Source organism: Empidonax traillii, unplaced genomic scaffold (assembly GCF_003031625.1).
Source record: "Empidonax traillii isolate 1590-97213 ecotype Southwest subspecies unplaced genomic scaffold, ASM303162v1 scaffold1007:size422511, whole genome shotgun sequence".
Lineage (NCBI taxonomy): Eukaryota > Metazoa > Chordata > Aves > Passeriformes > Tyrannidae > Empidonax > Empidonax traillii.
Window position 1 is genome coordinate 231,113 of NW_020956200.1, and position 144,179 is coordinate 375,291.

Genomic DNA, 144,179 nt, shown 5'->3' on the forward strand with positions numbered 1-144,179 from the left:
ATTCTGGCTGATTGTACTTTTAGTCCTGCATTTGTGTATCTCTGATGCCGTGTGGCTTTTGTTATTTCTGCAGCTGAACCAAACATTTGCTTCACCCAACTGTCATGCTCTGGTTCTCATTTGCAGAACAGATAACATTTTTTGTTGTTACTCTGAAATGTGGGAAATAGGATCATTGTTATATCTGCCTTTCACAAAGATTAAATAAAACCCTAGCCACCTTCCCTATCTTATGAGAAAAAAACCGCACCAAAACCACAATGCAACAAAATCAAAACTCCTTTCTCAATTATCTGTTACCTAAGTAACAAGAAACATGGTTTTTCATTGTTCAGCATAAGACAGCACTGTTAGGTGAAGCAGAATCCAAATACCCAGGCTACATTTGCTTCACAAACCTTTTTCCATGTATGAATTTTAGCAAAACTGTGAACTTGCCGGGTAGCTCAGGAAAGACGAAGAATCAGAAGTGACCAGAGAGTAAAATCTTTAAGGTGCAAGAGATATAAAATGGTATTTTATAGCCAAATGCTTTCTTCATGGAATGTCTATGAATTTAAAAAAAGCATGTATGGCTATAGTTACTCCCAAGACACGTAAAATGATCTCAAGTGCAAACTTTTATATTGGAGGCCAGATCCTCCTGATGCAGAAAATATTTTTGTCCGTCTGGATTTTTTTTATGGTTGCACAACAGTTTGATGTGCTGCCCTGCCAAATCTGGCTGCAGGGCCCCTTCACCCCACAGGGAACAACTGCCAACAGCTCCTTGGCAGCTGCAGTTTGTGCCAGTTGTACCAGTGCTGCACGCTTTCCTCAGGCCCTGGGAATGCATCCAGGAGCTTCCAAAAGTCCCCAATGTCCTTGCATTGCCTTCTGAGCTCTGGGGACGCAGCTGAGGATCTTCTACTTTGTGTCTCTGGGGTAATACTTTTATTTTCATTTAAACTGGGAATTCGGAAAAAGAAATGGTTGAACTGACCTTTAAGGGTCATTTTAGTCCTCTACATGGGGTCTACTTGTGTTCTGTTCTTCCAAGAAGATGGGAGGAGCAAGAAATACATAGCAATTCTTTTCAGTAAATGCAGAAAAAAATTCTTTACAGTTTGCATTAGGAAGTTGACTTTGGACATATGTTGGAGCTTGGACAGGATCTAAAGTGATTGACAATTACAAACAGTGATGTATTATTCTAGAAAAATTAGTATGTAACTACTATGATGAGTTTTAAAGACATTAATGCTCAAACTTATTTTTCATTTTAAAAGATCCTTTATTTTTTAGACATACTTTTTTCAGTGCAGTTGCAGCTGTCAGCACTGACAAGGTTGAATTTACTAATTCATGTCTTCCACTTCTACTCTGTAGAGAAGCTAAATTGCCTAATGAAAAAGCTCCCAGATTAGATTTTCTTTTTAAATAGTGATAATAATAAAGTGTGCTCTTCATCTGTAATTCTAACTTTTATCTGTCCAAGATTGTGACTAGAATGAGGGAGAAAGAATGATGAAACACAAAGAAAAATTATAGCTGTTGTAGAAACAATTTTTTATATATATAAATCTGGTTTCTTTCATGGATTTTCTTTCTTACAGCTGATAATTGCTGAAACACTTCATCTGCTTTATATTTTTTTTTCTTTTGTTCTATGTCTGTCTCTATACTTGTGACAACTAAGTGATGCATTTTATTCTTGGCCATTTTGTGTCAGGTTTATGTATGGCTGGATGGGTGACTGAATGGGGCACCTAAAGAGTTAATTCAAGTTTCAGACTTTTGCATTTCAGGAGTCAAAAAATGATTTATCCACTGCCAGGAGCTGATATCTATCACATCTGTGGAAATGCATAACTCAAGCAGGTCCTAATGTCCCAGGGCAAATAGAGACCTGGGAGTAACAGAAAAACCTGCTGTTAAAAAAAAAAAAAAAACAAAAAAAAAACCCACAGGAGACCGCAGTGTCAGCAAGAACACTCTTGGAACTGAAGCTGTATAACACACACAAAGGGATGTCCAGGACGAGGAGTGTTTAACTTGGAAATGGCTTTTAATTTACTGTGCCTAGACACTGAGTGTCTGCTTTCAGAAAGGCTATGGAAGTGCCAAATCCAGATGAGCTTCCTAAGGATTTGATTTGGTTTATTTACAAGGCAAATCCTTTGGTAATGTGACTAGGGAAAGTCGAATCTATCATCATGATTGCCTAAGAACATGTGGTAAGTAATATAACAAATCAAGCTGAAGAATAATCCATTAAATGGAAAAGAAGGTGAGATTTCCCCATGGTTGGAAAGGTCAGGCTGAGCAGATAGTTTCAAGCATCCCAAAACAGTTCACATTACTGAAGATACTTGAGACTTAGTCTTACTCCATATTTTTCCCAATTATGTGACACGAGAACATATTTTTGGTTTTGTTTTTTCACATCAGACTTTTTTTCAAAATTGTCTGTCTCTTCATCTGTTTTTGGAAATGTGCTCAAATATGGTCATATCTGGGGAAAAAAATTATTTCCACTGAGAATTTTCATAAGACTAAGACAAATTTAAAATGTGTCAGTGGAAATTTGGAGCTCGGTTGAAAATTTGAAGTTCAGGAACAATTTTGCTCTTTTGTTATGTTTTTTTTGTGTGATATATTAGTCTTGTTCTTTCAACATAGAAACCTGGCTTCAGATAAAATGTTGGAAAAAATCAGTGAATTTTTAGAAATTTCCTATTCTCTAGGAAAGTCATAGAAACTAAATTCACCTTGCTTTACAAGAACATTTTTGACCAGCCAGAACTTCAAGTACCTTATTATATTTGAACAATTCTCAGCCAGTATTTCTAACAGGGGTAATTCATGTTGTGTCAGAGTTAATCCCCATCTCTACCAATTGGTTGACAACTTTCTATGTTCTGTACACAATAAAGCTTGGATACAGATTGCTCTGAAGTAAAGAAAATTAAAGTGTACTGCTAAAGCTCATCCAAATGCAGTCAACCTTGACATGCTGCAATATGCCCTCCCTGAACCTAACTCATAGTAATACTTAGTAAAGTTAAAGCAGAGAATACTGAAAAAACCCCTCTGTAAACAAAGGGGCTTCTTTACTCTGATTTCCTTCCACAAACTGTCCACTTAGCCAGGTTGCAAGACTAAGCAGAATGCTCTTGTTTCCTGGAAGTAGTTTTATAATTTTTGGCCTTCTCGGATGTTAGAAAATGTTCATTATTCAGTCATACACCCAGACTGAGGTTATTTCAGCAGTTTTGCAGTACAATGACTAATTGGGAGTATTGTCTATAGTAAAGCAGAAAAGTCAATGTCATTGATATTTTCCTGCTATGTTTCTATCATATAGTTTTGGAGTAATTTCTTTTTGGGTAAAGTAAACTACAAAATGTCCCTGAATGAGCACAGAGTGCCAAGGTGATGTGGCCCCAGTGTGCTTGTCAGCTGTCCCCAGGCAAAGGCTGATTTGCTTCCAGATCTGTCTACCTATAGAGACAGAGCTTCTGAACTGTCTGTCAGTTGTTCACATTAAATGTAGGACAGATCTTCTACAGACTTCAACCAGTTGTCTCCTACATATTAAATAAGAAGTTGTTTCAAGGTACTATGTATGCAATTATCTAAATGAAAAAGTGGTGCAGACTGATTTATGAGAATGCTTAAACATACATATACAAAGATTTAACCTAGACCAGATGTGATACCTAAGTCTTGTTTACTTCTGCATTTTGGGTGTGATTTAGCATATCCAAAATAATTCTATACTTTGGTCATGCTGATTCCAAAATTCTTGCTAGTGTAAATCATGAAATATCAATCACAAATGAAAAACAATGACTTTAGAGATGTGTGATGGTCCACAGAAAGTCACAACTACATTTTTGACTGATTAGAACTTCAAAGGCATCAGAATGTGTGCTCCTATTCGTATTGAAAAACACAGGGTATTAATAGTATGACTGAATGAAAATCTCATCTATAAGTAACATTATTCCTAAACAAAAATAAAGCAAAAAAATAAAAGTCTATTTCAGAGGAAAACAGCTTCATAGGCACATGTAATGTAATGTAATGGCGAGTCTTCGCGAACGAAGAACCGGGGAAGGTCTTTACACCTTCCAGCCTGCGCACTGGATTTTTTAGGTGAGACACAGTGATAGGCACATGAAAGCTCAGTTGACAAACATCGCTCTAATCCCATATTTGTTTCTGCATGTGTCTTTACTATTCACTAGATTCAGTACCACTCACCCTCTCCCTGGCATTATACTTCCATTCTATATTTAGTTCCTTTCTGTTGATTACTGGCTGTTTCTGATAACAACGTATTCCCATCTGATAGAGGTACATCTTAGATGTATCAGAGTTAAAGTTGTTTCCTTTCTTTGACCCTGCTGTGCTGATGAGCATGTACTGACATACATAAACCTTTTGTTATGCAAAGTTTGATTTTCTAGGACTGAACACTGAGAATTCGTCAGTAATACGTTAGCAGACAAGCTCAAATTTTGTTTTTCATTCACTTGTTGGCTGACAGTTGTACTCAATTCCTCCAGTGTTTCCTTGTATCAGTATGAAAGTCTGTCTTCTCATTACCTCATAATTTGATGTGATCTGTCGTCTCTCCCAATTCCCTTTTTAATAATATCTCCAAGACAACCCAGAAATCAGCTCATAAAGTATTTGTATATTCCTACCTTAATTATATGAATAACCCAACTTTACACCTAAAAGCAGGAGTTTGTATTAGATTCTGCCAAATAGTAAGCCTCTGATATCCTAAAAAAAATGTTCAAATAGTAGCTTAACTTTGAATCATCAGTTAGGATTCTTAGTGAAATAGACGTTGTCTGAGATAAAGGCACAGGGTTACACGCAGGCATTACTACAATATATAGTACTTGCTCTTCCACTCTTCCTAAGATTGCTGCTTTTTTCCTTATCCAGGCAACTATAGAGCAAAGAGAATCTTCATTTTATTTTCTTAAACACAGACTTGGGTATCTCAGGAATCTACTGTGAGGGTGTAGCTGCTGCTATAGTTCCCTCCATCACCAGTGAATGCAAGAACTCATCACAGGACAGTTCATTTACTATGTAGCCCCCCTTAGTGCAAAGAAGTACTGTTGCTACCTTGAACCAAGAGCATTTTTTGAATTGTGCCCAAGACATGGTGGAAAGAAAATAAGGAGAAATTGCATGTGTCCAGGTTTGGATATCACTTTAAAGAATCAAATTAGTTTCAATTTTTCAGTTTTGTTTTTGTTTGAGGGACAAGGAGAGAGAAAAGGGCACCTTACAAAAGAATATTTCTCATAGGTTAGACAGAAAGGCTCCTACTGAAATGCAACTAGGCCAGGAAATTAATGTTTACTTTGTTGGATGAAGAGTTGTATAGCTTTTGTGCTGTCATTCTGCATACTATGAATTTTACAGAGTAGTGTAAAAGAAATTCCTAAATTGAGTTAAGAGCTGAATTTCCGATTTTAACGAAACTTCTAACTAGCTCTAAACAGAATTTTCAGAATTTCCCTTGCTTAGACTCCTTAAGAATAAATTTGATATTCTGTTTTACTTTCAGATGGCAGTGCTTGTTTTTCAAAACAAATGTACATGCACAGACACATACACAGAACTTGGTTTCACTTTAGTACTGTATATTTTTGAAAGGCTGTGAAGGAAATATGGCACTTTGTCCTCCTTAAAGGGAGCAACTGTGTAACTTCCAATAGTATTTCCTAGAATTATACTTGCAAGATATTGGTGCATATGACAGCTTTAGCCCACTTCTCAGAATGAATGCTTTGTACATACAAGGAATGCAGAAGCTATCAACCACTTCTTTTTCTGGCCACTGGGCTGATGTTGTGGAAAATTGGTTTCCATCTGGATTCTCTCACTTCTTCTGCTCTTATATTTTGGTTTCAGAAGTAAGAGTGAGAGTAAGCATGAATAGTAGCAAGGAAGTAAGGCATGGAGGGAAAGAGAGCAGGTGGCAGAAGGTGAAACGGAAAGCAGTGAGGTACAGACATTTATGTATATGCAGTTAGTGATACAAACAGATATGTCTGAGTATGGTTCATAATCTCTGGATCTTACTTCATAAAACAAGAAAAAATTCAGACAGTAATTTTTCATCATTACTCTCTCCTCATATATCCAAACTAAGACTTTACTATTTTATTTCAATTTGAATAGTAATACAAGCGAAAACAATCTTGACTTTGCAATATTGATTAGCTCCGTGCTTTGGGTATTCAGATGAGATGGTCGCTCTCACAACTCAAGCAAGTAGCAAAGCTGTCAAAACACAGATGACCCAAAATATTTAACTATTCATGTAAAATGGAACTGCTTCAGAATAGAAACAATTAAGAAGAACAAGGGCTTTCCCTGAGTATCATACCTGCTACCATCCTTTACTAACCACTGAGCTATTGTGGGCAGCTCTTTTGTTAATTTAATGTAATTTTGGTATTCATTAAAGAGTATTTTTGAAGGAATATGGTTGTGTCTAAAATCCCTTTATCAGCTTTGGTGAGGAGGATCTACTGAAGGACAGGCTAAAGGAGCAAATAGAGGGTTAGAAGGATGATCAGAAAAGCACTGAGTACTTAGCATCAAGTAGTGAAAACTTGTCAGTGAAAAACGTTTGGTCAGTAGAGCTAAAGGACAAACAGGACAGAGCACTGATTGTAAGCTTTGACTAGAAAAAGTTAACATTTTCAGTAAAGTGACAGGTTTGAAGTGTGTTAAGAGTAGTGGGAAGAAAAAAATCCTGCTGGTGACTGTACAGCTCAGTGAACCTTTGCTTCTGCATCTTATGCACTGGACAAGGAGATTCCTCTCCCTATACTTTGCCACAGAGCCAGGTGCTTACATCTCCTGAGGGGAAGATGAGAAGTGTAAATGCCAATTCATGTAGCAAAGAGGAGTTGACTATAGGTTCCCGAGTAAGAACTGTTTAGGATGGTTTCTGATTTTATATCATGACATTTATGTAGAGGTATGCTGGCTCAAGGGCAATTTTTTGCTAATTTCATTTTCAATCTATTGACCACATACATAATTCCACAGCTGTGAAATTACAAGCAGTGCAATGTAAAGTTTGTCAGGTTTTAAAATCATTATTCTTATTTAAATTGTCAATATTTTTCTTCCTCTAAATTCTTTTAAAAATTCTACTTGTTTTCAGTTTTATAAAATCTTGTTTAAAAATCACAGAATTTTTGAGCTATTTAAATATTTCCATGAATCAGGCACAGAAAAAAAAATCTATCTGCTTAATATTTTTGCATATTACCTTCATGTATTTAGACCATATAAACTGTTACTATTTAAATTTCAACACTGTTCTGTAATACTTTGATGAACTTCACAGGTATGTGTGATAATTGCAGCAAATTAGAAGATGAAAGAAATCCAAACTGAAGAAGTTACCATTTTCATAGGTTTGAATTGGTGTCTTAATTGGTTCTGAACTACAACTGAGAATCGAAGTGGAGAAAATCACCCAAATTTACCCTCCCCCTTAGCGGTAAGCTTCATAGGACCCTCCCCAAGCCAAATAAGGTCAGGAAGAATGTGCTAAGCACTGAGTGTGCTAAGAATAAAGTTGAACTGGGATGGATAAGGTTACTTTGAACTCTATATTTCATGTTTCCCGACATACTCCCCAAAGAACTGCAATTATGCTGGAGAGGCTGCAGGAGCGTTGAACAGTTCTTTCCCAGTTCTTTTGATTTTTGTTGCCTCTCCATGAGTTCCTGTCCTGTTTAGATCAGTGTCTTTTTACTTTTTATTTGTAGTGTGCATGGTTCTGAGGATACTAGGAAAATGTGCTGAAGGTTCACTGTGAGGCATGGCTATTTTTGTTAGAAGCTGATACTTTAGACTGAGCTTTAAGTGGTGCCTCTGGAAGACCTTGGGTTGCTTTGGGAGGGCAGGATTCTGCAGAGGAAACAGACACTTCAGAGGGGCACAAAAGAAGAAGGAACACAATTAGACAAAGCAGAGGAGCTCCCTCCTTCTCATTCTGCAGCTCCTGCCAGAGCCAACAACCCAGAAGTACAATCTAAGCTGCCACAGTAGATCTTGTCCACTTTAACAGAGTATCTCTTACCATCATCATGGCCGAGATTACAGCAGAAGGTACAGTAACTCTTTTCAAATATAATTAACTTAAAAAATATATATACTTTAGCAATATAATTGAGCTAGCATGTCAAAAAGATTTGTTATGCTTATCAAATAATGCTTTTACTCCAGGATCATTTCATGCTGTTTGCTGGATTGCCTTTTGCTTTTTTTTCCTTTCTTTTCTTTCTATTTTTTACTTTTTCAATCCTGTAGCCTGAGTTTTTACCAGTTACTGAAGCTAGTTCTCTGTACACCTCTAAAAATAGCCTTAGTCTCATTTGCAGAACATCACCACTTAGGCAGCTTCATTAGAGTGATACAAGAGGGGAATGTCTAACTTTTCAGGGCCTTATGCTCCCAAGTTTTTGCTCAGGTAGTTCCTTATAATCAGAGATTTGCCAGAGTCAGAACAGTTTACTTTGTTGGCCCTGATTTTTCCACAGGGAGCATAGATTATTTGTGAACTGTATATGTAGTCACTGAAGGGTAAAAGGTAAACACTCTGAAATCCTTACTCAGATAAAGTTCTAAAGGAATCAGAGAAAATTGTGCTGAAATAAGTATGCCAAAGCTTGGCCTGTGAGAATGAAAGGCAATAGCATTAACCAATAAATACATATTCTAAAATATGAATGTTTCATGTATTTTAATATTTCCTGACCATTCATATTTAAATAATATTTTAGATGCATAACAATATTTTATCAGTTGCAGTTAGACAGAGGATATATTTAAAATACAACCCCCTTTTTGTTGAATTTCATTCCAACCTTCTTTTTACAGTGTTTATCTGAATTTAATAATGGCACTACAAAAGGTGCTTTTAAACAGTCTTCTGAAGGTTATTTTTATTCTACTTCTCATGATTGTGTTGTCTTTCAGTGCATGAAAGCTGTAGTTTTCATTTCCATTTTTTATTGTTCATACTTGTAAGAGGATTCTGCATTAAGTGTTATTAATGAGTTACCCCCTTCCTTCTAAAAGGTTGATATTAGGAGTATGTCAAATCATTGGCTGATGCCTGGTTAGCCATAGCAAGGAGGCAATTCGATTTTTTAATCAGCAGTTGGACCAATCTCTAATTTACGTTTGGCTGCAAATGCTGCCAAAACAGGTGTCTCAGCCTGACAGCTGAGACAAACACTGGTTTATTTGGATATTCTTAACCAAGTTTGTTGGAAACATTTGTTATTTTGTAGCTGTGATCAGGGAAATCTCTGGAATAACCAAATTAGTAAGATTTTTAGCCAAAAAATAATACTAAAAGTAGAAAACTTTTCAATCAGTCTGGAAGTGACTTTTCAGTCATTTGGTTTATTGAATAAAGAGAATGAAAGATCCTAAAATGACATCAAAGATCCTATAATAAACGGAAATGAAGAGTGTGAAAATGTTTTTATTGTGCTTTTATAGTGTTTTTACAGATATTCCTTGGCTGTAATATTGTGTGTCTTTCTTCTGTGTTTTTTTTTGTGCAAAGCATAGACTTTAGGTGATAAAGGGCACCAGCTCCACAGTAAGTTGGCCCTCTGTAAGACAGATGAATAAACCATATAACTATTTTAGTTTAGTTTAGGCTAGTTTTGTTTTCACATATTTAGAATGGACTTATGTTAATAGACTGATTTTTAAACTCTGTATCCATGAGATGGAAATGTTACTCATGGTAGAAAAGTAAGAATTTTGCCTGAGGCTAATGTTTCACTGCAGTTTATTTTCCTCCGGGGCTAGTACTGGCACTCACAGTTTGAAAGTTTAAATATAAACTTCAGCAACAAATAGTTTGGTTAAACAAATAATGTATTAAAATACCTGTTGCTTCACAGAATTCCTTTTTTTTTTTTTTTTCCCCCCATACTACATCCCATCCCATGATTTTCTGAGGTCTTCATGACTTGATTAGGATTAAAACACTTGCTCTTTGGGATAGGTATTCATAACTCTATCTTACACTGTCAGTCTCACATCAGCCAGACTGTTGGGCTCCTTACCTTTTGAGTTACCATGCTGACACATCAGAGAGCAGGGCACAACAGTGATGCAGGCTTCAGCTCTGCCATGGCCATTGTAGCTGCTGGTTTAGAGAGTTGGTCCAGCCCTGGTGGAGCGTGTGTGGGTGCATATCTCAGGACACCTTTTTCTGACAGCCCTTGTCAAGACTGTGATCTATTCAAAGATAGAGGAATAGGGATGATGGGGAGCTCTTTCAGGTCAACATCATGATACTGACAGTGAGACTAAGTTACTTAAAAAAATGTAGCAACTAAGCAGTGACCCTGCCCTGTCTACTTGCATCACAAGCCACATGTGCTACCTATTCTTTTCCACAGCTACAAATTGTTAGTTGTGGAAATACTGGTGAAATGTACACTGTGTGAAAGACAAAATGAGATCTCTGAAGACAGCAATTTATAAGTGTCCTTAGAAAGTTGGCAGGACTTATGTCTCCTGCTGTCAAGTATTTAGGAGAAGATTCCAAAGGATTATCTTCAGCATTCTCATATTGCATGTCATTGCAGTCACAGAAATGTACTATTAAAAAGTGGAAGTCCTTAAAACTGTATAAAAAAAACTCAGTACAGATACTAAGTACCCTGTCTTTCCAACACTCTCAAGGTCTAATATTAGTATTATTAGCATAATTAAAATATTAATATTAATTATATTAATTATTATATTGTTATTGTTACATTTAAGCTGTTATTGAGTATTCTTGTAATGGTCAGGATCTTTACTGTGATCCACCTGAGTGATTGTCTAGCAAGCTATGTTACTTTGCTGTGTTTATAGAACACAGTGATTGGACTGGGCTCGATGGCAGATGTAGTTCACAGAATCACAGAATATACCGAGTTGGAAGGGACCCATAAGGATCATCAAGTCCAATCTTTGTCCTGCAGAGGACCATCCCCAAGAGTCACACCATGTGTCTGAGAATATTGTTCAAATGCTTCTTGAACTCTGTCAGGCTTGAGGTTGTGACCACTTCCCTGGGGATCCTGTTCCAGCACCCAACATCCTGGTGAAGAACCTTTTTCTAATAGCCAACCTAAACCTCCTCTGACACAGCTTTAGGCCATTCCCTTGGGTTCTGTCATTGATCACCACAGACAAGAGCACCTGTCCCTCCTTTTCCCCTCATGAGGAAGTTGTAGACTGCAATGAGGTCTCCATCCCTTGGTCTCCTCCAGGCTGAACAGACCAAGAGACCTCAGCTGCTCCTCATACAGCTTCCCCTCAAGGACCTTCACCATCTTCGTTGCCCTCCTTTGGATGCTCTCTAATAGCTTAATATCCTTCTTATATTGCGGTGCCTCAAGTTGCACACAATATTCAAGGTGAGGCTGCCCCAGTACAGAGCAGAGTGGGACAGTCACCTCCTTAAGCTGGTTGGCGATACTTTGCCTGATGCCCCCCAGGTCATGGTTACCCCTCCTGGCTGCCAGGGCACTGCTGACTCATACTGAACTTGCCATCTACCAGGACCTCCAGGTCCCTTTCTGCAGCACTGCTTTCTAGCATCTCACTCCCCAGTCTGTATGTACATCCAGGGCTGCCCCATCCCAGGTGCAGAATCTGGCACTTTCCCTTGTTGGACTTCCTACAGTTGGTGATTGCCCAGTCCTCAAATTTGTCGAGGTCTCTCTGCAGGGCCTCCTGCTCAGAGTCAACAGCTTCTCTGAGTTTCGTGCCATCTGCAAACTTGCTTAGTATCCCTTCCAGTCCTGCATCCCAGTCATCTGTGAAGATGTTGAAGGGCACAGAGCCTAAGATGGAGTCCTGCAGAACCCCACCAGTGACAGGTCACCAGTCTGATGTTACCCCACTCACTATTACCCTCTGTGTTCAATCCTTGAGCCAATTGCTCACCCATCACATGATGTATTTATCCAGCTGTGTGATGGACATATTGTCCAGAGGGATCCTGTGAGAGACAGGACTGAAAGCTTTACTGAAATCCAAAAGATTACATCAACTGACTTTCCTTGATCAACTAGGTCGATTTCCGTGTCATAGACCAAATTAGGTTTGATAAGCAGGACTTTCCTCTCATGAAGCTATGCTGGCTGTGACCAATGACTGCATTGTTTTTCCGGTGTTTTTCAATACTTCCCAGAATAATCTTCTCCATAACTTTACCAGGCACTTAAGTGAGACTGACAGGCCTATAGTTTCTGGGGTCCCGCTTCTTGGTGTTCTTGAAAACTGGAATAATGTTCTCCAGCTTCTAGTCAGGTAAGACCTTTCCAGATTCCCAAGACTACTCAAAAATCATTGAGAGAGGTTTTGCGACGACATCAGCCAGCTCTTTGGAGATTCTGGGATGAATCCCATTAGGTCCCACAGATTTGTAGGGATCCAGATGAAGCAGCAGATCCCACACAATTTCAGGGTTGACTGGCAGTTGATCCTTGTCGCAGTCATCGTCCTCCAGCTCAGCGCACTGAGACTCCTTGGTTCATCATCCATGTCAAAGACAGAAGTAAAGAAAGTGTTAAACAGCACTTCTTTGTCTCCACCCCTGTTTGTGAGGTGACTTTCCTCATCCTGCAATGGGCCAGTATTTCTATACTGCTTATTGCCCTTAATAGATTTTAAAAAAATCTTTTTATTGTCCCCCACATTTCTGCCCAGCTTCCACTCTAGTTGAGTTTGGGCAGCACAAATTTTCTCCCTTCAGTGGCAAGCAGCATCTCTGAATTCTTCCCATATCGCTTGACCTTGAGCCTGGCACCTCTGAGAAATGGCTTCAAGCAATATACAGCTTAATCTGTATGGGCACAGTAGCTCCAGCAGCGGCTTTATAGTTGGTCCTTTCTAGTCCAATCACTCGCAGGTCACAGTGCAAGGTTGATGGCTGTCCCCTGACACTTTATCCTCCAATGCAGGGAAGAATGAACAGAGATTCAGCTCTGCTTGCTGCAGCATCCTGGAGACTGTGCACTGATCTAATACGGGGAAGTGAGGAAAGGAGAAAGACAAGGTTTCCATGCCAGTTGTCTGTCTACCACAACTTACTTCTCCAGCGGAGCAAGAGAGAAGCAGGAGTCAAACAGAAATAAGGCAATGAGTTACAGTCTGGTCCTTATTTTGCTGCTGAGAGCTGTGCAACGACATATTTCCTCTATCTGGTAGCAGCTGTCTGCTAGGAGACAGGCTAGCCCTGAGGCCACACGCAACTTGTCAGTGACAAAATCAAAATTAGCTTTTCAGGATTTCAGTCCTATGCTCAAGGTTGTTGATAATTACAAAATGTTTTAAGATGTTAACCATTTCAAAAGGCAAAAAGATCTGCATGCTTGAAGATTAATAGACATGAAACTAATAATGTATGAGAAATAACATGCAGGAGCCAGAGGGTAAAATCCTTATGACTTCACAAGTCTGATGGCCAGAAGCTAACAGTAGCATCCAGTTGACAAAAACTTTAACAAAATCAGACTAGAGGCAAGAGGAAGATTGCTGCTTCTCATATTAATTCATGAGTTGCTGCTAGAGGTGCTAGTTGTGCCAACTGCAACAGGGTCCTAGATGAATAAATTAGATTAGATGATTTATTATGATGGCTAAAGGCACATGAGGTGTTTCCTAGCATTTACACATATGAAGTTTCCTACCCTTCATTTAAACTGCTGCTCAAGCTTGGAACTAGAAGGTTTCTATAGAATTCATTTACCACCTAGTGAATTTTCAAAATGGAAAGGTGTCTCCTTTCTCTGGCTTTCAGTGTTGACAAGGAAGCAGATGGTATACCTTTTACAGCAGGGTAAGGAGAATACAACTATTTTAGCAATGATTTTTGAAGGAATTAGTCTGTTCTTGTTCAGAACTACCAGATAAAATTAACAGTCTAGTTACCCAGAGAGACACAAAGTCAGAAAACCCTGCCTGTAATAAAGTTTTTTGGGAAACAAAAGCTCCAAAATCTCACTGAAGTTCCTTAAAATTTGTACTCCCCTTTGACTGCAGGCCTGGACAACTGAGCTGGTTAGTTTGGCTCCAGCCTTGGTACTTTCTCATGGCCTGGTGAAGGAAGAGTGAGGCCAGATTTACTATCTTAAGTTTTAGGTTTAAGAATTTGTGGACAATGCTACTCACAGCTGATACATTATCTGTGCATGTTCAGTTGGTACAGGGAAACTCTTACATGTCATTACTTTAGGTAGCTCTTAGAAAGTTAGCTACCTATGGGCAGCAGGAAGACTTAAAACCTATAAACGAGGTGGCTAAGGTGTTGCTAGTCCATAATGGGCTGAAAGGGTCTGTGTACAGTTGACTCCCCTTTACTTATGGGCAAAGAGCTGGACTGTAGGTCTGAACATTTATTCATTTTTCTTTGAAAGATTCTGGTGCTCATAAGTATTTGGAACATATTTTAAGGTTATTTATATAATAAGGAATGTGTTTAAAATACTACTAGTATTTTCAAGTTATTGGGGAGATCAATTACCCCTGATTTAAAAATGAAATCTGTGTAACTACTTACATTCTCAGTTACCTAAACCTTGAACAAGCTAGTCTTTAATTATTTTGTGCACTTTTACCTGTTGCCTACAATGTAAATACTGAATAAGAAGTAGATTTGTGCTGCTTTTACTGGTCTGCCCTGGAAAGCAGAAACTATTTTTTTTTACCTTACTTATTTTACCAACTTAAACCGTATGTAAAGTAGTGGAGGGTGAATTGCTTTAAATCAAAATGATTGAAAAAATTGATTAATTGATTGATTAAAACACCAATTTTAATCATGATTTAAAGCAACAAACAAGGAACCTGGATTTCAAAATAGCAACTTTAAAATTTTTTACATATATCATCTATTGTTTTTTTTTCCTGAAAGAATGGAAAAGAAAAACACTGATTCCTGTTGGCTGGTTATTAATATGGTAACTGAATACAGCCTTTCTCACTAAATTTGTGCCTTTCACTCTTAGAGAGAAAGATAATCAGAAAATATGTCTAATAAAAAAAATCTATATTTTAGGAACCATTTATCCAGATTCTTAGTCCTTTCAAGTTGTTTTTGTAGGGTTTTTAATAATCAAGAATGGTAAATGGTGCATATCTCTTTTGCTAGATAATGATTTAATTTTTACTTGTGATTTCTGTCAAGCTTCATTAGAGTGGAAATTGGAATTCAATTAAAATTATACAAATCTAGCATTCAAAAATTGTTTATCTGTGTACTGTAAAGTGTATATAATGCTTTTCTAATTTAATTTCTGGTCATTGTATCCTGCAAGATAAGTAGCCAATAGAGCTCATTTTCTTTCATGTAATGTTTATTCAAAGGTTAGAAAAAGAAAATATATTTCTACTTTTTTAAAAAGAATCCTATTTATTTCTTGTTGTAAAATAATAATTGAGTTTAAATAGTAAAATAAATTGAATTAAGAACACATTCTTTGTATTTGCAAACAGGTTATATTCTCAAAAAAGGCTACCTTAATTTAGCTACATCTGTTTAGTCAGTGATTTCCAACAGTTCAGTGATTTCTTTAACATTTTTCACAACTGTAATGTCTCGATTATGGCTTTTTTTGTTTAAATAAAAGTGTAAAATTGTAGTACTGTGAAAGTGTGGTTCTTAGCACAGATTTTCTTAATTTCACATTTAATTTTTAAAAGGGATTTTTTTAAAGACATGTAAAGAAAACTAGTTTATGATTCAAAAAGCATCAACAATTGTATTTCCTTCCTTCTCCCACTGCAGAATCATTTTAGTGGGTCTTAAAAAAGAGAATTGTTGAGGATTAATATTGAAATGTCTTCAGATACGTGTAAAATAGGGTTTTTCATACAATGCTTTCACATTTAATTAAAACCGAATCAAAGGTATGGTCAAAGAGAACTTACAGAGTTGGGCAGGGTTAATATCCTCAGTGCTTTACATTGACAGATCAGACTTGTAGCACAGCACACGAAGTAGATAAGCAGATCTGAACTGTAAAGTCACCCCATCTCAAGACTTAAGCTGTGGACAACCAGCTATATTTCTTATTCATATCATCTCACTGACATATTCTCTTGCAAGTTTTAAGAATTTTTTACTGGAAAAATGTGATTATTTTATATTTTAGTGTTAGCCTTGTGCCTTTATATAAATCTTGCTTTAGTGCATTTGGAACAGACCATTCAGACTTTATGTCCCTGAGTGGGAGTGTGTTTAAGCTGTATGTGGTCAAAAGGGACCAGCAAGATTTAGCTTCTAGGTTTTTTCCTAATGTGTCCCAACAGCACAGTTGATTTATGTAAAAAAGTCTATTGGAATTATGAAGCAAGTGCATGGCTACCAAAGCTACTAGTGGTAGAGTTAGGGACACCAATAGGTAGCAGAGATACCAGGTGACACTGTTGACAGACATGGTCCTGTCCCACATTCTGTCCTTTTCTTCATAGTCTCTGACACTTTATTTTTTCTCTGTAATATTTTATTTTTTTCTCTTCTCCTCCCTCTTTCAAAATATGTTAGATAATGCTGCAGGTAGTATTCAGGAGAGGTAACTCTGGTCACTTCTTTAAATGCAGGTATTGAAGCTATTGATTTTTTTTTTAATTATTATTTCTTTTATCCCCAACAGTCCATAAGCTAAAGCTCACCTAAGTTACACTTTCAGTCAGATCAGTTCACTTACTCAAAATCATGGTCAGTGATGGGTTTTGCCCACAGAAACCAGAACAAAAAAGCTGTCGCTTTAAGTCTTGAATAAGCCTCACTCGAGTGCTATGGCTGGTTTGTCTTCTTTTTGGAATAAAACTGACAGCACGGTATGAGCTTGTATCTGGCCTTGAAGTTCTTCTTGGTGCCATGCAAAGGCATTTACTATAAGAAAGGAAAATATTAACTGCCAAGTACAGGAAAACTTTCTCACTGGAGAAGTCTCCTCTTTCTATCTTCAAAGTTAGTTTTTAAAAATCCTTTACAAATATGTAATGAGTAAAGACCTGCTACTCCCTTTACATGCTTATGTTCTCACAACTTCAAAAGTATCTCAGTACCTTTGCCTGGAGTCAAATTGTCAAAGGCACAATGAATCTAAGCCTTTGTAGCCTCCTTTGGTATGTAAATGAACTAATTTTTTTCCCTATATTCCATTATGTAGATTTAAGTTGTGGTTCTCTATTCATGTCAGGAAGGCTAAATCTTGTTTCAATCTTTGCTGAGAGGCTATTCACAATTGACACAATTACCATAAATACAGTTTTCTGGTAACTATTTCACTGTTTTTAGAGGCATAATTTAATACATCTATTCAAATGTTAAGGTCCTTATTTTGCATTGACCTTTTCCTCCTACAGCAGATGGGACCTTAATTTTGACTTCAGGTCTATCCATGTGACTCTTACTGAAGTTGACTGTATTAGTGCATGAGCATATCTGACGCAGGATACAACTTAACATCCCAAAGAAGTGATATCACATGTATGTGATACAGTTCAGGCTATGCACATTTCATAGCTTAAGGATCTAAATATTTCAACTGTAATTGAGGTATAAATTTAGTATAATTTCAGATGGTTTTTTTATTTTTAGGAAAACACTCAAACTCTCTTCTTCCTAGAAATTTTGTTCAATCACCATTCATGTTAGCATTAAAAAATATGAGCATTTTACAAGGAGACATCCAAAGTTAGACTCACCCCTTTAAGTATTTACTGTTTATTTGGCTTGTTGTTTGGGGCTGGTTTGGTGAAGGCTTCTTTCTTTGATTGTTTGTTTTAAGGGTTTTGTTTGTTTTGTTTTGGTGGGTTTTATTTGCTTGTTTGTTTTTCTAACCAGATAGCAAAAGACCTGTGATAGAGGCTGAATGTGTGAACTCTGTCTGCCTGGAGCAGATATATCACTAGATGGCTGACTGCCTCCAGTGAGTTGGAGCAGAATCACTACATACTCTACTCTTAATTTGTCTTACAACCTGTAAAGTCAATGAAGATGTTATTTTAGTAGTGGAGTGAATTTTGAGAATACAAGATTTTCTCCTGCTTCAAAAATGCAGGGGCTCAAAAAACTTTTTTTTTTTAATCTGTAAATAAATTTGATAAAATTTTCACTTTAGTAAGAGGCATGTCAACTTAGAACTAAATACAAGTAGGTTTTTTTCTCAGAAAGAGTAATTCTGTTGTCAGATGCTCAAGCAGAAATAATCCATGTGAGATACATTCATCCTAAACCACGTCTTTTTCTAGCATTTTATATTGATTACCTAAAAGCCACCTGAAATGCTCTAGAGAATGTAATGCTCTACTCTGCAATTACTTACCTATATGAAGTGATGAATTTCCAGATCAGTAACAGCCCAAACTCTCCTTTTTCAACCTACTCTCTCTCTTCCTTCTCCAGAAATAAGTGCAGTGGGGCACTCTCCCCAGAGACACACCTATTCCTTTCATTTATCACAAGTGAGAGATCCATACATTTTATAATACAGCTTCATTATATTTTGTTTGCAAGTTTCTTTTGAACCAGAAGTGTCCAGTGATTTGTTGTTGATTTTTTTTTAGTGATTTATACACAGCTCATGTAAGAAAGATCACAAGGGGAACTTTGCTAGGTCACCATTACTCTGGAAAGAGGGGAACTTTGGAAACTATGGGGAAAATCACTACAAATACATGAGAATGCAATTTCAGGAAAGCTTTGCAAGGTTAGTTACCAATATTGATGAGGCTTCAGAAATGACTTAAGATTAAAATTAAATGTGAATTAAAATGTTCATATGCAGATGTTAGTGCACTGGGAAGGGGAATGTTGACTTTTACCAGTTAGTAATGAATTAGGATAATTTCCACGATACAGGCAAAACAATGATGAGGGCTAGGATTTTGTCTTAAAAAACAATTTGTGGGAATTTCATTTTAAGAATATATTTGCAATTGTTTCATTCTGTCATCATTCAGGATAGGCCAGTGCATTTCACACTACACTGTGAAGTGCTAAAGACAGTTTCACAGAAGAGGTACAAATGACTAAGTTAGTTTTACAATATTTCTATCCAGACTTCAGTGTGTCATGTCAAGCATAGAAAATCAAAGATATTGCCACACTTGTGGAGGCTGCCAGAACTATAAAGTGGCACTGGATCTAATTTTTTTTCTCACAGTAGTGCATAGAGGTGAGGACTGCATTGGAGTAACCACTTTACTTTGTGTCGCTAGAAGAAGTCTCTATGCTAGAATCTTAAAGTAATTTAAAATTTTAAAGATATTTACTTAATATCTTAGAGATTAAAGTAATTTTGATAATAATTTTAGGTTATAATTTTCTAGTGAAGTGAATATTAAACTATAATACAACTATCAAAAAGTACCCTCACTAAGTTCATGAATGACACCAAGTTGGGTGGGAGTTTTGATCTGCTGATCCTTATTATCATTCAGTACCTTGCTGATTTACTTTAGGTTGCAGAAACTTAGCTTTTCTTTGGGGTTTTCAACTTGCTTAGATGCCAGGGCAATGAAATGGGAAGATAAGAGAATCATAAATTATTTTATTCTTCATTGATTTTATAACCAGAATTTCATGAACACTTTTTTGGATATAGATATGAAAAATGTGAACTTCCCAACACATGAGCTGTTATTTTTCTGCAGATCTCCTGTATAAATACCATTTTCATGGCTTGTGTGCATAAAGTTTAAATAAAGCACTACCTTAAACAATAATAAAAAAAAACAAACATAAAAATAGAAAGCATAGTACAATGTCTTATGGCCTTTTTCTATTTCATCATTTGAGTGTTACTAATTATTACTCATTCAATTATATTAGATACATTTTGTGTACATCTTGTCTTCTATTGAAATAGTTTTATAGCATGATGAATGTATTGTAGTTTTGGGGAGGTGAAGGATTATCAGTTACATGACCATAAGAACATAGTAAATGTAAGCTGTAAGGCTGAAATATTGACCATAAAGTAAATGTTCGTTTTCTATGAACATGACAGTATGCATTTTTTATGTATAAGCACTTACGTAATTACAGCTGAAGCTGCACTCTATTGATATATTAGCAAAGGAAATTAATAAAAAAAGGTTAGATGATGAATGGGCCTTTGACCAGAATGTAACAGCCAGCAAAATCTTGCAAATATGCAGGCAGAATAACTGAGTACGTCTCAAAAGCTTTATTAAAAATTTAGAAAGGACCATCAATTTCTACATCTGCAGAGGACATCTCTATGTCTTTTCATTATACTGGCAAAGTTATGATTTGAGACTGCTGTATTATTACTAAATATAATACTAAAGAAATATCAGATAATTCCTTGAAAGTTTCCTGAAATGAGAAAGTAGCAATATCTTTGGTATTTTTAACATCCAAGAAGGAAATGTTCAAGAAACTTTATAGATATGCTGAATGTGTATGAATGGCTTAAAAAGATGGCTAAAGAAGCCAAACAGCTACATTCATTGGAAACCTGTGATATGTTTAACAAACTACACAATGTAGAGGAACAGTGAACTAGAAGTTAGGAGACCTGGGTTCAGCTCTGTGTCCTACCAGACGTCCAGTATGGTATCCTCTCTTCCTATGACTGCTCCATTGCTTCCTTTCTTCATGATGAAAATTATATGGCCTTTCATCAGAGTGTAAACTGAAGGGAAGATAAATGTTCGAAGACTGGGGCAAATAAATCCACATTTGAAGATCTATCAGAATATACAGACCAGAACTGCACATTTTGAATATGACCCGAGACTATGTGAAGGTTTACTAAATAAGAAATAATGGCCAGTCTCTTCGCGAACGAAGAACCGGGGAAGGTCTTTCCACCTTCCAGCCTGCGCATTGGATTTTTAGGTGAGACACAGTGTGCGCGGAACTGAGCCCACCCTTTAATCCTGAGGTTCATCTGCCGGGGCCAAGCACGCTTGGACGGTGGCAGCGAGGTCCTCAGGACGTAGATGGATTGCCTTATGGGCTAACGAGCTCCATCTGCCCGGGGAGGGGCCCCGACCGGGAATCGAACCTGGGTCTCTGCAGTGACAGTGCAGTGTATTTTCCCCTGGACCACCGGGGGCTCCCTAAATAAGAAAACATTGTGTTTATATGGGCATGTTTGAGAATCATTAGAAGATTTGTGAATACAGGACAGGTAGTTTGAAAAACCACAATAGGCTGAAAAAGTTATCATCTGAAAATGGGTTTTTCTGCTGTATAGAAAAGGATGGGATAAAATCTGGAAAAATATGCATAAGTATTAGTTTAATAGTTGAACTTCAGGCAGAGCTATGCAAGTTTGTTGTTCTCTTTTCCAGTCAGAGAGCAAAGCACAAAATAACTAAGGTTGGGGCAAGATGCCAGGAAAATTACAGAGGTCCTGCAAGTGTCTGATGTTCATGCAAGACACTCAAGCTGGGTGGAAACTTTGCAGCACCTGCTGTTACTATGGGCTAGGAATACTAGAGCTCCTACTATATGGTTCTGCTCTACAGAGAATGTGGGGAGGTGTTACAGCCTGTGAAAGATAGCTGAATGTTTTTGTGATGACTTTGTGAATGTTTACAACAGATGCTAAAGATTAGTTTATTTAGAATACAGAGGAGGAAATAAGGAAACTATCATTCCAAACAGGTCAAAATTCTTCCCCAGTGTAGCTCACTTTCTCTTCCAGTTACCAGTAACATCTTGGAGGGAGCATCTCAAGATGATTTTTTTTTTTTTTTTAATTTGGAATAAAATCTTTTGAACTGTACTGAGGCAAGATTAACATTATGAAAGCTTTTGGGACTGATCATGTAATATAAAGAAGTGAAAATATTTTTCTTCTGTTCTAAGATATACCATTAAGAGTCATCAAACTACTTTGCTGAAGTCTGCTTACATGTTAATTAGTCTTCCATGACCAAATAAGGTGAAACCCTATATCTAATGTTATAATGAAGACACGGGAACTGAGAGGTTATGAACTTCAGAAATAACTGCATTCCAAAACTGTAAGCAAATGGATTCCTAATCCATACATAGGGCAGAAAGTTGTGCAGAAAGGGCAACTCAGAGACATTTCAACACTTTTGTTCCATTTTTCTGCTAATTAGAAAAATGCAATGAGAGTCAATTAAAATGAATGATAAATTTGCAACATTCTATGCTGGTGAAGAGTCTAGAGGACAAGTCTTACCAGGAGCAGCTGAGGGAAAATGGGAGAAAAGGCAGCCTAGGGGGGACATTATTGCTCTCTACAGCTACCTGAAATGAGGTTGCAGTGAGGTGCATGTCAATCTGTTCTCCCAGATAAGAAGCAATGGCCTCCAGCTGTGCCATGGGAGGTTTAGGTAGGATATTAGGAAAAAATTTCTTCATGGAAAGGGCTGCCAAGCACTGGATCAGGGTGCCCAAGGAAATAGTAGAGTCACCATCCCTGGAGGTCTTTAAAAGTCATGTAGATGTGGCACTTAGGGACATGGTCCAATGGTGGCCTTGGCAGTACTGAGTAATCACTTGGACTTGTTGACCTTAAAGGTCTTTTCTGATAAAAGTGATTCTATGATTCTGCGCTCTGCCAGGAATGTGTAGTTTGAATTTCTTTTCTAGAATTTGAAATTTTATCTTGTTAAGACAATTTCACAAATATCTCTCTCATTAGACAATATTTTTATTTCATGTATATTGCAAACACATAAGTTTATAATTAATGGCTTCTTCCTGTTTTGGTTTATGTGTGTAGAAGCTAAATGAGAGTAAGGTAAAGAAATATTTTGGACATACTCTATGTAGATAGGTTTTAAAAATAAATCTTCTTCTTCTACAATTGGAATCTTTTAATTTAGAGAATATTTTTATTTTCTCTGTTATTGAATATGTTTAAAGGACTGCTAGCCTAAAAGTAAAACTTTTATTCAAAATTAAGATGTCACTTCTCTGAGCCACTTAACAATTAAACCATGGATCAAAGTTCTATCTCCTTTCCTGAGGCTTAAATCCTACACTAAAAACAACCTCTCCAGGTATATCTTTTTTAGGGATAAATATTTACATTTTCAAGGAGATATTTTCAAGGAGATATTATTTTTAAATATTATAATTGAGCAAGTTTAAACTGAAAAAATAGATATATATTCACAACATTAGGAATTTGTTCTGCATTACCTTTGGAAATTTTTTACTTAGTGAAAAAATTTACCTTAAAAATTTTTCATTGATTTATGAGAAACCCATTAATACCAAATGTTATGGCATATATATTTGAAAGATAGCATTCATTTGGAATTTGGATCTACTCAGATGGCAAAATAAGTTAGCATCTTTTGTAGGAAACAGGAAAACCTTGAGTTCTATTAATTTGTTGATAATTCTGCCAATTCTTTCTCCATAAATCACAAAAGTTGTATAACTCCATGATCATACACCAGAAAAGACTAAGCAAAGAAAATATCCTGCCCATACAACAACACTACTATAATATAAGCAAAAAAATACTTACTTTAATAACCTTGCACTTCTTGGTATCTTCCATGCATATTCCCCAAGGCTATCATGCAACTTAAGTGACATTTGAAGTTGGAGTTGATGTAGAAATTGGAATTTCCCTCGTAGTTTGTAAATAAAGCAAATAGCCTTTTTAAGTGCACACTAAGTGTTTCAGGAGCATTTGGATGATACTCATGGGTACATGGTGTAACTCTTGGGCATGGTCCTGTGCCAGGTTAAGGGTTGCACTTGATGATCCTTGTGGATCCCTTCATATTCTGTGATTCTGTTTGTTTTCACTCACTCATTTTTGCAAGAAAAGGTGATAGCAGATACCCAAAAGCTGAACTTGGATTTCATAATTTCTTTGGACAAGTAATGGTGGTGAGGTATGGAACTGTACCTACTTGTGCATACATTTTAATCCAGACTTGGCCATAATTTCAAGTTTTATTTTATATGCCACATGAATATCTCCCTTTCTAGCGACATATATTTCTAGGAATTGTTATAGAGAAGGAGTAAATTTCTGGAGCTAAATAATGTAGCCAGGTAACCACTCCTCAGTATTTATCACTAGGATAAAATAGAGACCTGAATCTTATATCCGTGCAATCAGTTGAGCTCTTTATTATTATATCTCATCTACTCTGCAGAGATCTGAAGAGGTATGATAGGAAGATTTAAATTGTAGGTGAAGCTCTAGCCTCTTATAATAGATGAGGAGGTTTTGGGATCTGATATGCAGGTCACAGAAGCAGGAGTTCCTAAATCAATCCTTAGGCTATTCATTATGTTTTTCTGTATCTGTTTGTTTGTAATATAGTCAGCAATATTAGAAGTTCTCCAGACTTAGGTATGGGTACAAGGCAGATTCACTAGTAGTCCCACTTGTTGTTAATTTACTTAGTCAGATATTGCTAACAATTTCTAAAACCTGGTCATGACCTTGTTCTGCAGACAAGTGTTGATTGATTTGGGCTGTCAGGAGGAAGGATCCAGAGAATGGATATGATTACTGAAGTAATTTTGTTTTTTCATCAGGTAACCTTCAAAGAATCCTAAATCCTCTTAATTTTCCTTCTTTTCTGTGTGTGGATGAGGTGTCATAAAAATATCTCCATAAGGAGAAAAAGAGAAAAGAAAACAAGATACCTAGGCCTCTGTACATGTACATGAATACTATGTAGTGATCTTTTCTCCTCAAACTTAAATTGACAAGTTTTTCACACATTCCAAAACTTGGCCAAGGTATAATGCTGAATAAAATGGATTAAGACATGGCTAAATCACCATAGCTGGTTCAGAAATGACTGTGAGGGAGGGCACATTGACTTTTTCTTGCTTGGATGAAGATTTTGCTTTTAAAATGGGTCTCAGTAGTCTCAAAAACATCCAATTTTCTCCAGACTACTTAATACTAAATTGAAATAATATCCTCTAAGATGCAATCATCTGGCATAAACCTCTATCAAAGAAACCTTTGTAAGACAGTGTAAAGATTTCTCAGCTCTTGAGAATTCCAGAATACATGTTAGATGACAGATGTGTTGTGAATATGAACCCTTGACAAAGATCAACTGTTCTCACTGTGACAGCATATTCTGTGTGTCTCAGCTGCCCATAGAGATCATTCCTATTTCCAAATAAAGATCAGAGATGAATGACATTATTAATTTAGTCTATAAACACTATACTTCATCTTCAAATTACAATTTTTGGAATCATTATTTCAAAAAGAAAATGATGAAACACACCATTAACTTTTACCTAAACACTGAATTCTACTCCTTCGTGTCAGTTCAAGAGCCCTTTTGTGCCCTAAGATTGAAAGGATAATTTACAAAGGATCCTGTCAGACCAAAAAAAAGGAGAAAAGAAAAACAAAACCAAACAAAACCTTCAGAGGAACCATTTCTATAATCACTGCACTGCTTCCTAGAATTCTTCTGCAAACACACACTGAATAAAAAGAGTACATTAGAAAGGATTTTGGACTTATATTTTGATAGGACCATAACTTCAACAGTAAGCTTCAGAAAACCTTGTTTCCCTAGTATTTTACTTACCTATGCAGTGGACTTGCCTTTGGCTATTCTGTATGTGTACAAATGTCATACTCTCATATTTATTAGAAAATAACTACCTGACAGAAGTTAGATCTTGGTTCATCTGTTTACCATAGCCAACTACTGTCTCTTGTGAAATTGGTTATACTATATTATAAGCCACAAAACAGTTTTCTTCAGTAGCTCTTTCAGTTTTCTCTCTCACAGGCAGCATGATCCACAGTACAGTTGCATAGCAAATTGTCATTTACAGATGAGATCTATCAATGACATAGATGACTGACTTGTCACAAGCACTAATTTTAGTTTTCCCCTTCTGTCAGATGAGGAATTTTGTCTTCAGTTTTTAGCAAAGTCTTTCATATATATGTGTATATATCCATATTGCATAACTCAGTTTTGCAATTTCTGCTGTTTGCTGAAAATGCTTTCTTCTTCTGTCTCTGGTAAGACACCTGTGACCAAGTTTCTTAGTATGACCCATGATATTTACATTCAAACTGTGCATGTGGTGAGCTCCATATTAGACTTCTGCAGTGACTGGGGAACTCCATATGGAAAACTTGACAGACCTGCAATATGAGACGCTGCTGGTACCATAACTTTCAGAGAGTATTTTGACTTATTGTTAGAACTACTTTTGTTCTCAGAGCCTGTAGATATCAGTCCATTAAGACACAGGAAGTTGGTCCCACCTTCACAGTCAGGTTAGCTTGAAATAAATAAAATCAAGAAAATAATCTTATTAATCATTCATTAATACACTTATTTGAGAGAAAATAGTAGTTCCACTAGGGGAAGCACAGATGTGGAATTGTCTTTACAGAGTCTCTTTATACTGGTACACTGGTCAAGAGTGGAGATAGGTGTTTGTAACCAACTATTTATTCTAGTAACTTTCAATACCTACTATGACTCTTATTTCACAGATGGGAATAGATTTTTTTTCTTCCATAATAAAAAAAGAAGTCAGTGTTTTTCTCTAATCCCTTCTGAATGTTTCAAGGATGTACAGAGCTGAGTTTCCAAAAACTAATAACAAGGGGAATACATACAGTGCTTTTGCTTCAGAAGGTTTCCTGCTATTTAGAGATAAATGACAATCGTTTTCCTCCAACCTTCATTTTGACATTTTAAAAGATAAGATGTACCTCTCAGCTTATATCAACTCAGGAGTGTCTCTAAATATCCCTTTGGCATCTCCTTCTGAAATGTCAAATTTCTAAGATGAATGGGAAGGTAAAACTTTTTACTGTTTTAAAGCACCAATTTATTTTCAAAGAAGGAAAGGTATTACTACAGATCAATAAAAAATTCAGGTATGGATCCAAACAAAATTCTCATCTGCATACTGAGAAGTTGGAAATGAAAGATTTGATTTTTTTTAACAAATCTCAACATTTTAAAAAAACAATGTAAAAAACATATCAAACAGAAGAGTATTTTCAAAGAGAAAATGTTAAATGTCTAACTTCCAGACCATGAAAAGGCAAAGTCTGTTGCCTTTTGGAAAGGAAGCAGCTGAGTGTCCCTTTGCCATACTTGATATCTAGTTTAAACTGCAGTAAATGACATTTCTCTTGTTCTTATCAACTGTACTTACTGCAACTTTGATTTTATGAAATAATATTTTTCTATTTTGATTATTGTTCACCCTTGTGGTCTGCTAAGTTCTCAAGAAACTACTGCAGAAAGTGATATAGTTGTAAGTAAAATGATCTGTAACATTTCCCAATAAAACCTGCCATCTTTTAAACTTGGTCCTTAGTACTTGCCTTACTATTTTTTGTAAAGTAATTTCAGGTATGAGTTATCGCAGAGAGGTTACAATCAGCCATATAAGACTAACAAAGAGGATATTTTAACTACTACCTAAGTACTAATCCCTGTTGTGTCTGAGGTTTTCAAATAATCAGAATCATGTAAAAGCTCATTGAGATACATATGTACACGGGAAACATTTCCACAGATCAGAAGGTTAAAGGTCCTATCAGCATAATGTTCCTTATAAGCAATTTTGGAATGAAGTAAAGACATTTTTACACTTCCTTGATAAGATATGAGACAAGTTTTCTTCTGCTTAACTTGAAGTACAGACCAGTGGTCTACTAGACTTTGAAATTCAAACATGTAAGAAAAGATGGAAATTCAAATTCAAATCTCTGAAGTTCAACTTCCCAAGTGATTTAGGGATCATCTTCTATGAATTTTCAGTGGAATATTGTCTCCTAAATCCTGCAGACATCTGCTGACCTAACTGGGACCTCTGAAGTCAAAGGTTAAATGTAAGTCAGCTGAGAGGAAATTAACTTATTTTACTGCTGATTGTATTTGAAAGCACAGTGTAACTTGAGTGTGGCTGAAACTGGTTTCCCCTTCCCCTCCTTGAAGTTCTCACATTGTTTCAAGACATCTGTATAAAGAGGTAGAATTCTTCTTCTTTATATGTAATTTATCTAATTCCAGAACAAGTAATATCAGGTATTAGTATTTTTTTAAACAGGACCCAATGATGCGTTCCTTAAAAAGCAGACATTTTCTTTTCTCGGGGGTAATCTGATTGGAGCAAAGAAACCTTTTCATGGTTATACATACTTATTCCTTTTAAAAATTTTCTGGAGATCTTTTTTTTGGTTACACTGCTTGCTAGAGAAAATTGAATTTTCCAACTGTAGAAGACTGTCTTCCTTACTAGCCCATTCCACTCTCTGAGCTTTTATAGACAAAACATCCTTAATTTCTACTGCTTGAATTTCTCTCCTTGATCAGGAAGGGGGAAAAGTCCAGTTTTCCCTCGGGGGATTCTCACTCATTTTGTACAGCGAAGGTCCAAATCCATCATTTGAATCTGCATGGCCAGATTCAAATGCCAACTTATTACATACGGTACAACTAATTTTTTATATACACAAAGGTATTTTCCAAACAATGTTTGAAGCTGTCCTCAGGAAAAAAAAATTCAGATATATGCATACAAATAATTTTAGATAGATGTAAATCAAGGGTTTTAAATTATTTTGACTTAATATTCTTGGAGTTTGATGAAGAACTGCTATGCTTCAACTGATTTATTATTTTAAAAAGTAATTTATAGCAGGTATATAATGCCTTACATAAGAAAAAGCAGAATACAGTAAGAAACTTATTTAAAAATGTTAGAGTTAAGTTTCTGAGTTTTCCATTATTCTTTTGTTTAGAGTCACTAGGACTTCAGAGCAGGTTTTGTAAAATTGCTCCATATGGAAAACAAATCCTCCCATACATTTTATATTTCTCCTTTTTATTGTAAAGGACATTTACACAAAAATAGTAAATTACTTTCTTAAAATTTTATTTTCTTTAGCTACTCCCTCCCATTTTTAATCATCATAATCCTCATGATATATTGACATGGAAATGATTGTAACATAGCAAGGGAAACATTATGACTGTGAGTAGGGTATAAGCACTAGGGTATTAAAGTGAAAAGATCCAGTTTCAATACAAGTAACATTGAAAATAAAGAGTGCTGGAGAAGCAATAAGAGAAATAAAATGTTTAAGATGGATTTTTTTTCTTTGATATTTATTAGGTATTATTTGGTTAAAAAAGGTCAATAATATAGGACAAGGCAACAAGTCAGAGGATTTGTCCAGTTGGAGTATTATCCTGTCTTCACCAGCAGCCACTAGTTAAGAAAAAAGAGTTAAGTTCAGGCATCAAATGTTTAACCCCTGCCCTTCCAGAATTCTCGCTCACATTCAGGGATACGAAAAAAAGAAAATTCCTGAGTCACAGACTGCATCTTCACATTCAAAAGTCCTTTTTTCTTTCATGCAGTTGCCCACTCCCTATCACAATCTCTCTGTGCATCACTGGAAACTAATTTTCTGATCATGAAGCTATGGAGGTTTCCTAATTAATATTTGTTAAACTATTTTCTTCAGAGATTTTTTACTTTCTTTCCACATAGCACATGATAATGTACTCTGCCTGTATTGGGTTTACATGGAAACATTTTGGTAGCAGAGGAGACTAGAGTGGTGGCTTCTGTGAGAAGCTGCCAGAAGCTTTCCCTATGTCCAGCAGAGCCAGTGCCAGACAGCTCCAAGATGGACCTGTAAGGCACTGACAGACCACAACTCCCATTTCCTGTCACCCTGTGCCACCACAGGGGGGAGGGAGAGAAAACTGGGAGTGAAGTTAAGGGAGGAATGGGGAGAAGGCAGTTTTAAGATTTAGATTTTATTTCTCATTACCCGTTCTCATTGATTAAACTTATTTCCATAAATTGAGTCTGTTTTGCCCGTGATGCTAATAGGTGACTGGTTTCCTCCTGTCCTTATCTTGACCCATGAGCTTTTCGTTATATTTTCTCTCCCTTATCCAGGGAATGAGAGGAGTAATATAGTGGCTTTAGTGAGCACCTAGAATTCAGCCAGGGTCAACCCACCACAGTATCTTAAGAAACCGTAATTGTTACAATTCCAAAATATATATCACATTTTAAATCACAACATTAATAACGTCTAGTTTTCACCTCATAATATTTAGTAGCAGTAATACTGCTATTAGTATTATTTATTGATACTTTATGAACTACACAGTTTCTTTGAACAAGATAATGAAATGCCTTGATACAATGTATCTTTTATTCTACAAACTTCTTATTCAAATCGATGAAATTGGTGTACATAATTCTTAAAGAATGAATACAAAGATTAATGTAAATTACTTCTTAAATTATCAGATGCTCTTTATTGATCAAAAATAAAACCATTACAGTTATAATAACAGAAAAGGAAATTAAAAAAGTACACAGCACTATATGTAATTATAAGTGCCTTTTCTGAATCCAATCATTCAGCTAATTTTCATGCACCATCCTCTCCATATTCCATAATCTCTATTCTATTTCTTTTGTCATGTAGAATTGGCTGCTGCATAATCTTTAGCCCTGTTTTCCACATTTCATAAAGAATATTACATTTTTGTAACTATCAGTCACCAATAAATCTGCATATATTCCCTTACATACAGTCCAAGTCCCAGCTTTCTAAGCAGAAAAACTACCTTAAAGTCTGAGACATTTGCCAATATACACCATATGTGTTGAGAGGTTTTTCTTTTTGCATTTTAATTACATAAACAGTAGAGTAACCCTTCAGCACATTATGAAGGGAATTTAAAAGTGTGTAAATTTTAGTATCAGTTCTGAAACTCCTTTTATATACTATTTCCTTAAGTTATTCAAGTTCCATTTATTCATATGTACAGGGATATAATATGCTTCAAAAGAGAAGAAATGTGGATGTCAGTCATCTCAAGAGCTTTATGCTTAAGATAAATTAGCTTTTCTTAAAATTGTCACATTTCGCTCAAAAGCTTGCAGAAGCTTCTCCGTACTCAGAAGACCTGCAAGAGCTGCCTATCACCCATTTCTGGGCTGAACTATAGATCCCTGCCCTTCTCACAGAATTTCTTGCAGGTAATAGTGACAGAGAGGAGCTTTCAAAGGGAAGCTGCATTTGCCTACTTAAGTTGTCTTTCCCTGTTCCCATCTGCTTCTCTGTCAGTCATAGAGTATTTCATGAATGTCCAATAGAAATCATGATCCATATTAGTGGATCTAGCTAAGTTTCTAATCTATTCAAGTTTACCAGGCTACAGATACTCCACAGTAAATGGTTTTAACTCCACTGTAGTTACATATTTTAGCAGTATATGGAAGTTTTGACCAGTTGGACTCCTCTTGATCTTCCTCCTCTGAAATGGTTTGCATTCTGTTGCTCATCGTCCAACATCTGCATCTTTGGCCTCTGGTGCTGGCCAGATCAGATGGTAGAGGCTCTGTGTTCAATTGCATACAGTGGACCCTGACCTCTTCTCTCCATTCAGCATCTTGTTTTCAAATAAATGTATAAAGAAGACAAAAAACATTACAAAAGTCATAAGATCACGTCAAGAAAAAGTATTATTACTGATATTTTATTGTAAACTACTGACTGTTAACCACAGCAGAAATTCTGCCTTTTCCTTTCTATTTATGTAAGCCAGGGGAGAAGAAATCACAGCAGAGAGGTTGAAACAGGACGATGCCACAGTCAGGCATAAGTATCAACTGAACAACAGGCATAGGTGTAATCTTTTCTTTTGGTAGAAATCTTTTTCTCCACATGGGGAAAGAGTGATTATTGTGATACCTGCAGGTCTGTGGACTCACTAAGGGCGATGTGCTGTGCTTGAAAAAATGCATCAGATTATCGTATATCCATTGCCCAGTTTTTCACTGAAGAGTTCTAATCCCTCGTCCTCTTCTCCCTGTGGTACCTTCCTTTCTGTAGGCTGAGACTCCTGCCTGCATTATCACAACAGTCGTAAATTGATAAGGTCACCAGGTTAAAGCCCAAGGCTTGAGCTGGTGCTTAACATAGTGTCGATTTCTACAGTTATTTTTTTCTCTTTTCTGCTTACTTAATTAGTATTTAAATATTCCAAGTAAAGTGGAATAGGTCAAACAGGAGCCAGCAATGATCTGAATCCAGAATACTCTATAGCCTATTTATTGGAGAACTCATCTAGGGAGTAGAAGAGACAAGTCAAAATCTACCTGCTCTCTCATTTAGAGCAGACTGCACTGAGCTTTCTCACATCCCAACTGCATTGCCCTAGCAACAATATTATTGTTTAAAAGTGAACAACCCCTTTTTTCAGTGCTGTGACTAGCCTTCTGCTTTTAATATGACTAGCCTTAAAAAGTCATTGCACAATAAATAGTTTACCTAATTATTTTGTACTATTGGTGAACTAAGATTGTTATACATAAAAGAGCTATGAAATTACAAAAATAGAGAAAATCACTCTTTTACATCTGAATGAGTCTGAATTGAGTAGGTTTTCTGTTTGTTTTGAATGTTTTGTTTTGTTTTTCTACTGGAATAGTGGAAGGTATAGGTAAACCTGAATTGTAAAAAGGTACTGAGCTGCAAAATCAAGCACTCATCCTTAACCATGGACTCCTTATGCTTATTATGCCTCAAGGGAAGTTCAACCCACAAATACAAAGGGTGTTTTATTGAAGCTGCCAGAACTACAAGCTCGCTCTGGACTCTGAGAGTCACACAGTGTTCTCCTCAAAGTTGTCACCAATTGTCAAGGTTTATTTATACTTATGAGACCTTATGGGTCTTCAGATTGTACTCTAAGTGACAACTCTGAAACCAGAGGAATAGTAAGAATCTCAGAGTTTTAGCTGTTTGGAATTGAGCAAATCAATCTGTTGATGTAAAGGTGACATTTGTGACCTGATGGGGTAGTTCTGTGTGCATGAGAAATTGTGATGTGCAGTCAGAGGGATATATCCCTGGAGTAATCTTTTTATAGAAATGTATATATAACTTCTTAAAGTTCCTATCCTCATTGAAAATCAATAGCAATCACAACCCAAAGTGCCAGGAGGCTCTGGCAGACATGTGGCGGTGGATTAAAATTGGATGGCTGAAATTGTAACAGCCTTCAGCTGCACCTTCCACTCCTATGATGGATGTTGCTCCCCCAAAGCAGGGACAACTGATCTGCTCATGAATCACCCGATCGACTGCAGTGTTCGTCTAAAGTAAACTGACTTGGATTCTGGTTGGCTTTAATACAGACACTGAAATTTGTCTTGGGAGAGAAAAAGTTTATTATATGGGCGGCAAAGATGCCTGGAGAAGTTCAGGTATCTGATTTTAACCTGTTGCTGAATGACCTCTGTTAATTGTAAAAGTAGAACTCAATAGGCTCCATCAGGTGATTTCAAAGCAACAAAAATGCCTGTTTTTCTCATTCCTCCACTGTGCACTCGGTGACCCAATGACCTCTTGGGCAGGAGCTCTGTCTAACTTTGGCACTTTTCTAAGAAAAAGGAGAATCACTGCTGGCTGAACTGATGGAAACATTGTCCATATCTATGTCCCCTTTCCTCTACTTGTCTGGCTGTAAATATCATTACTGCAGGTTTTGGGAGGAAGCTGGCAGTGGTAAGAGATGGACTAAAATGCACAGAGCACCTAGGCAATGCAAAGCAAGAAACAGGCAGAAAAAAGCATGAGTACCAAGGTACTACAGTAACAAAATGCTTGAAGGGAGAGAGCAATCATCTTGGTATTATTACCTCTTCTTTTTAGTGTCATTAAATGATGATGTTATCAATATACAATCCATCCTACATGACATTATGTAGTAGCAAAAAATATCTTTCTCAGGAGTCATCAGATACAGTCCTCCAGACAATATTGCTTATATTGGTATCTAAAGACATAAAAATTTGTTTTCTATTTTCAGTGTTTTAGGACACCCTGTCTGTTTTGGGTTTTTGTTTTTTGTGGGTTTTTTTTGGGCAGTTCAGGAGTAGATCTTTACCCTGTAGATGTTGCCTGCCAGTCCTGTGAGGAAGTCTGTGATATTATAAAGCATCTATAACAACACTGGAGATCTTAGGCACGTGAATCATACTGCAAGCACCTGCGTTGGGAACCTCTAGCAGTATAACAGCATTTTTCTTAGATTGAGTTCCAGTCAAATTTGAATCAATAGCTGTTCACTCACACTTCAGTGAATGCAACAGTGGTGATTTTATTGCGTAACATCTTGAGTTTTCATGGGGAAATCTGACTTGACTACATCAGCAGCCAAAAGCATGCCATAGTTAACCTTCTAGCATACTTGAGTTTTGCCTCTGCAGCATTACTCCAATTGATAATTTGTCAGTAACTATTTTCTTCACCAAAGAAGACACATAGCAGTTTGAATTTGAAAAGTTAAGTATATTAAATAGGAAGGAACTATTTTTTCATAGAAACGTAGAGGAATGATCCTTTGACTGGTAATTATAAGTCTGTATCTGTATACACACACAAGTTTTAATTGCTTGTATTATAACTGTGCAAATATCTGTCATTAGGATGTCCTTGAAGATATGCTGTGGTGCTAATCAGATTTGTCAAGATGAGACAGTACGTTTCTATTCTCTTTTACACATCATAAACTCTGACTGATATCCCCAAGGGGAAAAAATACATAATGTGTCATTTATGACCTGTTGCTTGCACAAATTGCCTGCATTTTGTATGCAGTAGGATAACAAAATGCTATTGATTTTGAATTTGACTTAGGAAGTTGATCTTTATTGCTAGTTGTCACTTGGCAGATTTTTCCTCCCACTGTGAAATGTTTAATCTAAAATTAATGTTTTGGAGAAATAGAAGCAGTGATGCTTTTACAATATTTTTTAAAAAATCTACATTCTATCCTAGGAGATAGACATTATTCATAACAGAATAAACATTCTATGAATAAGACTAAATTTCAAATAAGTTACAAAAAGCACGTAATACGCCAATCTTGTTCTGCTTACACAACACTGCTGTGTAGCAGAGCAGTTTTTTGGGGCTTAAAGCAAGGCATGGATCGGTATGAGCATGCTTGTGCAGAGGCAAGCTTAAAACGTAGAACTAAGGGAAATACACATTAATACAATGCACTACATAAAAATAATAATAAAAAGAAAAGAAATCTAGAATAGATTAGGGTATGAATTTGAAAACTTTAAAAATATGACAGATGAGGAGTTGGGGAACCTTTGACACCAAAATTGTCCTTCCTGGTTCTATAGTTTTATGTGAGACACATAAAGGTCATTTCAATATCACTCTGGAATATTGTTTTCAGTTTCTACAGGGAAAGGAACAAAACCAGTAATAATTAACATAAGGATTGGAAGACTTTTGGGGATTTTTTAGGGAAAAGTATATGTGCCTATTGGTAATATTAAATGTCTTACTCTCTCTTCATGTTTTTTTTTAAGAATATTAGTGTTGTGATTCTCAAAGACAGCTACATATGTGTTGTGATGGCAAATGTCTGAAAGCCTTCAACAACCTATACCTTAGCTCCAGAAATAGTTTCTAAATGCATATTTGTAATTTTTTATGTCAAATGTGAAATTTTAGATATCTGTGTGAGCAAAGCTCCCTGAAATAATTGAAATTAATTTATGAAAGTTGATTTCATCAACCAGACCAAGAATATATGTAACATATTATTGAATATTTTAAAAGTAGATGTTGTAAACTAAACGAAGTGGAGATACTGTGGTCTTCTACTAGTTTCAACTGCAGTGTTATGACTATCTTTGCTATTGATATTGCATACAATGAAAAACAAATGCCAACTAAGATTGTTTAGTTTATTACAGCCCTTTATGAAGAAGACTAATTTGAGAACTTTCAAATGTGTCCAGGTTTCATTTACCATAGTTTTGGTTTATGTCCAGAATTAACATTTTTAATACTCCACGAAGAAGTGGATTCACTTTTGCTAATGTCCATTAAACAGTTAATGTGTGTCAATTGCTCACTTAGCTAAATAGTACTCACCTTCATACCAGATTTCTAGTACCAAACCTATACTTTCTGGAATTAAGTCTACTTTGACACTGTAACTCTTGTTTCTTATGAGATTATTTCATTAAGTGAAAAATTTCACAAACAAAGATATTAAAAAATCAGCTACAAGCTTCTTCACAACTTGTAAGGATACTGCACATGTAAATAATTTGTGAGATGAAATAGACTATATACGTATTTCTATTGTCACTGATACTTTTCCTTGACAGCAGAATTCCAGTCAATACTTAAGTGGCAGATGCATTAGCTCCATCACAGCCAGTGAAACTACATTTAATTACATCACCTGAGAATCTGACCTGCAGCCCATAATAAGACTGTCCTTTGTAGGGTAATACTATTTTATGCTTTCATCAATCACTCTTATAGGTTTGTAGCTGTTTGTGGCAGATTAAAAAAATGTCATATTATAATCCAAAAGGCTGTTTCACCATGTTGCTCCCAAATTACTAAAAGCAGGCACGGTTGAGGAAAACCTTCTTCCAGAAAGTGCAAGAACCTTCTTTTAATAATGCAATATTTATATTTATTTTAAACATTCTGATTATAAAGCAGTTACAAAACAATATTCATATTCTTGATTTTTATACTCCAAGTTATTTTGACTTTTCTCTGCTTTGACTGTTTGCATAGGACATATGTCTACAACTACGACAATAATAGATGGTAAGAACGGATCTGTTCCTTCATCATCCATGAAAGTGGGCAAGAAATCAGTTACAGAAGACCTCGTGACAACATTCAGCTCACCAGCAGCATGGCTTCTTGTTGTTGCTCTGATTGTTACCTGGTCAGCAGTAGCTATTGTAATGTTTGACTTGGTGGATTACAAAGACCTTGCAGGTAAAACTCAACTTATTCTGTTTGACGCCTTGTGTATTAAAAATTGAAAATTTGTTAAGGAATGCGTATTACGTAATTATGCATGCGTCTCACTTTGGGGACAGCGTAGTGTCTCTACTGAGTTTATCAAGGGAGAAGATATTCTAAGAAATGTCAGAATATATTAGCTTACACTTCATACATCTTTATAATTTAATTCTCTTCATTTTACAGCCCATTCTCATCCTCAAAACCATGCACATCGTCAGTAATGTAACATGTATATGAACTTGTATAGCCAAATTTCCATTTTACAATTCTATATAGATTTTTTCAAGAAAAATAAGGTTAATTACTTAGTATTTTCTGAAATATAAAGCCTTTAATAGTTGCCTTAAGTATTCTGACATCTGCTTACACAGTTCAATGACTAGAAAAATGCAGATCATTTCTAAACATGCTAACCCTAAAACTGATCTTTATAAGCACAGAGGACCAGATTCCTAATATTAGCCAGGTCACATCCTTGTCTTCAGTAGGACAATAACTCTAGTCTAGTTTAAGACTTGTCAAGCTGACTGAACAAGATTGAGTTTAAGGGTACATATTGCTTAATAAGGGCAAAGATGAAAATGAAGTGGGTGGTACAAGGACTGGAATTCTAAGAACCAGAAAAAAGGAACAGGGAATAGAATGCAATAGAAATTTTATGCCTTTTGTGTGGCAATGATATATAATGAAAAATAACTCCCTATGTTTGCAAAGGGTGCATATTGTTCAGCAAGTCATTATGGCAGTAAAACTTACTTGAGACAAACAGCCTGTAACAACCGGGAAATATGTATGTGACACAGAAAACAAGTTATTATGGTTCTTTTCTTTCTTAAAGTAGATATCCAGCTCTAAGGTTATCACATCTGTCACAATAATTAACTAGGAATTGAAATTCAGACTTCAGTCATTTAATTTAAAAAAAAAAAAAAAAAGAGTTGATGTTTTCCTGGACTTTATTAGTTTATTGATAAATTCATAGATTTTTTTTTTTTTTTTTTTTTGTCCTGCTATATATCAGTTTTGACTTCAAGATTTACTTAAAAACCTTTTGAGACACAGATAGATCTTGAAAGAAACCAACCAGTCCTGGATCAATGGATGTCACAGAGCTTGAAATATGGAGAAAATGTACCACAAAACTTTCTTAATTTTTTTCTCTGCTCTTTGTTTTAGAAGGACATCACTTGAGTTTCAGCAAAACATAAAGTTATTTTTTAGAGTGCTTCCCAATATAGACATCAGATTTTATTTGGACAGCACACACTGGATACCACAGTGTATATAGAAACCAAGAAAGATAAATTATCATATTCTGTTTTAATTTTCCATATTAGCCATTAATCAATCAATTAATCAATTAGTCAGGTTCTTAATATGTTTCATAGGAACAGTCAAGAAGGAGGGCATAACTGAGACTACACTCTTGTACTAAGCAAATCCTGAACTGGGTGTCAGGTCACACATGTTCGATATATAAATCAGGGTAATACAAGTCTGGGTAATCCTAAGTAACAAAAATTTGTACTGGAGACAGAAGGAATCATCCAACCAGATGTAATTCTGCTTGTATTATATTGGCTAAAGGAGTTTAAATGTCACCAGTGTTGATGGAAGCTGACATTTTCAGACCAGTGTTTAGAAATAAAATAATATTGTATTTAATCTACAGGGTGAGTTTGTATTTTGTGGAGGTCTCTGAGAGATGATACTTTAGTACTTTGAGTTCATGAGTTAATTTCCCTTCCAATGATATTAATTAAGCGATTAATTAAGCCAGCATTTAAATCAGGTCTCATGATCAAGATTTAAGAGAAAGTACTGTCATACTTCTTAAGCCAGGATTTATTAGATTGGTTTATGTATTTACATAAATATGACAATAGCTACATAGCTCTTATGATAAACCTTGGGTTTCACTTCTGGAGTTCCTATTAGTTTTTTCAATTTAAACACAACGACTTATAAAAATTCCACGAAAATAACTGAAGATTTCACATAGAATCACCTGGCTGTCATTATTGATACTAGAATGATTTTCACTTTTGGACAGCTTGGCCCTTAGCCTCCAGTGGAAGTAGGGCCTTCTTTTCACATAGAAAGTAGAATTTGGAGCATATTTTAAAGTGACTTCTTAAATCTAAAACCCAGTGATATTTTCTCTTGAGTGTGACACTGTTCTTTGAAGAACCAGACCTGCATAAAAAGCACGAATAGTTATTTTCAGGACTGTAAATATAGTTTTGCAAGCATGATTAAAATTAATTTTCTAGTTTTTGAATGCAAATGAAAGATGCCAAAGAAGTTATATTCAACTGCATACTTTTTTAATCCATAAAACACAGAAAATTCAGTGTGTTTTTCCTCAAAGAACACTTGCCTTTCATAAGTCAGTGCATTCAATTTTTTTCCCATTTCTCTACCTGAAGTTCCATGAAGTTCAAGTTTAGAAAGTATGCATAGCATATGAATGAGGCAAGCTGAGAAAGATGAACTCAGTCTAGAGAAGAGATGGAGGGATGGCCTAAGAGCAGTCTGTAGATTTTTGAAGGGCAGTTAGAAAGACAGCAGAGGACTCCGATCCACAGGTTCTCATCAGGGACTTCCACTATGTCTCTGTGCCAGAAAGGACCGTTTCCATAGCAGAGATGTTCGCAGTAATTCCACTGCACAGGAGTGACTGCAGCAGAAAACAGGAGCAGGTTGACACAGTAAACCTGCCTGGGAACTGTGTGGCTGAGCAATATGCATGGATTTGTTCCCCCTGATTACACTACAGAGCTGCTAGCCTCTGGGCAGTGAAGGAAGTGCAGTGCCCTAGATTATGAGTTACCCAGAGTACACACAGAATCATGGAGGTCAGTAGAAACACAACACACAGGCAGAGTAGGAAGCACTTTAAACTGGAGCATTGTTTTTCTTAAAAAAATTAAGAATTTTTATCTCATTATCTGAAAGACAAATAGTTCCAAAAAGACATGTAGTATTAGTATATGTACTTTATTTCTTAGGTATTTTTTTAATTTATCAGTATGAACTTCACACTGCTTTCTGTGATTAGAGTGCCAACCCATAGATTTTGCTTCTTGATTACTATGTTCTTTTAGAAGTAAACTATCAAGTTTGGGAAATTTGACAATTTATATAAGATGAAATTTGTCCTGAAAGTAACTATATGAAAAAATGGTGCTTAGTTTCGTCCTACAGTAGATGTGGTAAATTACTTTTGTGGGATGCCTTTTTATGCAGTATTCAAAAAGTAGTTTTTAGAGCTGAGGGATGCTGTGCATGGATGACACTGAAGGTCTAGGTAACTGAAGTTAGATTACATGAGTTCATGCTTCACTCATAAAAAGATTTACAGTATATTTTTGTGTAATTTTACATGTCTAGAACATGATGACTGTACTACAGTACTCTGTATTATTCAGGAGGTGCTGGTTATGATGTAAAATATATCATAAGAGGAGAACCCTGTGTTACAGGTTGCATGTGTAAAGCTGTACCTCCTTGGTGGTTATATGTCAGTTTGTTCAGAGATTAGAACAGAGATCAAACCTGCAAGTCAGCCTTGGCTTTGGCAGTGGATTTTGAGGAAAGCGTGAGATGAAAATTAGATCAGTGCTGAAAGTTTCACCCTAGTTCTATCTACCAGAAGAAGGAAATTAAATTTTTGCAGTGTTGAGGCCCGGGTTTGTTTCCCGGTCGGGTCCACTTCCCGGGCAGATGGAGCCTGTTAGCCCTGTAAGGCAATCCATCTACGTCCTGAGGACCTCACTGCCACCGTCCAAGTGTGCTTGGCCCCAGCAGATGAACCTCAGGATTAAAGGGTGGGCTCAGTTCCGCGCACACTGTGTCTCACCTAAAAAATCCAATGCGCAGGCTGGAAGGTGTAAAGACCTTCCCCAGATCTTTGTTCGCGAAGACTGGCCATTATTGTTAGGCTTATTCCTTTGAGGAAAGAAATGAAAACTTACATTCCTATCATGCTGTATTGTACAGCTATAAACATGACTGAAATATCTGTAATGTGGTATGAAGGTGACATGCAATACAAAAACCTGAGATAAGAAACTACAAATCTTATGCAGTACACAGTGTGCATGAACATGCAATAAGTAGCATACTACACTGAATGATCTCATATATTTTCAGTATATTCAGATATGCAGAAAAAACTTCTTTTTGGTTTGATGTGTGCATTGCAACAGTTTATTACTACCATCCTTTGTATTAGAAAATGCACCTTACTAATTGGCTTCATAATGCATGACTGTATTTCATACATTTCTTGTATGTATTACTGGATTATATGTTTTAAATGATAAATGTTACTAAATACTTTAAGATTATTTTAGTCCTAAAGATTAATTACCCAGGAATTCACATTTGGTAATGGGTTAATAGAGTGTTCAAAATTCCCTGCAATCTCTGTGACCAATTACAACGAATTAACACCATCCTAATTTCAGATTCAGAGTGTTCAATATTCAGAGTAAATTGATAGTGATTTAACCAGTCACCTAAAGGCCAGACAAAATCAAACCTAATGAAACCTCACCAAATCTATGAAACCCAGAATTACCCACAAAACAATCTAAGTGACATATAGAAAACACACAATCTTAGTAGGATGTGTTTACCAAATTTCCATGACTGCTTTCATAAACGAAAAAATAGAATAGACTTTTTACTGTGGATAATTTGTTTGGCTCAGCCAACATGAGGTTTTTTAGACACCTGAAGCAAAGCAGATCTCTGTGAAGGTAATGAATTTCAATGACAGGAATGGGGAGCTAAGGAGTTGGAGGTATGAAGCTCCTATCCACTCAAATGCTTTCTTTAATTTTTTTCTTTATTTTTTATTTTTTCTTAAGGTAATGGCAAAATATCTGGCCGAATTCTTGAGGGTTCTCCCACTCTAGCTTCTGAATAACACAGCCTGAAGGCATCATTTCTCTGCCTGAACTCATGGTCATTTCTGTTACTGCCTTTTAGTCACAGAAAATTTTGGCTGGCCCTCGGTAGTATACATAGAATATATCTATTATTATTCTCCATCAAAGGAAAACAAATGAAAATTAGGAACCATTTGTAATACGAGAATCTATATTTTGCAGCAAAAAGATGCACAAAAGTAAAGAACATGACTCTAAACAGCTTGTGCCATATTAATGACATGCACATTATTTTCCCTAGTCTCCTTCACAGTAAAACTGTAAGGTGAAAAATCTGCTAAGTCCAGAGCCTTTTGTCATTAAGAGACATAGAATTCAGCGAAATATGGCTATTGTACTGGGTTTCTTTGCTTTTCCTTTTTTTTTTTTTTTCTTTTTAAAATTCTAATTTTTTGAGACAATCATTATTAGGAATATATACACATATTTTTCTCCTGCAGTATCCTCTCACTGTAATCATCCTGTTGGGCTCATGCTCTCCAGAAATTTTAAGATATGCAAAAAGAAGTGTACTGATATTTACTCTTCTATTTACAACGTATTCACCAAGGTTAAAACTGATAATAGCTCTGCACATATTCAGGAAAAAGAATGAACTTCTGACTTAGTTTAAAGCACCAGAAAATTTATTGGAACAAATAATTTTGTCTCTCTTTCAAAACCCTAGGCAAATCACAGAATCACAGAGGACAGTGATTTGGAAGGGATCAATAAGGATCATCACGTCCAACTCTTAGCCTGTAATTTATCGAAACAGTGCTATAGTCTTCTGAAATACAATTTTTACTGTATTTACAAGTGTCAATCCAAAGCAAGATTAAACAGCTTATGTATTTCAAAATTCTTAATGAAATTCTTAATTGAATTATACAAGACTTCAAATAATGTACCCAAAAGGTACAAAATATTTTTCTCTCTTTTATAATGATAAAAAAAATTAAAGGGATTTAAGTCAAATTCTAGTTTAAAGAAGGACTGCCTAGATGACATCTGTTTTGCCATGTTTCACTCTGTAGCAGATCTCATAGCTGAGTTATAAACCCCTAGAAAATGAGTTTACACTGGAAAGAACGACAGTCTATGAAGTATCGCAGTGCTGCAAGTGCTACATTCATCCCCAAAGGTGTAGCATATATAAGATGATAAATTGTGATACGTCAAACTTCATGAGGTCATGAAGTTGAAAATATGAAATTTTAGAAACTGTCTCCACAAATAGGGAAGGATCCAAGAGGAGAATTCATGCTTAAATACGCTTCATGGGATAAAAACCACAAACTAAATTTCCAGTGCATAATGGTATCTGTGAATTTTTTTTTAAACAAACAAACCAACAAACCAAACCAGTAATTCATTTCAGTAACAATTGCACAGATGCAAGTCTTTGATTATTTGCTGTTGAAGAAATTGAAGTAACTCAACTAGAATCAACTGTATGTGAGTTATTCTTTTCAGCAATAGAATTTGTTTGTAACTAGTGAAAATACCTGTATCTTATTCAACCATATTTTCACATTACTCTGATTCATACTATATTATCTTACACCTACATCAGATTGGGTTTTCTTAAATGAACTCCAATTTCTGCTTCATAACAGCAACCCCACAGAGATTAAAAAACTCCTCACTTCACGCCTTAAGTGCTTCCCTTAACCGAGAGACAGCTGAGAATGTTCATTATTGCTAATGGTGTTTCTTCCTTTCTTTTTTATTGGCCTTTCTGGGGTTCATCCTGTTGCCATCAGCTATAGACACCTATTCACAACATTGCGACGATCCCTGTTTACCGCCTGGTAAAGACTTTCTGCCTGCAGTGTTCTGAATACGTGTGTGCAATGATAACAAAGCATGGGCACAAGCAGAGTGCCAGGACGTGGCAGCATTGCTTCTCAGCTAACCCCAACTCTGGATGGCTGGGGCTGCAAAGTTCATTGCAACAGCCTATTCCTGATTTTCACCATTGTGCTTGAAGTAGACCTGACTCCTAAGAGATGACTCCAGTCGGAGATTCACAGGAAATGGTGTCTAGCTGAGATACTAATTTTACACTTTAAAAACCCTTTAAAACGCCTTTGTACAATTACTTAATATCTTTTTAACCTGAAGTTAAGATCTGTGTTCTTAGTCAGAGAACTGAACCCGTATAGTGAGGAAAAGATAAAACTCCAAATTATTTTAGATAAAATGTTTGTCTATTTCAGAAAACACCACCTAACAAGGGTCTTACACATCAAATCAAAAGCTTCCAGCTGAGACCAAATCAAACCATATAGATTACATGTTAAGCCTGAGCTAAACATATATTTCTGTCCACGTGTACCACTATATCAAAAGTACCCGAAATTACTTTATGACAGTTTGTGAATTTCTTCCTAAATTTTGGTAAGTAGGTTCTAGTTATAACTGCTTCTTTGTCCACTTTCAGGTGAGGTTTTCTTTATGAATTTAACCTCATACAATTATCTAAGCCTGACATTAGAATGAGACAGAGAATATTTAGACTACAGGCTGTAGTCTTCATATTTATGATATAAGTACCTATAAAATGGAAAATACTGGGAAATGCTGAGTCTGCATTTTCTTTGACATTGTTTTTATACACAATATTCAGTATAAGTATAAAAATTAAATCATTATTTTTATACTTATATTTCAATGACACCCATCTAAGTTTTTTTCTGGTACTTAAGCTTAGTGCTATAAGCTTGACAAAAATGTTAGTCTATGAAACAGAAAGATAAGACCTAAGGACAACTATGTCGATAAACTGGAATATTAATAATGGAAGATTATAAGTTTGTATTGTTAGTTCACAGTGTAGAAATAAAGTGCTATTACTGCTAAACTTAAAAGTGTATAAACTTCTAAATTAAAATATAAGTCTCTATATTTAAAAGAAAATACTTTACTAAAACTAGGATATTTTTTATCACAAACTAATGTTAGGCTTTTGTATTTTATCAAACATGACATAAATTCTGTCTTCATCATCTGTACCTTGTCAGTATCAATGAAGTAGTTTATATCTCATAGATCAGTCTTTGCACCAGATAATTACCATCATTTGTAATTTAATTGCATTCAATTCACTGAAGTCAAAATATTTAATTGATGAAAATCTAATAATTACTAATTAATTTGCTGCAATTCATTAAAAAGAAAAGCCACTTTAACATAGGTCTCTGATTTTGTATTTAACCATTTGACAAGCAAAAAGGATGATAGGAGACTATATTTATGGTAGAGTTATTAAGACTGGAATAATGACAAGTAATTTGCACAGATAAATCCATTAGTCACTTATTGTAGTGCACTTCATAGGAATAGATGACACAGACCATGAAACAAAACCAAATTTGCTTGAGGCAGAACAGCAAATCATACCATGTGATTACTCATTTCTTGTTTCCAAAAGTCACTGTTAAAGGATCCATTACCAGTTATGATGAAACAAAGCATTCTTCTGTTCAAACATACAACAATTTTACTGAAGTTACTTTGTCACTTTATGAAAATTATCTTCCATTCCAAGAACACACTTAATGCCAATTGCAGGACTTGAGAAGTCAGTCGCTGGTTGGTTTCAAGGAGCTGTGTTAAGTGTGAGATATTAATTATCACTAAAGTTATGAATTTGATTTTCAAATCAGTTGTAATTAAAATTGTGATCTGAGAGTTCAAAAATGAAGAAATTCATTGTTCAGAATTCTTGTTCTCACATTTTTAATCAAATTACTGTTTCTGTACCAATAATGCTACAGAGCTACAAAGAATTGTAGCAGTTGATGTGCCAGCTTCAAATTACATAGGGAGTTTTTAGAAGTAATAAATACCTACAACACGTCTAAAATTATTTCTTAAAGAATTATTTTAAAGGAATTTCCATATTTTCAGTAAAGAAAATCCAAACAAGTTTCCAAATCATTATGCAGATATCTACAGCAGGTAAAAAACTTTCTGCAATCAAATACAACTGAGTTTTTGTTGAAAAGTAGCATACAAACTCCTTCAACTTGGGATTCTTTCTCTGTCAGCTTTAACTCTTACAAATTTCAGCATTTTCCAGAAAGTTCTGGGCATAGAATTTTGACTCCCCACTGAAAACAAAAAGGCAAAACTGTAAATTATTCTCATATCCATGAATATGCTAACACAAGGACAGATAAGTTTTTACTGATCCACAAAACATCTCTTATGCTATACCAAGTAATAAAAAAAAAAAAAAGACAAAAAAAATGTTCTAGCCAAGTATTTCTATTGGTACCATTGTTGCAAAATGTAAGTAATTTATCAAGGTAAATAGTTGTACTGGCTTGGAATTAATTATGAGTGTAAAGTTACAGATCTAAGTGCTTAACCTAAGTGTACAATGACAAGTAGGATTTAAATACGAAATAGCATCCATGACACATACCTCAGTCATATGAAAATAAGGTGTCATAACCATGCTAATTTTTCAGGCTTGCTTTCCTTTCTAGTCAATGGAAAGGAATGGACATCTTTGGAAATTAATTCATATAACCCTAAAAAGGATTTCAGAGGAAAGCAAGAGACTTGCCTTCAGAAGTTTACAATATGTTTACCTGCACTGGCTTTTGAGGCAGTCTAGAAACCACCAAGGATTCAACACCATTTCAGGTACATTTGCCTAGGTAGGATAATCTAAACTTAAAGCTCTGATGAAAGGAAATTACATACTGTCGAAAAAATTCTTCAATATTAATTATATGTTTCATACCTAAGCTTAACCTCACGAGTATCCATTTACTTGTTTTCCTCTCCTTGCTCCTTCAACAGGCATTTAGTAATTTTTTACTACATTATCAAAGGGAAACAATTGGCTTGATCACTATTTAGAAGTTCAGCGAAAGGTAGAACTTCACAACCTGTATCTATCTGAGAAATACTCTGTATCCATAAAAGCTCTTTACAGTTTAAATTCAAGATCCTGCCCCTTCCACTCCCAGCACAATAGTTTATAGATGAGATGTCATATATTAATTATAGTTTATAGCTATATATTAGTTACAAATTACACACTATATAACATATGCTAGCAAAAAAAAAAAAATTACCTTACTTTAAAAATAATTAGTGTTTTAAGGTTTACTAAGAAATGAAAAATTAGACAGGAGGTAACTAATCCAGTCTGAATATGTTGAATACAAAACTATTGTAAAAAACCACATCATACTGTTCCATTGTCGGATTTTTGTAAATAAATAAATAAAAAAATTAAATTACATGAAAATATCAAGCTCAAACTTTGTTATGAAAATCTGCATTCTTTCAGCTTCACTCCTGAAGCAAGAATACACAAATCTTCTGGAAATGGTTGTCTTTCTTTGCATGTGTTTGACATAAATGGAATCTTTCTCTGTACTTGTTTCCACCAGAACTGTTTAATTTCTTTTTTTTTTCTAGTGTGTTTTGTTCTACTAGGGACCTAGTAGAACCTGTTATCAAAGTTATGGGAAGAGCTAAAATCATGGATTTAATCAGTTGTAATTTTCACTTCAGCATTAGCTGCTATTGTGTTCTTCAGAGTTTTAGGACACATCATTACTGTTAGCACTACAATTAAAAAATGTTGGAAATAGAACAAATTAAACAGAAGATCTGTGCAGCAGATAATTTTCCAGGCCTGTGCCACTTGTATCAGCCCTCAAGTGAGATTAAAATATCTGTTTGAATACAAAATTTCATTTTGCAAATACCAATAAAGTGTCATCTATACAGGTCCAAACTAATTTTTCTAAACTTTTTATGTTAAACACTATTTGCGACTTGGGCCTGTTAGTGTGGGTATGACTAGAAAATTTTACCTCCAGAGACTTATAATTTCTAATACCTTTTCTTAGTGGGGCATGAAGATGTTATGAATTAAACACCAGGATAGGATGTTGAAGACTGATTCATCAGCAAAGATGGCTTACCTTAGGGTGGTTGGAATAATTTCCTCAGCTCTTGTTCTTGCTCTTCTCTGAGCATTTCCCTTGTCTGCCCAGGGGGGACAGCTCTGCTACCTGTGAAGAAGTTCTTGAACTGCTGCTTGATAGATCAGTGTTATATTCTCAATAAATTGATACCAGTTGATGTTTAGTTTTCAGTTTTAGTTTTACTCCCTACAGCTGTAAAAACCTGTGGCTGCAAAAGCAACTGCACCCTCCCTAAGCAACCAGTGGATAAAAGGAGGGTGGATATCCACAGTGGAAATCAAGGCAGCTGTCCAAAGTTAAACCATCCCTGCTTCTGAATCAAAACCTCAGTTATGCTAAGACACTTCTGGCCATGTCCATTCTATTAGTCCATTTTTACTCCTCTGCACCTCTAGATTAGAATGAAGTGAGTTTTGGGTCTTAGATTCACTTTTTAATAGCCTAAATATAGTTATTCTTTCTCTTGATTAACGTTTGAGAAGAGTATCTGTGGTTAATCAGTTGAAAAAATTAAATCCCTACATCTTAATGCATGAAGGCAATGAAAATAAACAAAGTAAAATCAGGACTCAGCAATTTCCTTGGACAGAACTTGTCTAAGGGAACAGGTTGAGGGGTAGATGCGACATGAGGAGCAGGAAATTGATGGCAATGAATCCTAAACATGCATCGAGATATAGAAAAGATCAGTCAAGCCTCAGAAGGAGAGGCAAAACCAGGAGCACAGCATCAGACCAAATTATAGAGTCTCTAATTAGTCTGCAAATAGCAAGTGCAATAGGATACAGTTTATAACCAGTCTTGCACAGGAAGGAGAGCTGTCCTCAAATCCTCTAATAATAAAAATTAACATTCACAATCCTTGTTTCTGTTAGAAGAGGTAGTCTCATTAGTCTTGTATAAAGTGAAGATTAACTTTTATCACTGAAGGAATTGTTTGTTGGGGTTTTTTTTGAAACCACTTTTGTTTTAAACTCTGCACTCAGGAAGATCTGTTAACAAGCTCAGCACAGAACCACTGAGAATCATTCATGAGACACTGGAAGAATCCACTGATTGGATTTACGGCTTTTTTTCTTTACTATCTGACATCGTATGGAGTGATGATGATGATGAGAGCGATGAAGGTACTTGTAATGTAAAGACTTCTATAACTGCTCTGTTGTTTTACATGCATTATGTTGGCTTAGCTTTTAACCTCACAGACAAGGTCAAACAAAATGAAAAGTAACATTGTTGCTCATAAAGCATCTACTGGCTATTCCAATCAGTAAATTGGTCTCTTTGTTAGCTTTCATCTCGTGTTTATTGTACCATTACAGAAAAGCTGTGAGAATTAAATATTGCCATTAGTACATCATAAAGTAAAGAGCATTAATTTATATAAGACTTTAAAGCCACAACCAAAATATGCTTCAGGATACTGCTTCAGAGAATGGAGCTATTTTCTTTTAATCAGCAAGAATCTAAAGAACCCTGGTAAATATACAGTGTGGATCAAGAAACTTACATCTTTTTTTAGTTGCCATATTGATGATAGGACAATATATTGAAACAAACAAACAAACAAAAGGCACTTGGTCTGGAGACAGGGGATTTTGGATGGCATATTGTAAATAATTCAGTTTACTAGAAATTATGGTTCTGCCATGATGGTAGAACATCTGACATCATTTGATAAATGAAAGTAAATTTCTAACATCATGAGTTTAGAAATAACTATCCTTCTGTTAATAAAAACATAATAATAAAAAATAAAATTAAAAAACAAACAAACAAACAAACAAACAAAACCACACAACACACCACCTTAAAAAATCCCCCAAAAAACACAGTTGCTTCCCCAGTAAGATCAGAGAGTAGTGGATCATCATGTCATATTATACTGGTCATTTTGACAAGCAGTGAGAGTAGGAATGACATCTTCATTTCACAGTAGTTCTTTTTATGTTATATTTGGCTATACCAGAATGTCATTAAAAAGCACCATGTACTGAAACTGAATTCTAGCTTGTTCATAAACTTGAGATGCCATCAAATTTCTAGCTTTTAAATATGTTCATGAGCATTTTACATTAGCATCATATATGAATACTAATAGGCTGCTACATATGAGTCTGTGAACTGGGCATCTTATTCTTAGATATGATTTACAACTAGCAGAAACCAGTATCTCATATGGTTGAGAAACAGAAAAGATGAAATATGGAGAATTTAGTTAAATTTGGTCAGAGTTCATTCATGTAGTTTAATAGCTCCCAAAGAACGTGCAAGCTTTCAAATACTTGAGTGTATAAGCGTTACTGGTAGTATGAAAGGTCATAAAATACCTGACATAGAAAAATGCAAGATCTGAATGCTCACTAGGTGTTTGGAAACCTTAGTCCTAGCAGCTTTTGGCCCAGGTGGAATTTCATCAATATCGCACAACAGTATGAAAAGGTAGTAAGATATCTTATATAATAAATATACTAGCATTATATAATAAAAACTAAGTGCTTGTGAGCTCTATGTTGCAGTCAGTGCAGCTGAGGTTGCACACTAACCACAGTCATCCAAGCTCAGTCCTTTAAATTGTTATGTCCTACGTGGAGGTGGAACAACATACTGCAACAATTAAGTGTTCACAGTTCCACTGAAATTGTTTCTTTTTTTTGCCTTGGATTTCACTGGAAGCATTGCTAGATTTACAATCTTCCTAAACTGCATATGCATTGTGTCATTTGGAACTAAAACCAAATCACTGGGCCCTTCCTTAAAACATGGAAATGTGCATAATATAAAGCAAATTGTAAGTTGTAGTAACAAGTTAATATTCAGAAGCACAAAAGCAGATTTGGATCTTTCCTTAGTTACTGCTGCACCTTGAATTTATCTGCCCAAAACTCTATGGTAAGAGATTCATTAGGAAAATTTCAAAATCTCAGAAAAGATGTTTATCATTTAGCACACAAAAAAGAGTAATTATTGTTTGAAATTAAAATGAGAAAACACGAGAAAAAATATGTTGGCTTTTTTTTTTTTTTTTTTTTAATATCTTTTCTCTGACATTTGGTTTTTTCTCTTGGTTTAGGTGAAGTGGAACCTTCCATGAAAAAAGGTTGGTCAGTTTCTTTACTACAGAGAAAAATATTTTGTAACCATTTTAAGAATTAGTTAGTGATATAAAAGAAACCCAAGTTTATTTTCTGTGCTGTTTGCTCCTCTGCGAGAATTCTTGAGTATTCCATTAATACCTAGAAATTTTAAAAAATTATCATAAAAAATAGAATTATAGAAATATTATCTACATCCTTACCCTTCATGTGGGACTCCTGTTAATGTCAAGGATTTACATGTATGTCTGGATAGAAATAAAAATCAGAAATAGTAATATGAAATATTATGGAAAGAATATTTAGTGAGAAATAATGAGGTGCCATAAAAGCATTTTATCTTGTGCCAACACAGGACCCTAAAATAAGCGCTGATTCTGAGTCTTCAGGAAAAGTACTTAGTTATAATTGAATTTTTAAAGCAGACTAGTGAAATAAATAGGATTTATAATATAAATCTTTATAGATATTGAAATTGTTATGCTGAAACATAAAACTTAAGTTCAACTTCTATTACATCAAAATGAAAATGTATTATAAGGCCTGAGTTATTGATGATAGGATATAGTTTTTCAAAACTAGGATGTCTTTTTTCTCCATATGGAGCAAAGTTTGAGAATAGTAGGATGTGGAACCAGCCCTATGTGATCTGAATTTGATATTCATCAATTTCTCAAGAGGTAAATGCCTATACCGAACAATCTATCACCCCAGTTACTGCTGAGATCATAGTAGTTTTCTCTGAAGTTAATTGGAACTGGATAGGCTTCTATTTAATGACACATTTTGTCAATCTCAATAAGGCATCCAAGGAATTAATATGCTTGAAGACCAGGATGAATCATCTTTCTATGGACAATCCTTCACTTTAAGAAAACTTAGACAGTGAAGGAAAACGTTCCATCTCTTTACTCCATCAGTAAGAATTGTAAAATTCAGCACTACCCTGTCTCCTCTCCCAAAGAGAGAAATGCATTGTTAATTTTACAGGGGGGGCAGAGTCAGAAGCTGTGCAGCATTGTTTGCAGGGTTGCTGGATGCATGGGGGGAAGGTGTTTTCTCACCATGGGCCAGTGTAGCTGGCCAGGCTGGAAGTACCATGGAGATTCTGGGAAGGCTTAACCTACAAAAAGATTATGGACAACACCATGCTCAGCACTACAATCTCTGCTTCTCTGGAAATCAGCGACACACTCTTTGCATTGGGACCTGTCTGTAGAAACAGAATTCATCAAGAGAAGCCATCCAAATAAGGTGGAAGCTGCTTAAATAAGTCAGTTGGAAGTGATGAGGTGAGATGATTGTTTGGACCTAAAAGCCTTCCATCCAAGGAGCTGAGTATCTAACTGCTCGTTTGGAACATTTTCCTCACTATTCAGAGCTCACAACCTGGCTCTGGAGATATTTCCTGAGAGGGACTTCTATCTTTGGTGTGAAGGAAATAAGCAAGGAGCTGGTGATTCCTCAGGATATGGTATCTTACAGGTTAACTCAGCCACACAGATGTCAAAAGACCCAAATTCAAACATGCTTCATAAGCCTGAGAAGTTAAAAAATTTCCATTTCCTAGATGCGTGCTCAAGATCATTCCTGTCTTTTAGAGAAAAAGGCTTCCCATCTTTGTCTCCCTAAAAAAAGCTGTTCCTTGACGAAGACTGCTGAAGATAGTACTCCTTTCTGAGTACAGCTATAAGCTTTCACATAGTAACATCCTCAAATAACTTACCATCTCCAGGTAACTGGAGGTCTCCATTTCATCCTGGCAGCTGGGATCTGGCCTAATTTGTGCTTGATTTTGTCACCTCTTTTACTGGGTTACAGAAATACAATATATGTGGCCTGCAGCCACCAATCCCTTGGAAATGCCAGTGCAGAGTACTGCATGTGTCTGTTCAGTGACAGGCAGCTCTGAGCCCCTCAGAGCTGTTTCTATCTTTCTGCAGACTTATCTTAAAATTGTATAAACATCAAAGAGCTGAATTGCCAGCATCTAAGACTAAACAGAAGTTTTCTGAGAGCTCTGTGATACAGTCTAGTCAACAGCTTTTCTGCTTAGGTACAGTGAAATTTATCCACAGAGCTAAAGCTCATGACCATAGAAGGCAAAGTCCTGGGAGGCGAGCCAAGGGCTCAGGTGAGCTCCTGCAGGTAACACTTTCACAAATATCACAATCTATTCCCTCAGCACAAGGCATAGAAGGGTAGTTTTCTTAACTAATGTGTGGTGTTGTGTCTATGGTCCAGAAATAAGACTTCCAGAAGAAAAGCTTTCTAAAACAAAACAAAACATTACATCAGTCATTTTTCCCACATGGCTGCTGTTAGGACTGGACCCAAAGGAGGACCACTACATAAATAAACCAGGAGACTTCTTGGGTATCAAAATGTTAGCTAGATCCATGAAATCAAGACGAAATATTTAGTTCATGATGTGTTCTCTGGTGTATGTAAAGAACAATTTCTGCATCAGTGTCCCTTCCCTTCTATGCAGCAGTTTTATCCATAGCTTTGTGAATGATCTTTCTTTAGGTGACTCTTATGCTTATGGCATTTGAACATCCTAAAAAGGAAAAAAAACCCCAGTGAGATTGTGCAATACACTTCTGCTGTCTCTAGAAGATGAATAGATATTGATATTTTTCACATTTTTACAGAAAACCTCTCTCAAATTTCACTCTGGAAATTTACATTATGGTTGCTATGCCTGCTTTTTAAGTATTTGTATTGGATTTAACCCACAGTTCTTGCAGTTTCCATGAACAGCATGAGAATTTGTTTAAAAGTTACCATACTTAGTTTTAGTGTGTGGACATGCCTTCACACTTTTGCTTTGTTGACTAACAGCTTTTTTAAATGCTAAAACGTTTGCATAAAATTTACTTTATAATGGAATATAGTAACTGGAAAAATTAAGATTGCTGGTATGACAATGCAATTAAATATTGGAAAAAAATCAATGGGAGTGGCAAGGACATTGACTAATCATGAAACAAGAAAAACCTAATGGAAATTATGATCTGAAAGAAAGCAAAGATCACCTTCCTAGAGATGTAAATTAAGAGCAAAGATAATAGAAGTACAAGTAATGACAATGGGCATCACAGGCAATGGGACTAATATCAGTTTCAGAATCCTTTAGAAAGGATGAAAATATCTCTCAAGCACCTTTTTTATTGCAATTATTTTTGCAAGTCCAAGTCTTATCACTAATATTTATCTTTAATAATTGGAAAAGAATGAACATTTAATATTGTCTGGAAAAGCAGTGTTCTTCAGTGGACATAGTGAAAGATTATTCTGTAGTCTTTAACAATGCATATTCTTAATGTACTAAAGCTGTAGGGTATTTTCACAAAAGACACAGAGAATGTTAATTCTTTCTTGCAGATTTAATATGTTTTTGGCTTATTTTCTTTCTACAAGAGTTATGACTGATAATGTCATTCATTTTTTCAGGGTTAGTTTCACCTCTAGAGACACATTCCATTATCTGACAGCTGTATTTTTGTCATATTTTGGTCCCTTTTACTAGAAATTATTGCTATTAAAAAAAGAGAGAATTTTTTTTTTTTTTTTTGACACTGCTGGCATCAGTTGTGAGTTTTGAAAAGAGCTGAGAAACCTAGTGCACAAAATTGGAAATAAAGATCTGCAAATAATAAGCAAGTGCAGACACCTCATCATTGACAACCATGGCTAAAAATCTTATTATTAAACCGTAAATAATTTTCACTTCAATAAATACAATTAATTTAAAAAGCAGAGTAAGAAATAAAGCACCATCATGACAGTGTTATCCATCTCTGTATTACCGAAAAGTTTTTTAATTAGCATAGTATTATTCTTACTGACAATCAAAAGAAACTTGATTTCCTTGAGGTAGAGATGGATCTCTAATTTTCTGTGAGTTAGACTATGTATGAGATAGAAAAAAGCTTTAACAGAAATTTCTGTTAAAGTTTGCAAGAAATTTTAGAAAATACAAATAATTTTTTTGGCAAAGCATCTTATTCTTCTGTCTTCAGTTCAAATGTGAATATCCTTGCCTGAGTAATAATTTGGTTATCAATATGCTGAAGACATACATGTCAGGCTCTTAAAATGTGGCAACTTCTAAAAGTATGGTCATTTACATTGAGTTACCCTTAGCAACTCTGGCCAAGGTGCAATTCCCCCAGACCAGACTCCAGACACCCATCCCTATTAACCTCTTCTACATCTCAAGGTTAGGACAGTCAGAATTTATTCAGCACAATGTATCTGCTTGTTCAGTCCTGGGTGTTGATCTATGCTAACAACAACAACAAATAAAGTGCTCTCAGAAGGAAAGGTTCTCAGACCGGACAATTTCCTAGATTTCCTTTTAAGAACGATCAAGCAAACACCTACAACTTTGTTTATTGTAAGGGAAGGGGAGGGGCAGGAACACCCTGCTTAGAGAAGACTGGTAGGGAATTTGCTAATTTGGATTTGAAGGTACTTTTGATATAATAGCCTGCATAAGTCTAAAAAGAACTGTTATCAGTAGCCAGTCAGGGTAGGGGCAAACATAATGACAAATATTTAAGTATAAGTCCTGAAATTTAAAATGTGTATTAGATTGCTTTTATCTATTTACATACCTAAGAATGTAAGATCAGACCAAAAGTTCAGTTCACTCAGTGGATGGGACAGAAGTCCTTATTGCTGCCCTAGTGACCATTGCAAATGCCTCAGAACTGTTAAAAATATAGCCCAAAAGACTTCTTCATACTACAAGCATTTTCCCCAGTGAGGGGACAGCTTTTGCATCTCTGTAATCCACCTACCACTTCCTGTGAACCCAAGGCTACAGACAGTTTGGAAATGGACTAGGGAAAATAAATTCGGAATACCACATACGCAATCTGAAAACTGTGTTAAGATATAAGTATTTTTTAAAAAAATTATGCAGTTTCATTCATCCTTAAAGTATATACCTATTTGTACTGGTAATGCCTTCTGAATTGAGTTTCTTTTATGTTGCCGCAAGGTAATGTTCAATTTTCTGTATATGAGTTGCTGTTATAGATCTCTCTAAAAGGCTTTCACTGCCTCCCTAGGCTACATTTTGCTACAAAGCATTTTGCATATCTTTGTGTAAAGTAGACCCTGTCTTAAAAGATGGAAATCATTGATTGTTTCAGTTCTCAGACGTTAAACTGCTGTTCCAGATATGTATGTTTTGCATTTTTTATTTTTGTGGCATCCATTTCTGTTATTAATGTTCTTTTAACAATCTCATCTTGTTTTATTTAAGCTGATCAATACAGCAATAACATATCCACCACAAAAGAGCATTTTATAATGGAAAGAAAATATTTTCTATATTATCCAGATGAAACAATACTATATACCACCAGGGAATAGGGATGTTCAATTATAGTTCTTTTGCCCATTGCAGAATTGTGATTGAGTTTCAACTTAAGACGTTTTAATACAAACTTACCAACTACATTTTAAAAGATAGAAAGAGAACTTTGAGCCATAAGGCTAGTAGGAACCCCTGACAGAAGCGTAGCAGAAGAGAGGTTTGCAGGTGGTTAATTTATCCTCTTAAATCAGGGAAAACCTTAAGTGAAGCTATCCAAGCTTCTTTCATGAAAATCTTCATTTGTGCCCTGGCTATGGAACATTAGAGAGGTTCTCACTCTGAGAGAAGAGGGGAGCATTAAGCAGATGCCCCACTGGCTGAAGCATGCTGTGCTTGAGAAGGAGTAAATTCTTGGTCTGGAAAATGAAGAATTTTTCCAAAACTTAGTTAAATCCATAGCATCAAAACTGGGGATCTTGCATATTTTTCTGAGTGAACTCAGATTGCATATTTTTCTGAGTGAACTCAGATCCACTCACAGCTACTGCCATTCCAAGGAGACAATATAGCAAGTGCAACCCATGCTCATGACCGACACAAACTTCTTTCTTCAGCACACCAAACCTCTAAAATAGTCAGTTGGATCTAGAAGTGATTGAATATATTGGAATATATATTTCCACACTAATTTGGTAAGGTAGAATCTGCACAGTTGATATTTTTGAAAGCTGAGTAGAGTAACTGTGGTTAGTCCTGTGATTTGTTTTTATTAAGAGGTTTACAAGTCTTGACTGGATTTTTTCTATGTAAAAGTACACTCTATTAAAGGCAGACTGATAAAATTGATTATGAAATTTAAAAAATGAAATTATTTAAATGTGATTTAAAATTGGTCCAAGAACAACTTTCTAGGTTAGAATCCACAAAGAGAAGCCTGCCAAGAAAATTTCATGTTCCACAGAAGGAAAATAAAACCTGGTTTTGATCATATGGCTCTATCTTTGATGCATTTGGGTTAAGGGGTTTTCTGCGTTTTGTTTTGGTTTTTGCTTTTCGTTAAGTGCAATTAGCATTCATTTTACATTTCAGAACCAAGGTACGAGACTGCAGTCTGGGAATGAAAAATACAGTCTTAACATATTTTCATTCTAGGAATAAAAACTAATTTTATGTGAAAAACGTTTAGGATTGAAGGTCTTTCAATAAATTCCACTTTTAATTCTTTCAAAAGCCCAGTCATTGAAATTCCACCATATAAAACAGTCTGTGTATGGTCTTCCTGAAGGATGCCAGTGCTGTTTACCAGACAATTAGTCAAAGATAATTGCAAGTACCCCCCTTCCCATAAAAACTTTTCTGATAAGACATTACTTTTTTTGCTTCGAATGGAAACCTTACCAGAGGGAAATTAAAACTGAAGAAAAAAAATTTTTAGGGTTTAGAAAGAAAAGAAAAACAGTCATGCACCATGTCAAATTCTATTTACCTTGGTAAACTGAGGATTTCTAGCCAGAATTAGCAGCAACCATTCCATTTACTTTCTTTTCCCTCTTACCTCAGCTTTTCAAGAAAAATAATTTTTTGCCTATTTTCTTAAAAGACAATTTTGTATTGAAATAATTTGTGACATCACATTTTTAAGAAGCCCTGGTAGATACATGAAAATGCCTAAATATATAAAAACAAACAGAAAGGTCAATGACACCAATCTGTGATTTGGTGACAAAATGTTTTCAATAAGTACATAGTAATATAGTAATATAATGATACACTTCTAGTCACCATTAATTGCTTAAGCTGTTTTATTCTATAGCAGAAGGAATACTGTTTCAAATACAGCAATATAGAAAAATGTAATTGTCTTTAGCATAATGAGAAAAAGAGGACTGGAAAAAGTTCATTTTAAAAAATTTGAGATCAAGACAGAGTGGCTTACAATAAAATATTTAGTCGGGTGGGGATGTTTTACTGTTATGAAAATAATAAGTACTCCGTCTGCAAATGTCTTTCTCACAATGCATCTCCCTTGCTGTAGTCTTGTAAAAATAAAAATAAGATAAAACTTCACCCTGGAGTCAAAGCCCTCCTCAGCATGAGGATGATGATGTCAGCAGGTCATCTACAGTGCATTTCTTTTATAGAGCAGTGAAACTTCAATAGTTTGGAAACAACTGAATATTTTTTGAACTGGGATCCAGTTTATTTATTTTTGTCTTTTATCTTATAGAGAGGGCTTAATATATATCTGGAAGGCAATGCTAAATCCCTGTGTTCTTGGGAGAACATAAAGCCTGCTTGTTCACTGTATGTTATTTAAGACAGGTAAATTGTCCAGCAATATTCGAGGGTCATATTCTCTGTATCTCTGATAGCAGTTTATTGATGTCAAATAAAGTACAAAGTGTAGGGAATAAAGGCAACGAAGGTGAAGCAACTTAGCTTTGCTGAATTGCTTTAGGACCAATCAACATCACTTCACAACAATGTGCACAATTTAGAAGAACATGTTGGTTTGGGCAAATATTCACTAAAGAGGGTTTGGACCAAGAAGAATGAGAAGTGATGCTCTGTGAGCCCTGTCAACAGTAGTGTCATACGGCAAATGAAAGAGACATTGTATAATTCTGCAAAATATGAAAGAAAGGAAAAGGAAAAAGAAAAAAGTAGCTTTATGCTCACTCTAAATTCTATTTATGATTTCCAAAGAGATGGATGAACAATTCTGAGATGATACTCAGGAGGCACTGTGGCCTGGTACCTCATGCCATCAAGTGGATGAGCACTGTTCAACATCTTCATTGATAAGAGCAATTTGTTCCCTGCTGCATTTTCAAGAAAGATCATACAACACATAACTTCAGGAAGAGTTGTTATGTACCCCAGCCTGAAGTTTCTACAAACTCCCAGAACAGGGCAAGAGCTAAGAAAATTGTGCTGCTTGCAAGCTAGTAGGGAAGTCACCTGAGTAAATCATGTGTCACTCAGATCTTCCAACACTGAATGCTGGAATTAAAGGTCTTCTGTTACATTGCCTTTGGGTCCTACATATAGGCTCAATACACTAATTTAATTACTCAATTAAATATTTCCTGCCTTTTTTTTTTCCCTATGCTTTTTGGCTGTTGCAAAATTTGTTTTGATTTTGCTGTGTTTTTTTGGTTTTTTGTCCCTCCAGAGTACAGCTATGTGATGTGTTAGAAGTTAGCTAGAAGTTGCTCTAGCTTCCTTTCTTCTCCTCCTAGCCCCACAAGGATAACTGTCACCCTCACCAGCTGGTACTGTCTGGATTAAAAATAGACATCAGCTGCACAATTGCAGATTTCTCCTGAGGATACCAACAGCAAGAGAGTTGACTAAAATTCTTCATACAGACGACATCTAAAAACACATTAGAAATGACATCTCTCTCATCTTCCAAAGCCCTTAACATCACTCACTCTTGCCTTACCCTCAGTATCTATTTCCACCAACTCTTCAGCTGCCTGCTAACAATTAGTCTTGATAACCTAACTAAGATATAGCCCCATTAAATTGCTGGCAATGGCTGTAAGGGTTTTAATTGCTCAAAAGCTAATCATGTCCTGGCTCACAGGACACTGAATTGGACTCATTTTCCTTTTCACACTTAGATATTTATAAGAGAAAGAATGTCAAAGCACTGAAGAGGTATAGTGCTGTCTTACCTGTAACAGATTATGAAAAAGACAACCAAGTGGTAAAAGTTCCATAGAAAAAATGTATTTTCATTTCACATAAAATTCCATATGCTTAATTATACCTTTAAAATACTAGATATATTAAAACTACATTCCATGTTCACTGCACTATTTAAGTAGAAACAGGCTGGCTTTAAGCATGAAGGAATAATATTGAATGTAAGGGTTCAGAGTTAAGTTCCGAGTTCAGTTCAGTCCCAGGTCCTTTGCTGACTTTCTGGGTTACATTCAGTAAAGCATTCTTGTGTTTCCAATGGGAACAATAATCCTTTTTTTTCCCTCACTTTTTCTCTCCTATCACTGACATTTTTTATATGGTTTATTGGGATTTTTAAAAGGTATATTTCATCTGTAAGATAAAAACTCAGCAGAAGGTGAGGTTTAGGGGCTGTTTTAACAATACCAGAATGCTAGTCACCACTCTAATGAAGCAAGATGTGGACCTGTGCTTTCCCGCTAAGAGAAGAATTCAGAAAGTCTGAATTCCTGTGTTACAGAGATGGGATATTTATATTGTGTTATAACCCCAAGTGGTACCTAAAGTAATTAATGCAGTCTGAGGCTCCTAAACGCTGCCATAATACAATACAACTAAAATAGCTAAGAATAATGCCATCTATTTTACCATGTTAAAAAAAGAAAAGATAATGAACCATCAAAATCAGAAACACAAACACAGACAAAGAAGGGAATCAGGACCAGGAGAATCTCCTCATTCCCTACCATGAATGGCTGTGCTATTCATTCGCACTGATGTAAACCTGCAAGTGCTGACACCCTAGTTCACAGGGATTCGAGGGACTGTAATTATTTTCTCCCACCCTGATCTTCCTGGAGCTGGAGTGCACGGCCAGTACTGTGCTGTCATTAGACACTGTCAAGTGCTGTTAATGAAAATTAGCTGGGTGAGGGGTGGGGGAAGCTAGTGCCTGGACTGCATGTTCAGCAGGGATTTTCAGTAAAGCTGCCTGCAACACTGATCGTCCGATGATTGTGAGGATCTGCTTTGGGTCAGGAGTACATAAATACATCAGCCTGCTAACAGTATAGTCAAATGTGTCTCCTTTGAGCATCTTGAAATGGTCAGTGAGAAGACTACTAGCTTCTCTTCTTGGAGTTATTTAAAATAATCACCCTACCTGTTCTGTGTATCTGCACAAGACCTGCAGTATCCATATTTAAGGAAATAAAGTGCTTATCCATTCAAACATGAAGAAACACAAGGAGAAAGTTAATTTTTCATGTCTACTTAATAACTTGAGAAAACAAACAATGAAATATAGCTTTTAAAATACATACTCTTTTACAATAATTTAGTAAACCATGCTGTCATCTCATAAAGAATCTGGATGGTTGCTGTGGTGACAAAGATTATCCTTGCTGCTGCTTGATTCTGTCATTTTTCTAAACAAAAATTTATAATATTTAGGATTTATTAACAATGTGTCATTGATAGAGATAAATTACATGCTTTAAACTGGCCATGTAAGTCTTCTATGATATTATAGCCACATTCTCAACTCAGCAATAAGATATGATATGATTAGTAGAAAATTAAGGCTATTTGTCATGAAAGATGAAGCAGAGAATATCAGAACTCTCAGAACAACAACAAAAAATATCCAATAATCTAATGTGTTTCCTTATTTCAAATATTTTGAAGTTAGTAAATAGTCACTGTTTTCTGTCTTGAAAATTGATCCAGAACAGCTTATGTTGAGACGAGATTTATTTGTGCTGGGAAAATTTGGATTGTAATATATCAGAATGGATGCAACATTTATGATGGTTCAGACTATCATGGGGAGTTTGTGAAGAGATCTTTATTATGGGACGCTTTGCAATATATGAAAGCATATATGCACACGTTTGTGCGTATATTATTATTTTGAAGACGTATTTCACTTCAAGGAATTTGTGTACAGTTTTTGCATGTGTGGTATCCTAATTGTAGCAGGGAATTAGGTGACACTTCAGTGCAGTTGTCTAGAAAGTACCTTTTTGTGCATCACACTGAAATATTAGTGTGAAGCAAGCTTCACTGCTCATACAATGTGAGCCTGATTTAGACAACCAGTTGTACAGTCGTTGCTCCATACATATTTTGTAGTCAAACTAGCAATAAATTTCCTAAACCCACAGTAACTTTAAAGCCATTTCTTCACTTTTTTTTTTTTTTTAATTAACAAATGCTTATACTTATCTTTTCAAGAAGAACATGCCTATTTTCTGTATTGAGACACATAACAGATGACAAAAACGCAGCGGAGCTGAGGCATCTTAAGACAAGCAAGGAATATGTGTCTGTCTGAATGCCTCTGCCTGAAGAATATGATTTATCACTTAGTAGGTTATATTATTTTTGTATATAGGGTGACCTCTTGAACTGGGTGAGATATGTCTCGACTGTATGTTGCAATGTAGAGGAAGTGACTCAGCCTTCATTAAGTCCTCTGAGTCAATGTTTGGAGGCAATCTGGAGCAACAGCATGGAGAACTGATCAGATGTGCCCAGAATTAAGGAGCAATCCTCCAGCTGTTCTTGTCTTGCACCATTCCTACCACTTACACCACGTAAACTAGTTCATGCATCCATTTAAGCAAAAGAAGTGGGAATCCAGCAACTGGATTCTCTTAGTCAATAGAAATAAAATATTCTCACATAGACGAAGAAAGAAAAATGATCCCTGTTCAGCTGATATACAGTAAATCAGTAAAGTATATTTCTTCCTAATCACAGCCTAGAGGTTTATAGAACAATAAATGAACTACACACCAGGCTGAAAAGAGCAAGGTGAAAAATGAATAGAAAGTCCTTTTAGCTTAATAACATCATATAATTAGCTTAGTTATGCTGTCATGCACTAGCAGCTAACAGTGGTGTATATTTTACCTGTTCTTAGTCTTTATCTTGATGAAATAATGTCTCCTCTATCTAAGGAAAACATAGCCTGATATCATAGAAAAGTTATGTTTTTGCAAACCAGACACAATCATTATTTCAGATGCCAAATACTATCTAATAAAAACATTCTGTATTTTTTTTCATGGACCTGTGCAAAGATTTGGGGAGAGAAAATTTCATTTTCTACTGGGTTTGTTTGGCAATGTAAATCCTGTTACAACCTGAGAAAACAACTAAGGTTGTAAGTGGAAGATTTCAGTTGTCCTCAATAGGCATTAAAGTAACTTCTTAGAGTGGAAATGTAATATGCATTACTTTTTTCTGTTGGGTTAACTTTCAGGTCAGTGTTCTTGTTATTTAGACCCTGCAGACAAAAAGTGACACTGAAAAACAAGGAGGCACCTCCCATAGTCTAGTGAGATCTGCATTTGCTTTTGTCAAAAACAAATATGATCCTGGATTTTATACCAGTTTCCTACTGCAGGAAATATATGCATAATACCATAAAAAGGCACTCTGTATAGTTTTAATGAATTTATTACACACCTATAATAAATACCCTTTGAATTTCTACAACTACATGTCAACAGGGCTATGAAAGCTTGATTTCATTCTGGTTTGCTCTTTCTAAAACTCAACATTTTTAATTCTCAACATTTTTAATTTTCAGCATTATCCTAGTTTTGGAACAATAAGGACAGGAGAAAAAAATACTTATGGAGGCATATAGCAGTAATTTAATATCAATATTATAGTTGAAGATTTTTGTTCGAAAGAGATGGCATAAAAAGGGCAGATAAATACTGTAACTGCTTCCTCTTCTAACAAGGTAGTTCTCAGTGTTTTGGTATACAGCATTATTAAAATGCTGTTCTCCAAGATTATGAACCCTAACCTGGAAACTTTTATCTCTGTAATTTTTAGACAGCATTGAGTCTACCTTTTACTGTGTGTTGGAGATACCAGCTCAGTATGTGAGCTTTAAAAATTTGAGAAAACATAGCACAAAGAAATTCTTTTTCTCCAAAGATAATTTGGAAAACATGCATTGCTAATCTTGATAAACAACTCAAGATACATACAGAAAATATTTAGTAAAAAGATATTTTTTCTGATTCATGACCAACATATTTCTGTATATAGATCAGCAAAACCTATTCTTGTCTTTAAAAGTAGCTGTATGGCTCAATTAAGAACAGAATAATTCTTAAAGATACTTAATGCTGTGATTTTTATACATATATATTTTCTACATATATATATATAATTGAATAATATTGGATGTAATTCTGAATATGGAGGTGATACAATTGTGGTTCTGCTATAATATTTGAAGCATTAGCACATTTAATTGTTTTGTTATAAGAATGCATCAGATGTGTGAAAATAATTTTAAAACTGATAAATCTGCATTGCATTCTTTTCAGAAATTCATAAAGAGAAAACGGAGAGACTTGAAAAACGAACACCAACAAGGGGTAACTTTGTTTGTTTGTCTGTTTGCCTGCATATATGTTATACCATGTCTTTGTTAACTATGTTAACACCGTTGTATTATAAAAGCATTCAAAGATCAGTTGGTACTGATTGTAAAAGAGTAAAAATTCCTGTATATCTCAGCAGTAACAAAAAAATGTAATTTTATGTTTATGTGGCTATATTGTAAATGCACATTCTTAATAAGATTTTCCAAGTCAAACTTTTCCAGTAATCTTTTTTCTAGCAAAGGTGAAAAAAGTAGAGTGTTGATGAAAATTCCTCTGATGCAAAAGGCATGAAGTGTGTTAGGCAAGGAAAAAGTAAGTTTATAGGCCAGTGGGTGCCATCCAAGTTAGAAAGTCATAGTTAAGAGTGAGCCAGGTGTGTATCAGAGATAAGAAAGGCCTCCATTTTGAGAACCTACTCTTTTTCACACTGCTTAATCTCTTATAACTGGCACTTTCCAAAAATCCACAGAGGAACTGGTTTGGACTGGTTCTCAGAGGTCATGTAAACAAAGAAGTTTCCTGAAATATGTGCAGATTTTTTGCCTAAGAAAGCTCTCCTGTAAAGGTTAGGCCACATAAAACTTGATAAGCATCCCTCTGATGCACAACTGTTGTGCTTGGTAATGGCAGGAGGAAGCCAGAAGGAATCTTATTAAACATAGTGGTTATACACATACATCCTCTCTCACACAATTATGTTCATTTCTACATATATTCTTAGTATGTTATAGTATTTTACATGTCTAGAGTTAGCTTAGCAGTTCTGTCCTAATCAGGGTCCTCTGGAGTGCCTAGGACTGCTTCCCAACTACTAAGTAAATCATGTTGGATCAAAAGGAATTTTTTAGGATACCATATAGCCAGGCAATAACAAACTCAGATCCATTATCAAGGGATCCCAGTTATGGTCACAGTAATCTAAAAAAACCACAAATGATGTTGCAGTCTTGACCAGAACAGCCTCTTGTGTACCATTTCGTGTATACAGGATTACACTGGTTTACATAGAAGAACATTAACCTTGCAGAAATGATTACTAAGAAGTTGTAAATGCAAAAAAAAAAAAAAAAAGTTCACATTTCATTTGTTAAGTCCCTTTATGTATGTACCTGATAATACAGTTTTTAGTTATACAATAAGCTGCACAAGAAAAATCTTTTTTCTGTGTTTTGTTTTTGTGTTTAGTCCCAGAAATGCAACTTGTACATAGAAGGGTCAACTACTAGAAAACATTCTATGTGGCCTCAATCTAGAGTGGGATAAAGTCATGAATCTTTAGTGGAATTTTACTGTTTCCTTCTAAAATACCTTCGGGAAGTATGTACAAAGACTATATTTGTTGTTATGAACAGGAAAAATCCAGAGGTAAAATGAATATTTTTAATAACAGCAAACAACAGAAAGAATTTCTATTCTCCACCCAAACACGTGAGGACACTAGAGTTTTAGAAGTAATTTAGTTTGGTTTGTTTGTTTTTTTTTTTTTAATAGTCAAACCCTCCCATTCCAAGTTCCACAATTTACAAGGGAGTTCCATTCCATAAACCTCATTTTGGAAAGATTGAACTGAAATATGAAGAATAGTTGTAATGAATAAAAATCCCAGATGGAAGTGGCTGAAATTATAAGATTCTAACAGAATTGAGAACCAGGCAAACTTGTGCCCTAAAATTTGCTTTTAATTAAATATTTTGATAAACTACTAGTAATAATGTCCATTTCAATTACAGTAGTCAATTTAATCCTGGAAAGAAGAAATACTATGAGAAATAATTCCATGAAGCAGTCGGTCACACTTCAGAACCCTGATATCAAATTATTTAATGATTATGTGTACACATAAGCATAAGTTCACTACAAAACAGGGTCTTTCCAAATTGGTATTTGATGTATTAGTACTTTCACAAGGGTCATTGACGTCCTGGACTGTATGAGCAGGAGCTTGGTCAGCCAATGGAGGCAAGGGATTAATTATCCCCCTGTACTAAACTCTCCTGAGACCACATCTAGATACTGCATCCAGTTCAGGAAAGCCATCCATAAAATGGGGCAAGTTCAATGTGGGGCCACTGCAATGGCCAGGGCTGGAGCAGTTGTCCTGAGTGGATGAGGGATGGTGCTGTCTCAGCCTGGGCCAACCGTCTGTGAGTTCACCATTTTGTGATATTTTGTAGATTTTGCAGGACTCTGAGCTGCTGCTGAAGGCTATTTAAGAAATAAGTGTCATTATTGTTATTATTATTGCTTGCAATAAATAAGATGTAACTGTGCATTATGTTGTCATCAAGTAAGAACAATAATAAAAAATATCAAGACAAAAATATACCTAAGTTCTGTCTAATGGAAGGTCCAATGATAATTTCGGATTTTTATGGAAAACTAATTGTCCTGAATTTCTGGGAAATGCTCTAGCTTTAATCACAAGAGGCATTGAGAAGAAATGGGAAAAGGTTGATTAACCATGTGCCTTTTCCCAAAATCTCTTCACTAGTACATTGCTGTTGGAGTAAGGTAAGGAATAAAACAATTTAACGATGGCTACCTCTGACAGACATATATTAAATAATATATGTGATTTTAGGACAATAACCACAATGGGTTTCTTTCAGAAAGTATCTCTGAATTCAGGATGATTTGACAAATAGGATCCAGGCCCTTCAAGACTATTTCACTTACTATAACTAGCATAATGACTTGTTAATAAGGCTGTACTGATAATGCAAATATTAAACATCCCAGAATAAAGCTCTCTGCATTTTAACATATGGATAAATTGTGAGATTATAAATACAAATATAATGTTCCCAATAATGTAATTTGCTGTAGCTGGAAGACAAAGTATTTGAGAAAGCTAATTAGATAAGTAGACCTGGACCATATAAATCCACAACATACTAGAAACTCACATAATTTGACCAAATTAGCAAATTAAATGGTATATTTTCGACACAGGGCTGTCTAGACTGATTTCTTGAGGTACTGGTACGTAATGCCTGCATTAACTTTAAGCTAGAGAACATGGTACAGATAGTGATGTAACTGTGGTTTCCCTAAACTACTGATTTGGACCTGGGAGTCTATGACCCTCTCCAGATCAAGCCTTTTTTTTTTTTTTTTTCCCAGTGTTCCTTCAAGAAGAATTAAGTTATAGCCATCTACAGTTACTTTACTTCCGAATGAAAGCATCTACACAGAGATTTAATGCTCTCTGACTAATGCACTCTAACTTCATTGTATTAGTTCATTTATCTTAACTTTCCTGAAGTGCTGCTCTGTAGACAAGCACTTAGTCAGTTAGCTGGAGCGAGCAATCTCTGCTTCATGCTTACTGCACTCATCACCTAGCTTTATACTAAGCAGCAGACTTAAGACTTACTCAGCTGGAAACTATTTTTACTTCCCTTACGTATGGAACTAGTGCCTGCTTACTACATCTCTTATTTCTGCACTTTCTGTTTTGGGGTGTGAAATATTTTTGTTGGAGAACTTTATGGGAAAAAAACTAAACCACGTCCCCCTTTACTATGTCTTCAACTTGATGCAAATAGAATCTATTATGATGATTGAAATTTGGAAAATCCTCTCGCATATATGCTATGTTGTTTTTTTTAATATTATGTGAAGTAGATAGCAATATTAACTTTGAAATATATTGTTAAATTACCTTAAAATTTTCCATTATAAGCTCCAATTTTAGATTATATATAAATTTATCACACTCCAGTCACTGAGGATGAAATTTCTCATTCTCATATTTTTGCCTCAGGCTGAATTTTCATTCAAAGACATATAAAAATGTTTCAGCAATTTCCAAAATCTGGGTTAGTGAAAATTTGGGTTGAGGTGTTATATTTTTTTCCAGTGCTAATAACGATTCGTTCTGAGTTTATGACTTCTGGTATTTGCAAAGTATGAGAAAATTTCTTTTAAGCTGTGGAAAATTTTTAGCTTACACAATTAAGAAGAATAACTAAAACTATGTTTTATTTATTCTTCTTAATTTTTTTTTCTGATGAATCCAGCACCCTATTAACAGAAGAGAAGAGACGATCTTTTAATTATAAAGTGTGTCATAAAGCAAATAAAATGGTTGAATTAAAGTTGAATGAACAATTTTAGCTTCAACATTTCTCAACTGAAAAGTGTGTGACTGAGCAACCTTAAAAACAGTTTTATATGCTTTCTCTTTTTTTTTTTTTTTTTTTTTTTTTTTTTTTTTTTTTTTTTTTTTTTTTTTTTTTTTTTTTTTTTTTTTTTTTTTTTTTTTTTTTTTTTTTTTTTTTTTTTGTATGGAAAAGAAAATCTGATCAAGTCTAATTTGTTTCACAGTACGGTCAGCCTGGTTTATTCTAAAACCTAATACTCGTATCGAGTGCTGTGGGCTTGAAAAAGGGCATGTATTAAGCCCTTTACAAAGAAATAGACATCAAAGTGACAAAATCTGGAAAAGATCTATAGTCAGTGATGTATTTTCTATGACAGAGTTTTTAGGGCTATATATGAAGCCGAACACAAAAACTTTTCAAGGGGGAGTTAATATGCTAACAAATATCATATTTAAATTTGTCAGATCAAAAGCTTCAGTGCATTTTAGTGGACCTGTGATTGAAGAGTCAAAAATGACCAGTCATCACATCCCTGAAACATGAACACTTTAATTTTTGGCAGCACCTGCCCTTCCCGAATTAGGGAAGCCATAGCTCTGACAGTGTCCATAAGAGGTAATGGTAAATATTACAACCTGAGATTAGCAACCTCTGAGGCTATGGGGATATCAGCCACAGGATAGGGCTCTTGAACTAACCAGAGATCACCTTCAGCCTATAACTGGGAGGAGAAAAATAGCTTATGCTTATGCCAGCCTGGTCTCTTCTTATCAACATTCCGGGCTCCCTGCCCAGACACATCAAGGTTTTTATTTCTCAAGAAGGGACCAACTGATCCCTTCTCCATGGTTTTAGCTCTAGTCCACACCAACATTAATAACTTTATGCATCTTAGTCCTTTATATGGCTTTGAGAATATGAAGGAATTTTAAATTTTTCTGTCCACTTTCAGGTCTGCTGACACTCAATTCAGTTAGTGTCATTCAAGGCTCATTTTCTAGTGTTGTTTTTTGTTTTGCTCTGGGTTTTTTCTCCTTTAATCATGCCCACAATAGTCTCTCTTACACAAATAAGATATCCTGTGGCTAAAAACAAGCTTTCTGATTACAAATCTGTTCTGAATAGTTCATCTGTGTTTTTTTTTGGCACAAACACTTACAAGGGCTTTTGTCTGAATGTGCAGAAGCTCATGTTTCACTTATATTGACCATCACAGAACTGTTGTTTGCAAAACTGTTCTATTGCCCCAGCCAAAACTGATAACACACTTTTTGAAGGGTTTAGCATAGAGTGAGCATCTGCTAATACAAATTTAAGTTGTAAAAGCATGCTACAATTTCTGCAAAAAAATATTCAGTTTAAGTTCTACATGGTATATATAGAGAGAAGAATGATTTTTCCTTGGTATGCTACTAGATGTCCTAAATCACCTGAATGAGTTACAGTCTGTAATTCATTCAATAATACATTGCTGGTACTGCTGCATTTTTCACAGCCTGCTTTTTTTAGTGTAAATTTGTTGTCCACATTCCTAAAGGCTTTGAAAAATCTCCCTTCAATCTCTTTCCACTACACTACTATTTGTTATCAACAATAATTTACCTGTTATGACTGGAAATATATTTGGATAATGTAAACACGTATAAGACATAATGAATTTACTGAATGTTCTGAATTATTTTTCTTAAGGACAATGACCTATTTTCTAGTGCAGAAACTCTTAACAAAAAATACTTGTACCTCTGTGAAATGATGTTCTCTACAAAGCTGGTAAAATGAAAACAAGCATTAATATGCCTGTGTATAAAGCTCATTGTTGTCTTTTAATCAAAATTTTGTTTTCTGGGGTTTACTTATTGGCAGAAATTGGGTACCAAAAAGAAAATAATTTTTTCCGTGAAATTGCAAAATTCTAGTCTTTTAGTAGAACAGGTTGACAAGGAATGACAAAGAAAAAATGTCTACCTAAATCATTAGGATGTGGGATAGAACCATACCAAAACATGGTCTATAAGCTGAGTAGGTAATAGGGTCCATAAGGATTCATGTTTGCCACCTTCTAGCAGGACATGCAGTCAGTTGTGTTTGGAACAGCTGCTCTTCCTGAAGTTACACTGATTAAAAGAGATGTTTTCTTGTTAATCTACCCTGTGACGGAAGTAACAGCTAAAAATAAAGAAAAAATAGCATAGAAAGCAATATGCTGGCAGGTTTTTTGGTTAAGAATAGAAAGCAATGCTGTCAAGTACTGAAAATAATTTCTTCTGTCAGAAATCTTAGAGCCAGGGTGCTTGTGTAATGGGACCAAAAGAGAGCAGACAGATTGGATTAAGGTTGCTGAATAATCATTTCTTTTAGAAAAATATAGTCTAACATCTTAAAGCTTATTCAAATAAAAATATTTCTATTGGACCTGGAATTAAATATTGACATTAAGAAGTTCTATACATCAACAAGTAACCATGACTCAGAGCTAAAATCTACTATTTGAATTTACAGATGCTTTTCCTTGATCATTTTGGTGAGATAAGTGTATGTAATACCTCTAGATTATGGATTTATTGTGAACTGTGCTGTATTTATTTATTCATTTATTGTTTATTTGTAGCAATTCACAGAGATAAACCTGAAAAACAAGAAAAAATTGAGAGGAAGGAACCCCTAAAGGGTATGTATTCAGCATTTTATAATGTCTTTTTACCAGTGGTACAAAATAATCTAATCTATTGACTCTTAGACTGTTTTTCTAGATCCCAATTATGTTTAAGGATGGAGGAGGTGTTGTGAAAACCAGCTGGAAGGAGAACAAGGATTTTAAAAGCACTTTGAATCCATCACTGTACAAAAAGTCTGAAATTATATCTAGGAACTAATGAATAAATCTTTACTGCATTATTAACTTATGTAAAAAATGCCCAGAGAATAAATAGGTGACTTTTTTATTCTTACCAGAGAATCACAAAATATTTTGAATTCCTGAATAAATCCAAGCATGATATTTGTCATTGAGAATACTCCTAGAAAAATGTAATGAGTAAATTACAACGTACTGGACATGGCCTCTGGAGACATTCTACATTGGAGACCCTCCTTAGAGAAAAAAAATAAAAAGTGTTCCAGATTCATTTCAGGGACAGTGGGGAGAAGTTTTAGAGACAATTTATTAATTTTTTGGTAGTGTATGCTAACAAAAAATTAAGATCTGACAGAATCAGGAGTCAGAATCAGGATACAGCTTACTCTCCACCCACAACTCATCAGTTAGCTCTGCGTTCCAAGAGCCACCATCTCACCATAGTCTTCTGTGAGGGATATTTTAGCAAAATGAAACTTTGTTGGAGGGTACCTACTTGTCAAAACAATTTAAGCCTTCTGAGAACATGTCCTTTGCAAAAAAATGTGACTAATGTGGTCTTGGGCTGGAGGAAGAAACATTCTGGAAGAGCAGATAGGCCAGTGGTCATAATAAATCACCCAAAAAAAGGGGAAGACTGAATATCCAGCAACAGCAGACTTATTCAGGCCAAGAACACAAGGCTCGCAACCTGAGTGAACGTACATTTCCTGAAATCTGTGCTTAACTAGGCCTTTCTAATGGTCTCTGATTAGAGCTTTTCAATGTTATATAAGTAACTCAAAACACACTGAGTAAACAAGACTAAATTTTGAGGTTAATGGCAGACATATAAATTCAGGTTTCTGATGGAATGAATGTTTATTACTAGAGAATGGAATGGTGGTAACACAAGGAATTTTTTCTGAAATTTTGAAAAATGACAATTCAAAACCAATAATTTCCCATATTAAAACACGAATGTGTCTTTAAGAGTTCTGTGGAAAACAGGAAACTCTTCAATTTGATTTCACGGGAGAATAATATTTAAAGTTTTTTTAAGTTTTTTGGAAAGCGAAAAGAATTATCCCATCCAATCTCAGACAACAAGTGAAAAAAAAAATTACTATTATGGACAGAATCACAGAATATGCTGACTAGGAATGGACGCACCAGGATCACTGAGTACAACCCTTAGCCCTGCACCTATTCCCAAAAGTCACACCACGTGCCTGAGAGAATCAACCAAATGCTTCTTGAACTATCAGGCTTGATGCTGTGACCACATCTCTGTTCCAGTACCCAACCAGCCTCTGGGTGAAGAACCATTTAAAATGTCCAGCCTAAACCTCCCCTGACACAGCTTCAGTCCATTCCTTTGTGTCATGTCACTGGTCACCACAGAAAAGAGATCAGTGCCTGTCCTTCCTCTTCCCCGCACAAGGAAGTTGTAGACTGCAATGAGGTTTCCCCTCAGTCTCCTTTCTGAAGGCTCAACAGACTAAGAGACCTCAGCTGCTCCTCATACAACTTCCCCTCAGGGCCCTTCAACATCTTCGTGGCCCTCCTGTAGATGCTCTCTAATAGCTTCATACCTTTCTTCTATTGCAGTGCCCAAAACTGCACACAATATTTAAGGTGAGGCTGCACCAGTGCAGAGCAGAGCAGGACAATCCCCTCCCTTGACCGCCTGGTGATGCCATTCTTCTTTTACTTCCATGTAGATATAGAATTCATGGTACTGTAATGGAAGTTCCTTATTTCCTCATGTTTGTCAAAGGGAGTTTTCCTAAACTTGAATAAAATCACCACAGGAGTTAAAGCTAGCTTGCAGTTTTTTCTGAAGTGGTATAAAATCTACATGTTTATTTTTAATTTTCTGGAAAATTATAGTGTAAAATCTTAAGAAAAATGAGTGGAAAATGTGCTCTTAGTGGACAGCATAATGCAGTTTCCACTGTCATAATGTTAGTCTTCACTTTGCACATACTGGGCATCTAATTATGGTTCTGAGATCATCATTGCCAGAGACTGATCTCAGCTAGTGTCCATTACTAGCTATCCATATCCATTACTGGATATCCATTTCAAGCCATCTGGCAAGTGATACATATATCATTTGTGCATGTGACGCTCTTACGCTCCAGGATCCATTCCAGGAATTTTACAACCTATGTCTATGACAGAGTATGGAGTGGATTGAGTGGAGTCCTCTTTCTATTGCAGGCAGCAGCATTTACTGTGAGCTCTGCCTTAGTCCTCAACAGTTTTCTGAAAATCTCTCTTCGAGAATTGACAGACAATTGCAGGAGATGATGCTACTATAGTAAACAGCTGAGGCATGTTACCATGGCAGTAACTTGTTAGCTGGAGTTGACTGCTCATACACGTGAAGAGGGATGTATGCTGTGCAAATACACACGGGATAGCTCAGGAGTAACACAGTGTGCCATTTTGTCTCCTAAGGCTTAGGAATTATTTTTGATGCTTAAATGTTTCCACTATTTTTTTTATTATTTCTTTTTAATATATGTAACATTTTCTTTCCTAGTGACACATAAAGACAAAGTGGAAAGACAAGAAAAACCGGAAAAAAAGGAAAGGCACGCAGGTAATTATTTAATGTCAGATTTTATTTCATATTTGGAGATAACCCAGAACTAATTCTCTACTCAGTTTCCATTTATGCAACCCCTTGATTGGACAGAAAAGTTATAGAATAATATGAATAAAAATAATGAGATTATATAAAGGTTTGTGGACTCACAGACCGAGTAGCATTTTGTATTCCTTCTACATGTTTTTGAGGTTTTTTTATGAAGAAGGGAGATAATATATTTTGTACTTTGGATTAATATAATCTCATGGTAATCACTGAGTATTTTCAACACTCACAATAAGTATGGTTGCTAAGAGACTGTGGTCATCCAAGAAAGAAACACCTGACAGACTGTAAACAAAGGTAATGAGGCAGATCATGAGAAAAAAAAAAAAACAAACAACATTTTAAATATAATGCTGTGTAGGGCCGTTTCAAAGACATTGAATAGGATTAATTCTTTCAGTAGTTACTTGCAATAAAAACTATCTAGCACTGTTTTATCTTCCACAATTCTTACTTTCTTTTTAAACACCAACACAATGCTCATTCATATATTTTTGTGTATAATCTTATATACCAGAGTCAAACAGGGAGTTGAGTGCTTTCACACACATGGTCCCTGTAGGGAATATGACCATATGAAAATATCAGTTCTGCATACCCGTGGACAAATTACTGTGTAAACATTAATCACAAAAAATTAGCAAATCAGAGCCCACGTAGGAGAATATTCCAGACTACCCACCACTCAGTGACTATTGTGCAACTCAGGTGTATTTTGAAACCTGAGCCAGAAATCTAGTCACTGCAGCGTAGATAATTTGAATTTGTAAAGTGGAAATTAAAAGCAAACAAAAAGCCCCAAAGAGCATTAGTTATAATGTCATTGCAATTAGATCTGTAATTAATTATAGTGTTTAATCATTCATCGCTGGAAAAACTATTAGTTGCTCTGTGGAGTTCAGAAAATCCTTCAGATACTAACCAAAGTTATAAACAAGAAAGCTCAAACATAAAAATAAAATAAAATTAACAAATAAATTACACTATATAAATATATATTAAAGAAAAAAGAAACCCCTAAACAACATCAATAAGTATGACTCTTCTTGACTAGCTTCTTTCACAGGATTACAGTTGAACTAGAAAGGCCACTCCTCCTCCAGCCAATGGCAAAGACCTCAAGAATGGTAGATGAGTTTTCGAAAGTTTGAATCCCATGTTTTGGCATCAACAGCAGACAGCAGCAGCTGAATCAATCTTTTACATTCTTTGTGTGGATAACCTGCCTAGTTGTGTTTCTTCATCTTTTTTTCTCCTCACTGTCACTTAAAATGCAACTTTTATCTTCTTAAATGACCTTTAAGAATGTTGGTTTTTATTTCTAGCTATTCACAAAGAGAAACCTGAAAAGCCAGAAAAACCTGAAAAGAAAGCACCTACTAAAGGTAACGAAAGTTGTGTTTAGATATTGCACAACTTTAGATTTTCAGTGCTTACATAGAGTGGGAGAGTGTGGAGATGAGTATTTAATGTACAAATCTCTTTTAGTTCATGCTGTACAATTTTTGGGTGTTCTTTTACTTGAGTAGGTCTTGATCAGCCCCTGAGTGAACTCTTGCTCAGCGTATATCTCTTGCTTATCTCTCTTGTTTTGATGGACAGAGTTAATTACAAATCATTCTTATACAGCTAAGGAACTAAGCCTATGACTGTTTTATTTGCATTCCTTGATGCCTTTTCCTCAGCAATGGGATTCGGTGATTTGCCTGCAAAGTAGGTTTTCTCTTGTGTGTCAGTTTTCAGTCTGATGCAGATCTAATGCAAGAGTGTTTACTGTCTCTCAGTCTGGGTCTTCCATCATATCCAAAAATAGATTTTGATTTTCTTGCCTTTATATTTTTCAGTAACATTTTTATTTCAGTACATGATTTGCACTGTCCTCAATGGCAGAAGTGGCTTTGTTTAAGATTTACATATCAGCTAATTATCATACATATTCTGAAGCAATATTGTGTATGTGCAAGAGGTGAATTTCACTATTTTTTTGACTGATAATTCCATCTTAGCTATGATATGGACAGGGGGATTTAAAAATCCAATCACCTTGCCCTAGTATGTCCTTTTTTAAAGATTAACATTTATTGTTACTTGGCATTTGAATGTTTTTCTCTGAGGTTAAATATTTCTCTGAGGCAGACATTTCTTTAATGAAGTTCAGTTTCAGTCTTTGCCTCTTTTTACTTTACTCAGTTAACTCTTGAAAAAATACTGTGCAATGTGTCTTACTATTGGTCTGTTACGGTATTCAGATTACTTTCATGATGAAGACATACATAAATTAATTAAGTTTATTTTGAATCTGTTCAGATAGTGCTTGACTATAATCTGTGGAGAAAGGTAGAACAGAAGGTAGGAGAGAAGAAAAAGAGAAAGCAGAATGAAGACTTAAAGACTTAAAAAATTTGAAAGGTAGCCATTCCCTTTTAAAGGGATATTTTTAAAGGAATGTTTGTTCATTTTTTCTACTTTAGTGTATAGCATGAAAATGTAGGGTTGTTTTTTTTCTTCATAAAACAAAATCACACTGAAGTAATCCAGAGAAAATAAACGCCCAAAGCGTCTGTGTAGATCTGAAAAGCAAATAACTTCCAAGAATCACTGAGATAGTTCTAATGAGCAGCCAGCCTGTTTACTCATTTATCTTCTGCTAGCTAACCAAATAATCACTTAGAGCTTTAATGTGTTTAATAACAGCCATAACTCCAGTCACTGGCTGAAAGATTTTATTAAGACTTTGGACACTTTGTAGCTGGGGAGATTTGCTGCTGCAATATGACACACAGTCATACTGCCCTCACTTGAGTAGTTTCCCTGCTGTGTGAGTCCCTATGGGAGGACTCAGGGCACCAAGGCAGTCGTTCTCAGTGTATCCAAAGGTGCGCTTCTGCTGGCAGTGTCCTACTGAGTTATCTATTACCAGGCTCATCTCCCTTTTCTCAGGGGTCTGCTTTAAACTGGGTTAACCACCATCAGTGCTGAGGGGCTATTTCAACCACTTGCAGTCCCTAAGAAATGAGGATATTCAGGTCCAGGATAACCTCAGGGAACGGGTATCCTGAAAATCAGATACTTCCCCTACATTTGTCAGATTTTCTTTATTCTCAATTTAAAGACCAAAGATAATTCTTCAGCCTGTATTAAAGGCTCCAGAAAGCCTCAGTGATATGAATGTTTTTTAAACACATCATCTAAGAAACAGCTATCTTAAAAAGAAAACCAAACCCAAGTCTAAATATCAGTCATAGCTTGTACAAGCAGCAATTCCAGGATGGAGTTCAATTAGAGAGGATGTTGTTATTATGTAGTTGTCAGTTGAAACAAGCGTAATTAACTCTCAAGGCTGTTTTGTTCTGGCAATCTGTCTGGATGGTGACCAAGAGGGAAAGATAGAAATCTCTGCATAAAATTTTGTCAGCCTTTCTGGGACATAGCAGTGTGTTTACACAGTGTATCCTGTGCAGACATGAACTCACTCAGACTGGGCTCTGAAGTGAGTGCCAGGCTTGTGGCTGTGTTTGTGTGACAATGAGCTCAAGGTAAGAAAATCGCCTTTCTGTAAGACAAATGTAGCCACATGGCTTCCTTTTGGCTGGAGCACGAGAAGAACAAGTCTGTGTATTCTCAGAGCTTGAGATGAGCACACTTGTATCTTCTGAAATATGCAGTGTAAACATTCCCAGTGAAGCTTCAAATCTGTGTGACTTCTGGTTAGAGTCTCAACAGATATTTTGAAGCTTTTTACCCCACTGTGTGAACCTGAGAAAAAGTAATGATAATTTTGAAAACTGAAAAGCAGGAATTATAAGGAAATGTGAAATTTCCAGGGATATTACTGTGTTTTTGCAGTATTTTCTCATTCTTTGTGATTTTTTTCCCTAACATACAATTGTTCTCATTTCCAGTAACTCAAAAAGACAAACCTGAAAGACATGAAAAAACTGAAAAGAAACCTCCTCCCAAAGGTATTTATTTATCTATATTTTTTAAATCAAATTTACATTAAAATACATAAACTTTATTTTATTCAAGCAGACATTTTCAAGGTGCATGAAAAATCAGCTACATGAAACTAAAATGAAATTAATATATAATTAGAATGTCTCTAGAACATCCAGGGATTAATTCTATGCTTGATTAAAATCTGTTGAAATTTCAAAGACGAGAATTAAAAGTATGGACCACCATTTCCCTGAAAAACAACTAGGCCTATCTGTAAGTGATCTGACATGTATTTTCACTATAACTAGTTAAGGAAATTAATTCTTCACTAGCCAGCAATACCTGGCTGTGCTGTGGCTTTGTTTGGAAGGAGAAATGATCTTACATAAGTATCTACATTCTGAAATATAATACTTAGATCTATTCTGTTAATATATTGATAAAATCAGTCTAGTCAACCCAGTGGTTTAATAGAAATAGAAGTCTAGAGCCTTACAGAAAACATAGATTTGGTAGCATACAAGTTTTACCTCAAGGATGAAGACATTTACAGCTACAAATAAAACAGAAATGTGAACATCAAACTAAAAGATTAGTTTAAAACAAATTCAGTGGCATTTTATAATACACCTGGATTTTCCACTGGAGTGAGCTAGAAACAAACATATTTATCAACATCCATGCCTCAGATGAGAAAAAAGTTACTGACACATAAAAGCAGATGGAATACCCCAGATCTCGCCAAGCCCTGTGTAACTTCAGCTACTGATATTTAAAGTTTGGTAATTCTCCTTTGAAATATCCTTGCTCTGCTGCAGTGCACCTTGTGAATTAGTCTCAGGCTAGTCTTTCGGCCTGGGGGACTGGTGTAGAGATAGACTCAAGAACTCAAGATTTCTTGGACAAAGATGTAGAATTAGTGCATGAAAGTTACCCTTAAAAATAGCCACACACTAACTACTTTTACAGATTACAACAGAGTTTAACTGTGATCTCTGAAGTTTAAATTTACTCAGATTTTGCCTGGAAGTGCCATCTGTATTTGTTTGCTTAATGACCAACATTTATCTCCCTAGTTTATACCATAATAATTATCATACTGTCAATAGAAACACAGATACTATTTGCCATAGCCTACTTCATTTAGTATCAGTCAAGTACTTGGTGCAGGACTGAAGTTATAACCTGTTTGCATCTCACATTTCTGTTTAAGTCTGTCTGGTTTGAGGGGATTATAGTTTTCATCAGATCTGACCAAGGTGTTAATAATGAACAAATGCTGATTAGTACTAGCACGATGTAAAATAAATGGCGTTGATTATTATTTTGGGGGGAAAGAATGACACTGAAGCTTTTTTCTTTATTACCCGCAGAGGAGAAGAAAGTAAAGAGCGCTAAAGTGGAAGCAAAAGTTAAAAAGGAAGTGAAGGATGGAAAAGGAGAAACAAAGGCGGCCGAGAAGGTCAAGCAGACAGAGATTAAACCAACAGAAACTGGGCTAATAAAGGCCAAAACGAAAGTTAAGGAAGAGAAAGCTCTTCAGACTGTATCTAAATCGGACAAGAAAGGTAAACAAAATGAGGAGGAAACAGATGAAGATCTTAAAAAGGTAGTAGGGAAGAAGGAGAGAGAACAGAGTTAAAACTGTCAAGGACCAAAATCTGCCCATGAAAACAAAAGTGCAGTACAAATAAATTCCAAATGAATCTCATACTGCTAGGAGGAGACTACTGAAAATAAAATAAGTTTTATGTATATAACCAGAAGGTTCTAACAGTTTGTCATGGCTAAAGATTCATTTTAATTTAAATCCTTTTTTACCAAGGACCAATTTCTCTTCAGGTAGGTCTGAGACTTCATGGATTTGCTCAGTAGGGTTTTGTATAATGGGTTGCTAGCAGAGTTATTTTGAAAAATACTGATTGTTAAATGACCTGTTGGGAATTTTGTTTTGCTTCTACATCTGCACACGTCCTATGTAATGACAAAGAAAGTAGCAACAGAGAAAAGGCAATGTAATAATTTAATTTAACATCATATTGTATGAGACACTGTCAGGTTGTCAGGTAATGTATGACATAGTGTCATACCTGTCTGATGTAATTTAATGTGAAAGCTTTTAAACTTCTCCTAAAAAAGAAAGAAATACTATTACTTTGGTAAAAGGAAGAAAAGAAGTGATAAAACAAGGAATTAACATGCATCAACACCATGTAGATAGCAAAGGCGTAACTATATGCTCCTATTTTTCAGAGTAAGTCCGGATTCTTCTACTCCCAGGTTGCACTGACTGGTTCTCTGATTTCTCTGTGACCCTTTCATGCCATTAGGTAAAATTTTGTATGAACACAGGCAGCAGGACCTGGTTTTCTGTATAAACTGCCACACTGCAGCCACGGGATTTTTCTGACATTGATAGGGGCAACTCAGCGTAGCATGACACACCTATCTGATCCTTTCAGCTGATCACCACAGATAAAGCTGTGCCTGAGAATCAAAGAAGACATCCATTACTGGATATCTGAATCTGCCTGGGCAGATTCTTTCAGAATTTCATAGCCATCAGCTCTGGACCCCTTGGGAGTTGTCCAAATTATACGTTTCTGGAAAATTGAGAGACATAGCCCACTTTCTGACATGCACAGTGTACTAAACTAGCATCTTTTCACAGTATTCTAAACAATTTTGGCTTTTACTTGAAATATTCAGACCTCTGAGGCATGAAATCGCAGCAGCATCTATCACACTGATTGCTGTAACCAAAGAGAAAATTCAGCAAATTCTTCAGTTCCCTTGGGAGGTGCAAATCTCTTTCAATTTTTGTTTGCTCTGGCAGAGTTTCAGTGCACATGGGATCCAGTCCATATTGTTCAGTATAAAGCTCTCAAAAAGAAATGGTGTACACTTTACTTCCAGTAAAATATTTGAAGTAGGTATCAAGGATTACAGAGACCAGTAGAGAGTAGTGGTGTTTTTTTGTTTGTTGGTTTGGTTTTTGTGGGCTTTACACCACACATCTTCACCATTTTTAGCTGATAAATGTTAGCAAAATGATCCATCTTGACATCAGACATTAACAGATCACTTTGTGAGTCTGCTTTGGAGTGTGACCCCAGGGACTCTGCACAGAATTCTATCAGGTGAAAGTGAGAATTATCAGCTGGAGTGGTGGAAGGAAGGAGCCTCTTCAGCTGTCCTTATCACTGGAGAGAGGGTTACACACACATCCAGTGAAAGCTGCCTTTTCTACTGTCGTCCTTCTTTTTTCCACCACAAGCCACTGTTACCCAGCTGGATACTCTCAGAAAATTCATTTTTATGTTTCAGTCCCACTGTGATCCAAGCTGAACATAATTTTAAATTCAATGCAGTTTTACCAAGATTTCCTGATCTTTACTTTTACTTGCTCAAGGGAGTAGTTCTGCCAGCTTATCTGAAACAAAATAAAAAAATACAGCACTGATCACAGAAAGTTGCTATGATTTCCCTAATGTTGCATCATTTCCTTCTCAAGCTGAAATTAAAAAAAGATAGATTATCTCTCTGGGTAAATCACATGAAGTTCAAGAACAGAAATATCTGTGAGTATTTTTATCTTTAAGAATCCAGTTCCAAAATTTGACAGGATTTATTAGCACTTAGATGAATATCTGGGCCACCATTACAGAGTTATAAGGTGAAACTTATAGTGTGAAATTCTCTGTTTTAATAAGAGTGTTTAAATTAAAAGGGATTTTTAGCCATGAAGAGACATATGAAAAATCATATTCGTTTAAAATTTCTTAAATTTCAATCTTAGCTGATTGAAAGCATTCTCATGAACTTAAATGGGATGTTATAGAGCACCTTGCTATTTCATATACAGTAGAAATTGTATTTTTGTTATTCAGAGTTTTAAATAATGCCTTCAATTTGTTTTATAAATCCCAGTTTGTGGGGTTGAGTTACTAAAGAAATCCTATGTGGAGAAAATGAATATAAAATCTTTGTTCTCAGTACAATCAAGATTAAGGTGGAATTTTTTTTTAAGTTTATTCAAATTACATTTATGAAAAACAAAACAAAACAAAAAAAAACAAAAAAGAAACTAAAAAGCCTCTCAGAAGAAAAGCAAATTAAAAATAAACAATGAAAAAACACCCCAACATAACCAATAACGCAGTCTGTTTTATTTCTGGCCTATGTTCAAAGGATAGAGTATTTTAATATCAATGAAATGGTGTGATTCTAGGCCCTCAGGCTATGTTTCTATCATAATTTATATAGAACAAACACAGGCTTGTGCTGTGTCCTGTGATTGTCCATGTAGCTTATTGTCCCCTGCCATAGTTTTGTACCATGCCATCTAGCAGACTTTTGTACAGATAGTTTGCCCCAAAATGGTCCAAGGAATCTTCCCAACAGGCAGCATGGATAAAGGCAGCTTTTTTTGGCAAGAGGTAAGGAACACAGCTTTTTGAAAAAGAACTGCGCCCTGTCATTGGCTTTCTGGGCTGAAGAGTTGGTATTGCTTCATTTTTTTTACTAATACTCATTGAGGTCCTAGTTGCAAATGTGTTGAAGTCTGTAGAAACACTTTGCTGACTTCGGTGGCTTTAGGTGGGTTTAAGAACACAGATCTATATATACTTGTTTTCTCCCACATGTGCTGCAACTTTTATTTTTTTTTTAAATTATCATATGGACTTAGTGCAGATATTACAGCCTGAAGGATGTAATGCAAAGTTAAATCCAGCCAGAATGATAAATTTGAATTCCTAAATATGAAAGTAAAAATTATGAATAGTCATTAGAGGTTTTAAAAACAATGTTTACAGCCACAACTCTGTGTACATTATGAAAATTTTGCCCAAGGCTCTACAATATTGATTAGTACTACCCCTGCCATCTCACTGACACAGAATAGCTGCATAGGTTCATATCAATTAGAAAAAGCAATTTTATTGTTGATTTTTGTTTATTTGTTGTCTGGTAAACCTTTTCCCTAATTTCTACATCTGCATGGGAAATAATGATTTGAAAGCTGCAGTTCTCCACCCCAGGACTTCTATGACAGTCAACTTAACGGAGCAGCAACTACATAAATGCCTCAGCATCAAATGATACTGATGCTTCAGTGAGCTATGTATGAAAACAAATAATATAATGAGTGTCATATACTTGGAAATGGCATTTTCATTTAGATAGAACAAGAATGTCATTTCCAAAACTTAAATAATTCCAAAGTCTGGTTTTTTTTGTTTTGTTTTTTTGTTTTTCTTTTTAATTGGCAAAGAGAAAGTGGCTTTGTAGGTGAGTAGGACAAAGATGAAACAGCTGGTGGAGAGATGAAGAGTTGTACTCTATAGAGTAGGAACTGTGCTAGAAGAGTCTAGGGCAGGTGGATGGATGTGCTTACTCAAGGACAGTTAGTTACTAACTTAGCTAACCAGAGCTGGCATTTAGTCATCAACATTATTTTTCAAAACTATTGCCCCTTATAGTCCACAGGGTACTCAGTTACAACTGATAACTTTTCTTCAACACTCTTAATGTTAGAAATTTTTATTAAGGTCACCAGTTTGCCTATGTATAGGAGAAATCAACAGACTATCAACATTTCTAGAACCCGAGTTTCATTTAGATTCAGAAGACCTAATTTCTGAATAGTGTAGTTTTAATATATATTTAATACATACACAGATTTAATATATACATATATATATTTGTAAAGATTAGTGTTTGGAAGATATTTCAATAGTGAATCAATTAAATTCTGTAGAAAGTCTCATTGCTTTGGAGTGTAAATACACAGAGTTCTCTCTTTATATTCACATTCACTAAGTGCACGCATTCATTAAACTGTTAAAACAATATTAACAAAATACCCCAATAGAGAACTTTTTAAATATTTTCTATCACCTGTCTCTGAAATTGATCTTTAAGCATAAGGAAAAGTCTTTGAGCCCTGTGTCCAGACAGCAGTTTGCACACTAATTGTGCATGGGGTTAGGATATATGTCAAAACCAGTCGTGCACTGCCAGCCCAGAAGACGAGCTGGTAGCTCTGGACTACTAGAAGCTCTACAATCTTTGACAGGAGTTTTGAATTAAACCTGGATAACAATTGTTGCTTTCGGAACGTATGAATTAATTGAAGGTCAGGAAAAAACCACAAACATATGTGTAAGACTACTTATGAAAAGACTACTGAAATGTCTTTGCACTACTAAGCTTTATCTTCACTGTTAAAGACAAATGACTTGTTAAATTTATTTTCTTCATTACTTTTTTCTTCCTTTTTGCTCTGTTAGATCAATATGCATTCTGTCGCTATGTGATTGACATGTTTGCGCAAGGGGATTTTTATCCAGGTACTTTCCTATATCATTGAACTCTGTTCTAATATGCTTCTGTTTCCCTGAGACTTTTTGCTCCTTTATGTATTAAAAGTGCATTTTGTATTACTGGGAGGTCTCTTAAGAGCAACAAAGAGTGTGCAAATAGTTTTAATAAAGCATAAGAGCTAATGGCTGTTTTCTTAAAGCTTTTAATTTTCTGCCTACAATGCATGAATTAAAATCAAGGTTATGTTAAAAATAGAGTCAATGGAAGGCTGTAGAAATCGCTAAAATTTTCCATGCTTTTTTTTGTTGAGATGCAAAAGGAAGAAGCTTATTATTAATAGCTTATTATTTGTTGGGTTTTTTTTTCCCCACAAATAACAAGGCTTAACCCCAAAATGCTTCAAAAATGGAACTGTCATTTTTGTTCTTAGTACATAAAATACATTAGCTGATCCATCACTTCTGTACTTTTTATTCTCTCTTCCCACATCTCCATGATAATCTATTCTAACACAGACACTTAATTCCTCACCAAAAGAGAGGATGGAGCTACTGATGATGACTGAGCATCATCTCACATTAAGTCACTTTACCCTTATCTTAGTAATAGATATTCTTCCTGATGAAATCTAGTGTAAGAGGACATACTATAAAAATGGCATAATCCTGGGAATCAAAAGCAGTAATATTCATAATAAGAGTCAAGGAGACAATATTTAAAGGTATACTAAACCTTACAAACTTTGGTTAGTCAGCTGTTTGCTCAACAAGCTCTCCACTAGTACACCTCTGAATTGGCTGGGTTTTCTTACCTCTGTCTTGTGGCTTACATCCTCTCTCAACATGCCCAGGTTCAGAAAGAGCTGGGAAGTCCTAAGGATGTAGCTGAGAAACAGAGACTCTCACAAAGAGGAGAAGGACACAGATTTTTGTGGAGGGAAAATGAAAATCTTAGGATTCTGTAAGGGGAGGGTTTTTGGGACCTATTCTCAAAGAGTGGCATGGAAAGGTAGGGGGTTCCATTAAAAGGAAACAAAATACTGTATCACCTCTACAACTTTTAAGGACAGCCAGTTATAAATGGAGAAACTGTTTTAGGCTTGTTGGGTGAGAAAGATTAGCAAAACCTACTAGAGACCTTCAAGTATGCTTTAATTTACAAAATAACCATCTGTAACAATGTGAATGACCTAGTTTCTGCCTTTACACAGCTGTACCATCAACAAATCACATGACAAATACTTGCATGTAGATCTTCAAGATCTTTCTTACAGTTCTCCTGACATTTACAAGCAGCCATGACACATATCAAAGCCCCTTTTTTTCCAGGTGGCTCCCTGTCCTGTTTGACACCCTCTGAAGGCAGAGCAGACATGCTGTGGGAAGGGAAGGTTTAGGTTTTTTTCAGTTTTGTCCATTCCAACTATAATGAAACTGGTAAGACCATGAAAGGGGGAAGCAAGGTAGAGAGAGAAGTCTGTAGTGACTTGAATTTAAGAAGATAAAAGGCATAACTCTTGCTTTCCATTGTTTGTCCTGTGTCATACCAGTGTGCTATGACTAAGTTGTGCTAAGAAACCACAGGTTAAACAGCTGAAAGACATTCAGTGGCCACTGGGTGGTCAGATGGTCTTACAGGTGAATGAACAACTAGGGTGACAGCTTGATGCCCCAAAAAGTGAAAAAACATCACAAAGGATCTTAAATAATCTACTTTGTAGGTGTAGCCCCTTAACATCTAAAGTTCACCTATGGTTTCACCCATAAAGCAACTGTTATTTGACCCATTAAGTCACTTCTTGGCACTTAAAGTTAAACTTGTGTCTGGTTGTTGTGGGAAGTAAAAAAAATCCCAACAAATAACATTGCTTTCAATTGCTTTTTAATTGCCAACAAGCTTTAGTTGACCCATCAGCTGTGAAAAGCAATGCTGAAGCATCTTCACTGTGTTTCTGAGAAGCAAGGTAAAGGTCGGGTACGTTCAGCCTGGTTTTATAGAAATCATTGACGACAGTGCCACCAAACACTGCTCAGTTAGCGTTTGTTGCTGGCATCCTCGGCAACCTGCTCATTTCACACTGTCTTTTTGTGAACTGGAGTATAACTATAATTCGTTTTCTTGAATGTGGGGAAAACACTCTTTAATAAACCTAGCTTGAAAATCTGGTATATTTTATCCTTTTATCAGTCTATATATTTTATGATAAAGAACTTTGTCCAAACAAAGAGATCTGAGTGCAAATCAGCTGAGGAATTTAATTACAGTCAGCTAGACACTACAATACTTTCAAAATAGGTATTATTTATGTCAATCTCAATAGTGCCATTTGTGAAATAGAAAACCCCACAATTTTTGTTATAGAAGATTCCTTCACATAAGTATATTGGCTTTCTGTGGGTTTGTTTACATCAAATATGTATTTCCATTTTCTTGATTTTATAAGAGCAGTCTCCCACTTATTAGATTCCTTAAGCAAAAGACATGAATTTATATGATCAATGATAGCAATTCAGTATTTATTTTTTGATAATATTTTTGCAATATTGCTATTATAAAAAAATATATTAATTGCTTCCAATATTAGATTATTTTAGTTTTATATGAATTTTAGGCAGGAATTTATAGAAAAGTAGATCACTTAGGATAACATTTCATAGTCTTCAAATAATTAAAATTAGAACTCAGATGCTTAGGTTTCATTAATCAAATACACTTCTCAAAATATATAACAACACATTCAGTTACATGAACAATCTGTTGGAGGTCAGTTAATGCTCTTCTATTAATTTTAACAAATGAAGCTGAAATGTTCTTCACTTAATGCAAAATTTTGTCATGATATTGCAGTCTTAGCTATAAAAAATGAATGAAATATATGTAGGGAATTCATAGGAAGCCATATAAGGAAAAATTCTTCCTAAGCTGCTTCATGCAGCCTTAGCTGGTTTTCTTGTTTCTCGAGCTAGTATTCATCTTTCATACTGACCAGCTGCATGCAGATCCTCCTGTAAATCACAATAATTGTATCAATATTAATTAACTTCTAAGACTACTATTTTACTTTCTACAAAAGCAAGTATCTGAGGTTCTCAGCCCTTTACAATAGATAACAGTGGAGTTGTTGCCATAAACTCTTTTTTTCCCTTAACCAGAAGTCTATCTCATGACTGCAACAGTGACTAGTTGGAGTCTACAAGACATTTATAGACAGCCCACTTGAGGTTTACTGTTTACATTATAAAAAATTTGCTTTCTGATTTCATCTGTTGAGAAATGGAGCTTGAGAATTTCTTTTACTTTCTGTCTAACATGCTTGTGATAAGTGATAGCTTCTCAGAGGGACTGCTGAACCACCTTTCCTCAAAAGCATAGATTTTCTGATCTTATTTATCCCTGGACTACAGTTTCTCTACCAAGGATGGGTAGTACTGTCTCAGAATTAACAAATCTCTCTATCCAAATTGCTTTGTACTCCTTCTGGCTGACTCTAAATGAAGAATTAATATACATTTCTTACAGGGTTAATTTCCCAAGTTTCACTTATAAAACTTAAAAACCAAAGGTGGAAAATTTGTTTATTAAGAACATTATTTTTGACTGGCACCTCTATTCTTCTACTGGCGTTTCTGAGGTCCAAGATGACCTTTCCGATACAGAAGGCAACTGACTTTTACAGTTTCATGGCTAGAGTCTGTTCCATCTATTTGATAATTTGTTTGACATTCCTGTATTTTGTTCTGAGTAGTATTTTGTATTCATAGTTTTATTTTTTTATTGTTAGAAGAAGATGTTCTATTTTAGTAGAAAATTTAAAAGGTAATTTTGTAACTATTTTTGGCCTTAGAGAGTTTGAAATTCCTCATCCACATGGATGGATTTCAGGGACACTAATTGGTCACCCTTTTATCATTAAGCACATGATTCTCTAAGTTAACTGATCTACTCTATCTTATTCCTCCTGAACCATACACCTGTTTTCCCACTCACCCCCTGCCTTCCCTGCAATGTTTGCCAACGTGCTTTACATTAGCACACCCTGAACTGTTCTGGCAGATCAAGGAGCTGTTCTGATGAAATGCCTTTTTATGTTTTGCAACTACATAAAGTGGATTCTTGTGTGTTTCTCTTTTTGCATGCCACCTTAGCATGGGGCTGTGCATGCTGCATGCTGCTGAATTGAGAGTGATAAGCATCTCTTGGATGCATGTTCATAATCTTTGTTCATGGCACATTTTCTTTCCACAAGTACACTCTCTACTCATTGTCTGATTTTGTTCTCATTTTAATCACTTAGAAGTTTATTTTGTGTGAATAGTTTTATGGTGTTCTAGTTTCATTTAAACCACTTGTATTTCACACTACTCGGGACTCACTGCTGAATGATATTCAAGTTGCCTAATTGGCAACAAAGACAGTGGGAGAAAAGATTTGACACTATTCACAATTTAGACTTTCTAAAATCTTCACACTGAAGCACCCAATTAATCTGTGGAGCTTCTACCACTACATACCTATTTCTGATAACAGCTAGACTGCAAAGGAATGTGGCCATATAATGTCCTTTCATCAATTTACCCTGATATGTTTATTGTGTATTTCCATGCCAGAGTCTGAAAGCCAAAGTGATGCAGACAATATTGCTAATGTTATACTTTTAAAAAAATATTTGCCTTGGAGAAAATCATCAGGACTTCTGGCATGTGTACATCACAGTTTATCCTATAGGGTAAAAGAGTCATCCCACCCTCTTGCTGAAAAAATCATCGAAGCTTCACCTTTTGCAAACTCTTAAGGAAAAAGAAAAACAAACAACCAAGAAAAGCTGACAAACATGGAGAGTTAATAAATTCAGGCAAATTGTGATGAGTCACCATGGGGAATCTTAGAGATTGCTTTGTCCCAGAAAGATGTGGTAGACCAAATATCCTTCATGTCTACAATCTTCTACCAAGGTGTACCTCTTCTCCATTGCCAAGAAGTATTCAGTCAAAGGAAGGTATTATTTTTATTACAAAATGTAGTAAGAGAATTTCAAGACTGTCAGTATGACACTTGTCATGTAATATAAAAAAATATTGAGATACTGGTGTATTAATATTGAAAGATTACAAAGTATATTGCAAAAAACCCTAGAGCAAAAAGTACCTAATTTTGAAAGTAAAAATGTGGGTTTTTTTACTGTGGGTGGGCTGTAGCACTGGAGCTAAATATTTGCCCTCTGCTGTTCAGATAGCAAAACACTTTAGGCTCTTGAACTATTTTTAAGTGTCACTCCTACTCGATTAAAGACACGAATGTGCTGTGGATGTCTCAATGACAGGGTGTAACTTTTCACCTCATTACATTACATTTACATGGAGACAACTTTGATACCAGTGTAGTTTCTCTGGGTATATATTTGATGCAGTACAATTATAAAAGAAAAAAAAAATCAATAATAATAAATAAAAAAGAATATGTTTTTAGTTTCTTGTTTTGAGAAATTCAGTGGGAAAAACTGTGAACTGAGTTATAGGATTTAACATTTGAGAAAAAAGGCTAAAGAATAATATTTTTTTTTCCTACGGTGAGATGCTAACTACTCAATAGCCAGCCCTCTCCCCCTTGGTAGAAAACAAACAAGCCAGATATTTGTTTTAGTGAAATACTAAAAAAAAAAGAGGGAGGGAGCTGTGAAACTTTTCCAGTTTTATTTTTTAAAAGTTTACTTTTTTACTACCTTCTGAGGTCAGTACTGTACCCCAAGATTTGAAGAAATTCATCTGAATTCATCTTCAGAGTTGACAGGATAAACTGTCCATCAGTTTATCAAAAAGCTGCTCATATGATGAAACACTTGTCGACACAATTTTTTCTGCTGATGACATAAGTGGAGATGATTGAACAGCAGAAGAGTTTATTCCTGTAGTAATCTGGGAGAGTTTTGAACACTATTCAAACAGTCTGAAAGGAAAGAATTAATGAAGAGTGATTTTAAATACACATATGGGAAAGTGAAAAATTTTAATTGTTGAAAAATTTATAACTAATTTAATAATGTGCAATTCTTGCAATAATTTTATCTGTCATTTGAAATCTAAATATCGCTTCTTTAAATTTCTGTTCAGCTATAAGAAACTATAAGAAGACATCCACTGATCTTCATTTGAACGAGGTTCTTATCTATGACCGCACTCTCATCCCAAAAACTGTCTCTTTGGTCAAACTCTGAAATGACATTGATCTCTCAATGGGAATGTTATCAGCATATAATCCTGACACCATCCCAAGGAAGCAAAATAGCTGTCCATTATGCCCTGCTTATATCATCCCACTGTGAACTGGAGCCAGATGCTGGCACACAAAGCTGCATCTGTCAACACTCTTATGGCACTTTATTGTAACTTTGCCAAAAAAATTTCAAATGACTGACTCTCTCAAAAGCAGCTACAAAGGGAATGTGTGGTATTTTGCTTCTGTAGTGAGGAATAGATCTCTTTCTTTGATAGTTCACCGTAAGGCACTCTGAGGAGTCAAAATTATGGGATACCAGAGACAGTTTAAACCTTTGCTGATGTAAATGAGTCTAAATCTTTGATTTTAATGGAAATAAACCAATTTAATCTGTGAAGGCAGAGGGACTAGAGAAACAAATTTATTCTCACACGCTTTATATTTTATTACTACTATTTAATATTATAACAATTTCATATAGTTCAGTAAACAAGTTTAAAAATCAAGGGTCATTTCAATGGAGGATCATCAGAAGACTGAACTATAGTTTTGAAAAGTAAGCTATTTAAAAAATAAAGGAAAAAATTAAATGCAAAAAAACCACCCTAAACTGCTAATAGTAAACAAATTGAGTTTCATATTTAAAAGGTGAAAGTAAGCTTAAGTGACCTTGTAAAATATGTATTACGTTTATTGACTCATTGTCATAATTGATTTCCATTTATAGTTATTACAAAAAATAGTGATGATATGTCAAGTAGGTTAAAAAATGGAAACATTCTGCAGGCAGCTCAAAGTAGTGTCAAAGTCACAGGTCCTTGTGCAGAAATTTAACTACCCATACATCTGCTGGAGAAGTAACAGCAAAGCACAAACAGTCCAGGAGGTTCCTGGGAAGCCATGATGAAAGCCTCCTATCACAGGTAGTGAAGGATGTCACAAGGAATGGTGGTGTTGCTCAACCTTATACTAACGAATAGAAAGGACCTGGTAGGAGATGCGAAGGCTGCAGGCTATCTTGGCTGTAGTGACCATGAGATTATGGAGTTCAGCATCAGGTGAGGATGAAGCAGGGCAATGTGTAAGATTGTAACCATGGATTTCAGGTAAACTAACTTTAGACTCTTTAGGATTCTTCTTGAAAGAATCCCGTGGAAACAGGTCCCTCAAAGAAGAGGGGTCCAAGAGAGATGGTTGATATTCAACCTACTTCCTTCAGGCTCAAGAATGATGCATCCTGATGAGAAGAAATCAGGCAATGGGGGCCAGACACTTGCATGGATGAGCAAGGACATCCTTTCATTTCTCAAGAATAAGCAGAAAATACTTGGGAGATAGAAACAGGGTGAAGCTACTTGGAATGAATGTATAGAGGTTGTCAGAGTAAGTAGAAATGAGCCAAGGCCTACCTGGAATCAAATCTGGCCAAGGATGTCAAGGACAACAAAAACAGCTTCTTCAAATACATCAATAACAGAAGGAAAACTAAAAAAAATATGGGCCCATTATTAAATGGAGCAGGGACCCTGGTAGCAGAGGATGCAGAGAAATCAGAGTTACTGAATACCTCCTTTGCATGGACTTCACTGACAAGACCAGCCCCCAGTAGTCTCTGACCAGGAGACCTGCGTAAAGGAATGTTGTAAGGAAGACTGATCAAGAAGAATTGGGTTAGAGAACACCATCTAGTCAAACCTGACATTTGCAAATCCATGGGCCCTGATGGGATAGATCCATGAGTGCTGATTCATGAGGCTGTCTGACATCATCTTTGAAAGGTTGTGGTGATCAGGAGAGTGCCTGAGGACTGAAAGTAATTGTCATGCCAGTCTTCGAAAAGAGCAAGAAGGAAGACCAAGGGAACTACAGGCCATTCAGCCAAACCTCAGTCCTCATTCACAGGCCATCTCTATCCACATGGATGACAAGATAATTGAGAGTAGTCAGCATGTATTCACTAAAGTTAAATCATGCTTGACTGATCCAATTGCCTTCTACCACGAAACAACTACCTGGGGGGATGAGGGGAGAGTACTGGTTATTTTCTACCTCAATTTCAGCAAGGCTTTTGACACCGTCTCTCACGACATCCTCGTAGGCAAAGTCAGAGAATGAGGACTGGATGAGTAGACAGTGAGGTGGATTGAGAACTGGTTGAATGGCGTATCCCAGAGGGTTGTAATCAGTGGCACCAGGTCTAGCTGGAAGCCTGTCACTAATGGTGTTCCCCTAGGTTCAATATCGGGCCTAATATTGTCTAACTTGTTCATCAGTGACTTGGATGAAGAGGCAGAGGTCTCCCCAGGAAGTCTGCTGATGACACTAGGTTGGGAGGAGTGGCTAATACCCCAGAGTGATGTGTAGCCTTTCAGAAGGACCTCAAGAGGCTGGAGAGTTGGGCAGAGAACTTTCTGAAATTCAGCAAGGGAAAATGCAAGGTCCTGCACCTGTGGAATAGTAGCCCCATGTACCAGTACATGTTGGGGCTGATCTTCTGGAAAGTAGCTCTGTGGAGAAGGACTTGAAGGTACTTGTGGACAAAAAGCTGTCCTTGAGACAGCAGTGTGTCCTTGTGGCCATGAAAGACAATGGGATTGTGGGGTGCATTAGGAAAAGCATTACCAGTTAGTCAAGGGAGGTGATACTGACTCTCTGCTCAGTCCTGGTGAGGCCTCATCCAGAGTGCTGTACCCAGTTCTAGGCTCCTTAGTACAAGAGAGATGTGGAACTCTGGGAGCGGGCCCAGCAGAGGGCAACAAAGATGATTAAGGGACTGGAGTATCTCTCTCAAAAGGAAAAGCTGAGTGAGCTGGGCCTGTTCAGTCTCAGGAAGAGATGACTGATAGGGGACCTCATCAATGTATATAAACATCTGAAGGGATGGTGTCAAGAAGATGGATCCAGGCTCTTCATGATGGTGCCAAACAATAGGACAAAAGGCAATGAGCAGAAACTGATGCACAGGAAGTTCCATCTGTATAGGAAGAACTTCTTTACTGTGTGAGTGACCGAGCACTGGAACAGATTGCCTGGAGAGGCTGTGGAGTTACCCTCACTGGAGATATTCAGGAGCCAACTGGACGCAATCCAGTTCTGTGTTCATCTTATGCTCTGGGATGAACCTCCTTGAGTAGGGAGGCTGGATCAGGTGACCCAATGTGGTCCCTTCTAGTCTTATCCATGCTGTTATTCTGTGATTCTAGAACTACACAACCATTCTTCAGTATTCAATATCATTGTCCAAAGTGTATTTAATATGAAAAATAGTTGCAAAAATTATTTAAGCCAAAAGTAGTTTTATCCATATTTGTGAGGCATAATTGGCAAGGTAACATCTCAGAAACCTAAAAAAACATAAGTTCCAAATGTCAGCCAATAAGAACATATGTTTCTTCCTTAGAGCTTGGATGGCTTCAAGCATGGGGAAAAACACAATTCGCAAAAGAAAGACCCTTTTAAAAATCTGTGTATGCAAAAGAACCTACACAATGATTATGTATGTTTTAGACTTTGCTGACAGTATTTCTATTTGGAACATACATAGGATTAGTTATTTAAAAGGATAGGATACAACTGTCATTAGATCTGAGACTGCATTATAAGCAATGCTGGTAGAAAAGACAACCACTGAAGTCAGCTACATGTAGCTCCTTTAGCTGGTTGAGTTCAAAATTTGCTGGCAGATTATTCTTCCAGTAAAGACGTTTATTTTGTACAAAATATTTCAGCTATTTCCAACACACAGAAAGATAATTTGTGTTGGTCATTTAAAATTTGTCTCTTTCAATCCTTCCCTTTCAATCCTAAATTAGCTAAAAGGGAGATTTACTAAAAGGTTCAACTTACTTTATGTGCAGGTTGGAACAGATGCTCAACAAAATTGATAGTTCAAAAAGATCTTGGGATTTTCTACGTAGGTCTGCATATAAGTTCTTCTAGATTCTGTCATTTTCTAATTTTGGAGAACAAAATTGACCTGAAGAAATATTTTAGTATTGTAATTTTGAGCACTACAGAATCTATATTTGAAATACTTATCAACCTAATAGTCTCTAAAGACCCTAACCAATTGCTTAATCTTCTTACACAATTAATGGGAAACCATGAAGTCCATCATAGAATTGCTTAAGCCAAACAGGTCAGCCAGCTACGTCTTAAATGCCAACCATTTCAGTAAAGTAGGAATCTTTGATGTGTCATCAACTGTTTGCAAGCAAACACTTGTCTTTGATGAGACATGATAACCCACAATCTTCTCCTTCAGTTAGTTGCCAGGTTATAACCCAGTTATATAACCCAGGTTATATAACTCTAAAATACATTTATTTCTAAAATTATAAATGAGCTACTGAATCCATTACCTTTAGAATATACTTCTGAAAATGCTTAGGGAAGTTAACCACCATAATAATGAATGCCTCTCAACTTTAATAAAAAGGAAAATATCTGAGATCCGTACATGTGCCTTTAAACACCTCCTGATGCTGAATACACTGAAACATCATGAAGGAGGAAAAAAATTAATCCAGTTTTTGCCTGAAATTTTCATTAACAAGGAATAACATATAGCTCCATTGTGGACTGATAGAAGTTGCTCTTATCCAAATAAAGATTCTCTGCTGTCTCTGGAGGAAAATGATGACATTCAGTTTTAACACTGACTAATGGTACCAGGTCACCATATCATATAGAAGACCATACAAAGGATCTACAAATGCTTTGATGAGGTATCATAAAGCATTTCCAGCTTAGCAATAATTCCTCACCTCTTCTACTCCGAGAACATGCAATGCAGTAGACAGAAGAGTGTTCAGACATGGCCTAAGCAACACTTACTCTCCCTGCCTTGCTGATGTCCTCCTTCATCTGCATCCTATCTGTAGCTACTGTGACAGTAAGCTGTGGCAGATCCATTCTACTCACCATTCTCTCTTCAGGTGAATCTTTTGATGCCCACTTTCTTTCTGCATGTATCTGCTTCCTCAAAAAGACATGTAATATGTGACATATACCTAGAGTTTTTCTTCATCAGGAAACACTATTCTTCCCTATGGTACTTCACTTTCCTTCTTATTGTTTCACTTTGTCCTTCAATACATTCAATATTATCTAACAAAATAAATAACATATAGAGTTCAAAAAGTGTCCAATACCTACACACATTAAACTTAAACAACGCTTTTTTTTTTTTTTTTTCCCCTGTTAAGCTTAACAACAAAATCCTTTGTCTGTGTGAGATTCATTCATATAATTGCTCGGGATTGGGGGGTTGGGGAGCACTGTGTTAGCAGACAGCATTTAGAGAGTGAAAAATCATTCACGGATCTTGATTTTAGTCCCGGAATATTTTGGTGGCATGTAGTGTCATCTTTATGCAGAACTGCTAAATAAGATGTTTGCAATTCATTGGACCTCACTTAGATACCCAAAAGTTAATTGAAAAACTTTAACCTTTAGCTGTCTTTATAGCCAATAGTATGAAATGGAGGTCTCCAGAGGACAATTTCATCCTTAAAAAGATGCCTAAAGATCGAAAAGATGAATCACCCTTTGAAGGTACCAATTTCTCTCCATTGACTATAAATGGATCCCTTGGGTGACTTAGCTGTCTGAAAGTTAACTTTTAGATCTCTAGTAGTGAAAGAGTCTACATATATTCAAGAAGTATGCTCCAAATGTGCAAACAAGGATTTTGCTCAAATGAAGACTTGAAATTACAAGTTTCCTATAAGATTTCAAATGATGTTGTCAGGAGCAGCTGTTAATCAAGAAAACAGTGGTGTCACTTAAAAATATGAATAGTAATTGCTATAGCATTTTGGGAGTGAGAAAAAGGGGAAAAGAAGAATTGTAGAGAGAAATATTTTCTTGAATAAATATGGAAAGTATCCCCTATCCAAATAAATCAAACAAAAGGAACCTAAAGGATTTTAACATCAGAACAAAAGCTCAGTCTTTACAGATTTCACTTTCATAGAATTTAAGATTGAAATTTTTAGTTGCTGTATGCGTGTAACATTCAATTTTTATTTTTTGATTTTTTAATTTCTGTTACATCCATTTATAGGTGCAATGGAAAGGCATGGTAAGTTGAGTAATTTTCTCAAAAATCATAGAGGAGGCCTTGAGCACAAGGGTTAGAACCAATGACAGTGAATCCCAGGACTCTTCATTCTAAAAATAATATCTATATATGTAAAATATATCTTTAAATGATAGAGGATCTTTCTTGTGGAAATGAAAGGGAATAAAGAATCAGAAGTTACCAACGCATGATCGGTTTAAAGTAATCATTATCTCGAGTATTGCAGTTTTTTGTTCCAGTATTTTTCATAATTACAGCCATGGCGCTTATAGAAGAAAGAGAATGCTCAAGTGTTTCTTAATTACACAGAGCCTAACCTTTGGAGGTATGAGATACCAACCTAACACTTAATTCTCATTGATTTCAGTGAGAGTGAAGAACAGGAGTTAGGAGCTAACACCTCTATACCTTTGGGTCCTACTCCTGATATTTGATCTAATAAAACCTCTCCATTCTTTTCCTTCTGACTTTAAATTGAAATTATTATTGAAATCATAACTTCTGAAAAATGGTTATGAATTCACTGTCTTAGGTGATTGTCAAGTATAGACAAGACAGGTAATGTAATCATTCTTGTTTCTCTCATTCTGGCAAAAAGATAAAGATATGAAAAACTTTGTGCCTTGTGGTCAGAAATATTTGGGTTTAGTTTGACTTCAAGTGATTTCTATATTAAACATATTCACTATCTACAAATATCTATAGTTATGAGACATTATTATAGTGACTTTATCAATGCCAGGCTGTTTTTGTTTTGCAAAACCTGGCATATGCACTCTATCTCAAAGGCAACAAAGTTTTAACATTTTTACAGTAGTCACTTTCAACTTTTCAGACTTTAGCACTTAATGTTTCTTAGATTTAATTGGAATAAGGACAGTTGAAACGATGCTATCTACAGATAAACGAAATACAAATAACTTATAAATTACTGAGCAGTGATCCCATGGCATAGTCAGTGTTTATTACTTTTCATCATAACGGCTTATCAGTCCCCTCCATTCTGTTTAACTGTTAGCTGCAAGTATTTAGTTGCAGTGTTTTCTTTTCTCTGTTTTAATTATTTTCCCTTGGATACTTCATCTTGTGAAAAAAATGCATCTATACCAACTCCTGATATTCATGATAATTATGTTAGAGGTCATTGTATGTGATACCAGTTTATTTGGAATCCATCTTTAGATATTTCTAAACATAACATATAGGATTATTTTTACCTGCTAAATGCCCATGATAAATAATGGGAGGAAGTGGAGGCAATTCAATTTTCAATTTTTTCAATTCAATTTTATTTTAATGTCAGGAAAGGCTGTGTGACTTCTTACTTAATGTATAATGACAAAATTGCTAATATTTGACTTTTAACTCCTAAAGGACTTCAGTCTTCTGAACACAAAAATTAAAACAGCTCTCACAAGATATGGATTGAAGCAAAGAGGGATTTTGTTGCAAAAATCCACTAAAAGAGTTCTCAACAGAAATATTGTTTTAACTGTTTTGCTGTTTTAACTCTGATTTAACTGCGCAGATCTGTCATGTAGCTAAAATATATTGTATATATTTTTGGACCCATAGTACTGGCTGTAGGTTAAAAGAGAAAAAAACCAAAAACACCTATAACTTTACCCATGCCTTTCTTGCCTGCCTCATCTTGCATTGTGTGAGATATAAACCCACAGGAAAAGAAAAAGATATATCAAACAAGTTCCCAGCTGTGACTTTAATTGGATTTGGTGGCTGAGTGAAAACGCAGCAACTAACTGATGTTCACATGACCTCCAGGAATCTACAACAATGAATCTCACACCTGTTCAATTACCAAATCAAGTATTTTTTGCTCAGAAACATCACTAAACCACAGCAGGAATTTGGAAATAGATGGTTTTAAGGTCTCTTCCAACCCCAACCTTTCTATAGTTCATTCAAAATTTCTATAGTTAATTCAAAATAAATATCTATATTTATTTGTGTATATATGTGGATGTATATATATATGTATATATATATACATATGCATATGTACATATAGTGTCCCTGGTGGTGCAGTGGTTAAGCCGTGGTGCTGTCAACGCCGAGACCCGGGTTCGATTCCCGGTCGGGACACTCCCCGGGCAGATGGAGCTCGTTAGCCCTGTAAGGCAATCCATCCACGTCCTGAGGACCTCGCTGCCACCGTCCAAGCGTGCTTGGCCCCGGCAGATGAACCTCAGGATTAAAGGGTGGGCTCAGTTCCGCGCACACTGTGTCTCACCTAAAAAATCCAATGCGCAGGCTGGAAGGTGTAAAGACCTTCCCCGGTTCTTCGTTCACAAAGACTGTCCATTACTTACTTACATATGCATACTATAAGTAATATAGGTATAACTGCATGTAAATATATGAAAGAATGCATAATCAAAAACAAAGGATGAACTCAAATCTCCTTGTATTAAGAAGACCATCAAGTTGCTGCTACTTTTTTTTTGGTACCTTTAGAAGCAAATATTAACCCTTCCCCCTATTTACGTTATCAGTCTGTATCCATCTTTGTTACACCTTCACTTTTAACTTATTGGTCCTTGTTTTCAACTTAATAGATCAGTGGCCTCCCAATGCAGTAAGGTTATTTATAAATGCCTGGTTTTATTTCTGTGTGTTGAGGGAATATCTCTCAATATTATGCTTTACTTTACTCTTAAGTTAGGATCTATGAAGAGTTCCAAATTGTCTGTGATATTTTTAATGGATTTAAATATATAGATACAGTGGAACATAGATAGATAGGTAGGTAGGTAGGTAGATGATAGATAGATAGATAGATAGATAGACAGATAGAGCATTATCCACCTAATATCTCCTTTTCTTCTTTTCTTATGCATCATAAAAGTAACTGGTTGATAGTCAGTGTGCACAATAATATAAAAATTTAAAGGATTTCATTGGTGCTGGTAATCACAGCACCACTGTAACAGAGTCTTTTCTTTGGTAATACCAACCTTACACAGAATCAGAGTTTCACTTTTTATTGAGCAATTATCCATTTAATAAAGACCCAAATCCTGAGTGCAACTGAAAAACTGAAATATATGTTGGCTTCTAAGACATACTTTCTTAAAAGCCTCCTTTTATTATCCATTAATTCCATCTGCCACTGCCAAAAATTCAGTTCCAATTAGGTAATTAAGACCCTGTTTAAACTATTTTTTCCATTTGATATGATTTTGTTATCACTTTTAAGACTTATGGGCTGCATCTAGATTAGTAAACCAAACTCAGTTCAACTGTTCTCTGAATGTGATTTCTTCTGTCATAGAGCGATCCATGTCCAGTACACTTTCTCAAGGTTGAAATGGGTTGGTTGTCTCCTGGCCATCTATTGGGAGTGGTCCCTGGCCCTTGCTAACTGCTGAATTGAGCCAATTAATCGTTTGAGAAATTGCTGCTTGGCACAGGTCAAAGCTGTCGGGGACTATTCAAAACAATGTTGCAGGATACGTATGTCTGAATTCCAGAGCCTAGTAGTGTTCTCAGGCGCCATTTAATTACTAATGTGCATAAAACCATTATGTAACAATACGTTCCTTAGAAAAGAATGCCTGTATGGATGTCAGTATTTCAGCTCATTCCTTCCTGAAAATGAGCATTTGCATTGTTCAATACAATCTCACCTCTTGATCCACAGCTGTTCTTTCTTAATGAAAAGCAGCTTGCTGATAGTTTTTCATGCATGTGCACTGAGCAGAGAAATCCTTCTTCAACATAGCAACAGTCTAATGTCTGGGGAGTGATGACTGATAGCAAGGGAGAGACTCACCTTCTAGCAACTTACATGTCAAAATGGGAAACCTGGAAAAAATGTTCGGACTTCATTAAGTTTTCAGTCCTCTAAAAGCATATTTGGCAGTCTTACCTCATTCTGTTGATCCATGTCTTGTTCCAAGATTTGTGAAACATTGGATTTGAATTTACTTTTTGTTACAAATGATTCTGCAAAGAGCACATTTGCTTTATTTCAATTATTTTTACTATCATTTGAGAATGATGTCACATATGAGCAGAATGAGATTCATCTGAAGACATTTTGCTGCTGCTGAGGGACACAGTAATAAAGTGTTGGTGCTGTTGGAATGTAAGATTCCTGTTGTTCAAATAACTAGTATACAGGTATGAGTAAGTGAACAGTCATAGGAATGGTATTTCCACATATTACATTCTGGCGTGGTATTATTTCTCTCTATTCCCAATTGGAATATTCATCTGTATACAATGTGCTTAGTTATTTAATAAGAATAATTTTAGAAGTATTTTATTTTATCTCATGATCTTTTGATTTAGAAAGATATAGTTTGACAATTTATTAAGGGTTCTGCTGACAAATAGAACTCCAAAGATCAGGAAAGAAAGAAAACTCACATGATTGGCTGTTGTCATAAAAATTCAATTTATCCACAATGTCTGGATATGACATTTTTGATACATGTAGAAAGACACTTTCTAGATTGAGAAAATTAAGGTAATTAAATTTTGTCTTGTATTCCTTACCATGCAATAGAAAATCTAAAATACTAATAAACCAAGTCAGAATTAATTTATTCAAAACATCATAAGTGATTTAATAAACACCAATGACAGAAGTTTACAGAGTTGGAGGACTGTAGCTTATTTTCAATGAAGTATTCATTTTACCATCTAGTGTTTTAAACCTTCTACTAATCCTTGCAGCATATTTTTTTCCATTCAGGCAGTGGAAGGAGCTACTCATGTCTTAATGTGACATTTAATCTTCTGATGAGAACATTCCCATGAGCTTAAAACCAAAACATTTCACTATTTCAGTTGTCATCTGATGTAATTTATTGTCAGAGAACTGTTTACAATATTGCATATGAAAGAGATATCTGTAGCAAAAATGCATGGACAGATTAGGTATGGAAATGTTGTGGAACAACAACTGTATGGACAGATTAAGCATAGAAATGTGTGCCCATTTTTGTGTTTGCAATAATGTCTTTTTCAGCAATCAAACCCTAATAAAAGTTTTAAAAAAAAAAAAGTAAAAAAAAAAGAAAGTTAAACAAACTTATTCAGCTTATCTCATGGTAGAAAAGTAAAGTCTACATTTGAAATGAGAAGCAAATACAATGCAGTGCTCAGATAAATGTATGTCCAATAATAATAGTGGTAATTTGGATAATGAGTTCTCATGATTCATGGACTAATCTTGTTGCCCACTGGGAGAATTAAAAACATCCTGCCTTCCTCTCATTTACATCATGGGTATGTGTCCAATTGGCCACTGCTGGAGTCAAGATAGTAGACACCATTAATCCTAGCGGTCTGATCTGCTAAAGCCAATTCCTCATTTCTATTTATGAGTCATCTGTACCACAGAAAACCACTTGTGCTTTATAACTTAAAGAGGAGAGAAAAAGGAAAAGAAAAGAAATTTGACTTAGGTTATCCCCTTTAACATATTTCATCAAAAGAATGAATAAAATATTTATTCAGCTACTGTCCTTTGCAATCCCATCAAAGTGAATATAGAGACATTTAATAAGACATGGAAACATTAAAGAAGCCTTTTATCAGAGTGGATAGGAACCTGCTCAGAACAAACATTTTGGCCTAAGGGAAAGTTTTTGATCTGTGAAGCTTAAGCTTTTTGTGCTTAAAACACTCTCCTATTGGATCATGTGGTCAATTTGCATGAAATAAATTATTTTCTTAAAACTTGTAAAACTATAAAATAGAACTTGACAAGTCATTAGCAGTAAGTGGTACCGTACTGGCATTATACTCACACTGGTGCAATCATTAGAGAACTGCTGCTATAGCAAAGAACAAGAAGATAATGGAGCCAGCCTACAGTTTGACCTAGAGGTGTTAGACCATTGCCCCACGCTGCAGATAGTACACTGCAGTCCAAATTATTGGCTATCCTTCTTCATTATTCATCTACTCAACATTCTGAGCCACTACTCCTTATCATCTCTCACACAAAACAATTAGTTTAAGTTATAAAATGATCAGTTTTCCTACCTGGGGATAGGTGATCTAGTTTAGGGGGGGGAAAAAAAAAAAAAAAAATCTTTAGTCTGATCAAACCTAGCAGAAAGAATAGGATTACCTATTCTGAACTAGAAATTCAACTGATGAAGTTTCTGTATTTTGACAAAGGTTATGGATATAACTTTTGTATTGTGGTTGGTAAAAAAAGTGTTCAGTGGTTCATTAGTTCAGTTTGCAACTTCAAGATTTTTTTTTTTTTTTTTAAGACATAAAGTGTTTGGAAAATCATAGCTAAATACCTAGATTCCTAAAGTTTGCCTAACATTCATTTTAAGGCTATAATTATTCTATTATGAGGTTGGTAAATGTCCACTTGTGATTATTGCCAAAACAGGAATTATGTGTAAAACCTAAGATTTTTACTATTTGTTGCAAAGCACCTTCAAGCATTGATTTTACCAATGTGTCAACATTTTCTCAGTAGCTCAGGTACATGAGTCAAGTCTGAGCAGCTCTGTACATGGTATTTTATACAAATTACTGCATGAACTAAACCACATACCTGCAATTGTACATATGCTGATGAGATGCAATAACATTAAGACCATGATGCTCAAATCCCACTTCTGTCTCCAAGATGATGTTTTTCTCATGCATTCCCTTTGAGTACACATACCTTCGTAAAATGAGAGGAGTAAGTAAGATACTGCAGTTTCCAAGGCCCATTAAGATCCTAATTTCTCTTCTGAGTCTATATCAAGCATGAGGCATGGCTTTGAGCTTCTGACATGGAGCTGGAGCTGAGATTTAACAGCCTGATTGCATGTGGACTCTGGTGCAGTGAATGTATGCTGGTGCGTAATTGTATTTAGCTAATTTTTATTTCTTATGTCACAAAAAAAAATGTACATTTCAAATGACAATGACAATGAAATGATAGCTACTGAGAATAAATGTTGGAGAAACGAATTAAAAGGAAATAAGGAGACTGCAAACATGTTAGAAAACAGAAAATAAGCATAAGTAATAAGAGTACACTAAATTTGCTTGTGAATCTTGGGAGAAATGAAGTGAAAAATGCTATGTTATAAAGCATGATATCTGCTCAAAGGCTGAGACAGTACAAAGAGTCCCAGTTGAACACTCTGAGAGAGCAGAGGTGTTTCAGCCAGCAGCTGGAATCAGGACCTCAGTGTTTACAATGTGTGATGTATTGGTTGGTATTGCCTAATTAAGAATAATCCTTAAGGATGAGAAACATCATAATTTTTGCTGGTGTTTCAAGGAGTTCATAATAAGTGGACTTGAGGGAACAACTGAAGATCATTTGTTTGACAGAAAAAAATAAGCCTTTAGTGTAGAAGAGGCATCATGAATATGTAAGCTTATTAGCAAAGTATTATAGTTCAGTTTTGAGTCTAATGAAGAAAAATAAAACTGTAAGCATTTCACCATATGTTTGAGTCACCCGGACTTCATTGATTTCAAATGTGTCTCTTAAAAATAAATTACTCTATTTGTTGAGAAATACATTTCCTTCCTAAGGTGTCTGAAAGATAATAGCTTTTATGCTCAGTGTAATATTTTAAACATGAGCAATTTTGAAGCGAGTTCAGCCTCCCAGGGAAACTGCTCAACCTGTTAGTGAATACATTTTCTATGCTTCTTAACCAGTATGCTTGTGTGCAGGACATAAGGAATTTGTACCACCTCGTCTTCTTCTAGAACACAGTCCAAGAAAGAAACCAGCAGCTATTGAAGGCAAGTTTTTCTACTTTTATTGGCTTCTTCTCGTTAACTTGACTGTCTGTCCAAATGGATTTTTTGTTTATTTTTATTTTTTGTAAGCATAACCTATATTACAAAGCTGATCAAATAATTAGGGTTGGGACAGGAATGGTACACTGAAATATGCACAATACCTGAGTGTTCCTTATGGTAGTCCCACAGATGGCTTGTGAGATTTCCTGAGTGAAACAGATTACAGAATTGAGGCCTAATATATAAAATGCTTTGAATGATGTTCAACCATAAGTTGTTATCTAACTATAAACATAATCAACCTTATCCTCTTAAAATACTTTGGATTACTCTTTCAGCTATTGTTATTCAGTAATTTTTCTGTGCATTATCTGCAATAATGAACATAATATTTCCGGATCTGCATTTATCAACACTATTTCTATTGTTAAAATGACTAAAAGAAAAATACAAAGTCAGATTTTACATTCAGAAGATTAAAACATAATCCCTGCTATTGTATTATTTTGTTTATAGTCTAACCATAATAGTAAATTGGTTAAAAAATGCATTTTAATTTAAAATGGACGACATCCAATGACTTAGAACTACTACTGCAATACACATTCTTAGTCTTTATACCATGCAATTTAATAATACAAATTTAATAATACATGATTCTTTTCATGTAATTATATAGAAGTCTTCATATGATACTTCAGAGTCATTTAGTCACACCACAGCACTTAATTTCTCTTATAGAGGTCTTAGTTCTATGCTATCCAGAAAGAAATTGCAGTCTAAGAGAAAAACAAATGGGATGGCAGCAGAATAAGTAACAAGAGCTACAAGATTTAACTGCATTTGGAAACAGAAAATGAGAGTTAGATTTTGGCAGGACCTGTGACTAAAACAAAGCATTAATTAGATATTTCTGTGATGTTATTATTGTGACCAGAACACTTGGACAAAAATAGTTAGGTGACTTATTATCTCTTTCCCCAAAATCTCATTACCTCAAATGAATATTTCTTTTTAAACACTTTGTTTAAAGGAGTACAAAACTGCAGTTATTGTGACACAGTATAGTATATAAATAGATTTGCAGTCCTGTTTATTTTAGGAAAATGCCTGATCCCTGCTTATCAGCAGAAAGAAGTCACTGCAATGTTAAACACTGTTATCCACCAATTAACCGTAATGGAAAAAAGACATAATAGAACATGACTGCCACATTTGCTGAGTGATAAACTTCTGCTTTAAATATAACTGTTATACAAGATGAACTAGCATTAAATTAACATTAGGTTCTTGATTTTCAAAATCATGAGGAGCATGCAATTACTGCAATTGCACTTAGAAATGACTCTTTATGACCAGTTACACATTTGTGTGTTTCATTAGCTCATTTATGTGTGCAATTGAGGTAATTGGGAATGTAAATTAGACACCCATTTGGCAAACAAATTGTGGGGGGCAGATTATCTGCTCAGAACCATACAAGTGAATTCCCTTTAAAGCTCAAGGCTGGTCACTAGGATACAATACTGCTCATGCAAGAGATTTAGAGGAAACAAAGAAGGCCGAATTACTTGTAAAATGCTACTTTGAAAAGCTGTTATACTGTTCTATTCTATGTTTTCTGTACATGAAAAAATATGTCACACTGCCTTTAGGAACCTAAACCCTGAAGCTTTATTTCAGCCCTGGGGGAAAAAAAAAAAAAAAGTCATTTTTAGGAATATTTGGCACAATGTCAGAAGGGAAAAAGAGGACTAGGTAAGGAAATATAAGTCTCAGAAACAGCTAGAGACATCTGCATGTGACCTCTTAGTGCTTACATACCTTTATGACTGGTACATCACTAAATATCCCTGATCAGGCAAAGAGGCCGATTGAAATAAAAGATCCTTCTTATCATAAATATAATTGAAGGTAGTTCATTACATTCTCAAAAAAGGGAATAAGTAGAAGTATTTATTAACTGAGAAATGCACTTAAAACATGAAAGGCTGGTCCAGCCTATGACAGAAAAAAAGTTCCAAAAAAATGGTAAAACTGTAGGAAGTAACAGAATGGTTAACACACAGAAAATTTATGGAACCAGTCTATTTATACCCTGGGCTTTCCAACTCGCTGATAGCCAGACACTATATACATAATCATACCGCTGGTGAAGGCTGAAAGAATTTACTCTTTTTCTAGATTGATATGTTTTCACTTTTGCTCTGTTTTGCCACTTCTTTCTTAGGTAATCTTGGACCATTCTCGTTTTCTGATAAGGTGAAACTAGTTGTAGTATGTGTGCCAGATATCTCCAAAATTTTTAGATTATTTGATATTTTCAAATAGAAAGCTTTTCCTGGATAGTATCCAATACCCTGCAGGTACTATGCTCTGCTACTATGTGTGTGTGTGAGATGAAATTTTCAGCTATCTCCTGGTCAAAACACAAAATGCTTTGTATTCATCCAGTCAGAAAGAAGAAGAACAGATCATTGCTCTCCTATTTCACGGTTCTTTGGCTCTTTTCAAAGATCTTACCATCAAAGTTCAATGAAGAGCTTGAAGTTTCAGGTCTCCAAGAGAAGAGAATAATAAAACAAAACAAAAGGTCTTGTAACAATAAAAAAGAGAAAGAGGAAAAGGAAATTAGTGAAGAGAAATACCTAACTTCTACCTAAGTTTCAAGCTTGGAAACCTTGTTTGGTAAGCTGTGAAGTGAAATAACTTTTAAATTCTTTATCTTATCTTTTTCTGGAGCTTTCACAAGGACTTGGAAGCAGTGCTCTCAGCTTGGCTGACACTCTGATGCTGCCATCTAGGGAGGACACTGGTGTTGCCTGTAATTTGAACAGATCAGTTTTCCTTGGCTGCCTGAACTTTGACTTTAATATGCTTCTTCTTCCTTGACTGTAGTCTTCTCCACCTTTTTAACTCTAGATTTCTTGTATTTTTTATTCACTGGCATCCTAAAACTGCTTTGCAGTGTACACTGATTCTCTGTGATCCTCTCCCTCAGGTCTTGACATTTTCACTCAGCTCACATAGCTTTTAGCTTCCTCCATTTCCCCATTCATGTAAGAAGGACTCTCCTTTCTGAGAGTCCTCTCATGTTGTGCTCTCTGACATGGCAGGGTAATCTCTTAGGAAGATGCTGCAGTTAGACAAGAAATGTCAAAACTAAGCTCAGGCTTAGCTAGTTATCTGTAAGGCTTCATGTTAATTGTCTCAGAATCGCCTGTCTTTGCTTTCTCACAAGATCACAGCACCTTTGTGAGAAGCCTTTATCAAAATGTTTCTCCTGGTGGAAGGAATCAATGAATATTACATATGATCTCACACAGGCTTTGCTTTGTATCACTTTGAAGAGCCCTGTATCATGAAAAACCTTTGAACGGCATTGTATCAGAGTATGATTTTCCAGGTTATATTGTCCTTGAACTCTGTGCTTGTATCTTTGAGTGGGAGAGGATTGATCACGGAAGAGTCATCATCATAACCATTCTGATTTGTTAATACATCATGACAGGCTCTGAAATATCCCCCTTCTCTGACTGAAGTATACTGGCTGTTCATTGCCATCTTGCTGATATTTTAGAAAAAAAAAAAAAATTAAAGTTTCTGTAGCATCTTCATGGAACCTATGAGGAAAAAATATTTTTTCTAGGTCACTGTTTGAATCCTCTAATTACAAATTTTGCAGAATGAAATGAAGCAAATTGCTGTGAAATGTGTTTAACTTCCTCCAAAACTCCTGTGGATGCTAAATTGGCAACTGCATCTATGTTTGTTGCTGTATTGAATGTACATTACCCGGCTATCTTAAGAAGAATTTCTAGTCTATATTTCTGTTCATGAATATAATATTATGGGATATAACCGAGAATATTTAAATTACTAAAGTCAATACAAATTTTGACAAAGCTCCCTTGATGTATAGAAGTGTATAAATCTTGTACAAATCAATCTGCTTCTGTACAGTCTGTCAATGTCTGCCTTCTCTTCTGTAAAAAGAATGTTCTATAAAAAAAAATTTTTTTTTCTTTTGTACTATAAAATCAATTACCCTTAAAAAAATCCTTGCAGTGAAAGACATTGATTCAAGATAAAACAAAAACCTTTCCAAAAAGAACAATTTTGAAAAATTTCTTCCAATTTAGAATATTCTCAATAATATTGACATGAATTGTGGATAAAAATCCATTTTCTGATAAATTTTAATCCTAGAAAGAATTAAAAAAAAAATAGAGAGAAAAATAGCGTTATGAGAAATAGCATAACACAACAGGCTAGGTTTTAATCTAGATGGAACAGTTTAGTTAGCTTCAAGACATTATATATAGCTTAACAAGGTTTTTTGAGAAACATGGGCCCTACATCTCCATGAGTCTGCGCTGAAGACAGTAAAACCTTTGAAATAATATGAACAAAGTTCCAAAGTGAGTTATTTAATGATTTAAATTAGACATTTAAGCACTATATTCTAATGATTTAGCTATGATGAAAAAAACCCTAAATTTTCATGGTTTCAGAAAGCCCTTGACATTTTCCTTAATGACATGAGGCTCTTCTGTACCACTTTTATTCCATCATAAAATACAAAAAGTTAAACAGACATTAGAAAAAAACTTACTAGAATGTAGAAAAATACTTATGAAGATATATATATTTTGATTAGACAAAATTATTTTGTCTTATCATTAATAATAATAATACAATTTACTTTATTAGATTGCACATTTTAATGTAAATATTCACCAAAATATCTATCCAATAAAATACAAATAAATAGCTCTGAAGATTATTTTAATTTTTCAAGTGCTTTTTAAATGTTAAAGAAATGCAATAATCTTTTGCATATGTTGTACCTGCAAATGGAAAATACTTACTTGGTTGAGATTCTCTGGGCTTTCAAAGATAGCAATTCTATTTTTCTTTGGAAAGAAAAGGGAAACTCTTGCAGAGGAGGTCCTGCATAACCTCATCATCCCATTATTAAAGCACAGACATTCTTGCTAAAAAGCATACCCTGTAAAAAGTGGCAGCAATATCCTTACCATCACTGGTAACACAATTGGTGCTGCTGTTGATTCATGTTGCCTAGTAGGAATGTTAGTCATAAGGATGGAGAAGGCTAACTCTGCTGCCTTATCTCTGTTGGTTTGGCTCTCGCTAGTGAAGGTTGTACCATAAGTCAGTGTACCCCTGGGAATTAATTCTCTGTCAAATCATATTTGCATCGTATTTGCCATTGACCACTGTCCAGCAGAGTTCTTGCTGCTGGTCTTGTCTTGTAAGTTGGCCTGCCCTCTCTTTTTTCTCTTGGCATGCATGCTCTGGCTTCATTGCACTGGTATTTTTATCCCTTTGCTCCCCACTGTGTTGTTTAGTGAGGGCAACATATGGCCTCATGCTATTAGCAAACAGTTCTGATGCTTAATTCAACAGAGCCATGAAAAAGGAGCCTATAATCACTACAGGAAGAAATGAGAAACATTTATGTAGGTCACATGAAAACATTAGGAATTTCAAGCATGGTACTGCTATTACATAGATTCTGCAGACCTCAAAAATATCTCCACAAGCAATCTTCACAGCTGCCAAATAGTGTTTCAGACTGGGATTTGAAAACAGTAAAGCAGTTTCAAAAACAGAGTCAAGCTGGAGAAATTGCCTAGGACTTCTGCTATGTCTCTAATTATCCATGTGCCCAAATAGTTTCTCCCTTGCTCAATATGAGAACAAATTGTATTTAATTACTCTGCTGAAAAAAAAGGTACCACCTAAACAGAGCTTTGCAAAAAAATGCACTTCATTTTGGCCTAAGCATTCACCTGTAAGTTAGAGAGAGCATATGAGTGTGTATGAGAGTATATATGTTTGTGTGTTAAAAGAAGCAATTCTAAGAACTTTAGATTAATATTATTTAGGTTTCTTTGATCTTTCTTGACCTTTCAGTAGTTTGACTGAATCTAAAGAGAATTATTTCTCATAGGGAAAATAACTGGACCAACAAGGACACAGAAAGGGATTTTTTTTTTTTTTTTTTTGAAGAGAGGGCTGAGGTACATTTTTAATTGAAATTTAGATTTAATCTTAAAAGTATGGGTTTCCACTGCATCCTAAACTAAGCAAAAATATTTCCTTGCATTGTTTCTTACTCCTCCAGAAGTTTTGTAACCCTAAAGTGGCCTTATTGTGTGAATGTGTTAAATTGTGTGAATGTGCTAAATTGTTTAGAATCAAAAGTGCAACTGACCAATCACGGTCAGGCTCCACTCTAAGCAAAACACAAAGGGGAAAGAAATATTATCGAAAACTGAAACACAAGCAGGTATTCTAATATTTAAAAGGGTATTCAAATTCCACTGAAATCAACAGCAAAACTTTTAATGAGTTCAGCAGGGAAAGTATTTCAGTCACCAGTAAAACAAAGAACAACTGTAATCTCTTCAAAATTAATAAGGAATAGTCTTTTAAAATTATGTCAGTGACAGCTTAAGATGTACAGAGCTGCTTGGAGAAAAACAGAATAAAGTTTCAGCTGGAATGAAGTTATTGTGTTCAGTCTGAATTATTGTTTCTCAAGAAAAGCTATGTAAATGTTTTGTTCTGGTCATATGTGAGTGAGTATACATGCATCTCTGTTGCTCTTTAGTCCTTCCAGGATGAGAATCAGTAGGCAAGAAAAGCTGCGGTAATATTTCACAAAGTCAGGCAGTATCCAAAGTCTCTCGCAAGAGCTTTTCTCCTGAGATTTCCTGGTAACAGGGTTTTAGATAAATGCGGATAAGCCCTGTATAAGTATCTGAACTTAAGAAAGCTTAGGTGAACCAAAACTTCTCCAAACTTCTGGCATTCAGTCCCACTAGTTAGTGTTTGCTGTATGCATACCTCTCCACAAGAAGGAATCCGTGGCTGTATTTTGCTTCCCTCCTTACCTCAGTTTCTCAGAGGGGATGTGATGAGCTGACAATTTCTTTGAGTCAGTCTTTCCATAAGCACATGAACCATCAGGAGCAATTCAGAGAAGAAAATCTTAGAGTACCTTCTTCTTCCAGTTCCTGTGCAATATTCCCATGACACTATGCCCAGTAACTCATGAGCATCCCTAAATTTAGATTCCACTCAGTGCTGGCACCATAAGCACACCAGTCTCATAAGGCCTGTTTTCAAGTGCTGCATTGTTAACATGCTTCTGTTATCTGCTCTCCCACTGTTGTCCAAGAATTAGTTGCTGTTCAATGAGAACAACACAAAGACATTGTCCAAGATGAATAAAAGCAATTCAGATTGAAACACCTCTTTCTTGGTCTTTGTTGAATCTTACTTGGATTTCCACTGGCCTCGGTCCTTCACCCCTTATTCAAAAATAAGTAATTCCATCTTAGATGTTTCTTTGCTCTAAAGGCTGTTCTCTTCAATCCAGTCACTTCTCAAGAAAACTATTCCATGCTGCTTCTTTTTATTTTTCACCCAGGAAAATAATTTTACCTGAATTTCCCATTCAGTAGTACATCCCTGCTTTAATTCACACTTCTTATGATCACTTTACTTCTTATACTACATAAAGCTCAACTTCTACAAGAGTCTACAGAAAAAAAAAGCCTTGACTAAGTGAAAAGTCCATTGCTTGCCTTGCACTCCTGATTCTGTCATGTACTCTCCCAGCTGCATATATCCCTATTTCATTTTTGTAAAGATATTGCAGGCTTTTGAAGATGAGGTCTTTTTGTACCCATATGTCTTATATCCTATCCTAGTTTAGGACTAGCACTGCTGGTGAAAAAAAAATACCATTAGTTACATTACCTAAAAGCAGGAGCAATAACAATAGATTTTTCAATGTTCAATTGCACTTGAATTCCATATTGTCATCAATGTGGAATCATCAAAAGCACCTTGTGTTTCCGTGTGTAACCCACAGTTTGTGGATATTATGATCCCTCTTTATGCAATTGATCCGTGGTCATTTGTAGTTCTGTTACTGTTCTTAGATAAAAAACTAAGTCCTTTCAATTAACAGATGAGGTTCATATTTTACAGCACAGAAGACTTGTTAAGTTCCTATTTAATTACTTGCTCTGCCTCTTAATTTAGCTGTGTACATATCTGAAGAAAGCCCACTACATTTACTGATTCAGAAATTACAAGTTTTGCTGGTGTTAAATATACACTTATTACGCAACATCCTAAACGTGAGCTCCTCAAATTGGGAGGAAATAAATTTATTCCAGAAATGGGATCACTTCGTTAAATCAGAAATAGCTCTCCATAATATCCATTTACCAAGTCTATCGCTCTCATTTACCAAAACTTCTGTCAGTAGTATCTGGGAGGGACGGCAATGGAGCAGCTGAGATGTCAATGGAAGCCCAGTGACTGTTCTTCTCAAACTTGACCAAGAGTGCATATCTTGCAATTAGGCAGTGCAAATGGGAAATAGGGGCCACATTCCTTTTAATACTTCTATGTAATTGTCCTCCAGAAATTTCGTAATGAATACAGATGTTCTCTAGGCTGCCTGGACGTTTTGAATAATGCAGCTTGAGAGTTTGATGAAAGAAAATTTTGTCAGTGGTATTAATTGGTAGAATGACTCAGCAATGAAGACTCTGTAGCCAGGAATGTAGTTGCCTTTGCTTTAGGTTATTTGCATTAAAAATTCCCACTACTTCCTGTACAGGTTCCATACAAAGCTGTACTTCTCAAAGCTCAATGGCTCAGCTCATGGCTCTCAAGACACATATGGCTCTGAACCTTGCTATGAAATTCAAGGCAGATTTCATGTGGCTTTTCTGGACCCCGGAAGCATGCCAAACTCCAGAAATTCAAAGGCAGAAATGGTCTTGGGTTAAAAAGAATTTTATTTGTTGTAAAGACCTGGGCTTTCAAATTGTTCCTCTGCATCACCAGAAGTATAAGAAAGCAAAAAAAATCAGTCTAACTGGAAAAATGGAAATTACAGAAGTACTGGTAGCACTTCAGGCTACTGTTACTAGAGTAAAGGCTAATGGAACAAAGGAAGAGGGAAACTCTTTTCTAACAGTAACTGACACAATTGTATGTTTAACAGATTGGGTTAATTCAGGTAGAGTGAGCAAATAAATAAACAAACCACATTTCAGAAAAGATCAACATTACATGTGGAAATTAAACACTGAAAAGTCAGGTGGTACAGGAAAGTGGAGCCATGGAACAGTTTCTGTGAAATCCGTTTTGAGGAGAGATCCTAGTTCCTAGCACAAGTCTCTGGAACAGCATGTCAGAGAGAGAGAGAGACTCCTTGGAACCCTAGAGATGCCCAATAATAAAAATATTCCAATATCAAAGAAAATGAAGCTCCAAACAAGTTAGTGGAGGATGAACACAGCTCTAATGCTCTATTCATGCCTAAGAAACCTGAGTATCACAAAGCATACTCCCGAAGAATTAAGCATATAAAACACTGGGAGAAACATTCTGCAGAATGCATGTAAGAGTTTTCTGTTTCATTTTCTGAAGACAACAGCCAGGAAAAAGTCTTGAACAAATCTGTTTAAAACAAGAAAGAGCTGTAACGCATCAATATTATGCTTAATGTTAAATCCTATAGTCAGAAAATCAGTACAAGTGTTGTTTGGGGAGACCCTGAATATTGGTAAATACATTGCCTTCATGATAGGCAAAATAAAAAATTTAGGAAACAACCATGGACAGATTGTGGAATTCATGTACTCTGTAAAGCCAGCAATTTTTAAATTTTTCAGAAATCAAACTTGAACATATTTATTTTGATTTAGGAAGATGCTGTACAGATTTTAATTTTTTTCCTTATTTGTATATACTTTTCCATGCAGAAGAAAAGTCTATTGTGGTACCTAAAGAAGTGAAAAGTAAGTTGTTTTTTTTACTATATTTCCTTTATCTTCATGTTAATTTTACGCAAGGATAGGAGTATATTTGCTTCTTGGATCTGAAAAGATTTCCATACCCTAAATATTTTTAGGGTATGGAAAGAAAAAACTTAATTTAAGGCTTATGGTTCTCTCTTTTGTAAGATAGTAAAACTTGGTTTCTTATCCACATATGTAACAGTAAAATATCACAAAATTTTAGTTCCACTATGTATAACAGCCAAAGCCATGCAGCACAAGCTGAAGGTAACAAATTTGGCTTTTTATGGATGAGTAATTAAAGAAGCACTTAGTTTAGCTACTCTTGTACTCTTGTATTCTTCCCCATCAAAAAAGGGATTCATTTCCCAAAGGAAAAGTAAGAATTACAGCTTCCTCATATCCTTTGCTAAACTCTCAATTTTCTAATTAAACACATTAATGAAATTAGTAGTTAATTTGTTGTAGCTTGTTGTAAAATAAGGAAAAATATTCTTTAATTGACAAAATAGAGGCAAATATTTCTAAAAGAGCAAGTCATGTTTTTTTGTAGGTGATGTTTTAACAGCAGCTCTCTGTGAATAACTGAAGTCCTGTAATGACAGTTTCAAAGATTCGATTCATAAAAGGTGTTATAAAGACATATTGTATATGCAGGCTTTTCATGACATTCTACGCTTGTTCCCGAGTACCACTTTCAAGTTTTGCTGCCATTCAGTTCGGTTTAGCAAAAGAAGCAGAACAGGTGCATGGCTATGGAGTCACCACAAACAACTCTTAGTTTCACCATGTTAATGGGCATAATTTCTTGAATTAGTAGTTACTTAAGTAATAATCTGGAGAACATACTTGTTCCAGTTCTACCCTTAGCACCACATTCACTCAGAGTATTAAGCTGTATTTCTGAGCTGCTGGTAGTAAATGACCTGCTTATCAAATCTAAATATACTGCAGTTGGTGAAGGAACCCCATCCCAGATGTGTATACACATACAAACATAAGGGTTTGTGTGTGTATATCCATGTAAAAGTAGTCAGCTGAACTTCTGTTTCCTTTTTTAGAGAGAAAAGAGGAAAAGAAGAAGACTGATGAAAAAAGAAGTAAGACTGAAACGAAAATGAAAGGTAAGAGTTGGAAATGTTTCTCACTGGCCTTATTCAGCTTTTACTCACACTCCTGGCTCATTTCTCTTTGTTTTTTGTTGTATTAATCCTATGGTTCTGGCTCTGTATTGTCCTTCTCTTAGTTGCTTAGTCACTATTTGCATGTTACTTCTTCAGTATCTGTCTTATGTGTTCCGTGTCCAATATATTCTAAACTTATTTTCTGACAAATAAAACGTCTTTTTGGTGGCCATCTATGGGCTTTTTAGACAATTTAATGGAGTCAGTATATAGTAAAACAAAGTGATACTGCAGTACACAAAACTCATGGAAGATATTGCTAGGTTCATGGTACACCACTTTCCAAAAATGCATTAAATTTATTCTTTTATTTATTTATTTTATAGAATCACAATTGAAACTTGCAGTGACTAAACTGCAAAGCCATGATACCCATCTAAATAATATTTTGATAATTCATTCCCAGGAAGCATCTAAAATCCACTAAGGATTCATGTGAAAATATTTAAGTCATTCATTATTTTTTAATGATCTCATTGCTACTGGAGCTTAAGCTAAAAGGTGCCACATTCATGCACTGATGATTTTCACCTAGCCTTTGATGAATTATTAAGGGTCCAAATCATCCATAGTTTATGCATATACTGATTAATTTTCATTTTCAGCTGATTGCTCTGTGGCTAGTTGGCTGCAAATTTTATAGGGGAATAATCTGAACTAAACTCCCAAATAAGTCACACTTTTTTCAGCATGTACCCACCAGGACTTGGCTGACTACATATTCGAGTGTATGATTCAGAGTTCTAGCATAGTAAATTACTTTCTTTAATTAAATCTTAGAAAAAACAGGAAAAAAAGAGAAAGCACATGAGAAGACAGCTGTCCCTGAAATTAAAAAAGCAGGTAAGAAATTGAACTTGGACTTTTTCTGTAGTTCATATCTGACTATTTAGTGTAAGCACTTTCAAGTTTGAGATACAGGTGTATGTAATTCATTATCATTTAAGAATCCATATGGGAGATATGGATACATAGATACAGATATATCACAGTATAGTTATATATATGTGCAATATTTTTATATTTATTATATTATATTGCAATTTTGCTTATGATATATATACATATTTTATGCATATTATATATAAATAAATAATACATGTAATTTTCAGTTCTATGAGCTTAGGATTTTTACAAAAAACATTAGAAACACTGCTTTTCCTTATACATTAAATCAATCCAAAGAATAAGTAGTTTCAAAGGGTGCATAGTCTGAACAGACTGAATGGAGAGCGGAGCTTTTTCCATGAATTATTTTACAAATATAGCTCATTTTAAGTAATAAATAGAAACATTAACATATCAAGCAAGTAAATGTGGTAGAAAATATATAATTACCTTTCTGAGGCTTTGTTCATGCCCAAAAAAGATTTTTTTTTAAAGTTAAAGTTAGTGAATGTTCTAAACATAATTGAGTGTCATGAACAAAAAGTTAGATTTTTTCCATAAGATTAGAAATCAACATTTGGGTCTAGTCCACACTAAAAAGGTTGTAATTTTTTTTCCCCATTATTTCAGTAAATTTCCAAGTATGTTTGATGCACAAATGCAAAGACATCTCCACTAAGTGATACAATCTGTGAAACTGTCGCATTAAAATCAAGGAGAAAAAAAAAAAAAAGATGAATCTAGCGGTTTGGTCATCATCTGAATACCTAGAAACACTAGTTCTACTTGCTGCTTTGTCACTCACTTTTCTATATAACCCTCCACAAGCCATCAAGTACTTAGATTAACCTTTCTGTAGACTAGGGTAGTACCTAAAGAGAAAGGTCCAAAATAGGACTGAAATATTCAGCTGTATTTACCACATACTCAAGGCAACCTTCTGCTCTGTTTTCTAAATATTCAAATCTGTTGAATGTTATCAAAAGCCGAAAGGATCTATATCCCCTTGTTTACTAATATTGTGGATTACATATGCAAATGTCAATACGCAGCTGGTTTCTTTGCCATTGAATCCTACATGGTCTGCATAAGCTTTCTTATTCAAGTGTTTATGGATGGGAAGAAAAACGGTAGTTTCTGTTTGGTACAATACAGAAATATACAAATTATCTTGGAGAACTATCCTGGTAGCCCCATATTTAAATGCCTTTTATAGTAGGGAGTTGTACACACTGGAGAAGGGATGGGGTAGAAAGGGAATACTCTTTTCCAAGTTAAATTGCATTTTTACATGTATAAACACAGATTTAAAAAGAAAATAAGCTGACAATTCACATATCTTTTCTAATTTTATTCTGATTCTAAGCTTGTATTTCACTTGAGAATACAGAATTGTAAAAGATTACATTTTATGGCAAAGCTACAGCATAAAGTTATTAATATGTTCATCTTCACAAGCAGTTGCTAAATCCAGTGAGTCATCCTATCAATGCTAGAAAGACACAAATTAGACAAACCAAGACAGCCGCACATTTCTATCCCTTTTATTAGCTCTGTAGGTTGCTGCTTTCTGAAGAGTTTACCAGCCTTTGTGTAAGAGGATGGTAATCCATAATATATTCTAGCTACACATGTTACTGTTATTCCTCGTTCAGCTTGCTCTGAATCCATGTGTACTTTCTAGCTTTGATTGGCAGCACCTATTGTTATCCCTAAAAGATTTTAAGCCTGAAATAATTGCCATATTTGATCAACAGAAGAGCAGTGCATAGCCCAGTTTTGAAAGCAGGCACTTCAATGTCTGATAGTATTTACATGCTTTGGACAGAGACAGAAAATGAACCTCCAAGTGCTTGAATCTGCAGCAGCATAGATAAGCATCCAAAAGCAGGAAACAGCTTTCAGTTCTCTTACCTTTTCCTTTTAAAAGGTTAAGCAGAGGCCACTGCATGGAAAATAAAATCCTCATCCTGGTTCTCAAATTCTGCATTGCCTCTGGATGCCTCTGATTTTGTGTCTCATTTTGCTTCCCCTGACACTTGCAATCCCTGAAAACAAGGTGTTTGCAGGGCAAGCTGCCTACTCACCACCACCCACATCCTTCCCTGTACCAGCAGGCAGCTCCTTTTGCTCCAGGGTCCTTCTGGCACCCAAGTGCCACCTCTGCTCCATATGTTTTCATACTTTCTCCCAGAAGACCCGTCTCTGACAGAAGGCCCATTAACTCGGCTTTCCCCATATACAGACTGTCAGGCACAAGAGAGACAGAGGAGGAGATGCTCTTTAAACACTAGGTGATAAAAACATTTCTAAAACAATGCTACGAGAGAAGCATTTCTCTTTATTCCTCTCCATCTCTCTTCCTCTATCAAGGAAAACTTGTAATTTCAAATACTGAATATATTGGGAGATTAATATTTTAGATAAGACCTCTGGTCCAAGAGACAATTTTATCTCTAGTGTTACCAGAATTAATTTTTTATTGCTTTCTACTGGCTGTATCCCTATGATGTATTTGTTTATTTGCATGTCAGTTCATTCTTTCTCCAATTCTCTCTTCTTCCATTCATTTCTCTCTCTACCCCTCTCTTCAGAGAATCAAGAGTCATCTAATGTGAAATGTTCTCAGTATTCAGTACAAAGCAAACTGAATGGTTCTTAATTAGCCTTTAAAAGTGCCTTGTAGATAAAACCACATTAATCCTCCAACCTTCAGCTCGTACAATAGCATTGTGTTAATTGTTCTGAAAAATAGATAATTCCATTGTTACAAACTCAGAGGTCTAACTTGAACAAACATAATCATCAGACACAAGGGTCTGGCACAGTCTGACTTCAAAGCATTTTACAAAAATCTATCCAGTGCTGCATCTCCAAATCCCTGTGAAGGGGCTTGCTACACCTCGGCAGAGACAAGCCTTTGCCAGGCTCTCTCAGAGTTCATTCCAGTGCCTTGGACACATCAGCTTGGAGGGGTCCAGCCTGTAGTCTGACCCTGTCAAAGCTTTGGTGTCCAACACTACATGAAAATAAATAAATATGCAGAGACTGATGTTTTCAGCCACTCGTAGTTTGCCTGCAGATTGGTTTCTGATAGTCTCTTTCCCAGAGACTCAACAGTCTGGAACTTCTCTGTTCCTTCTTGTATCAGCTTTCCTATAAATGATATGCACACCAGCCTTTGCCTCTTAAGTCTGATTGCTGCAAACTCCTTTCCGGTTTTTTTTTTTTTTTTTTTTTTTTTTTTTTTTTTTTTTTTTTTTTTTTTTTTTTTTTTTTTTTTTTTTTTTTTTTTTTTTTTTTTTTTTTTTTTTTTTTTTTTTTGGTTCTCAAAACAAATAACATGGGTAATAAATGAGTTTATAAAGCAATAAAAATGTCAGCCTGGATAATCATACCATTTCCTAACTAAAAGTCTGCTCAGCTGTCATTGATGATCTTTCCTTCCGGTCACTCCTGCATTTTTTGATAGTAAATCTTAGTAACACTTTAGAAAGACAGTCGGTGTCTTTCTCGCCACATTCCCCACAGGGACATTCAGGTACAGACATATAATCCAGCCTGTCCAGATCCCTCTGCAGAGCCCTCCAATTCTCAAGCAGATCAACACTGCTACTCAACTTGGTATCGTCCGCAAATTGACTGATGAGGCACTTGATGCCTTCATACAGATTGATAAAGACATGAATATGGTATAGATGTATCTGTGACACATGATATCAGGTCATATGTTTCACACTAGGCAGTGTTAGCTGAGGAGAGGAGTAGCGATGTCTCTCTTTATATTCACAGTAAATCTTTGCCTCCTGAATAGGAAAAGTCTCTGGGGGTTTAAAGTTACAAATGCTGAGGTACATTTTAATTATGTCACTGTAAAAATTAAGTGAAGTCCCTCTGCAGTCATGAAGAAAACAATCTAAAAGTAAATCTTAGACATAAAAGCTGAAAACAGAACCTTATGACTGCCAGAGAACTGGGTTCATATTCTTGCTATCCTGCCACAGAGTGAGATCAAGTAGCTGGGGGAAAAGTCTATCTTTAACCATACTTTGGAGGAAGGATGTTAGTACTAGGTAGATAGAGCAAAGTGGAGGTGATCAAACAAGAAGAAACAAGACCCATCAGATCCCAGTGACTTTTTGCATGGGTTGACCACAGATGCATTTGCAAAAACTGTACTTTCTTTTCTTTAAAGAACAGTGTAATTTGGAAAACAAACAAACAAAAAAAACCGAAACAAAAACAGAAAACCCAAACAAACAAACAAAAAAACCTATAATTTAACAGACAATGGAGGGAAAAGATAAATTTATACACCAACAGTGTCTTGTTATTGTGCTTTATACAGGTAGGAAGACAAATTCCCTTGATCATTTTTTAAGTCCTGATCTGAAAAACAATTTAAAAAAATCCATTTAATTTTGTGACTTCCTTGGCTTAACTGCTACCTTTTCAGTCTTGATATTAAGCCTTTCATTATAATAAAAAAACAACTACTGACACCTGGTGGTAAATTATCATTTTCTTTCAATCTATATGCCTGGGTTTGTTTTTGTTGTTGTTGTTGTTGTTTGGTTTCACAAGAGGCCATTTAAAGAGTTTTCTGATGAAATGATGAACCTATTACTTATCTCACCCACTACACCTACACTGCTTATCCTACTGCTTTCATGGCTAGAAATATGTTAGAATGTCATCTGAATGTGACACTCTTCGCAGAAGAAATATTTTGGCATGCAAATACTTTCAAGTATTACTGCCACAAAATTAAAAATTAACTTACAACAGAAGTTTATACTTAAAAAAAAACCATGTTTGGCTAATCCACTTATCTAGGTAAGTGGGTGCACACCACAGTGCCTGAAATGCTTTGGGATGATCTATCTGCAATGGATTGAATGTTTCATCTAGGATCCAAATGTTGATCTCAGATTTTTCAGATGAGCATAGGGGCTTCAGTTGCAGACTTTTGTAGGAAAACATCTCTGTTTTCTCTCAAGAACAGGATTTGAAATCCCTCACTCTGCCCTGCCCTCTTCCAGGAGTACATTTCCAGCTGAGAGGCTAACAGTTGTAAGCAGCCCTGCTTGGGCACTGCTATGGGCCTTGTGTTCCCTAATGTGATAGATGTCAGCAGATGGTAGAGTGATGGGTGTTTCTGGAAGAAGATCCGATATAACATCTGCAATAGCCAATGAGATGTAGAAGTTGTCTTTTAGTGCAGGTTGCTTACAGGGACAAAATGGAACCATGAAAACAGAACAAAAGAGCCCAAGCTATTTTGAAAATGGTTGGTCACATACAGAAAAGAAAAAATGTTTATTCACATATTTTCTTGTGGCTTATTAGACAAAATATGAGGAGAAGGTAAAGATGGCATCTTTTGAACTGGCCAGACCTGTTTTCAGAACAACTGTTACAGCATGTAGAAGGTACAGAGCTTTGAGAGGTTGAACACTGTCTGACTGTTTTGACTGTTTCTTTGCCTTTTTTTTTTTTTTTTTTTTTTTTTTTTTTTTTTTTTTTTTTTTTTTTTTTTTTTTTTTTTTTTTTTTTTTTTTTTAATGAGGAGAAGACACTTAATTGAGTTGACCCTGGCCAGCAGCGACCCACACCCAGACAGCTGCTCCTTCACTCCCCACCCACCAGCAGGACAGGGAAGAGAACAGGAAGAGCAAAAGTGAAAAAACTCATGGGTCGAGGCAAAGACAGCTCAATAAATGAAAGGAAGAGGAAAAAAACAAGTGATGCAATGGCCATCACTTGCCACCCCACCAAGTAGACCAATGCCAAGCCAGCTGGAGCAGAGGCCACACTTCCCCTGTTCTTTCTCTACCCTCAGTTCATATTGCTGAGCTTGACATTATATGGTAGGGAATACACCTTTGGTGAATTTAGTTCAGCTGTGTCTCCTCCCAACCTTTCCCCAGTCTCCAGCAGGGGCAAGCAGAGTGAGAAAAAGAGGAGACTCTGATGATGTGCAAACATTGTTCAGCAATAGCCAAAACACTGATGTGTCAACAACGTTTGAACAACAAATCCAAACCACAGCACTATACAGTCTGCTATGAGGAAAACTAACTCCTCCATCCCACCCAAACCTAGCACAAGAACCTGTAGTTCAAGTTTATTTGTGGGTATATTTAGAGAGATTAGGAGAAGAGCCAAATGTAAAAGTTAATCAACAGAAAAAGTGAGCATTGAGTTGCCTAGTGATTCCTCACGCAGATGAATGAATAAGAACAATAATTGAGTGCCCTGTGTTATGAGTTGAGAGCAAATTTAGGAACAAACCACTTTAAAACACACATACATAAAAAACAAGGAAGAACGACTTATGGACCTTAGAACTGTGTGATCCTTCTCTACGGTGTTACTTGCTGATATTCTTTTGGCAGCTTTCTCTGCTAGACTCATCATCCACTTGTATATTTCTGTAGAGGTCATGGCTTGGCTTGTTGTGTGTTTGTTCAACCCTTAGCAAAGACCCTGGTTTTGGTTTAATCTCAATTATTACTTCAATTAGTAATGTGAATTGTATGAATCAATGCCCATACACCAAAGCCCATAAAAACCATCTAATTTTCCCATCTGGATGACTGCATCTTAAGGTTTTATCTACTCTACTACAGGCTGATCCATTCCTGACTAATAACTTGCTCATGACATTATTAGGTATGTCAGGCCCATTCTGATTTTTTCTTTCCTACTCCTCTTCTATGGGATCCTATTCATAACTCACATGCTGTTTCCCCTGATATTTTTGCATTAATAGATGCTTCTGCTTTCAGACACAAACTATGCATGCAGCTCTCAAAACTAGTTGTTTTTACTGACCCACAGAAATACTGGATTAGGATTCCCATGCAGTTACCAGCAAGTGATGTAATTCACTCTTTTTTCTCCAACACAAACAGGGTTTAGTGTCATCTCTTGACTTTGATAGCAGTTTCCAGTTTGTGGGGCTTTGTACAACAAAAATCACAGAAAGTGGAGATGAAAATGACCTACTAGGTCATCTAATCCTTCCTTCTGGCAACGCAGGATAATTCCTGACAGAATATCTTTAAGTGTTTTCACCAGTTAAGTTCTAAATGTCTGAAGTAACTAGGCCTCCATCAATTCCCACAGAAGATTATTCTACAGCCTAATAGATCTCACAGTTAAGAAGTATTTCATTCTAGTCTGACTAAATTTTCCCTTGCTTAATTTTATCCCATTACTCTGAGTTATGCTCTCTTGTGACACCCAAATATAGCCTTTCTAACCTCAGGGCCCAATTTCCTACTGCCTCATGTGTTATATTGCCACTTATATTTATATCTGGAAAGTAACTTTAAAACTGACAAGGTGAATGGCAAATTGAGGTTGATATTTTTTCATACAGCCATGAAATTATAAATCTTGTAACAGGAGACACTGACCATGGCCACGCATCACCTGTGTGCAAGGCACTGAAGAGACTGGAACTTGCATGTCCAAATCGGAGAAAAAACAGAAAAAACTCACTCAAGTTATTTACAAATTAAGGATTTTTTTCACATAGAAGAATAAAGTACTCTATTCATCTCTTCAGAAAGAGGTGACTTTTTTATTGTGGATGCCAAGTACCTTTGCAGGAAAAAAAAAAAAAAAAAAGGATTCTGCTTACAATAGCTCCCTTTAAAATACCCTTTAAAATAGTAAGGGAGAATTAAACAAGAATGAATGACTGGGAGCTGAAGCTAACTGAATCCAAACTGAAAATGAGGTACATGTTCTTAACACTAAGAGTGATAAACTACCACAGCACAGAGTGGGTATTGCTTTCCCTTGTGTCTGCAGAAGATGATTGTTTACCTAATGGAAGATACAGATCAGCCTGAAAAGTTGCCTAGCTGAAATATAGGAGTCTGACAACAAAGTGTCAGACTAGATAACCTGATGGTGTGTTCTAGCCTTGAGCATTATGGAGGTGTATCCTCAGAGATACACATGATAAGCTACAAGAGAATGCAGTGAAGAGTCAATGCAGGAATGCAGCTGGAGACAATTGGAAAAACAGAAATTCCTTTCTGCATTACTTTTATAAGCCTTTGCAAACTGAACACATGACTGGTAGTCATCCTCTAAGTATATAGTCTTCCATGGAAAATCAAAAGTCTGCTTTTCTAGTTGATTTTCCAGAAATCATCAAGACAGACAGGGCTATTTAGTACAAATCAAATTGTATCTCCCCCAAATTGTATCTCCCCAAACAGATAAAAACAGAAGAATAAAAATAGGGGTATAGTGAGGGACAAGGCAAAAAATCCAGCAGAGTAGAGATGCAAACACAGCAGAAAGGCAATTCCAATGGACTCCATATGACTGGCTGTTAAGGAAGTCTGTTCCTGAAAGAAGACAAAAGGCAGTTTGAATATGCCATACACTGAAACTTCAAAGCACTCAATGCTCCATTATTATCAGTGATCGACAACATGATTTCAAAGTAAGCGTAAAGATGTAGCATGGCATCAGGTGGGATTTACAAACATGTCATAGAAGGCCAGACACATAATTCATATCGATTTTCTGTGAGAACTGAGACCCTGAACTGCTTTTGTAAAAACATACAGAGGCTGCAAGGTCACTATGGTGTTGAAAGAGCTCTTTAGAGTTGCAAGAGTTCTTCAGCTGGGAATAGTAATACTATTTATACCGAAACAAAACCAAACCCTTGTACCATTCCAGGACTTGGTTAGGATTCAGTGTTCAAGAGCTCGAAATTCGATGAAATGCAAAGAGAGAAAGAGTTATAAATAAGTTTTTCCTGCCTTCCTCTTGTCTCCTCTTTACCTGGCAGTAAGAACTGACTCAGTCTAAGACTGAGTCTTCATTGCAGTTGATGTGGTGACTCTAAGTGAAAGGTTGATTTCCTCTTTTGTTCACTATGTATCAGCTTTAGAGGAAACTGCATCTCCCTTCCCATCCTTGCCCACTGTCACATGAAAAGAGGAGATTTGCTTAAACCCCTAATGTTTGATTAGATTGTCAACGCCCCAGGAAAGCTGAGACCCTTGTTCCGGACCAGTCTGTCAGTGTCCCATTATGGGGACTCCTCACTGAGCAGTTCACCGGACCAGAGGTGATCAACTGACTTGTTCAGAATCAGATACCAAACATGTGGATCTCCACACATTTACCCACTGCCAGCCGCTGCTAGCGCCTGTGAAGGACTCATATTAACAGTTTACAGAATAACACTCTTTATTAATAAAATTGTGACAGGTTAAGCTTCAAGGATTTCCAGTGATAGTATCTGACTGCAAAATGTATTTAAAGCAATATACCAAAAAGATAATCTTCCAGAGTGCAAAGAGTACAGTTCTTAACCAATAGGTAGCCCTATGGGGGAGAAGACAAGTTCAGTCCATTGACGGATCTCAGAAGTTACAGTGGAGTCTTCCCTAACTTCTCCCATTCTTAACTTACTTTTATACTACTTATTTACTTTTAGGTGGAGCTTGAGTGACTTTAGTCAGTGAGAGGTGGTCGTATACTGGGGGCAGATTTCTCAGTATTGCACCTGAGATAAACTTGGGATGGTGACATGCATCAGTCCAAGGAGAGTGATTTTGCCTGATTCAACAGCAGAACATCTTTCTTTATCTCCCTTGGTTCAAGCTGCTGTGCAGCTTATCAGCTAGAAAATATTACCAAGTTCCTTCCTCTGCAAGGGTTTTGACAAAGCCTGGTTGCAGTGTCTCCACTGCACTTCACTCTCCATTTAGTCCGCCTTAGACTGTATTGTGTGAGGGAGGTGGAGTATGGTGACTATACCTCATCCAGGGAATAGCAACCCTACTTCCCCCTGTAATTTCCATACTGTTAGCTTTTTACCCCCAGCTGTCTTCCCACACCCGCCTCCATGTATTTTGCCAAGAAAGCTCTAGCACAGAAGAAGGTGAATATTCACTATCTGCAGTGCCTGCCCTGTCCATTAAATGTTAGTAGCAGGTGAATAAGCTTGATGTACTTTTCAGTGGCCCATTTGATGACTAGTGGGAGTTGAGTGCTTTCAAGGCTATGCTGAATATTGCTCAGTCTGGATTTGGTGTTTTGTGTTTGTTCTTTTCCATTTTCGACTACATGAAGTAGGCAGTGATGTGAGAAAGGCAATTGGTGAATGATATTGGTAAGATCTGGCTGGTAAGGAATTAGAAATTTTAACCCTTTAATAAATACAGATAAAAGGGAGGAGGCTTGGGCTTATACTACCAACCCACTTTTTGATGAGTTGGCAAGAAAATCTTCCTTGAGCAAAGGGTAGAAGTTGTTTTAGAAGAAGGGAAGAAGTTCCCTAGGTCTCATAAAGAAAAAGTTTTTGACAGGCAACCTCTTCTGATACTATTGTCTTTTTGAGGATAGATGATACTAGGAATAATCAAGCTAGAAGGTGATACATGTTCAGTCTAAAGTCCACACAGGTAACCTAATAAACAGTTTACCTTTGGTCTTTCAAATATGTAGAATGTACTACCTGTGCTGTGCAAGCAGCTGGGTGGCATAGTTTTAATTAAAAAATCTAATTTATTACCGCAACCCTGTTTATGTTGATCTGGGGATTAATGTAATGTTTATTTTTCCAGTCACATCCAGAAATAAAAGGATTAGAATACGCCTATGCCTCAAACAACACAAAGTTAATCTTTTTAATGGAGGAAAAAGTTTTTTGTCCTCAGAATAAGAAGTGCATCTGAGTCAGCAGGCCTGATATTTCAGATAATTATTCTGTGTTAAATATCCATGCACAGATGCATCAGACAGGTTGAAATTACATAGCTATGCAGTGCTATCTATTTTCTACTGTTGCTCCATGGACAAGTTGAAGGCTTGACTCACAGGGAAAATCAGTCCATAGGAATACTCAGTCTGGGATCAAACTGATTTTTTTTCCTTTCTTTTGCTTTACTCTTAAAAACAAAAAGAAATGTTCCCCTTGACCTTGAAATGAAGCTTTGAAAGCTTTAAGTAAACTTTGATGAGCACATAGTGGATAAAGACATTCATGTCAGTGATTTGAAAGTATACTATAGTCTCTTGTGTACCTTTCCCCTAGAAAGATTCATAAATCAGACAACCTTTACACTTCAGTCTCAGTTACAATTGTTTAACCTTTCAATAAATGTTCCCAATGGCCAGGTTTGTTCTCCTGATATGTTTTTCCAAGAAGCAGAGCCAGTTTTGAGGCTTTGCTATATGTAACTCTGAGAGGCTAAGTCGGATGAAGTATTATTGAATGATGAGGAAAATAGAACAGGCAAATCTTCTTTAACAGAGGAACCACACATAACTGTGGTTATAAAAGCATTGATTTTTAGCTTGATTGCCATATTTTCTGCATGAAGTTCCTTTCTCATAGATTCTGCTTCACTTACAAGAGTGTAATTAGAGTAGCATGTCATCTATAAAGATGAACGGAAAGATATTTCATTATTTAAGATCTCCCTTTTCACAGAGTGAGAATGTTGACTGCATCTATGTTCAAAAATATGAAAAATATCTTCATCTTATTGATAATATCTTCATCTTATTGATAATATCTATGCATCTACAAGTATACATCTGTACATCTATCTATCCAACAGAAAGAAAGAAATGGAAATAAGTTGAAGAGTACAGAAAGAGTAGCACAAGGATGCATAGCATACATGCACTTAAAAAAAGCCTATTCTGACTGCAAAAAAACCCCAAACTTCTCCTCTGAATCATTCAAAAATTATTGGTGCTGAGCTTTATTAATTAAAATTAGAGAGTGCATCCCCCATGTAATTTCAAGAAAAGATAAAAAATGTTGAAGAAATTTTTCTGGTTTTATAATATTTGCACTAATTCAAATGACCATTTATTCCAGGAAAATCTCTGATTCCTAAATTTTAGGAAGCAATGTTGTTACCCACATTTGCTACATAAAAAACCATTACCTTTTCCCTAAATGACTGCAGTTTCTGTAATTAACTCCACTTACAGCTTCCTGTGTGTGGATGACTGTGATCACATATCATGTTCCAGAAGTTTTGTTTTTTTAAACCATGCCTGATGAGTACAGAAGGAAATGGAATATAGAAACGTTGATTCTTTTAGCTTGTGAAAGACCTTTAAGATCGAGCCCAATCTTAAACTCTGCTGCAGTGGTGGACTGCCAACTCCACCACTAAACCATATGTCCCAGGTGCTACATGTAAACTTCTTTCAATGCCTCCAGGGATGATGACTCAACTATTTTGCTGGAAAGCCTCTTTCAACGCTTGACCACCTTTTTTGTGAAGATTTTTTTCCTAATATCCAATCTAAACCTCCCCTAGCACAGCTTGAGGCCATTTCATCTTACCCTCTTGCTTGTTGTCTCCTGGGAGATCAACACCCACCTGACTGCAATCTTTCAGGTCATTGTACAGAGTGATAAGGTTCCCCCACCTCCCCAGAGCCTCTTTTTCTCCGAGCTAAGCAACCCCAGTTTCCTTAGTTGCCCTTCATGTGACTTGTGCTCCAGACCCTTCACCAGCTCTGTTGCCCTTCTGTGGACATGCTCCAGCACCTCAGTGTCTTTCTTGCAGTGAGGGGCCCAAAACTGAACAGAGGATTTGAGTTGCAGCCTCACCAGTGCTGAGTACAGGGGGATGATTACTACCCTAGTCCTGGGCACAGGAGTTCTGATACAAGCCAGGATAGTGTTCGTGCATGAGCATGCATTTAACATGGACATGAACATGTTTCCACCTGTTCTGTGGTTGCAGGGAGGAAGACTCAATCCATTCCAGCAAGTGCAAAGTAGAAAGGAGAAATCACCAGTTAGTTGAACCATGAATCACTGGTACAGTTGAAACTGGCCATTCCCAAATTGCAGGCTGTTTTTTACTGTAACTGAATCACTTGTTTGCTCACATCCCTCTTCTGCTTGCCTTATTTTTTACTCTATTGGGTGAACTTTTTTAATGATCTTGGGAAATCTGCTTGAGGTAACATTTAGTATTTCACCCATGTGCATTGCCAAACCTCTTTCTGGAAATCTCTATAGGTTTTAGGCTGCTACCTGTCTCTGATGCTCTGCTGTTAAGGGTTTGCAGGCACTCACTGGCTGTGCAGAATATAGAGCTGCTTTATAAATGGTGATAGACACGATGGTGCAAAGAGATAGCTCAGAGGAGAGGCAACACACACAAGGGTTAATCAGAAGGGACTTGGAGACACCACAAAAATTTCAAAGAGCCTGTTACTGTGAATGGGGAAGAAGTAGAGGTTACGGCGAGGTGAGAAAGCACCCTTAACAAAGAGTGGATGGAAGGGCTTGATTTTTCCTGCTCCAATGGAAAATGATCTGTCAGACTTTTAGAGTGTTATCACCAGTTTTCTATTGTAATCAACAACAGAATAATGTTAGCTAATTAACTCTTTTTTCATAGTCCTACATTATTCAAGCCTCTTTGTATGTCACATGGGTTATCAGTACATTTCAAGAATTCTTTCTTATAGTCCAGTCTCACGTTGCTTAGAGAAATTTGATTTTAACTTCCAGAAGCTCCGCATCCTCCCATTTTACCCAGCTTTAATAACATCATCTGCAGTTTCCCTCATTTCATATGGGGAAATCTCTGCAGGCTAGAGATTTAAATGCAAAACCTGAAGTTCGGGATTCAAGGCTTACTGGCCCCTCCCAGTAAATTTCCCTGTTATTCTCAAGTTATTCTCAAAGGAAATTATTTAAACTCTGGTCATGGAGTTTCCTGCTATCACCAAATGGGTCAGGAACAGCTCTAAAGCAGTAGTACCTTGCTTTCCCTTGTGCATATCTTCAGTCTCTTTGGTACAGTGAGATGCCCTTCATATGCTCACCAAGAAATTGTATTTTGGAAAGCCAAGAGGAGTTTTTGTCAGTGGTTGTCACAGAGCATATGGCAATACCATGCTCAGCGATTAAGATAGGGAACAAAATCAAGTGTTGGTCCAAACAGAACTCTTCACTTGGGAGAAATGTTGATATTTCTAAACAGCTTTTTTATGCCAAGTAAATGAAAAACAGAAATGTTTGTCCACAGCATATTTTAATAGGAAGTTTGAAAATCCTTCTTGGGTTACTATATGCTCAACAGAAACTTATTTTTCAAAACATTTAGCTATCTGGGGTGTCTTCCTCTTTTAGTACTGTAAATCACACTAACTGCAAATCTTGCTACTTAATAAATTGTTTTTAAATTCTGTTATATCTGCTAGCTTGGGAACAGACTGTAATGAGACTGGTCTCTAGGCTACTTTAATTATGTTTTCTATCCACACGATGGAAGTTCTCAGCCATCAGATGCCACCTGCTACCATTTTTATTTCCACTTTTGTGAACTCTTGCTCAGGGCAGCAAGGGGAACATTAACTGTCATACTTGTAAGGTGTGATGTCATAAAAGCTCTGCTTTGCACAGTATTGCACTTGCAAAGCCAGAACCAAGCTCCTGAAGCTGGCACTTGACTGTGCTTTGTTCAGTAATGACAGCCAGGAGCTTTTTGGTTTTGGTTTTTTTTTTTTTTTTTTTTTTTTTTTTTTTTTTTTTTTTTTTTTTTTTTTTTTTTTTTTGAAAATCAACACAATTTTAATTTCAAGACACAGGAAAAACTTTTGATTTCAAGATACAGGAAAAAACACTGGAAAAAACACAATTCTCTCTGATTCTTGAAGTTTCTGTTCATTTCTCTTCCCTGCTCTGTTTTTCTTCTCCCACTTTTAATCACAAGATGAATGGAATACCTAAGGCAAAATAAAGAGTAAGAGCCAAGCAATGATGTAAGCTTTGTGTGAGTCTTATCAATAACATTCTTCTTTGAGAGCTGTGGTCACATTGTGTGAGGAATCTTCATTACACAACTTACTTTCTGTGGGTATGTGTAGACTGTTAACCAGTCAGTGGTGTTTGATTAAGTCCATTCTAGCACATGATCATCAACTAAAAATAGAGAAAGTAAAAAGTGTTAGCTGAGGCTTAGGTGAACATTTTTCCTTTAGTAACTGCTTAATATTTTAAATTTCTCTTTAGTTTTTGATTCAGTGAACCATGTCTTTCAGAGGCATCTAGTAATTCTCCATGGTGTCTGTACTTAGTCCAGATCATCCATTGAGGAATCTGTTGAGTTACACTATGTTTGATCAGGATATCGGCTACCATTCAATTTGGACACTGTGATTTCCCACTGATGTTGAAATGAATTTCTGTTTGTAAATTTGTTATTACTGTCATGTTCTTTAGGAAGCTTCCAAACAAAAAGGTTGGTTTAGATACAACATAAACAATAATGTTTCCAATAGTAAGAGGGGTTTTAGCTAGCTATTTTAAACAGTGTATCGTTATCTGAGTTATCAATATACTGTCTCTGAAATATTCGCTTATCTGAATAATACTATTAATTTAATTTTTAATACCCTTATATGTGTTTGAGAGATTTTTAGAAGGAAAAGGCACAGAGAAGCATGTCAAGAAAGTGCAATTTGAGACCCATTTATTTCCCATAACTTCCTTTTAGATATTAAAAATATAGGTTGTATGGAGCTGCTGAAGATCTCCTGTCATGAAATGTACAATGTACACTGTATTACAAATCTGTTGCTAAAAAGGGTGTAAAAGTTTTGTGAACCCCAGATCTGGAATTCACTTCAGAGCAGTGTTTGAAATATTCCATTTGGGAAGTTTGTTTAAACTCAAATAACCACACTCTCTACCAGAGTACTGGGGCATTCTTGTCTAATAGCTTATTACCAACCTCCTAGGGACTCACTGGCATGAAAGGCACTATATAAGCTTGAAGAGATTTTTTTTCTTGTCCCATGTGTAGTTTAGATATCACTTGCAGTTACTGTGTACTGCTAGTTTACTTCAAAAGAATTTTGAGCAAGGCCTGAGGAAAAGATTGAGCTATGTGCTAAAAAGACGTAAAAAAATAAAATACTGCTTTGCTGTTCTGCTGAGATACATCAGTGCTGCCTGCCAAATGCTCATTCTTAGTTTGAATTCAAAATTGATCCTTTTAGCCTGTACAGATAAGAACAAAGTCAGATCATATTTGTTTAAATATTTGGTGGGTTTTATGAAAGTAATTTTTTTAAGTATTGCTGTAGTTTAGTCTTCGCAAGAGTCAATAAAAGAAAAACCTGTTCATTCACCTGAGAAGAGTAGAGCTTGTACAAACATGGTTGCTTTTTAAGAATATAGACCAGAATACAACTGTCTTCAAACACCTCTATAGAATAACTGTAAAAAGAAAAGGGTGCTTCAGAGTGCTCCACAGCTGACAAATTATTTTATCAGCTAGGGTGCTTGGCCTTTTAAAGTCTGTTGTATGTTCTTTCAAGAAAAAGTAATGGCTAGGGTTCCAAGAGGTACCTAAAATTTTGGACTGCACAATATATTTGTGATTTACATAAGCCCTTTAAGACCTGAATATCAAACATGTCCTCAAAAACTTCTGAAAAAATGACTGCTTCAGATTGGGCACCAAATTATCAAAAACATCATATTTTGAAGTCTTGTCTCCTATTGTAAGTCTACTAAAGGTCTAGGGGTTTTTATTGCTTTACATTGTTGTAGAAATGTGGCTTTTCCTGAATATAAAATGCACACCTTGTTGCTGGATATCAAATAGTTCTGCCACCAATACCAAGGACAGTCACAGTGCTTTTGACTGTACTATTGGTCAAGGCCGCTAGGGCACTTAGACTGATGTTCAGATGTTATACAGGTCCTAATGAAATTACATAGCTTCTGAGAAGTATAATAGTCCTTCTCATGTCATGCATCTGCCTGTTCTGTACTAGGCTTCAGATGTAAAGTTTTAAAGAGGAAATTACCTAGAGGTCTGCAGATTACACTTTCTAAGTTGATTGGTATTTCTAGGTTGATGTGTTTATGATAATGTTCATAGGTTGTCCAATACTAGTGCTTGAATAAAAGTTAATTTGTTTTGGAAAATGGTCTCCTTAACTAACATGAAAAATCAGACCCACCAAGAGGCCAGTGAGCTTATTGTTGTTTTTAAGAAAAAGACATAATAAATATTAAAACGTAATGTAATATAAGCTACGTTTCCCAAACACACCCCCATAGTTTAAAAGTTAAACCCTTAACCTGTGCAAAGCGAAAATGAATGAGACAAAATGCTCATTGTCTTAAATTGCACAAATTAACTCACTGCTCTATTCATTTTTGGTACTGTTTTCCTTTGAGTTGTTCAGTTATGTGACATTGTTACTTTATAACAGATAATCACATTTAGGAACTTCAGAAGTCCTAATCAGTTTTCCCTCCTTCTGTAAGATCTACCAATTGTTCATTTCTTTGCAACTAGGTCATTTATTTCATTCAAGTACGAGGTGCATAGATGTAAATACTATATACCTTCAAAGGAACCTCTACCATTCAAGATCCTACAAAACTTCCTCTGCACAATTTTCTGTAAATCATTGCAGCCTATTTGGTTAAATATAGCTTTAGAAATCAAATGTTAGGCACCTTGGTTTGAAAAGAATGTTGTAAGAGTAAGAACATTTACATTTTCATATGAATATGTACTATTGGAATAAGTTTTTGGTAATTTTTCTGCACTTTAAAAACAAAACAAAAATACACCAAACCCCCCAAATTATAAGATTTTCTTACTGGGAAAAATTGTCCAGCTTTTTACTCAGAATTTACTGTATGCTATGTATTTCAGAGGATGGGAAAACACAATGATTCTTTGAAAATAAATTATGGTTTTAAAATATATGGAAGTATGTTGTCCTAATAAATGATAACTTATATGAAAAAAGGAAATAAAGAACCTGAGGGCTTTATTTAGATCCAGTCTGTTATTGTAAATGATGTTGTCAATTTATTTATTTTTTATAACCTCCAGCAATAGAAGATTATTTTGATAAATGATTCATATCACTGCAACATACACCTCTCAAAATTTCCATATCTGGCAACTAATAGGCACTTCTTGAAGGCTTCAATAGGCTCCTTAGCCAGATAACATGGCTAAAAGCTGACTCATGATTAATTTCATCTAAATGTGGTAATTATCATACTTTGAAGTTATGCCTGCAAAACATGCTTTCACAGAGAGTTAGGGAAAGTAGAGGATTAACCTAGAAACATTTCAGTTCAGAGCAGTATCTCGCCTAAGTAGAAATGTATTTTCCTTCAAATTTTTCAAGATCTTTTATTAGACTACTTGGCAGTCATTTGCTTTACCTTATCTCTTATCAACTTCTTCACAGCAATTTAGGAAGCAACAGAAACTGAAACAGTTTCGTATTTTCAGCAGTAATGGGATAGTCTTGGGTTTGCAGGCAAACTAATTTGGCAGTTTCTACCCTGAAAGTATTTCTTATGTTAATATTTAAGAGCACAATTCATTTGTCCTTCATATATGCTGTGGGCATAAGCATTGTCCTACCTATATCCCAGACTCACTATAGATTATTAGAGAGGATGTTAATTTTCTCATAGCCACCCAGGGGAGTAACTTCTACCACTGCTCTATGCACCCCTTTGCTGCTGTCTCACAGGATCTTCATGGACCATTTCTTAGTTGTAAGAGTGAAACTAGTGAAAAAGGTATGTGAGACTCCAAGTATTTTTCTAAAAATGGATGATTTTTGTACCCATTTAAAAGCCCTGAGGTAGAAAAAATTATAGTGGAAAAGCTATCGCTGAATATTTCTGCCCACTTATATCTTCTTAGTAAGGATTCCAAACCTCTCAGCCACCGGAAAAGAAGTCCTACAAAAATTGGCACAAAAATGCTACTGAAAGTGAAGAGAGACTGAACAGCTTAGTTAAGTCATTCTGGTAAACTTCCTGGCCATGATGCATTTCGATATAGCTAAGTCATTTAAATTTTATTTAAATCAACCAGGGACAGATTTTGCCTGCTTTTACATGGTCCATATGTAGGACTGGTTGAGTTTCTCCAGGTTCCAAAGGTGTTAGGTGGGAAGCCTTCTAAGCTAGGTCTCAGTTGTATGATTGTAAGATCTGTAAGAAGAGAGTGCCTTTCATTACATCTCTATACTTAGGCTCCTAGTACATCTTCCCTTGCATTTATGCATCTTAACAATGTGCACATGGTGAGTAACTATAGCTCAACCAGTACATGTAAATCACTCAACCACATGTCAGATCTCAGGGATTACTATACAGAAAATAAACAAAATTTTTCATGCTTACACAGGTTTTGCTGTATTTACAGGTAGGGTTAAATTAGTGTAACTGTACCATGAAAGAAACAGAACTGAATTGAGTCATTGTATCATTCAAATGCTATTTGCAGAAAATAAGCTGTTTCACTTCTAAAGTACATGCTGCAGTTTTCTATCTATATCTTTTCCATGTTTCATGCATATGTGTTTCTGTTTGTTTTCTTTTTTTGTTTATCTTACAGATAAAAAAGAAGCTGCTGTGTCCAAAGAACTCAAAAGTAAGAAACTACTGTCTCTTTTATATGTCATGCAGTTTCAAAGAGTACATTTCAATAATCCAAAAATAATAGTTAATGAATTGTTGAAAATACAAAGAAAGCAGTTACACCATTTATAATTGAAAACTGATATGTTTAAACTTCAGCTGCCTCTTACTTTCTAAATCCATTCTTATCCTACTTTTAATTCCACACTCCTCTCCATGACTGACAGTTTTGCCTTCCCCTCTTCCCTATCACTGTCTTAAAAAACAAAAGTTCCCTAGGAAAGGAAATGTCAAATTGAAGTGTCAGCAAAAAATGCTCTCAGTGGCAGCAATTTTCATAAATGAGCTGAGAAGGCTGAGAGTTCAACATACTGAAGACCACCAAATTTATCTTCACAAATGCACAAGGTTCTGCCTATCTAGTTACTTCTGATTCCAACACAGACTTTTGAGAGACTTCTGAAGAGAGATGGGAGTTGGACTGTTCTGAAAAACCAGCCACAGAATGCTCTGAGAGTGTGGTATCGTTAATTTACATCTTCCTTTTCTATAAATTTGCAAGCAGCAATACCTTAGCACAGTAGGGATAGTAAGACAGTTTCTCTGGTAAGACTTCATCTGCTCAGCTCTCTGTTCTGAAAGTATGGTATATAGGAAAAATTAGGAAAACTGTGGGGCTTCAAAATCTCATTCAAATTCATGATTAAAGAATGCACTGACTTTCCATGTATGATCTTTCCTGACATGTATGGCAGATTAATCCCCTGCCATCCTCTGATTTGCAGCAATTTATTAAAATATTTCTTTTCGCAATCTAGAAAAGCTTATACATTTACTTCTTACTCAATTTTTTCAGGAATATTGAATAAAAGTTTCAATAGATTATTTTACAAGTAATGGTCTGTTAGTGAAATAACTACCTGTTTGCAAGTAGATCATAAAAGATCTATTAATTTGAGCCCCCAAAGGCAGCCTATAGGAGAGCTGGAGAGGGACTTTTCACAAAGGTATGCAGTGAAGGGACAAGGACTATTGACTTTATATTGAAGTAGGGAGGGTTTTGATTCGACATTAGGAACAAACTCTCTTCTGTGTATCTCTGTTGTATCTTGCTGTGAAGCACTGGAACAGGTTGCCCAGAGGGACTGTAGATGTCCCATCCCTAGAAATGCTTGAGGCCAGGTTGGATGGGGCTTGGAGCAATTTGGTCTAATGGAAGGTGTCTCTGCCAGCGGCAAGAGGGCTGAAACGTGGTGGTCTTTTAAAGCCCAATAGATGTGCCTTCCAAGCCAAACCATTTTATGAAGCTTTTAATGGAAGAATTCCCCAGCAGCTGTCACAGCAAAACTTCCTAGCTCCATCATGAAATTTGCAGCTGAAACTAGTTCATAAATACGTAGAGTCATTAGCACTTAAGTAATTTGTGAATTACAAACTGAAAAGCATATGCTTGCAAAAGAAAGTTGGTTAGTTTTGTTTCAATGCTACTGAAAATTTATTTTAAAATTAAATAAATTACAGAAATTTCTGACAAAACAAACCCTTAATTTTATTTTTTCCCACTCATAATTATTTCAGTTGCTCAAAAATTAAATATTTTAATGAAAAGAAAAATCTTTGTAGAACAAAAAGAATCCTAACTTAGTTTCTTTTCATGGATGTTAATAAAAAGCAAAAAAAAGTCCCACTATCCACCATGCTCTAGCTTAGAGATCAGAAGGTACTTGCAAGAGTCCTGTAATTTTGTATAAAATCCATCTTGACACTTGTAGAACATGCAAGTTGGATCTCTTCCTTCTGCCAGAATTGGCACTTAGGAAAGTGTTACTAAGTAAATTCTTCTTCAAGGTCTTCCACATATTTCCCTGGAGAATGTGACCACCCCAAGTAATTACAATGCTGTGATAATAACTAAGTTAGGATATAATTATCTACTGTGGGGTTTTAAATGGATGGAAACAAAACAATCCCACGCACACGAAGTTTATTTTGTTTTCACTCTGTTTCACGAGACAGTCTATGCATCTTTTATGAACTTCTCAAAAGACTGGAGGGAAGAACTCAAAATTACATTCCTGATTTAGCCATGGTCTTTTTCTTTGTAATAACACAGTGGCAGATGTGAAGGATTAACTAACACTTCTTTGTCAATCTGTAATTTAGTTTGTGATTAAAATGATTAGCTATTTCCTCTCAAAATGTGAAAATGTGAATTTGAATTTATAGGACCTTCTAGTTGATACACAAAATCCTTTATGACGGTGCATTAAGAATTTATTGAATTATTATAGTTTAAGTACAGTCTGTTTTGGCAGTTCCTGAGAATAAAAGCAATTAACTAAACACTAGTAAAGAGTAAATAAATCTAGTAAACTACTTGGATTCTTCTCTTTAGGGTTGAGATTCCCCAAAACCATTTGGGGATGCACATACCTTTCATGTGAACCTCCATTCTGCAAGGACATGTTCTACCAGCAAAGAGATATAGTGCAGGTGCACTATAGCATAGTGCAAGTGCACTGAAAAGACCAGGAACAGGATTAGATTGGGAGAGCCTGTTTCTGTGCTAGGAGAATAAAGTTGTTGCTTTTTCAAGTGCAGGATCAAACATGGAGATCTTTTCCTAATGCTCCTAGTGCTCCTAATGTTCCTCAGGATGCAGAGAGATTCCTGGTGTAACCAAGTCTGTGGATGTACTTTGCAGAAGTAGCCCAATATCACCTTTTCTAATCAGGGAGAGATTCAGATTAGGGGAAAGGATGGCACTGAATGGCTGTGAGATCCCCTGAAGCACCACTGCTGAATTCACAGGAATGAATCCTCAACATCTGATATAGGCTGGTTCAGGACATTCTGCTCTCATAGCTGCAAGATCAAACGCAGAGGCTCCCAGCACATAGATGCTTCCTGAGTGGTAAGGTCACTCTGGAACCCCTACATACCTCCTTTCCTCTGCTTTGCCAATACATATTGAATCACTGGGCAGAAAAAGCTAAAATAAGTGATTCAGTGCCTAACAGCCAGAGTTTATTAACCCTTCAGCTAGTAAGGTTGTTTTATTGTTGCCTTTGAGTTTATTGAAGACAACTCAGCTCCCCTCCCTTTGGGTAATCTCTTTGTTTAATTCTACAGTGAAAAAATTTCTACAAGTTTTACCTCACTGGAAGCCTTTCCTGAGATTTCCCTATTTTTTAAAAGATATTATACTTTGTAATAATTGTTTTAATTTGTTGCTTGTTTGTTTGTTTGTGTTTTGTTTGTTTGCTTGTTTGTTTGTTTTTAAGAGCCAATAAAAGCTCCTGCAGCCAATCCAGCCATCAAAAAAGCAGCAGCATCAGGTAAAGGAAAAAAATGCTCACATACAGTGTATTTCTTGGGCTCTTGAATCAGTTTATTGCATCATAGCGCCATCTGCTGGATTGCACAAAAACCGCCTTCTGGGTTTGGGTTTGGGGTTTTTTTGGTCTTTTTGCTCTAAATTATTGTGATAATTTGTACATTAAATTTTTGCCAAGAACAAAAGTATTTAGCATTGATTTATAACATTATATTTACTTCTTGTCTTCCCATGGCAACTATGAGGCTGCAGGAATGTTGAATAAAAGTTTCAATAGACTTATTTTACAAGTCTGTTAGTGAAATAACTGCTTGTTTGCAAGCAGGTCTTAAAGGATCTATTAATTTGGGGCCCCAGAGGAGGGAAAACAATTGGGCTCCAACTACTGGACCATTCTGAAGGTCCTGAGATTTAAAAAAATGTAAATGAATGTAAAGACTGATTTTAAAAGCAAGACTTACAGAAATTACTTCCCTTGTGAAGATAAATTCCAATCCTTTAAGAAGAGGATTTAATTTTTCAAAGTGCTGTTCTCACGGTAAGTTTTCAAAATGGAGCTTTTAGATAATAATAAATATGAACTGAAAAGACAAGCAAACTTTTTTTAACAAAATAATGGCTTAAATCCCTATCTGAATTTAGTTTGGATTGCAAAAATCTACTATTTTTTTTTATTTATTTCTGATCTCCTCTACTTCACAGCCATGTTCAAAAAAGCCACATCTCATTTCTTCTTGATTAAATAAAACCTAATATAATGAATAACAATTGGAATATTTATTATATTTGTAGTTTGACTACATTTTGTATTGACTATCAAAAAAATGCTCAGGAATCCCCATGTGAAAAAGTGTGATTGATATAAAACTATATTATCCTAGCCCAAAGCAGGGCAGCCAGTGCTGCACCAGGCTCTATGCTATTGAACTGTTTCTGGTGGCAATACAGGAGTGCCAGCCCACACTTCTGCTGCTTCTTGCCTCAAGTTGATCTCACTGTATGGATCTGGGATCTTTTTATTTCCTTTTTTTTTTCCTTTGTTTAAGATTGTTTTCTGGCTACCTTTGTATAATTTAGAGTATGTCAACATTCTATCCCAGAGATCTATTCTAATGAAAGACGGAATAATGACTTGCACCAGTAGGGATGACTGAGAACTGATCAGAGATCAGTGCAAGCCAGGAACACCTTCAGTTGCCTCTACCAGCAAAGGACTTGTAGCCTGGATTGCAGCACACATTGCTCAGCTGTAGGATGTACTGTGTGAAGCTGGCCTAAGCAGCACCACTTTTCCGCCAATGCTCCCCATCCCTGCCTGCTGTGTTTGTTTGTCAGAGAGTTCGTTTGTGCTAACACAACTGGGAAAACAGTGTAAACCACACCATTGCTATGCCTTACAGCTAAAAACTCTCCCAGAAATGTATGTGTGGCAGGGTATTCAGTCTGGATCTAAGTCTGGCTCCACACACATTTATATCCATGTAATTGATAATTTCTTAAAGCAGCTTTATTCCTCAAGTGTGTTTTAATTCCAGACCCTTATATGTTTGAACAGTACACTGCAGAAATCGTTACATTACATCCATATGCTTATAATTAATTCATTCCACCTGTTTTCTTCCAATATTTGTGTTCATTTTTGAAAAATATTCCAATGAATCTGCTTGTTGGCAAGAATGGTGATGACAGTAATCTGCTTGAGATAAAGAAAGGGGGGAAACTGCCTTCTTATGAAAAAATAAAAACGTTTGTCTGTTCTGACACATTTCTAATTATTTAGTTGCCTTAAAAGTGATAAAGAGCAGTAGGCTTTGACTTCTACATTTTTGCTTCCCCTCCTGTTCTCTGAAAACTATTTTACCACCAGAATAACTCACCATAGCAAAATATTAAATATGTTTGTTTGGCAACATCATAAGTAGACTGTTGCCTATTAGCACAGTAAATTAAATACATTATCCAATTTCATATTTCATTTTCTTCCACATATCTTATTACATCACAATCTGTACCCAAGAATGCCTAAAGCTGAAGGTTTACTCCTCTTAACAGACTGAACAGACTGAGAGCACAGCTGGTCATCTTACGGTGCATCTACATCACATATGTTCCTGATCATAATGTCACTGGTGAAGAAATCCCTGCCTAATTCAATATGCACTATTTTTATCTCCGTATATTTATGCAGAGAAAGCAACAGAAGTGAATATGGAGTTTGGAAGCTGACAGCCGCTCTAGGAAATCAGCCTTAATGAATTTCTGTTACATGATTTTGAAAGTGGATTTTTCTCTAACTGGAAAAAATTACTTCTCTGGCAACCATCAGAAACTGGACTGGAGAGTCCAGTAAATGGCTGCAAAGCAGAATTGCTTCATAGGTATATGCAAGTGATACTGTTCTGAAGGGAGAAATCAGAGTTGAAGATATTTCATTACACCAGACTTCCTCAGTTAGTGTGTCGCATGCCATTCCTATCCCAAACCCTGCTGCCATTTCCTCCTCTTTCTCCACAGTGCCTCATCTCCTGAACTGTGCAAGGCAGGACAGGTCTGAGAGTGACCTACCCTCACAAGATATCTGTCTACCCTTTTTCTCTGAGGACTGGTGCACAATTCTTTCACGGGTTTTCCCCAGGCACTCAGTGTGTGCTGGGCCCAGCAGGTTCTCTGGAGGGTTTCTCAGAGCCAGGGGTGTAGGTGGTGAGCATCTGCCTCATCCTGCCGTCCTTTGCTAGGACAGGGGGTGGGGAGGGAAATCTCCCTCTTGCTCCCATACCTGTGGAGCCTCACCTGAAAAAAGGTCCCACACCTCAACACTTATCACGCCTTGCAGCTATAGCTAATTCTGCTGGGTCAGTGGTCCAGCGGTCGGCTGTGGGGCACCGAGTCACCACACCTCAGCTTGGTAAGTTTGCTGGGCCTGTTTCGTCATGGTGAGCAAAGCAAGCACATGGTAGTGCAGGACAGGTCAAGGAGTACAGGTTCAAAACATGCAGAGTGCATTTGCAGATAAATTAGTGGGAGGGTGACTGTGTTCCCCAGCAGGCAGCAAGGAACCTCAATGTCACTGACCCCCAGGCACACCCTTAACTGGGCTGAGGTTTGGGAACAGCTCATCTGTGGCTCCCTCTCATGGTATAACCTCACATCATAGGCAAGACTCCTGCACCTTCTCTAAGCACCACTGATCACTTTTTCCCCTGATGATTTGCCTGATTTAAAAATCAGTTCTAACTCCTTTCAACATTGCAAAAATTAAATCGTAATTGCAGTTTAGAATTTCCCTGGAATGGTCTTGAAATTTTTACAGTATGTTTTAATGGATTTTGTGCTGTCACTTAACCACATAATTATTGTTTTTTAATGCCTAAATTTTACCCATCTTCTTCTCCTCACGCATACCAAAAAAAAAAAAAAAAAAAAGGTCTTATTCTTTTCTCCCTTTGGGTTCATAACAAAAATGCTTTTTGAGCACAATTTCTCCCTTGAAAATCAATGAAATATATTTTGGATCCAGAAAGAATAAAATGTTACAGACAATAGCTAATTTTGTGTGCTAAGATGTCAGCTGCATCCAATCTCTCAAACTGAATATCACTTGTACCAGAATTATTATTAATTTATTATGCCTTTGATCATTCCACTCTTGGTAAGAAGCAGAAAGAGAACATTATATAGAAAATTATATAGGAAATGCCTTTATGGGTTAAGTACAGAATATTAGAATGTAGACTATAATGAAAAACCTGGTCAGAGGATGTGGTGAAGTTCAGATCACTCTACCTAATGCAGGAAGAACTCCTGGTTCTACTGGTAATGGACAGTATTAACTTAGCAGAAAAATTATTTTAATTCTTGGTTCAAGGTAAACAATGCAACTAAAATGGTAACAAGAAAGCTATTTTCATAATGTATAACCAGTGTTATTCTACATAAAAAGGAAGAAATAATAAAAGTTTATGGGACAGTAGATGTGTTTTGAAACGTGGAAAAGCTTTATTAAGGAGTTAGGTTCATTGGTCGTCTTTACTGATCACTTATAGGACATAAAGACATCAAAAGAATGCTAAAATCATGCAAATGCTACAAAATATTAATAAAATTCAGCATGTCTATTGAATAATTTACCAACACAGTATAACAGGCAAAATTATAATGCATTGCTTTTTAGATTTCTCAGACTCAGGTAAAACTCTCTCAAGTCACACATCTTGTTACTCATTTTACTCACAGCACCACACCCTCCACATCATCCATCGACCTACCTCTTCTCCCCTTATGTGACCACACATATCTTCTTATGTAGTCAGTCCAAGAAGAGTGACTTTAAAAACCAGTGTAAATTTTATGTAATATAAGTACTTTTGGAAAGAGGTGAAGGAGAGGAACAGTTTATTTCTCTGTCTCTCTCACAGTGTATGGACATGGCCCTAGTAGGTTTTCCATCCTGCAATCTCCTTGGTATCTTGTGTCACACAGTGCCTTTATGTACCCTGAAATTTTTCTTTATAAGAAGCCACTGCTCCCAATTACAACATCTCTGCACATATTTCTGTTATACAGGTGTTACAAAGAAAAGCATTTTGGAAGCTTCAGCAGTCTGTTGAGTTTTCTGGTCCCTGAAATTAATCCTCTCAGACTTTTCATAACATAAGCACAGTCATTCTCAGGGGTTTTATTCTGGGTTTACAATCCAACTCTTGAGGGCCAAATATTAGAGGTAACTTACTGATTGCATAAGGACAGGCTTTGCGAGTTTTTTCTCTATAAAATAAATATTCACTTAGCAGATGTTTATGCATCAGTAAACAAAATAATGAAGCCCTACCTGTATTAATCTTGCTGCCTGGGGTCCTTGGATTTAGATCCAGGATGATTCTGTTGGTCTTTAGCATCACCAAGGCTTTTTTTTTTTTTTTTTTCCAGTCCATATTAGTATAATTCTTCCTCTTTCCCACCTAACTCTTTGGGAAGTTAAACATCATATCTTCTCCGACTTACTAATTTTCTTTCTCGTTTAAAATGGATAGTTCCAGGCTTGCCTGTTTTTGTGCAGAAGTTGGAAATTATCTGTTTTCAGTCACCAGCAACCTGCCAAAGGATAGCAGAAACTGGTTCTTGGTCCTCACCTGTTTGTCCTAGGGTGCTTCCACTAGGCTTTAGTGAAGCCTTACAGCTGACTCTGCTCTTGGTC

The 144,179-nt window shown here is 35.9% G+C and overlaps 2 protein-coding genes and 1 long non-coding RNA gene across 3 annotated transcripts in view; all 3 read left to right on the plus strand.

Annotated features, from left to right (window-relative positions):
- The first annotated feature begins 7,676 nt into the window (after positions 1-7,676).
- Positions 7,677-49,048, plus strand: LOC114068165 (triadin-like). Its single transcript, XM_027904083.1, has 4 exons — positions 7,677-8,148; positions 36,681-36,890; positions 43,624-43,671; positions 48,804-49,048. The coding sequence occupies exons 1-4, from the start codon at positions 8,127-8,129 to the stop codon at positions 49,046-49,048; spliced, it is 525 nt and encodes a 174-aa protein (XP_027759884.1). The 5' UTR covers positions 7,677-8,126.
- Positions 49,049-115,336, plus strand: LOC114068164 (triadin-like). The gene is made up of 12 exons (XM_027904082.1): positions 49,049-49,087; positions 50,891-50,917; positions 64,293-64,343; positions 71,067-71,126; positions 73,843-73,902; positions 75,282-75,289; positions 77,867-77,918; positions 79,269-79,463; positions 84,189-84,248; positions 104,198-104,269; positions 114,091-114,126; positions 115,188-115,336. Exons 2-12 carry the CDS (start codon positions 50,908-50,910, stop codon positions 115,334-115,336), a joined length of 753 nt encoding a protein of 250 aa, XP_027759883.1. The 5' UTR covers positions 49,049-49,087; positions 50,891-50,907.
- Positions 115,337-135,622: 20,286 nt separating this feature from the next.
- The window catches only part of LOC114068163, a 26,092-nt gene continuing 17,535 nt past the window's right edge, over positions 135,623-144,179 (plus strand). Inside the window, exons 1-2 of the long non-coding RNA XR_003573518.1 lie at positions 135,623-135,661; positions 138,933-138,986. This is a non-coding gene — a long non-coding RNA (uncharacterized LOC114068163). The remainder of the gene's footprint in view (positions 135,662-138,932; positions 138,987-144,179) is intronic.

Coding starts and splice junctions, on each gene's coding strand:
- LOC114068165 (XM_027904083.1), top strand. CDS start 8,127: ATGGCCGAGATTACAGCAGAAG. Junction 36,891..43,623: donor GGATTACAAAGACCTTGCAG/GTAAAACTCAAC, acceptor TGTTGCCATCAG/CTATAGACACCTATTCACAA. Junction 43,672..48,803: donor CGATCCCTGTTTACCGCCTG/GTAAAGACTTTC, acceptor CTCTGCACTCAG/GAAGATCTGTTAACAAGCTC.
- LOC114068164 (XM_027904082.1), top strand. Junction 64,344..71,066: donor AAAACGAACACCAACAAGGG/GTAACTTTGTTT, acceptor GTTTATTTGTAG/CAATTCACAGAGATAAACCT. Junction 84,249..104,197: donor GCAAGGGGATTTTTATCCAG/GTACTTTCCTAT, acceptor GCTTGTGTGCAG/GACATAAGGAATTTGTACCA.